The 108,115-nt window shown below is 37.4% G+C and overlaps 1 protein-coding gene across 34 annotated transcripts; it reads right to left on the bottom strand.

The window, feature by feature from the left end:
- Positions 1-2,531: 2,531 nt before the first annotated feature.
- Positions 2,532-107,876, bottom strand: MGA (MAX dimerization protein MGA). Of its 34 annotated transcripts, XM_081153306.1 has the most exons (25): positions 86,003-86,100; positions 79,421-79,487; positions 77,958-79,085; positions 61,958-62,903; positions 60,256-60,334; positions 60,043-60,150; positions 53,654-53,785; positions 53,329-53,433; positions 51,355-52,010; positions 49,554-49,902; positions 35,875-36,101; positions 34,457-34,633; positions 33,450-33,522; positions 28,823-29,340; positions 26,329-26,626; positions 24,193-24,819; positions 20,425-20,715; positions 18,741-20,248; positions 15,472-15,602; positions 12,446-12,497; positions 10,035-10,241; positions 9,105-9,216; positions 8,587-8,820; positions 7,303-7,479; positions 2,532-6,436 (listed from the first exon to the last, which is right to left on the bottom strand). In XM_081153306.1, the coding sequence occupies exons 3-25, from the start codon at positions 79,016-79,018 to the stop codon at positions 5,160-5,162; spliced, it is 9,345 nt and encodes a 3,114-aa protein (XP_081009432.1). In that variant the 5' UTR covers positions 79,019-79,085; positions 79,421-79,487; positions 86,003-86,100; the 3' UTR covers positions 2,532-5,159. The 34 variants fall into 34 exon arrangements, with proteins under 34 accessions (XP_081009432.1, XP_081009422.1, XP_081009449.1 ...); XM_081153296.1 differs by lacking the exons at positions 79,421-79,487; positions 86,003-86,100 and adding an exon at positions 107,783-107,876 and having other exon boundaries at positions 60,043-60,138; XM_081153323.1 differs by lacking the exons at positions 79,421-79,487; positions 86,003-86,100 and adding an exon at positions 107,783-107,861.
- Positions 107,877-108,115: the final 239 nt, after the last annotated feature.

Here is a 108,115-nt window from a genome sequence, read left to right as displayed (position 1 = left end):
GGCTTACAGAATTTCATTGGTCATTCCATGTCCAGCACTACATTGGTTTATCCCCTTACAGAAAAAAAAATACTCTCATCTGAAGCTGAAGTTGCAGAGGTAAATTCAAGCTCTGCTTTTCAGTCTAAGATGATCTAGGTGAAAAGCAACTGAGAACAGTTTAAGTTTGATACTTCCAGTCTAGGGCCCAAAACCACATTTACTTTTATTTTTTCACAATTTAGTCCAACCTTTATTGTCTAGGTAGGTACCAAGCAGCCTTTGAAGTGCCAATATGGGAACAGGTTAGGCTTCGTGAATTAATTCCTCAGAAAATAAGAGCCCCAGGTACAGTGTGAATAAATTATTCCCTTTTTCTCCAAACTAAATACTTGCCATCCATACCCTCCACAATGCAGTTGACCATCCACACTTATTTCACTTTTTATTCTGTTTGTGTATGTCCTAAACATGTATACATGGTTGTCACTCTGAAATAGGTGCCTAGGAAAAGGTGCATACATTTGTCTGTTTTGCACTATGCCCATTAGACCACTTTTTAAGAATTCCCCCTAGATTTAACATGCCAATAGATGCAATTATAAGATCCTTGAAAACTAACAGGCTACAGTAAACATTTGCTCACCAATTCAAATATTTAATTAGCACCTTTATATGCAAGGCACTGTAGGCCAGCTGAAACCACTGCTTGCAGTTGGAAACAGGATGGATCTCCACGGATCTCCAAACAATGCTTCTAAGACTGCATTCCTACTTAACCAACTCTCTTCCAACAGCAGAGTTCACAATAGAGAATCTAGTAGAGCTTAGATTTGTCTCAAAATTCCCAAGTCATCCCAGTTTTTAGCCATCTCACATTCCACACACACCTCCATCACTGTTACTCAACACTTACATATCTTTGTAGAGTTCAAATTTAATATACATTTATACCTCAATTCAAAAGTTATATATATCAAATTTCTAATTTAAAAAATGCATTTTTGACCGATCTTTTTGTCTCCAAATGGCAGTGAGTCCACGTACCTCGAATTTTCTGTATCCAGCCATTCATGTTCATGTAAAATTTCATTAGATATAATACATGAAGTATTGATGCTCTTACAAGTACTTTTTTCAAGTACTGATGCTCTTACAAGTACTTTTTTCAAAATCAACAATTTTGTGCAAGAAATGTATTCAGATTCTTGGTTATCAATCATTCTTTATAAAAAGTACCTGAAAATCTGCCTACTCTGTGCATTGTTTTTTACTCTTCTGGAAGGAACAAGGGTTATCATTTTTTAGACCTGTCTTCAAAGTGCATTTACTTCTCAATTCACCTGATACCATTCCATTAGACTATCTCAACCAATATAATTAGGGAAAAACAGCAAAAAAACATACTAAACTCAGCCCGAATAATATATGGATTGTCTGCCTTTCTTCTGTATTCAAAACATTTTCAATCTTGTTATTCAGAGGCTTGTCAGGTATTTCATCCGTAATTCTGGGGGAAAAGACCTGCATTTACTATAAAATGACAAAATGTAATCTGTATGAAGTTTATATAACTGGATTTGATCTGTGACCTAGAGTAGTTCAATATAAAGGATTCCTTTAATAAATTTTTTTTATAAATCATACTATTAACATACATATTTTTAAAATATATTTTTATTGATTTCAGAGAGAGGGAGAGGGAGAGAAAGAAACATCAATGAGTGTGTCATTGATTGGCTGCCTCCTTACATGTCCCCTACTGGGGATCAAGCCCACAACCTGGGCATGTGCCCTGACCTGGAAGTGAACAAACCCTGACCACCACCTGGTTCATAGGTTGATGCTCAACCACTGAGCCATACCAGTCCAGCAGTTAACATATATCTTGATTTAAGATCATCTATTGTGCCTTGGCCAGTGTGGTTGGTTACAGCATCATCCTACTGTACACCAAAAGGTCGTAGGTTCGATTCCCAGTGAGGACCCATGCCCAGGTTTGTGGGTTCGATCCCCCATCAGGGAATGTGCAAGAGGCAATCAATCAATGCCGCCCCCACTCTCTAAAGCAGACTCAATCCCCAGTCGGGGCATGCAGGAGGTAGCCGATCAATAACAACTCTCTGATCATTGATGTTTAAACTCCCCCTCTCCCTTCCTCTCTCTGAAATCAATAAAAGATATATTTTAAAAAATCAACTATTGTCCTTACCTGCTAATAAGACTGTGTTTATGTTGTTATTCCCAAGGATAACAGATATATTACCCCTGCAATACACTGGTAGGTACTATGAGGCTAGCCTTTCTTCATTGTAGAATGATTTCTTGAGACACATACTTGCCGTCAAGTTGTACAAAATTTTGAAGTCTTCATGTAAAACATGCTTCAAGGATTAGAACACCAAAAACTTCCCCCAATGGCATGTTAGAATTTTTGAAAACAGTAAGAAATTCCTGTGATAAAACTATTTCAATGACACCTCTCTCAAATATGACTCAAGGCATTAGGATTCTCTACTACAACTTAACACAAACCTCCCAACACCAAGTCCTGCTTTATTATAACTGATTTATTTCAAGTTCGCACATTCTGCCTTCCACTCGCCAAACTTCTGGTCTTGGATTTCTAAAAAAATAGTCATTTTTCAAAAGCAGAAAAGGAAAGATATATATTTAATATATAAAAGAAAAGGCTAAATCTGACATAATTATATTCTTAAAAACATTCCATTTATTTACAGATGTATAAAAAGGCGAATTATTGGTCTACTGAGATCATGCTTCTTATAAAGTTAGGGTGAGAGCTCACTATTCTCCAGATTCCTCAATTTCTCTGACTCAACTACATCTTTCATAATCACACATATAATTTTCATAGATCAGTTTCTCTTGGGGTAAGGTTAAAGGGTAGGAGTTTTTGGAGATTTTAGGTATCTGTCAAACGGCAGGATTGTTCTGAAGACTGAGCCCTCCTCAAAATAGCCCTGATAGCTTCCTAATTCTAAGAGGTCTTGAAAACACCATGATCTTGGGGGTTTGTAATGATATCTGCAGCCTTCCTTGAACACCAGGAATCATGTCTCATTTCCATCTTTGTACATCTCTCATAAACAGTCAAATAACTTTCCATCAAGAAATGACTACTACCTGTTTGTCTATAAAAAAGGGAACAGTGTTCAGAAGCAGAATGGTCCTTCTTTTCCTGAGGATTATTCACTCACTTGCCTGTTCCTTGGCTGACTCTCAAAAAGCCATAACAAGAGTCTTGTGAAGTCAGAAGGAAACATGAGGACAAGATGAGTAAGGAAATAATGGGAAACTGCTATACCTGGATTAAAGTACTAGCATCTCCAAGGACAATTATTAGCAGGGAAGACAGGTGCTGGACTCCTTGGCTAAGGCATGAATGAAATCTGCTGGGTAAAGGGGAGTGGGAAGGATAATGAGAAGCTCAGAGGCATTAATTACCTACTTCAAGCTTCTTCAGTAACCTTAGAGGAGAAAAGGTTGAACGCTGGATGAGCAAGGTCTAGAAAGGCAAGTCGCACAAAACAAAGAATTTGTTCCCACTGCAATTTGCAGAGGAAATTTTTCCACCCTTTTCAATCTGTTGATGACGAGTTACTAGAAAGAGAACCAACCATGAAAGTAATAATTCACTGGGTAGAACCATTCCAAAGTTGGTCTCACAACCTAGGTCTGAAGATACACTGAGTGGGATTTGGGATAAAGAAGGCAGGGGATGTAGAAGAAATACCACCACCTAGGCACAGCCCAGGCACTGGAAGTTCCTGTGTTAGTGTTTAAAAACACAAGCAAATCCTGTCAATGAAGACAGAACATGGGTTACATTCCAAAATATAATTATTTAAGAAAGGCAAAATGCAGCAGCTAAATCCCAGTCTATACATTTTCAGAATAGTGATTCTTGCCCCCAGGAGTTTCCAAGAGACCCCTCAAGTGCACCATGATTATTTACAAACTAGATAGGAAACATCATTTCTATATTCAATACAAATCTCATCTTCTAGGTTGAAAACTTCAGCCTTTGAGAAATCTATCAAAACAACTATACAAAAATATAAATATCTTCATCTTTACAGGCTGTCAGTCCTTCATATCCTGACAGCAAATGAGTGAAAAAGCTCTACAGATCATTGAATCCATGGTAGCAGATAATAAAAAATATATCTTGTGATTCAAATACTGCCTTATTTCCCTGGTAAAGAGTGCCTACTGTGACTTTTCTTTACTTAACATCCTGTGCAGGTAATAGTGAATGAAACCTTCAAGCACCAGGAGGCTGGTTTGATTTGGGAAATATCCAGCCCCACAATTTTTTTATTTTGGCCACTGTCTCTGGTCTCGGGAGGGAATGCTTTTCATTTTAGCTGTCTCCTGAGTGACATGATTTGTGAAAGGGGAAGGGCTCCCTCTATGCCTACCTCCAAAATATATATTCCAGGTGAAAATCCCTGGTACTGTGAAATGGTCTTTTCAACGCCCAAAGACAATGAGGGAGAACTAGTATTTTTTTTTAATATCTCACAATAATTATCTTAGTAATAAGTTAAAAGCACTCCTAATTTACGAGAAGGCTTGGACTGATAATTCTTATTGAAAAAATGAGGGAATGGAAGCTAGTTGGGATATGAAAGAGAATTTTGCTGAATGACACAAAGTACTTCACTTTGGTATTCCATGGTATCCCATTCCTCTCTTCACCTACACTTGAAACACCAACTGCAAACTGTCTCTTCTGGATCCCTCTGCACAAGTGCATCACCTTCCTTGGATTTCACACTTAAACAATAGCTATCAACTACAGTCCATAGCAAGTCTCAAGCAGCTTTTTCTCTGGGAGGGAAGAACTAGGAAACCACTATGAATTTAGAATCTTGTTATGAATTCCTTGGGTTAGAGGGGCACCTCATGTTCAGTAATGGATCACATCTTAGGAGGAGACCCAGCACCACAAGTGAGGTAACACATTTTAAAATGATCAGAATTTCATAGTAGTAATTTTTTACACCGAGGTCAGCACCCTACCCACCCTTTTCTCTACCATTATCCCCTGCATCAAAGTCAAGGATCACAGTTCCATGATACAAATAAACAGATGCCAGCAGAGAAAGGTGGTTTCCCCTCACAGCTTGGCTTCTGCCTGAGGACAAATAAGTTCATTTCCCTGCAGAACTTGGTGAAGCCCCAGAGTTGCTCAATTTGGCCACAACAGGTGCCAATGTAGGCATCACCTTGCTCTCCCGGCATTCCTGGTCATTCCCTATTAAGTTTATTTTGTGTCCAATTGACCCAACTTTGGCAGCTACAGGTGCCAAACAAGGCATCACCTTAAGACTCTGACCATCTGTATCACTGGAAGGATTAGCTACTTTTAGCCCTAGAGGTGCCAACTTTGGCATAGGCCTCCACAAAGTATCTGTACTGCTATTCTCCAGGCCAGCCTTCATGTGTAGAATGGGGGGTGAGGAAACATTTTCAGACTCTGCAGGGACACCAGAAGTACTCTTCCCTCCATCACTGACTTTCCTGTGGGAAAGAAGGGAATCCTTTATCTCAGAGTCAATAACAATTTTAAGGACATCTGGCTCAGAGGCTGGTTCTACAATTTGTTTTTCATTCTCAGAAAAGTCATCATCTTCCAAGTGCAAGAGGAGGGGGCTGGCAGAGTCACTCTCTCCTTGTATATCAGGCAACTCTTTCAAACCAGTTCCCAAGTGGCCAACCTGGAAACTTGCTCTGTTCCCAGGAGGAAGCTTACTGATGAAAGCCTGTGGAGCATCCCCTGGAAACTCTGTATCCATAGAGCTGGGTAGTTCCGCCAGGCTAACAGAGTCATCATTTAGTTGCTGATTAAGAAAGGCAATCTCATTGAGCAGAGAAGTCAGTGTCTCATCAGTATCATCTTCATCTTCCATGTTAGTTAGCAGTTCACTGGGATCCAGTGCTGCTTCCTCTATAGCTGATGCTGCCTTTCTTAGTTCCATCTCTATGCTCGAGTCTTTGAGATCTTTCATTTTTAATTTATGAAATGGAGACTCCTTTGGTTTCAGTCTCTCCCGTCTTGATTCACTCTCTTTCCATTTATACTGAATCCCTCTCATATTACCAGAAATCCTTTTGGGTAAGAACTCTTCTGCTTCTTGCACACTGGAAACATCAACTATTTGTGGAAAAGCAGAATCTTTATTTGCCAGAAAAACCTGTGTTGGACCCAATGCCATTCTGCCATCTCTATGGTTGCCTCTGGAAGAAATTCTACCTGAATCTTCAAAGGAGTTATCTTCATTCCTGAGAGTGTTTTTCAGGTGGTCAGGTGGCTTGTCATCAGGAACTTCATGAGAATATTTGCTGCCAGTCATATCCACCAAACCTCCCTCTGTGGCCAGTGATGTCACATTAACAATTCTTGGCATCATAAATAAGTCATCATTTTCTAGGGGGGAAAAAATTTCATTTAGATCTACAGTAGTATCTCATTCATACCCAATGACCATTTGGGGAATTGTAGTTAAAATTCCAGTTTACTTTTATCAAAAAGATAAAAAGAAATATTAGTCCTTCAAATTATGGACCTAGCCTAACAAGATAATAGGTAAAATCCAATAAAAAGCTATTTGATATTCCATCATTAATAAAAGTTCAATTTAATTATTTTATACAAATGATCCCCAAGTTAACTCTTTATCTCGATGCAGGCATGCATCTTCATTTTGTTCACCCAATTAACTATTCTGAGGGGGAAATGAAGCCCCTATAGGCAGAACTGTAAGAGAAAGAATGATACCTCCAGACTGGGTTTAGCAGTAGTAGTATTAGTAAGGATATCCTTGTACCTTAATAGAAATTTAGATGCCTAAAACCTAAATCATCAAAGTGAGACTTCCTTTTCAACTCTACTCCTTATCCCCAAAAGCAAGTGGTGCTCAAACTGAATCAGGCTGGTAATGTAGGAGTGCACCATCTCTGACTATAATAAAAAACTGACAAATACTTATCAGTACCAAAAGCTAAAACAATGACTCTTCATCTTCCTTCTACTCTCACATCTTTTCAATTCTTTTCCTAATTAGAAATAACTAGAGATCACAAAGTAGTTCTCAATCCAAGGTAAAAAAGACCAGTCAATACTACAGATGGAGCCAAATGTGTTCTAAAAAGAGAGCCATATCTCACAAAGGCACATGCAAATACAATAATTCTTCATCATTTCAGAACACATTCAAAGGCTTTCTCTGTCACTATGAGATACCAGGGATAATTCTTTTTCACCATCCAGAGAGAACAACACCTATGACATACCTGATTGAGCGACAGCACTGCTCGCAACTTGAGGCTTCAGATCTGCTTCTAATAGAGCAGGAGAAACAGTTACCACTGGTCCTGAAAATAGGGGACCTTTTAAGGTGAGCAACTGCCCTTGCGGAGTCATCACAATGTTGGCAGAGGTGTGTGGAGTGTTGGAGGGTGAGGTATTTTCTGTAAGGAAGATCAGATATCAGTTAAGGGTAAAAAATCTTTAACTAATGCAAGTGTAGCCTATGACTCTAGGAGATATCCCTAAAACCACACACTGACTGAAAAGGCAAGAAGTAAATTTCAAATTTAGATAGGAAACCTCAACTTGGAATTTACTTTCTGAACCACTTTTCACTGACTAATGGTTACCTGTTTACTAGCTCCTCTAATGATCAGAATTTGTTGTTATTGAGGAATAGAGCAATGGAACCACTTTTTCAATGGAATGCTTCTGATAGTCTTCATGGTGAATCTGGATGAAGACACACAATTCCACCCCTAGGCTTGCTTTCCTATATACCTCTAGTATATACCTTCAAGTTTCTAGACCTTAGTTTTTCTGTTGTGAAATGAGATGACTAAATGATCATTAAAATCCTTTCTTAGCAATAATATCATTTGATTCTGCAATGTTAAAACTAACTCATACTGCAGTATCCATCATTACTATCTTACTTGATTTTAAAAACCAAATTTCCTGGTTCATACACTAGGCTACTCAAAGAGTAAAAACGGATATACCATTCTCTAAGGACACACACAAATAATGTAAAATTAGTATAGCCTCACTTCCAAAATTCAAGATAGGAGAGAACAAGAAGTTTCACTGATAGGCAATGTGAAGGAAAATAAAGCCTCACTCAACAAAATTAAATTTAAAAATGTTCCCAATTTATTTGTCTCAGCTAGACCCAAACTTCCTCAAGACTGATGAGCAGAACTGCAAGGAAATCAAGAGTTCATGTATAAAGTCTGAAAAGATGGTAACCTAAAAAATACTCGCTGAAACACTAGGGAGAAAATATATGACTGTAGACTATATCAGCAGTAGATCTTAAATGTTACCATGGCTGGTAACTTCTTAGGATCTGCTTGAATGTGAAAGCTAGAAACTGAACTCTAACATAGTTAATGTTCTACTTTTTATACAACCATATTTATTTCATTCAATTACAACTAAATTATGGCCACAAGATGTTAAGTCAAACTAAACTAAACTAAACTAAACTAAACTAAACTAAACTGATGTTCATCTTCATTAAGAAAAGCAAAGAATGTCCCTCCTACCTGTGGCCTGGTCTCTTTTTCTGGAAAGAATCAAAGGTTTCCCCTTCCTGTTATTTATAAACATCTGTCCGAGATCTACAGATGATGCAGAAGATCCTTCCTGCTGTTTGCTAGTTCTGGGAGACACATCAAACTCATCTGATCCCATCTTCTTTTTTCTTTTTTGTGCCTCTAGTGCTTGCTGTTTTGCATAAATATACTCTAGCTTCTTCAGGACCACTTCTTCTGTCTTACCTATAGGTTGACAAGGAATAAATTGTCACTCTCTATATGACCCCACATAATAATGAGAAATAGAGTCAACTGAAATCCAGTTGATTTAACTATATTCCCCAAAACTATGGAAGGCAAGAGTGATTATAATCCAAGAGAAACCTCCCACTTAGTCAAAAGAGAACTCTGCCATTAACTATGGGAACCAAACCTTAAACTAAGTAGTATCTGAAAGACCTACTGAGAATGTCTCCTTACTAAAGCTGGTATCATACTCTTTACCAGAGATCATTCACATATCTTACCTGAAAGAGATGATACTTTCCGTATCAAAATATTTCGTTTTCGAGTCAAGAGATTTTTCTGTCCTATCAACTTGTCAGCCTGATCTGTTAGTCCTTGAATTTCGCTGAATGCCTAGAATAGAATAATATGTCAATCAATTTGCTCTTCCTACACAATAAAAAAAAAAATTTAATATTTTAGAGAATTTTATAATGCCATTTAAAATAATTCATGATGTTATAGAAATTATTTTTTGTTAAACTGCAAGCTTTCTGGATTATAATTCTAGGGAGCATGATTACTTCCAAAAAGCATCACTGAGTGGTTAACAGGTGTTTCCACAACTACAAGGAGATACAAAACATTTTACTCTGTTTAGATTTTAATAATCAACTTTAAAGACATCTCCTAGTCTAAGTAAAATCTGATTGAAATAACACTGTTTACAGGGCTATGAATGCTTGCCATGTACTCACCTCCAACTTCTACTTTATAAGCAATTTAAATGAAATTGCCTTAGATATTCTACATGCAAACTTAAAACTTCTGCTAGCTTGAGTATTTCAGGTTCTCTTTTAAAAGGACTGTCAACTGCTAAGAAGTATGTTAAAATATCACTTATGTTGTGCTTTTCACTGTGATAAACTGCTCTAAGTGTTACAGAAAAGACCAATGTGAAGAGATTATGCTAAACAGAGCTTACCAGGGTTTCTGACTTTATATGAAGGATGGCTCTGCCAATTAAGAATCTGACTTTTATTGAAAAGCTACTCTAATGCAACATAAGAACTTTCCCCCCTAAAGGATTTATTGGGCCTTCACTAGTCCATATTCAAATGTTAAATACAACTCTATTTCAATCTCCCTTGTGTGGTAATATTTTCTCTTCTATTACGTCTAGAAGATTCTCTTAGTCAAGCTCTTATTTGTCATTTACACTGAACACTTACCCTAGTGAGAATGAGACTTTTGGAAACCTTGGATGAATGAAGTAATCCCAATGTGATCTTCAATTTCTCAAAGAGATCCCTCATTTCACCACGTCGGCGCCGTTCATTGGCAGTATGTGTCCGGCGATAATAAGCAAAAGCTTCTGCTTCTTTCTGTGATTTCTCACTCCAGTAATCAGGCTTCAGTTTTAGAGGCATTGGTGAAGTCTGTCCAAACAAAAGATTACCATCTAAATATCTTTCACATGTACCTTCCCACTTCCTCTACCCCAAGTGGCATTACTCTGTATCAGATACCCACCATCTTCTGTCTGGACTATCATAAAAGCCTCTAAGTTCATCATCATACTACCAGTCTATCCTTCCTCCAAACCTAACTTCAACAGTGTAAATTCTTAACATTTAAAACTCAAACTTTGCATTTTTCAGAAAATTCTTTCTTGACCCTCAACAATGCCTTAGGCTTCCTTTCTCTCTTATTTATTCCATTTCAGTTTTTTAAATTATGTACCATTAAGAAGTAATAAATGCACATAGGGCTTTAATTATAAATATTTAAAAGGCTTATTTATAATGAAAAGCAACTGTGCACTGCACCTGTACATGAACCCACAGAAACAACCACTTGATACTTTTAGCTGCTTTTTCTGGTTCTTAAATCTATACCTAAATAACAAATAATAATGTAAGCTTATGCTTTTCAATTTTCAATGCTATCTATTCACTTCCTGCTATGCAGAAGAGAATTTAGCCCACACCACTCTTACCTCATTTCACCATCCCATCTTCCTAATACAGATATATCATTAATTTTAGTTCTTCTATTAATCCCTTTGCAACTTGAGTATAATACTCTCAATCTCTCACTTCATCAACAATAGTCAGTACCTCTTCGAAAAGTGAGGCTATTAGCATTTGTTATCCTTCCCCTTATTTTTTCTTCCCTCTTTCATCTCCATTTTTAGAGACTGAAATTAAGTCTCCCATACTTTATTCATAGATTATACAAGTTTTTAAAAATCACTAACAGTGGCTACCCTATTATGACAAGGTAAATACTATTCATACAAAGTAGTAGTTACATTTCCTGTCTTCTACAGTTTCTTGATTTTGTTTTTCCCTCTGATGTTTCTAATTGTCTTCCTCTTTATTGACATTGGCTTTATCATAACCCTGCTAGTACCCCAAAACTCTTATATAAAATCAGTCTTTATTTTTTTATTGATTTTTAGAGAGGGAGGAGAGGGGAGGGAGGGAGGGAGGGAGGAGGGGGGACAGGGGGGAGGAGAGAGGGAGGAGAGGGGGGAGAGGGGGGAAAGGGGGGAGGGAGAGATCCAACCAACCCACAACCTTGACATATAGGGACAAAGCTCTAATCAATTGAGCTACTCAGCCAGAGCTAAAATCACTGTCTTTCTAAAGTTAAACTCATTGAGCATTAGTAAAGTATGGGAGAATAAAAGATACAAGAAGATAGAAAAGAAACTAATACCAAGTTTAAATATAGTAAAACACTACAAATAATCTGCATGTAATAATTAGAATATAAAAACAATGGATTTATAAATAAGCTATTATGATAATTCTTTTATCTGAAAAATGTTTTAGGATGATAGAGTAATTTAAAATAATTAAAATGGGTATGGAGATTATGAAAATTGATGTGCTTAATCAAGTTTCATAAATTCCATGTCCATTTTATTCCTATAGTGTAATATATACAAAATGATTACAAGCATATAAATAGGTATCATATGATACACAAAAAACAGATCAAACTCAAACCAATCATACCATGTGGTTTTTGAAAGGATCTGAATATCACCCTCCCAACTCAACCCAATCTCTATCATTGTCTTTATCTCTTAAATTTAGAAGACAGAATAGCAAGTGGAAAATGATTTAAACGACTAAACTCTCTTCCACTCTTAGTGTCAGTAAGGATAAAGAGAAAGCCTTGCTTAATTATGATACCATTATATATAGTAATAAAATCAAACAAGGTTTATAATTTCATGGCTCCTTGAATTGCTAGCCATCATTATGGAGAATAATTTATTTTTTAGGACACTGACAATCACTGAAGAATGCCAGCTTGTTTTTATATCACATCATTATACTATATGAATAAAATGGACATGGGATTTATGAAACCTGACAAGCAAGTTTTCATAAACTCCATACCCATTTTAATTATTCTAAATTATTCTATCATCTGAGTATAACAGAATAAGAGGAATAAAAGCATTAACAATATAACTTCATTAAGGGTAAATAAAAAAGCTGATTATATTAACTCACTGGTAAGACTAACCCTGAATATATTATATAGCTAATGTTGTTTTAACTCTAAGGAGAAATGTTATCAATTTTATTAAATGAGCAATTATCATTAAATGTATTATAAGTACCTTTCGACTCCTTTCAGCAGCTTTTTCATCTGCAGAGATATGGGTACGGCACCTAAATAAAGACAGTATTTTTCAATGTCTTACTGAAATTCAATAATAAAATATCTATTTCACAGCTATATTAAACCAAATTACCTAAATTGTAACCAGCTTCTTTACTCCAAGGTCCGATATGTGACAATATAATTTATTCCTTTCTCTAAGAAACAGTGTCCACATAGTCCCTAAAGCTAACTACTTTTTTCAATCATGACGTATTTCAGACATACAAACCTGCATAAACAAACATACATGAAAATCCAGGTATTTACCACCCAGCTTGAGAAATAAAACGTCTAAGAACTAAGAGATACTATGTGCAGCCTACTCAATCACATTTCCTTCTTTCCTTCTCACAGGCAAACACTCCCAAACTGAGTTTACCATGCACATATTTAGTTTTACTAGGTATGTAGGATGTATCCCTAAACAGAAAATATTATGTAGTACTTTAAACATTATATATTAAGAATAGTGTATCTTTCTTTCTTCAACTGATCTTTTTCACTCAATACTGCATCTGAGACATGTTGATACATACAGTTCTAGTTCAATCATTTTAACTGTGAATTTTCCAAAATTTATTTTTTTAGAATGTTAGCTGTTTAGGTTGTTTCCAAATTTTCACAACGTTGCAATGGATCGTCCCATACATGGCCTGGTACATATGTATGAGCTCTTTTAGGGCATATGCCTAAGAGTGGAATAAATGAGTGGAAGAAAGACATACACATCTTCAACTTGAGTAATGTCACACTTCTCTCCAAAATGGTTTTACAATTTATACTCTCCACCTGCAATATGTTCCCACTGCTCCACAACTAGGTAACAATACTATCAGAAATTTCAATTTTGCCAGTCTTATGGGTGTGAATTGATAGTCATTGTGCTTTAATTTGCATTTCCCTAATTACTAGTGAGGTTTAACAAATTTTCATTGTTTACTGGCTAACCAGGTTTCCGCCTGTGAACTGCCTGAGATAACATAACCATTACTTCCTTTTCTAACTGAATCATTTTTTATCTTACTGATTTGTAACAGTTATTTTGTATCCTTCACAGTAATCCTTTGTCAAACACTATTGCAAATATTTCCTTTACAGTCTAAGTCTGCCTTCTGTTTTCATGCTGTTCTGATAGACAAAAACTTTTAAATTCTTAACAATCTGTTTCTTTACAACAGTTTGTGCTCTGTATGTGTTGGTTATTCTTGGTCCTTTATCAACTGATTTGAGAGAGAGAAAGAAAACATCAATTTGTTGTTCCACTTATTTATGCATTCATTAGTTGATTCTTGCATGTGCCCTGACGGGTCTTGGCCCTTTATTATTTCAGTCCATCAACATGGTATACCTCCATTTAGTTAACTCTTCTTCTTAACATTTAAATGTTTCAATAACATTTTATAGAACTCTTGCACAACTTCTGTTGATAGTCCCAGGTTTTTTCTGTTACTATTGTAAATAGCTTTTAGATTACATTTTTCATTTGTTGCTGTTTAGGAACTCAATTTTAGCATGCTGAACTTATATATCCAGCCAGTATTGCTGAAATTAAGTCTAAGTTTTTAAGAGATTTAAACTCTTTCATCAGCCTTAACCAGTAGGCAACTGAAGTAGTCTCCACATAGTTCTGGAGTAAAGAAAACTACTAGGACTACTTCCCCCTCCTTCGACTTTCTCAACATCATTACGGAAGAATTACTTTCTCTTTGTGACAGCATGGATGGACCTGGAGAGCAATATGTCAAGTGAAATAAGCCAGTCAGAGAAAGACAAGCACCGTATGATTTCACTCATATGTGAAATCTAATGAACAAAATGAACTAACAGGCCCTACCCAGTTTTGCTCAGTGGTTAGAGCCATCGGCCCACAGACTAAGGATCTCAGGTTTGATTCCGGCCAAGGGCATATACCTCGGTTGCAGGCTTGATCCCTGGCCCCATGAAGGAGGCAACTAATTGCGGAGGATTTTAAAAAAAGAACTAACAAGCAAAATAAAGACAGATTCATAGAGAGCAGGCTGACAGCTCGGGGCGGGGGGGATTGGGGGTATGGAGGGATTAAGCAAAGAGAAAACATTCACGGATATGTGCAACAGTGTGGTGATTGTTGGGAGGCAGGGGGAGTAGAAGAGAGTATGGGGGGATAAATGGTGATGGAAGGAGGCTTGACTTGGGGTAGTAAACACACAATACAATGTACAGATGATATGTTGTGGAACTGTGCACCTGAAACCTGTATAATTTTGTTAACCAGTGTCACCCCAATAAATTTTAAAAAAAGAATTACTTTCTCAACTCATTGCAATTTTATATGGTTGTTAATGAGATAAAAGGAAAAGCACAATGTCTGGCAGAAATTAAGAACTCACATCATCTTCCCCTTCTTTCTCCCATACCCCAATCCCTAATCAACACAAGGCTCACTAAAACAGAAAATGGCATAAATTTTCCTGAGCAAGTTGTCGTGTCCTCTATATTTTCATCTCATCAGCTAAACAGGTAGGAAAATTTTCCTAACTGTATCTCACCTGTTCAACTAGTAAAGTGAACAAATTTAGAATTTAATGTCTTAGTTTTAAAAGATAATGGAACTAACAATTATTGAGTAGTCCACTGCGTCAGGCATGCTAGTTGCATATATTATCTCATTTAACACTTCAAATGGGGGCACTTTCCTCATTTCAAAGGTAAAGAATGTAAATTTCAGAGGGATTAAAGATTTTGCCCAAGCTTAAATAGCTACAAAACTAGTATTTTAATACCAATGTAGGTTCCAAAAGCATATGTTATTCACATTTACAAACCATCTCCTAGCAATAACCAAGGCAAGTTAATTACCTCTGAATTCCAGCTCCTCTCCTCATCTACTAATCACAAAAAAGCTAGAGGAATAAAAAAACCATGTCAGTTACCCAGAGCTCCTAAACAGAATAGTTTTGTTTATGGTCAAAAAATAATAATCCAAAAAGAAATAAAACTTACATCTGTTTAAAAGTGTGTGTGTGGGCAGCTGTGGTCTTCATGTGGCCAACATTAATTTCCTCAGAGAATTCTTCCACAGTTTCAATGTCCACCTGCTCTTCATCATCCTCAATGAATTCTACACAGTTATTCTGAAATACAGCATTCCAACAGTAAATAAAGTATTGGGAAGCAAGTACACCTAAACTATTCAACTGAATGTTCCCCTTATAAAAATCAACTGGTGCCAAGCACTGATTTTATACCCTGAGTCCTGATAATCCTAAATTTGTTAATTAATCCTAAGAAGGAATTAACTCATAAAGCAACATATGGATGAAGCTAAAAACCAAGAACTACATTATAAATCACAGATCTATATTAAACAGGCATCATTAGACTGAAGAGAGTCCCAAAAAGGTTGTACTGATGTCACAGTGTTCTTTCTATTGGACAAAATTCAGGAACGAATATATTAAAGCTGCATAATCCTTAAGATTATATAGCAGTAAAATAAATTTGGCAAAGGGGAAAGTAGAAAGAAGAAAAATTGAGGTTCAAGTTTAAGGGTGCTTCATGACAGACTCATGGATACAGAAAACAGACTGATGGTTGCCAAAAGAGGGGGAGGGAGAGACTGGGTGAAAAAGGTGAAGGAATTAAGAAGTATAACTTGATACCTACAAAATAGTCACAGGGATGTAAAGTACAGTATAGGAAACATAGTCAATAATATCCTAATGACTATGTATGGTGCCAGGTGGGTACTGGAAATGTTGGGGGGAACACTTTGTAAAGTACATGATTGTCTAACGTCTATACTGTACAACTAAAACTAATACAAAATAATACTGAATGTAAACTGTAATTGAAAAAAATTTTTTAAAGAGTGCTTCATAGCTAATCCTACACAAGACACCCATAAAAACATACTCAAGGCAGATAAGAAAATAAAAATACAGCCCAGTCTTTTAAGTCTCTCAGCCTCACAGAATGAGAGCTGTTGACAAATTTTGAATCAAAAGCAGCCCAGGCTTGCTCTACGTGCTAATTATACCAAAAAATGAGTCTATCACTAAGCATTTACTGAGCACCTGCCACAGAAACTCACTGTGCATTTTATATAACAGAAAACACAGATTATGAGATACGCAGATATTTTAAGTCCACCTTTAAAAGTAGTGTTTACCGTGCCAGAAACTGAAGAGGGAAAATGTTATCTAAATCATACTGGTCCAGAGAGGCCCAACTCAAAATAAAGCATCCCAATCACCTTAATTCTATATTTAAACTTGTAAAAATTACTTACCCCAAAATTATAGGCTTCATAAGGCTGATAAACACTAAATGCAAGCCATCATTTATGTCCCCAACTTAAGCACAATTTAAACAATGTATCTTAAATTTAAACAATATTAAAATTACATATATTAAAACTAACTCCAAAAAAATTAAGTCTAGGAAGCTAAATCAAGAGTTCCAACAGAATCTAAAGAATCTGGATAATAATGTAGACAGATGCTTTATAATATTTAAACTGAAGAATGTCTGCCTACTGCATGGTTTTAACTTCAGGCTTTTTAAGTAATATTTAATAAACTTCACAATGGAAGTTTTAAATTAAGGGGGCTACTCCTCACAACTTTCCTTACACTATTGCAATATAATGCTAATCACAAGCATAAAGATATTATAGGTGTACACATGTACATAAATACAATGTAGAATTTAGATTTTAGAGATCTTTAATATAATGTTTCTACTTTTAAAAAGTTCAGTGTACCTTGTATGTCAGATTCCCTATTAGGAAATTCAAGCAAAGCCACCCTGTATAATTAACATACTCTAAAGGTTCTATTAAGTCAGTTTTACGATAACAATAGTTTTCACTGGTTTTAAAGTTGGACTGTTTTTGGTCTGATGCTTACCCAGGCTGAGTTACAATGGGAGACTCTGTAAAAAGTGCAAAACAGTCTTCAATCTAACTCCCAAACTCAGTGAATTCAGATTCTTCAGCTACCTAACAAATGCCTGTCCTCAAAAAGGACTAGGTAAGCTAGAGTTAGAATATAAGGCATATGCTATACAAACATCCAATTGTAGAGCTAGATCCTTGTTTTATAAATGAGACAACTGAGGTTACAGAACCAACACAAAACATTAAAATATTTAAACATTTTAGAGATTTCAAATACTAATCTTTTTGTTATGTTTTATCTGCATAAGGTGGTTAGTATTAACATAGAAGGACCTGGTAACACAAAGGCTGAATGAACATCAAGGAAGTGAGATTCTAAAACAACCCACTGCATTGCAATCAGTGCAGAGGCCCATATCATCTGCTCCTGAAGAGAGGGACACACTCCATTTAGATTTCAGGGCACCCCACAGGCAACTAGGTATAATAATCTCCTTATGATTTACAGCAGATCCAATGTCAGGGGTCAGCAAACCACAGCCCGCCACCTGTGTTTTGGTAAATAAAGGTTTACTGGAACACAGCTACTACACCTATTCACTTACTACTGTTTTGGGCTGCTTTTATGCTACAACAGCAATTGAATAGTTGCAATAGCAAGCCATCTAGCCTGTAATCTGGCCCTTTACAGAAAAAGTTTGCCCAACTCCTGCCCTGTATCACACTTGACTCAGTTACTTAGTTCAGTAAATACAACCCTAAATAGGAAGCTACAAAAACGGCTTCAGAAAAATAAGTTATAAAGGTCATATTACAAAGGAAGACCACCAAAGTTCAGAATATAAATTCTAAAAACTATTTAATTTTAAGAGATAAAGAGAAACTTAAGGCACAGTCGTATTAAAATATATGGTATTTTCCATTGTTCTCCAAAAAGAACATCTCTTTAAGTGCAGGTAGATAAGTTCTTCCCCAGTTCTAAGGTTACCCATTCCCTCTTTATGTATCTATCCACCAGATAAGCTACAATCACTTTATATAGAAAATGTCAAAAAAACTAACTGGGATCAAACGGGAGTAGTGGTTTTATGATTTCTTTTTTTAAACCTAACTTGACAGGGAGTCTCAAGCATCTATCCCCCAAAGGCTTAAACCAGCCTTTCCATAATATCAGACAATTCTCAAAGAACAATATAAGCTCAATAAATGTTACCTGACTGACACAGCCTAAAACTACAAAGTCACTTAATCATGATCTAAATCTAGGCATCCAATTGAATGTATCAAGGCCTTAGTGATCTTCTGAAAAGCTACTGTCTCTAATAAATCATTTAAATCCTTGAGGTTTCAGTCACAACAAAAATGGGCTCACCACCTTTTCTACATCATCAACCTCCTCACTCTGGTAGTCAGAAACAACATCCACAATCTCATCAATAGAATCATCGGTTTTCTCATTCTCATCTTCCTCGTCTTCTTCTTCCAAATCCCAAACACTGAAGTCAGCACTGTTTCTCCCACCCTTCTTCTCTTGCTTTGGTTGTATCTGTTCTCTTGATAGTACGTGACCTTGAAAATGTCCTTCCCCTCTGTTCCCTTTTGTAGCTCTCCTAGGAACAATAGAGTAGGCTGCAGGACTAGAAGTCCTACTCCAAGAATCACATTCAGTTTTTAAAACTCTGGTATTCTCAGTAGTTCCACTCCTTCCAAGTAAATCAGAGAAGTGTTGTTCTTGTTGAAACACATCTGAAGTTTCCTGACAAGTCTTTGTTTCTTTAATTAACTGCCCATCTGCCTCTTTCTTGCATTCTTGTGGCGTTCCAACACACTTCTGGGTCAATGGGCCCTTAAGGTGTTTTCTCCATCTCTCCCTAAGACTGTCCATTAGAAAGCCTCCACGTCCCTTCTCCTTGGCGTCTGGCTGTGGATTACACTGATGCTCCTCCACAACTATGCTTCCTGATAATTCAAGTTTACAGTCTTCCTTAGAGACTGGAAATTTATTTGATTTTTCCTCTGAACTGTCTAATCCTTTCTGCTGTTCCACTTTCACATTACCAAGTTTTTTAAGCTGCACATTACTTATACTTTGGACTGTCATATTACTGGCTTTTTCAGAAATGGTCTTAACTTCTAGAAGAGTCAGTTTTTCTTTGGAACTGTTATGGTTCTTAATCCCACCTTCACCAACATCTTTATAGTCTTCATTTGTGTGTGACCCAGTGATATAGGAGTGCTCAGAAGGTTTAACAGTTGCAGGACCTTCTTCTGTAAGGGATTCTTCATCTAAATGATCACCCCCATCTTCTAAGGAATCATTCAGAGTTTCTTCTGAGGCAGTAACTCCTGAGTTTTGCTTTATTACATTAGCTTCAGAGTCTACAGCTTCCCCTTCTGACTGTAGGGCCTTCTTAGTTTCCTGCTCTCTTTTTAAAAAGCTTGTTCCATCTTTCTGATCTGCATTCTGGGATTCTCTCTTCATCTGAAGAGAAGCAACATGTTGAAGAATGGAGCTGGGAACAGGCTTTTGTCCTGGGAGCTGCAACAAGGCAAAACTACCAGACTGGAGAGGAATGAGGCTGGCTGTACCAACAGGCTGCCCTCCTGAGCTATAGGTTATTTTCGTTTCAGAGCCTGTTTTACTTGCAAAGCTTTGTGGTTCAGGAGGGGAAATCCTCAGGGTCAATGTACCAGACTGAGACACGAAACTAGGTCCAGAAGAAAGCAATGATGGTGCCTGAGTGATGACATTCACTGCTGGAGAAGACCCAACAGCTTGAATTACAGGACTCATAACAGAAAAAGTAGAGGATGAAGCAGTAGATGGTGGAGTCTCTGAAGGCTTGGAAGGAGTGGGTAACCGGATACCCATTACAGACCCTAGTAAGAAAAAGAAAACATTAAATCACCACTGCCCATAACGACTTCTAAGGTACACTTTTCTTTTTGGACAGATGATTCTAAGAGACTAAGAAGACCAATCCTGGTGTAGTAACAAACTATATGACCAAATAATTCAGCAAAAGAAAAACTCATCAAAAGATCTCAGTTTATACCTGGGTTACGAAACATGACAGGCTGTAAATTGGGCTGGGTATTAGAGCTTCGAAGCTGATGCAAAGGGAGGAGCTGAACAATCTGCCCATTAGGGTGCCTGAAGAGGTTCATTCCACTTGGGCTCCTAATAGGCTGCAAGACCATCCGGTGTCCTGGAAGTTGTGTGTTTGAGACAGGTCTAAGAGCAGGAGAACCCTGCTGCACTGGAATCAACAACAATCGAGGTCCAGCACGTTTCACTGGGTTAGGAGAAACCTGTGGAGTAGCCACTGAAATCTGAGGAGCACTTTCTGAAAAACAGAAAACGGAAACATAGTATCAGAATTTCCCTTTAACACATGTAGGAAAAAATTATTATGACATAGGATCTGACCATGCTACAAATAACTTCTAATCCGAATTATGAAGTTGGTGAAATTCTGTACCTCTATGATACACTACTAAGTGGTCCTATGGCTAGTAACAATCTTGAACCTAAGTATTAACCAGACATTGCAGAGCCTTACATTTAGACTGGTTAAAAAAAGAAAGCATCAATTGTCAAGAGGTGCATTTAAAGAGACAATGCTGCCTAATGAAAAATGTGGGCAGGCCTCTAAATCTGGATTGTCACTAAAGCTAAAGAGATCATTCATGATAAAATTCTCTTCAACTTTAAAACTCAGGCTGCTAACACTTACTAGTCTTGTGACTTAGTTTCACAGGCATTGTCAAATAAGATAAAGTCAAGAACTAAAAGTCGCGAAGTATAAAAACTTCAAACTTCTTGGCTTTTAAAATCCATTGGAAATAAGCAAAGTATAAAGATTTATGGAAATTATTTTTCATAAAGAAAAAAATACATACCCCCAAAAAATGGAATGAAATTAAAGAGACATCAAAGAAGCAGGGAAATACAGCCTGGTCAGGAAGAGGCAAAAGACAGTTTTAAACAGAAAAAGCAAAAGTTTAATGTAGAAGATGTGAAGTAAGAGATCTAAAACCATTTATAGTACCTAAAGATTCACTTTAATGTTTGGAAGAGATATTTAGAAATATTAAGGACATGGAAAACATAATATGAGTAATCTACAGAAAGATTTCTGGTCAAGGAGATAAGGGGGTAAGAATAATGATAATAATAAACATAAATGAAACTGGTCTAACATTACCATTCAAATTAGTGAAATTATCTATCATTATTAATAAATCTTTACATTACTGTGTCACTAAATAGAAAAAAATCAACAAACCAACAACACGCAGATTTAGTTTAACATATAATATCCCACCAGACAGGCACTCTGCCCGTGAGACATATCAAATTTCTAAAAGAAAGTCATGCTCCTAACATTTACATGACAAATTATATATAGAAGATCCAAAACGTCTCTTGAAAATGAAATAAAACACAAAGACCAAACTATTTACGAAAAAAAAGTGCGCAATTTAAACAAAAGCATTCATGTATACTATGTGAATTAAGAAACATATTAGAACATTAATTTCCTGAATATTTCTATTTAAATTAAGTTTTAGAGAGTGATTCAAAATTAAATTACTCCAGTTCAGAGAATGAAAGCAGCCTTTAATAGACACACTAGCTTTGGCACTGTTTCTTAAAATGAGAGAGGGACAAGAAGGGGCATGAGAAAAAGAAGGGAAGTTAAATAAAAAAGCACAGATACCTAAGCACCTGAGTTGGGACCCTTTAATGAACCTAGAACAAATTGCACACACTTCCTTAGCTGTAGCAATTATCTGAGTCAGCGCTATTTGTAAAAGAGCAGAGAAGAAAATCTGTTAATATTAGTATTTCCTCAAAAGGTATTAGAAAAGGTAATAGATTTTTGGTGGTATATGAATATAGAATAATCCTATCTCATAGAAAGTAATTCCCTTCTCAATTTTAATCTTGATTTTATACGGAAGAAAGTACTGTCTTTGATATTATGTCTTTAATATGATGACAGCATTTTCTAGCTTTCTTCATTAACAGAGAGCAAGCCACATGCTAAAAATATATTACAGTAGGTAGCTAAAATTTATTATTTTTTATTGTTTTCAATACATTTATTTATGGGTTTAACCTCTATTTTGGCAAGTAATGTTGGTTCCCAATTACAGTAAGACTGCTCCTTGTAAAAATAAACTTAAGCCCTTACTGGTATGCTCAATGGTTAAAAGTGTCGGCCTGTGCACCGAAGGGTCACAGGTTCAATCCCTGGCCTCTGTCAGGGCGTGTGCAGGAGGCAACCAATTGATGTCTCTCTCTCACATTGCTGTTTCTCTCTTTCTTTCCCCCTCCCTCCCTTCCACTCTAAAAATCAATGAAAAAAGGTATCCTTATGGAAAAATTAATAAAAATAAACAAACTTAAGTAAACAAATGAGTTGATTTAAATGAAAATATTAAGTCAAAATAGTATGAATGGGAATGAGAACAAAATACATGAACGTATAATCTGAGTCACTAAAATCTGAGAAACAATGAATTACAAAAAACTAAACAACTTTATAGTTTCATGACAGAATCAAAAATATAAAGAAAGGTTGGAATCAGTTAAAACATGACAGGATATAAACCTTGAAATTCAATAGGAAATCAAAGCAGCTTCATCACCAATGATCTCACTTCCAAAATGAAATATTAAGTTAACCAGTTTTATATGCTTATTAAGGGGAGAAGCAGAAGACGAATACATTTAATACTGTGATTCATTTTTCCTTTCAACAGAACTTCAACTTATAAACTAAATCCCAAGTCATTTCTTTACCAAATCCCAAATACAACAAGGACTTGGGCCATGTCACTAAAGGCAAAATTATTTAGTAAGTAAAAATATCAATAACCAAGAGAGAATTGCTGTTGGATATTTATTTCCCCTTAAAGCCTGCAAAGTCTCTCACTCTTTCCCACAGTAATTCCTCTCTGAGTACACTAAGAAAACTACTTACTTTAGTTGGTTGAATTAAGATAGAAAAATTACCAAAATGTCAGAGATTCCTATTCCAAATTCACTTAACCTAAGCCAACGAGAAAAATTTTAATTTTAACTAAAAAGTTGATAAACGTAAAATATCAGAAACCTAAGAAAAAAAATACGGCTCCTTATTTCCACTTCAATCAGTTCATGTATAAGAGAATAATAACATCAGTAGTATACTGGAGTTGGACTGATTCATAAATTATTTTTACCAGGCAAGGGGCCCAGAATTTTAACCTTCAGCAAGGACAAAGAAAAAGCCCTCAGTTTGGTTGCAGCATAGGCAGAAGCCTATCATCTTCCACCCCTAAAAAGGGAGACCCTACATTTGGATAGAGATGTGCACCCCTACCTCTCAGTACACAAGAGATTGCACTTTCTCCAGTGTCCACCTTAATTGGCTGCTCTTCCACTCTCATATGTATTATTTCAGTATCCTTCAAGCCACCATTTCCATTCTAATGTTTTTGAGTATTTTTAATATCTTGAGGAAATCTCCAGCACCATTAAACAATCTGTCAAAGCTGTTAAATTTATCTCCAAGGTACCATTTACCATTTTTATTAGTCCTCTGGTAACAAGGTTGCAGAAATTTTCAGTGATTTGCCCTAACCCTAAACATGAGCTCTATTATTTTTAGTATTCAGTTTCGCAGAATGAAAAGGTTTTCAGAAATCATGTATCATGTTACAGCGGAACAACCTACACTGTTACCCTAATATATCTATAAACCTATCACAACCACAAAGTTATATAAACAACTGTATAGTAAACCAGCTAGTAACATCTAGCTAGACCTTACCTGGTCTCTGGCTCACTGGTGGACTCCCATCAATTCCTGAGAGTATAATGGGAACAGAGCCAAGAGATGAAGTTGGTGTGGTCACCATGGAGGAAGATGCAGCAGTGGTCACCATGACTATGGAGGTGGAGGCAGTGGAAGCAACAGGAAGAGTTATGGTTGGAGGAGATGCTACCAAAGACTTAGGAAAAGCAACTGAAGCCACAGGGGTAGTTATCCCAGTCGTTTTGATAAGGTTCACAGTGGCTGTAGACTGGGTAGATGTTACAGGGGTGCTGGCATTAGTTTCAGAGACCTCAACAACCCCTGCAGTGGTGGCACCAGAAGGATAAGCAGTTTCTTTAGTTCCCACGTCAGAAATAGCAGTCATAGGTGTCACAGCAGTAACATTCTCTAAAAACACTTGAGGGGTGGTAGTAGTGACAGCAGCAGTCACAGGGCTGCACACCTGAACTGCCTCAGAAGAAACCACAGGTGTGACGACCATTACTGGAGAAGGTCTGATACTGAACTTCTGTGGCCCTGTTAGGGGTTGGGGTGTGCTAACTCCAGGTATCTTCTGCTGCAGAGCTCCAACTTTACTCATCACAAACTGTGTGAACACACCACCAGGAGAGGGTCGTGCCGCTGCAAATAAAAATTTGCAGGTCAAAAATCTTCAGTTCTCATATCTCATCCTCTTAGTGATTGTGTTTATCAACATTTATTGTGTGCACCACTGGGTCCATTTCTTACAGGTACTACCTATCTGCAATATACGTGTCAATTTCCATACACAGAAATCAAACACTTCACTCAGCCCATACCAAATCTTTATGTGCTAACAAGAAAGGGATTAAAATTCGGTGTTCCTACTAAAAATCACTGTCTACACAATACAGCCAAATTGCCAGGACACTAAAAAGACAGTACAGCAGGCCTGGCCAGGCGGCTCAGTTGGTTAGAGCACTGAACTGTACACTAAAGGACTGCAGGTTTGATTCCTGGTCAGGGCACATGCCTAGGTTGGGAGTTTGATCCCCAGTTGGAGCATGTATAAGAGGAAACCGATTGATGTTTCTCTCTCACATTGATGTCTGTCTCTCTCTCTCTCTCTAAAAATCAGTAAAACGTATCCTCGGGTAAGAATTAAAAAGAATTTTTAAAAATACAATAAAAAGACAATACAGTACCACACAACTTCAAACAGATAAAGAAAGTAAGAAGTATTTTTCCCCTAACTCTAATTTTAAAACTTGTTTCCACCACTTCTTCCTGTCCCAGCACCTCCACCTCTTTATTGCAATCCTCTTATGAGACAGTTAAGTCTTACACATTTCTAAACTGTATGAAGACATTTTTCATGAGAGGATAGAATAGCACTGTTTATTTTTAAAATCACCACTACTTTATAAAAAAGAGGTAAAATGGGTTCTTTTTAAGGCACACAATGCCTATCCCTCCACCTTCACACAACTCCAGCGTTCAGCCAGAGACTTCAATTTCCTATTAGAGGAAAAATACAGTAATTGACAATTTTACTTAACATTCCTAAATAGATTTGAAACAAAAAGAGAAATTCAATAAACCAACTGTATATGCTCTCAATGCTAAAACACAAATGCTTTCAAGAAAGTAATTTATTACAGACTCTAGTATTAAGATGTTAAGCAAAGGTTTTCATTCACAGGACAGGGATAAATAGAACAATGTTTCCAAAATTATGTTTTACAAGAGCCTTCTATACTTTAAGCCTATATTAACTCAACTCACTTTGATTTTGCTAGCTCTACTGTTTCATAAGTTCAAGGAACACACACATGATTGGTACCAGTAACACCTGTCCTCACAGGAGAAACATTAAATTAGGGAAAGGATTTCAGAATATGTCTTTTTTTATAAAACGTAAAATTAAAAACAAAATTTAAAACCCATGTTTTTTCTGTCTGGGAAATAACTCTAAAACTAACTAAAGTTCAATTCATCTAGTATTATAGGTCATCAGAAAAGTTCCCAAAATATTCAAGCAAGACAGACAATGAGAATAAGGATAATGCCAAATTCTTTATTTCTCTAATTTTTACAACCCCCATACTATATCCACAGGCCAGAACCAAGTCAGAGGACTTTCCAAAATATACATACAGTCCAACTTACCAATTGGTCTTTTTGCCGGGACAAATGCCTTCAGATTCTTCCCAGGGCGATTTGTTGTAGTGCCGGAGGAGGATGCCATTTTGGAATTGGATGCTGAAGGCAACAGGGTATGTGGTTTCCTGGATGCAGCCACCTTGGCATTGGATGCTACCTTGGAGATGACAGTACTGAGGGTTGAGAGGTCCAGGACTGAGGGTCGCAACCTGCCTGTGATATAAGCAGCTAGCCTATTGGCTGGATGCAATGCCCCCATCTGTCCCAATAGCAACTTAGCCTGCGGGTAACTCTTACCATTAACCTGAAACAAGTGGCAAAGAGAAATTCTGTAAAGATAAAATTCTCTTGCTAACTCATCTCCCTTGACAGGGGTTTCATTTTTACAAGGTTTTAGTCTATTTTTCAGATTTAAAGGGGAAAAGAAATGGACTTTTCCCATTTGGTATAATCTGAGTAATTAGGAGGTGGGGGGAAAAATGCTATCATCTGATATTCTGAACTAATCTCATCCTTCATTTTGATAATTTGGAAACAGAGAATCTTATAAACTCATTATATCTGCATCCTAGAAATGTGAAAGATACAATCATATCTAAGGAATCATCCAATTGTTTTACAATAAGCAATTCTGGTTTAAGTTATTAACAATCAGCAAAAATGACTAACTGTGTTCTCCAGATTCTCTGACAAAACCAGGAAGGCATAATGAAGCCCTCTTACAAGGGCCCTTTCAAGCTATCTCTTCACATTTGGGAAATATTCGGTGAGTCTACTTTAACCTAAGTGACAAAGTAACCTCCATTTTCAGTTTTCTAAACACTCAACTTTGAAGATATTGTCTTAATCTCTTGGGTAAAACTTGGGCTCAATATAAATGCTAGTAGAAACTCATTGTAATTTTTGAAATAGTCACTCAATTGTCAGAAGAAAGTAAATCAATGAATGAAGATTTTTCTACTGCCTGAGTTGATACACTGCCTATTTTGGGCAACAGGGTAGTTTTTTCTTAAAAGACAGAAAACACCCCCCCCCCCCATTTCTTACCCATATACTCTAAGTCATATTGCTGGATGACTAATGAAGACATCCTTTTTTGTTCCTCCTTTACATCATTTAAGAGGAGGAGGGGGTAGAGGGAAATGGGTAAACTCAAATTCTCCAAATTAATAGGGAATTGGTGAGAAGAATCGCTACAAGTAGCCATTCTCTCTTCAAAGACACGAAACGTATTACTCTTTGCTACTTACTTAAGTAAAACTGTGATTATTCCAGATAGATCAGAAATATCTTTGCCAATTTGGTATAAACAATGTGATCTTTCCATCCTGAAGTAAACTTTATTATACAGTTTTTCAGGCTCTGTGGAGTCCAGATAAGATAGCCCTAATCTGCTTTCAGACTTGTTTTAAAGACTATTCAGCAGCTTCCCCAAAAGCCTACAGTAGCCTGACTGCTTATGCAAATTCACATTTTATGATGGCTTTCTGAGTCCTAGCCAGAAGGGAACACAAAATTTCTATTCCTATATTTCAAGGAAACTGGTCTCTCCAGACATGATCTCAGATAAGTCTTTGCTCTCAAAGTATTGATCAATAAATGAAATAAAGAGGAAACACTGTTCTCCTTAACATTAAAGAGTTTAAGACATACCAACAGAAGCAGTTATATCGGCCCACCAAGAATAAACTGCAATAAAAAGTTTTTAACTAAGTAGATCGTCCATATTATTATTGGAATAGTCCTTAGCCCAGAGAAGCGGTCAAGCTAGTAGCAAGTAACCTTAGCAATAATGTCAGACACTTCCACACATTTGCTATGCTGATATAAAAGTGCATTTAATGTATCTGAGAGGAGAAAACCTTTCTGACTATTGATTACATTCTAATTCAGAACTTCTCTTTCCAAAGGATTTTCTACACGCCAGGGTAATTTTACTAATATAACCTGCCTGAATTACTGAACAGTAATGATAGAAATATTCGTCCTACAACAATTATACTCACAAAAATCCTATAAATTATATAAAGAAAAAAATACCTAAGTAAATTATGGCTTTTTTTAAAAAAAAATTTTTATGTATTTGAATAACACCTTACTAAATTAAAATTTCCTACAAGTTTCCAAACACATACTGCCTATTTTAAATTTAATTTCACCTTGTTTTATTCTGAAAACTTTGTAATAACAATCCCAAAAACTAAACTGAATTCCTTCTACCCTTGCTTGGTTGCCAAAGTATCACTACAGCCAGACAATGAAGTTTAAGAGGAGCAACTTTCTGAGCAGCCTAGGCTCTACATTTGTTTATAAATGTGCCAAAAATTCACTCTAGGTATGCATCTAACCTAGGCCTATTACAAAAAGAGATAATGATTTTGTCACCCAGTTCCCAGGAAATGTGAAAATAAATAATATAAGGCCCACAAAGGGCTCTGAAAAATAAAGATGTTACCTAAATACAAAAAGGTGCTACACCCAGATTAAAGATAATTCTCACCTGGATAAGCCCAGATGTGCTTGAACTGGGTTTACGTTTATAGGCCACAAGCTTCCCTGCAGGAGAAAGCCCTGCATAAAAGGGCAGACCTTTGCCTCCATGTAATCTCTCCCTCACTGAATCCAGGGCATCTGTCTGCACAGGAGAGATATCATCCATTTTCCCAGGGGATAATGGACCATCAGGAGTCTCTGATCCAGATTTCTCAGCCATATCATCTTGGTCTTGACATGATGGCATAGAGATTTTCACACGAGAAGAATAAACAGGGGGGCTCTTCTCACCCCGGCTCTTTCGCTGAGAAGCCAACTCAATGATGAAGCTGCCCACCTTAAGTGATTGTGGCATGTTGCTATTGATGTGCTGGGATAAGATGCTCAAAATCTTATTCCGATCCTCCTCCCAGTTGCAGTCTGAGATGATTTCTATCAGTTTGGTGGGACCACCAGGTGACCTCTGATGCACATAGGAGGTAGAAGAGGATTCCCCTTCATTACAGGAAGACTTCCAGCTCTTTTCTGATAAAAAATTGAAAGATAATTCTGCATCACAGCAATTTACATTCAACTGTGAAAGATTTTTACTTTCCCTAAGTTCTCAGAAAAGTGCCAGGGGTATAGCTGCCCAGTGTCCCATTCCTATGTATTTTCAGTGGTAATTTAACACTCATAATTTGGGAGTTTTCCAGGAAAAAGAAAGACTCCAGAGAATCAGACTTTAACAGTCTCACTATCCTGCCAACTAGGCTCTCTAATAAAAAGAAGTCCCACTTAACACTACTCTAAAAAGCCTTAACTATTACATGATAAAGTGTTATCTTGCTAACAAAGCATGACCTATAAGCAAGGTTAGTTTATTCAGTAGAGTTTAGTCTTCTGCTATCCATATAGGCAAAGCAAAGATACTTGCCAGATGCTTTGCAACATGTGACAGGCAGAGTCAATCCTAAAAAAAACAGCAAGACAGTGTTCTGGTTTAAAAAAAAAAAAAAGTACACTCTACCTCCAGTTTCTACTGCAAATACTTCTGAATCATTTTGTTTTTCACTTCTGAATTACTTTTTTATATTCATGATAACACGTTAACTAGATGTCTATTTCACTAGACACCAAGATTTCTATAGCAGAGCCTCTAACCAAAGTTCTATAGTACAGGTATGTCAGGATATAGATTCCAAAGCCTTCAGAGTAGGCATGCTCTCAAACAGAATCTCCCCACCACGGTAGGCTTACCTTATTGTGCTACAAAAACATTTTCACTTTCTGTGTGTATCATGATATTTAAAAAAAAAAAAAGTTGGAAACCACTGCTGCTTAAGTGTCTGAAGTCTTAGAAAGCATAACCAAAAACAAATAGTTAACTCCCTAGACATTACCTCTCATCAAATTTGGCAGTGGCCTCTGCAAGATAAATCAGTGGTATCCCTTCCTTTCTCCCGCTGCACTTCTCCAACAGCAACAGCTACTGAGAATCTGAGTAAAAATTTCAATAGCTAAACCAATCTGACTGAGGTTTAAAAAGAAGTTTAAAAAAAGAAAATCACTAACAAGATAGGAATGGTCTACTTTCACTGCTCTTATTCAGCATGGTACTGGAAGTCCTAGCCATAGCAATCACACAAGAAATAAAAGGCATCCAAATTTGAAAGGCAGAAGTAAAACTGTTATTATTTGCAGGTGACACGATACTGTATATAGAGAACCCTAAAGATTCCACCAACAAACTACAAGAACTGATAAATTTAGTAAAATAGAAGGATACCAAAAAACGTTTTTTAAAATCAGCAATCAGATGCATTTTTATACACCATTAATGAACTATCAGAAAGGGAAACTAAGAAAACAATCCCATATATAATTGCCTCCAAAAAAGAAAAAAATACCTAGAAATAAATTTAACCAAGGAGGTAAAAGACCTGTACTCAAAAAATTATAAGACATTGAAAATATAAATTGAAGGTACTAACAAATGGAAGCTTATATCATGCTCATGGATAGAAAAAAAATTATCATTATTAAAATGTCCATCCTACCCAAAGCAATCTATCTATAGAGTCAATGCAATTCCTATCACAATACCAATGACGTTTTCCACAGAACTAGAACAAATTACCCAAAAATTTATATGGAACCACAAAAGACGACGAATAGCCACAGTAAACTTGAGAAAGAAGAACAAAGTTGGAGGTATCACACTACCTGATATCAAACTATACTACACGACTATAGTAATCAAAACAGCATGGTACTGGCATAAACAGATACATGGATCAATGAAACAGAATAGAAAGCCCAGAAATAAATAGTAATTAATATTTGACAAAGGAAGCAAAACCATGCAATGGGGTAAGGACAGTCCATTCAATAAACGGTGTTAGGAAAACTGAACAGCTACAGGCAAGAAAAAAGAAACTAGACCACCTTTTTTTTTTTGGTTAATATTTACCAAAGGATATTTTTTCCATTGCTTTTCAGACAGAGTGGAAGGGAGGGAGAAGGGAGGAATGAGGGAGGGCAGAGGGAGAGGGGGGAGGTGAGGGAAACATGGACTGGTTGCTTCATGCACTGGCATGACTGGGGCTGGGGATCAAACCTGCAACCTAGGTACATGCCCCTGACCAGGAATTGAACCCGAGACCCTTTGATGCTCAGGCCAGCGCTATAACCACTGAACCACACGGGCCAGGGCCAGACCACCTTCTTACACCATATGCAAAAATAAACTCAAAATGGATTAAAGACTTAAATGTAAGACTCAAAACAATAAAACTCCTAGAATAAAACATACACAGTAAAATCTCTGACATTTCTCTTAGCAATATTTTTTCTGATACATCTCCTTGGGCAAGGGAAACAAAAGAAAAAACAAACAAACAAGACTGCACCAAACTAAAGTTTTTGCACAGCAAAAAAATCATCAACAAAATGAAAAGACAACCTACCAAATAGAAGAAGATATTCACCAATGATACATCCCATAAGGGGTTAATATCCAAAATACATGTAGAGCAAAAGTAGGTTTATAGTTGTTCATATGGAAAATACAATAATTAATAAATAATAATACGAAAATAAATTCTGTGTTTCACGTACTCAAAACTGTAAACCCACTTTTGCCCCACCCTCCATACAAGGAATTCATACAAGTCGACGCCAAAAAAAAAAAAGAAAAAGAAAAAATCCAATTAAAATATGAGCAGAGGACATTAAATAGAAGTATCTAAATAGACACTTCTCCAAAGAGGATGTACAGACATATGAAAAGATGCTCAACATCACTAGCTGTCATAGAAATACAAAGTAAAATCACAATGAGATATCACCTCACACCTGTTAGAATGTCTATCATCAATAAATCAACAAACAAGTGTTGGCAAGGATGTGGAGAAAAGGGAACCCTTGTGTACTGTAGGTGGGAATACAGATTGGTGTAGCCACTATGGAAAACGGTATAGAGGTTCCTCAAAAAAATTAAAAATGGAACTGCCTTATGACCCAGCAATTCCACTTTTGGGCATGCATATATACAAAGAAACCCCAAACACTAAGTAGAAAGGATATGTGCACCCCTATATTCACTGCAACGTTATTTACAACAGCCAAGATTTAGAAGCAGCTCAAGTGTCCATCAGTAGATGAGTGGGTAAAAAAGCTATGGTACAGCCTGGTTGGTGTAGCTCAGCACTTAAGCGTGGACCCACGTACCAAGAGGTCCCTGGTTGGATTTCCAGATAGGGCACATGCCCTGGTTGCGGGATCAATCACCAGCAGGAAGCATACAGGAGGCAGCCGATTAATGATGCATCAGTGTTTCTATCTCTCTCCCTCTCCCTTCCACTCTCTCAAAAATAAAAAATAATTTTTTTTTTTAAAAAGGCTATGGTACATACATATCTACAGTGGAGTATTACTCAGCCTTAAAAAAGAATGAAATCTTACCATTTGCAACAGCATGGATGGACCTAGAAGGTATTATGCTAAGTGAAATAAGTCAGAGAAAGACAAATACCATATGATTTCACCTATATGTGGAATCTAAAGAACAAAATGAATGAGCAAACAAAGCTGAAACAGACTCATAGATACAGAGAACAGCCTGATGGCAGAGGGGAGGGGGCTTGGGAAATTGGTTGAAAATGGTGAAGGGATTAAGAAGTACAAATTGGTAGTTACAAAACAATCACAGGGATGTCAAGTACAGCATAGAAAACATAGTCAATAATACTGTAATAACTATGTATGGTGCCAGGTGGACACTAGAAATATCAAGGGAAACACTTTATTTATAAAGTTTATGATATAACCACTATCCTGTACACTTAAAACATACAAAATAATATTAAAATATTAAATGTAAACTGTAATTGGAAAATAAAATTTAAAAAAATCACTGACCTCATTTTAAATGTCTCTTGCAACGACATACCACAGCAATGAACAAATTTTATTTCTTAGAACAGGAGTGATAGAGACCAGGGAAAAAACTTATCACCTCTAATTTTAGCAGAAGCTAGAAAAAGAGTAGGTCAACATATTCTGGATGGGTAGTTTTGGTCTCCCCTCATTTTTATTATAATCCACACCTATATAATAACTATCAAATAATAAGATCTAGTTTTCATGCTGACCTTGTGACTTATCAGAATCATCCTCCAGGTCACAGGTAATTGGTTTCAAGGACTGCTGGTCAGCATCGGGCTCCTATAGAAGAGAAAAACACCGAAATACTTAAATTAGAACATATTTAATATCAATACAGACCAAGACATAACCATTAAATCTCCCCAAAAAAGCCTGAAACAGTAGAAGATTAAAATGGCAGCAGTTTCACATCTATATTATACACAGCTGCATTACTATCATATTACATAGCCCTTGGCAAAAACACAGACTTGTTCTGTAATATCCTTGACAGTGACTTGAGTCACCAAGAAAAGAATTTACACTGTATTTTAGTGTCTTCTGCTAAAGAAGGGAAAATATTTGCTGTTTAATGGGCCAAGTTTCAGTTATTTAGAAATTTCAACAATTTGAAAAGATGCAAATACTAATAATTACAGATAATTTAATTTAAACTAGAAATGTTTAAACTTTTAAAAATTACTCCAGTATTAAAAAGAGTAATACTTTTAGCCCTAGCCAGTTTGTCTCAGTGGTTAGAGCATCGGTCCTTGGAATAAAGAGTCCCGGGTTCGATTCCGGCCAAGGGCACGTACTTTGGTTGCAGGTCAATCCCCAGCCCAGTCAGTGCACAAGTGGGAGGCAACCAATTGATGTGTCTCTCTCACAATAATCAATCTACCTATCTATCTATCTATCTTTCTCTCTCTCTCTCTCTCTCTCTCTTCCCTCCGCCCCCCTTTCCACTCTCTCTGAAAAGCAATGGAAAAAATATCCTCGGGTGAGGATTAAAAAATAATATATATATTTTTTAAAGTGTAATACTTTTAACAACCCTAAGGAACTGTTCTCTAGAATAGGTAAGCAGAGAAATAAATACATTAATATACACATCAAGTAAGCCTTCTCTGTCTCACAAGACTTACTGCAAATTATTCTGATAGTAATGCAAATTTTAGTATCAGCTACAAAGAATTAGACCTTAAAAAGAGAAATTATGCAGTAACTAACTCACCCTTGTACTACAGTTCTCAGGACTAGAATGACACGAGCTGGGCTGCTGAAATGATGGGGATGGGGATGGGGATGGCTGTCTCTGTTCCTCTTTTTTTCGTTCATATACTCGAACTCGGGCACAAGTCATCATACTTTCAAAGTACAAGTAGACTGGATCCTTGTCCTCTTCCCGAATCTGTAAGTTCCATACAATAAAACATTCCAAATATTAGGGAAAAAAGTCTCCTAGACTTCAAAAGGCAAAGGATGTTTAATTTTTCTTTTTATTGGAACACTTGAAATTTTTTAAATGCGAACTTTAAAGTTAAATAGTACAAATACAGTTCATATGTGCTGAATCTTGAGGCAATCGGAAAGGATCGGATTCTCTATCAAGAAACTTTATACCACACCAGAGCAGTGCTTCTCAAATGATCTGTGTGAAGAATACGTTTCTTAATTGCCAGTCTAATATAGACTAATACTTTTGTAAAATACAAAAGTAATTACTAGAAAAATACAAAATAGGTTACTAGAAAAACAAAAGATGTAAAGTATAAACCCAAGTTTTTTAGTATTGGATTTAATAGATATAAAATGATTATCAACTTGCTATAAAAGTTTCTAAATATTTACTCTTATTTTCTATACATAATTATCTCATCTCAGACTGGTAACAGTTTTGGATAAGCACTGGTACAGAGACCCACTGAACAGCATTGAACTAAAGGATCTTTCTTCAATTTAATGGACTGGGAAGCGTGAAATGAATTTAGTAATCAGAAATGCTTATCAGCTCTTTTACCTGTCAGTCTTCACACAGTCATATTATATCAACTGTTATTTTAAATCTTAAATTTTACTGTTATTATTGTATATAAAGAACTTTGCCTTAAGAAGATGTTACTTTTTAAAGCTTTTTCTTAATGATTTTCTACTAATAACATGTATTACATCTCAATTACTCAACATACTACACTACAGGAATAAGAGTATTTTAAACAGACTTTAGTAAGGTTTTTTAAAAAGGCCATCTTTAAACAATCCTCCTGAAGAGAGATTTGGCTATATTTAAGAATTACTACTAGTAACCTCCACTTTTATGACATTTTTAAAGTACCAGCAACTAAACCAATGAAATCAGAAAGGAGATGGCTTACAGTCATATAACCTGAAAGCAAAATGATTCACAGAACATTAACAACAAATTTGGTTGAGGGATTAAGGAAAGAAAAAAAAAGAGAGAGAGAAAAACTCATGGACAGGGACAACAGTGTGGTGATTGCAGAGTGGGGGGAGAAGTAGCGGAGGGTATGGGGGGGAGGAGGATCGATGGTAATAGGGGGGGAGAAAAATAAATTTTTTAATTTGGTGTAACCTATCATCTTTATAAATGATTTTTGCAACCTGCAATAAAAGATGAAACTCCAGGCTTACCACAGGATTGGGTTTGGGAGTATATGCCCGTGCAGGTTTAATTCCAGTGAGTAGTTTGCCCTTTACAGTAGTAGATGAAACTTCTGGCTGAGGCAACAACAATGGTTTCGTAGGCTCAATGACAGAAGGCGTTGGGATATAAACTGGCTCTGGATCTACTTCACCTTCTACTTTCACCCATAATGGATAATGACGGACAGGCTGTTCAGGCTCTGTTTCACATATAGCTTAACAAAAAGAAGCGTAAGATTTTAGGTGCCTTTAGCAACAAAAGTTCAATGAGGCATTGCCAATATAAAATATGCTCCCTCATAAAAAGCAGATAACTCATTAAAACAATCAAACAGATAGATACCCCCTAAAAACCTTTAGTTACTACCCTCATGCACCTTAATTTAGTCATCTACTAACCAAATATTTGTTGAATATTATAAATCAGATACTGTTTTATGCACCAGAGTGAACACAGCTATGAATAAAACAAAGTTCTTGCCCTCACAATTATAATTCAGTAGGTGAAAAGAAACTAATAAACATATAATAACAAATAGTAAGTGCCACATAGAAAAATGGAGCAAGATAAGGAATGAGGAGTTAACAGGAGATGCTATTATATTTAGCACTATCAGAAAAAGCCTTCATTATAACCCAAAAAAGATAACCATTATACGCTACACTTTTTTTGCCCTAGCCGGTTTGGCTCAGTGGTTCGAGCATTGGCCTGTGGACTGAAGGTTCCCAGGTTAATCCCCTGCCCCGTTAAGGGCAAGTGAGGGAGGCAATCAACTGATGTCTCTCTCACACATCGATGTTTCTCTTTCTCTCTCTCCCCCTTCCAACCTCTCTGAAAAAACCAAGGGAAAAAATATCGTGTGAAGATTAAATATATACATACACACACACACACACACACACACACACACACACACACTACACTTTTTAATTTTACAAGTAACCACCACCAATACTTATTGAACCCTACTATGTACCTACCATCCTAATATGGTGGTAATAAGTACCTACCACCCTAATAAGGACTTAATATGTTTCAACTCATTAGACTGTCACAGCAGTTCTTGAGATATTATCATTCCCATTTTGCAGAAGGTGAGATTCAAGAGAGTCTACAGTTAAGAGGCAGATCAAGGATCAAACCCAGTCAATCTGGCTCAAAGACTGAGCTGGTTCTACTGCCTTTTGATGATAAACTATATTCAAGATAGCCTGAACTCAGCATAAGAGCAAAAATATATTAGAAAAGCAATGAAACCCAACTGAGATGAAATCATAATATCAAGAATTTCTACAAAGCCCAGCAGGCATGGCTCAGCAGTTGAGCATCGACCTATAATCCAGAGGATCACAGTTCGATTCACGGTCACCCAGGTGCAGGATCAATGCCCAGTAGGAAGCGTGCAGAAGGCAGCCGATCAATGACTCTCTCTCTCATCATTGATAGTTCTATTTCTCTCCCCCCTTCTCCCTTCCTCTCTCTGAAATCAATAAAGACAAATTTTAAAAAAAATAAAAATAATTTCTACACAAAGGAAAACAAATGGGAGGATCTAGGTTAAGAGGCTTTATTCTTTAAGCAAACTGCCCATCCCAGGAAGAAGACTGTTATAGAGAAGCAAACATTGTATTCTGCATTTTAATAGTCACTCCTCAGAGAGGATGTAGCTGGTTCTAAGCCAAAGATCTAAAAATCTTTGCCTAAAGTCACATAAAATGTGAATGAGCAGCATTCGCACTTAATTCAAATAATCTTTCATAAACAAAGGAGAATCCAAACTGCTACCTGATTTTATAAGAAGTATATTTGCTCTGAACATTAAGATCCCATTAGTAAAGAACAACTTTGTCAAAAGGGCTCCTACAGCTAACATTCAGAACATAACCACAAAATGTCAAACAAAGGCTTGAAGATTAAAATAGGGAGAAAAATACCTTCTAAAAGTTGTATTGTTGCCCGGCTGGCATGGCTCAGTAGTTGAGCACTGACCTATGATCCAGGACACCGCAATTTGATTCCCGGTCAGGGCACAAGCCCATGTTGCAGGCTTGATCCCCAGCAGGAGGAGTGCAGGAGGCAGGTGATCAATGACTCTCTCATTACTGATATTTCTCTCTCTCTCTCCCTCTCTCCCTTCCTCTCTCTCAAATAAAAATATTTTTTTTAAAAAAGCTGTATTGTTTCTTTTCATAATTAGATCTATAACCTACCTACAAATTATTTCCATGTATAGTATAAGGAATAAAATTTTGCTTTTTCCCATATATTCAATGATCCCACCACCATTTATTGAAAAGATCCTTAAAAAAAAAAAAAATGATCCTTTCCTTATTCCTCTGCTATTTTTGTCAAATCAAGCAAGTCAGTATTTTCAAATCTATTGTAGCCCTTCTATTCTGTTCTACTGATCTGTTCACTTTAAACTCAAGCAAGTATCACCCTGTCTTAAATGTGATAGTTTTATAAGTTTTGACATCCAACAGAACAAGTCCTCCCACTTTCTCACCATTCAAAATAGAGCACAAATCCTCCCACCCTGTCACTGTTCAAGACTGCCCTGGCTATTTCTAGGTCTTGTGCATTTCCATATAAATTTTAGAATCAGCTTTTCAAGTTAAACATAAAAAACTCAGTATTTTGATTAGGGTTGCAATGAAACTACAGATGAAAATAAAGAGTTACATCACTACAATATTCAGTTTTGATGGTAACTTTTTTTAAAATCAAGAATGGCCCAGCCAGGCGTGGCTCAGCGGTTGAGCGTCTACCTAGGATCCAGGCGATCAGGGTTCGATTCCCGGTCAGGGCACATGCCCCGGTTGTGGGCTCGATCAATGACTTTCTCATCATTGATGTTTCTCTCTCACCCTCTCCTTTCCTCTCTCTGAAATCAATAAAGATATATTAAAAAAAAAAAAAAGAATGGATGCTGAGCCCACCCAGTGTAGCTCAGTGGTTGAGCATTGGCCCATGAACCAGGAGGTCATGGTTCAATTCCCAGTCAGGGCATATGCCCAGGTTGTGGGCTCAATCCTCACTAGGGGGCATGCAGGAGGCAGCTGATCAATGTTTCTCTCTCATCAATGTTTCTATCTCTCCTCCTTTCCTCTCTCTAAAAATCAATAAAAATATATTTTTATTAAAAAATGGTTGAGAAGATCCTGGGAAGATAATGGAGTAGGTAGCACCAGGAAATGTCTCCCCAACAACTTCTGCACTGGCAGAATTTGTCTAATGTCACTATTTTGGAACTCTGGAGTCTGTTGAAGGCTTTGTAACTTCCAGGAGAGGACATGGACAGAAAACTGTCACTAATTGTGATCAATTTCAGCTCTTAGCACAGTAGCAACTTCCCTTTCCCTATCCCCCAGCCACATGGCAGAGAGTTTGCACATGTATTCTGGTGTTTATGGGAGACAGGGTGGGCAAAGGGACCCTGTCCTCCAAATATGAGGGATCCCTGCTCTGAATGCTGCTTCTCTGATCACAGAGGTGCAAAGAGGCAGGCAGCCATTATTGTTGTATCTCCTCCCCCACACACATTGTTGCAAGCCCTTCCCCTCTGTCTTGTGACTTCCAGGGTACTTAGAGGGCCAACACCTTCCCTCCCCCTTCATTTTCCACTTTTTCCTCTTTCAGGAGCCAAACATTATAGATTAGAAAATTCAAAAACAACTGCACATACAAGGAAAATTAGAAAGTGAATGTGTATGCCCAAGAAAAGGCTCAGAAAAGACCTGAGGACCTCAAGCTTACACCTCTGATCCTCAGCACAAAGACAGCCTATACTACAATTTGAAAAAACAAGCAAGCAAAAAAAAAAAAAAAACTCTGCAGTAACAAAAAACAAACAAAAAAAATCCCCAAGGAAGGAGGAGAATCCAATTTCCAGAGTTACCATATTATTAAATACAAATGTCCAGTGTTCCACCAAACATCATAAGGCATGCAAAGAAAAAGGAAAGTATGGTCCTTTAAAAAAAAAAATCAATAGAAACTGTCCCTGTGAAGAAACTAACAACAGATATACCAAACTTTAAAATAACTGTCTTACAGATGCTCAAAGAAAAAAAAGAAAATGTAGACAAAGTCAAGAAAACCTTATTTGGACAAAAAGGAGTATCAACAGAGATATAAAATATGAAAAGAAATCAGAAGAAAAACCTGGAGCTGAAAAGGCACAAACACTGCAATGAAAATTTCACCAGAGAAATTCAAAGACAGATTTAAACAGGCAGAAGAAAGAATCAGTGAACTTGGAAGACAGGACAATGGAAACTATGGAGTCTAAGGAAAAGACTGAAGAAAAGCAAACAGATCTTAAGCAACACCATCAAGCAAATCAACATATGCATTATGGGAGTTCCAAAAAGAGAAAGAGACATAACATTTGAAGAAATAATGGCTGAAAACTTCTCGAATTTGAAGAAAGGCATGAGTAGTAACACCCAAGAAGATTGACAAACTCCAAGTAAGATGAACCCCAAGAGACCCACACTGAGACATTATCCTCAAACTTTCAAAAGAGAAAGACAGAGAATCTTGTAAGCACTAAGATAGAAACAAATCATCACATACAAGGGATCCTCAATAAAAATATGAGAAGATCACTCATCAAAAACTTTGGAGGCCGGCACATAATAGGCTGATATATTCAATTCAACAAGCTAAAAGAAATAAAAACTATCAACCAAGAATCGTGTATCAGGCAAAATTGTCCTTTACGAACAAGAGATAAATTAAGAAATTTACAGATAAACAAAATGTGAGGGAGTCTGTGACCACTAAACCTGCCTCCAAAAAACGCTCAAGGGATTTCTGCAGGGTGAAATGAAGAGACACTAGACAATAACTGACAGTTATATGGAAAATAAAGATCTCACTAAAGGTAAACACATAAGCAATTATAAAAGCTAGTATTCTTCTAACAATGGCTTTGTCACTTAACTTTTTGTTTTCTGCAGGATTTAAAAAACTAATACACTTAATAAAAAAATTAGTGTGAAAGCTAGTATTACTGTAACTCTGCTTTGTAATTTCAAATTTTGTTTTCTACATAACTTAAGAAACTAATGCAATTTTTAAAATTTTTAGTTTACGTCTAGAGGTACAAAATGTATAAAGATATAATACCGTGACATCAACAACTGAACAGAGTTAGGATAAAAGTGTAAAGGAGCAGAGTTTTTATATGTTACTGAAGTTAAGCTGTTATAAATTCGTATTAGTATTATAACTTTAGGATGTTAAATGTAATCTTTATGGCAACCACCAAAAAAAAGCTATAGAATATACATTTTTTAAAACGAGGAAAGAATTTAAACATTTCACTATAAAAAATCAGCCAAACACAAACAAAAAAGGCAGTAATGCAGGAAATAAGAAAAAAGCAGTAAGGCATATAGAAAACAAATAGCTATGACAGAAGTATCTCCTTCAGAGTAATATTCTTTTAAATGTAAATAGATTGAATTCTCTTATCCAAGAAGGATCTCTTACTCTTTGAGACAGCATGGAGGGAACTGGAGAGTATTATGCTAAGCGAAATAAGCCAGTCAAAGAAAGACAAGTATCACATGATCTCACTTACGTGTGGAATCTAATGAATAAAATAAACCGACAAATTAAGTACAGAGGCATGGAACCATGGCACAGACTGACAGATCTCAGAGGAAAGGGGGAGGGAGGGCAGGCAGAGATTAACCAAAGAACTTATACGCATATATGCATAATCCATGGACACAGACAATAGTGTGGTGAAGGCCTGGGGTAGGGCAGGAACTGGGTGGAGGCGGGTAATGGGAAAATGGGGGACATTTATAATACTTCCAACAATGAAGATAAATTTTTAAAAATTCTCTCATCAAAAGATAGACTGCCAGAATTTATATAAACATATGATCAAACTATGTCCTGTCATCAAGAGACTCACTTGAGATTCAAAGACACAAACAGGTTGAAAGTGAAAGAATGGAAAAAGATATTCCATGCAAATAATAACCAAAATGAGCAGGGGTGGCTTTACTAATATCAGACAAAATAAACATTAAATCAAAAAGGTTGCAAGAGACAAAGAAGGGCATTTTATATTAAAAGATTCAATATATCCAGAAGAAAAACAATGATAAACATTTACACACCTAATGACATGACCATCAAAACATACATGAAGAAAAACTGACAGAACGGAAGGAAGAAATACACAGTTTTTCATGGTAGCAGCAGACTTCAACACCCCACTCACAATAATGAACAGAACCACCACCAAGTCAGAAGTAAGAAAATAGAGGATTTAAGCAACCTAATAAATTAACTAGATCTAATAGGCCTATACAGAACACTCTCCTCAACAACAAAAGAACACACATTCTTTTCAATGTAATTGGGGTATTTTTCACAACAGACCATATGGCATGCCACAAATTAAGTCTCAACAGATTTTAAAACATAGATATCATACAAATTATCTTCCTTGCCTTAAAATCAACAACAAAAGGAAAAGTGGAAAATTCACAAAACTGTGGAAATTAAGCAATACACTTTTGAAATATCAATGGATCAAAGAAGAAATCACAATGGAATTTATAAGAGACTTAGAGAAATGAAAATGGAAACACAACATACCAAAACTTATGGACACAAGAAAAGCACTACTACAGGGAAAATTTATAGCTATAAATCCTTACATTAAAAAACATGAAAGTGCCTGGCCGGCATGGCTCAGTGGTTGAGCATCAACCTATGATCCAGGAGATCCTGGTTCGATTCCTGGTCAGGACACATGCCCGGGTTGCGGGCTCAAACCCCAGCAGGGGGTGTGCATGAAGCAGCCAATGAGTGACACTCTCTCATCATTGATGTTTCTATCTCCCACTCCTTCCTCTCTCTGAAATCAATTAAAATATATATATATTTAAAAACATGAAAGCTCTCAAATAACCACCTAACTGGACAACTTAAGGAACTAGAAAAAAACTAAACAAACTAAACCCAAAGCTAGATAGAAAGGAAACAATAAAGTTGAGAGCAAAGAACAACAAAATAGGAAATAGAAAAATAGAGACAAGCAATAAAACTGCAAGTTGCTTCTTCAAAAAGACCAACAAAGCTGACATACCTTTACCTAGGTGGATTTAGGAAAAAAGACTCAAATTATTAAAATCAGAAATGAAAGTGAGGACACTACCACCAATTCTACAAAAATAAAAATGATTATAGAATAGTACTACAAACATGTAGGTCAACAAATTAGATAACACAGATGAAACAAATTCCTAGAACCACAATACCTACACCAAGACTAAATCACAAAGAAATAACCAATCTCAATAGACCTAAAACTTGTAAAGAGATTGAATCAGTAATCAGAAATTCCCAACAAAGCCCTGAACCTGATGCCTTCCCTGGTGAGTTCTACCAAACACTAAAATAAGGATTATTATCAATCCTTCTCAAACTTTTCAAAAAAAACTGAAGGGTACCCGGTCAGCATGGCTCAGTGGTTGAGAACTGACCTATGAACCAGGAGGTCACTGTACGATTCTAGTCAGGGCACATGCCAGGGTTTCCCGCTCGATCCCCAGGAGGGGGTGTGCAGGAGGCAGCCAATCAATGAATCTTTCTCATCACTGATGTTTCTATCTCTCTCTCCTTACCCTCCCTGAAATTAAATAAATAAATAAATAAATAAATAAATAAATAAATAAATAAAACTGAAGGGTACACTTCCCAACTTATTCTACGAGGTCAGCATTACTGATACCAAAGCCAGACTAAGGCACTACAAAAAAGAACACTGAATGAAAAATCCTCAATGAACTAATAACAAACAGAATTCAGAAGCACATTAAAAGGATTATATAACATAACCAAGTAAGATTTATTCCTTGAATGCAAGGATGGTTCAACATACAAAAAAATCAATCAATGTAATACTCCACTTGAACAGAATGAAGGTAAAAACCACATGATCACCTTAATTGATGCAGAAAAAGCTTTTGACAAAGTTCAACACCCTTTCATGACAAAAACACTGAATAAACTAAGAACAAAAGGAAAGTAACTCAACATAAGTGAAGCTACATATAAAAAACCCAAAGCAAACATCACACTCAATGGTGAAATGCTGAAAGCTTTTCCCTTAAGATCAGGAGTAAGGCAAAGATGGTCCTTTTCAGCATTTCTTTTTTTTTTTCCTTCTGGCAGTTTTTGTTTTAATTTTTTAATAGTTTATTGATTTTTAGAGAGGGGGGCAAGGGAGAGTATGAGAGAGAAAGAAAAACATCGATGTGAAAGGGTAACATTGATTGGCTGCCTCCTACTGGGGATCACGCCTAAAACCCAGGCTTGTGCCCTGACCAGAATCAAACCGGCAACCTTTGGTGCACATGATGACATCCACCAACTGAGCCACACCTGCCAGGGCTCAGCATTTCTATTCAATATTTTACTGGATATTTTGGCCAGAAAGTTTAGCAACAAAAAGAAATAAAATGCATCCAAATTAAAAAGGAAGAAGTAAAATTATCTTTTTGATGATATAATCTTATATGCAGAAAACCCTAAAGATTCCACAAATAAATAAATATATAAAACTGTGAGAATACATTAATTCAACAAAGTAGCATGATACAAAGTCAGCACATAAAACTCAGTTACATTTCTATACACCAACCATAAACAATCTGAAAAGGAAATTACAAGATAATTTCATTCACAATAACATCAAGAAAACCTTAGGAATTAACCAAAAAAGTGTAAGACTTTTACAATTAAAACTACAAAAAGCTGCCTGGCTGGCATGGCTCAGCAATTGAGCATTGACCTAGGATCCAGGAGATCACCGTTCAATTCCTTGTCAGGGCACATGCCCAGGTTGCAGGCGCAATTCCCAGCAGGGGGCTTGCAGAAGAAAGCCGATCAATGAATCTCATCATTGATGTTTCTATCTCTCTCCTCTCTCTGAAATCAATAACAATATTTTTTTTAAAACTACAAAACGTTGATGTAAGAAATTAAAGACAACATACTTAAATGGAAATACACCCCAAGCACATGGATTAGAAGTCTCAATATTAAAATGTCAATACTACTCAAAGCAATCTACAGATTCAATGTAATGCCTATCGAAATCCCAATAATGTTTTTTGCAGAAATAGAAAAACCCATTCTAAAATTCATATAGTATCTCAAGGAACTCCAAATAGCCAAAACAATCTTGAAAAATATCAAATCTAGAAGACCCACACTTGCTAATTTCAAAACTTACTACAAAAGCTACAGTAATCAAAACAGTGTGGTAGTGGCATAAAGGGGCAGACATATAAGCCAATGGAATATAACAGACAGCCCCAAAATAAATTCTTGAATATATGGTCAAATAAATTTTGACAGGGATGCAAAGATCATTCAAATGGGAAAGGACAATCTTTTCAACAAATGGTGGTGGGAAAGCTGGACATCCACATGCAAAAGAATAAAGTTGGACCCTTACCTAACACCACATATACAAAAGTTAACTCAAAATGTATCAAGGATCTAAAATAGGGTCGAAAAGAATAAAACTCTGAGAACAAAACATAAGACAAAAGCTTCACAAAACTGGATTTGGTAGTGATTTCTTGGATAAGACACCAAAGGCATGGGTAACAAAATAAAAGACAAGTTGAATGCATGAAGATTTTAAAATTTTGTGAATTAAAAGACAGAACAGCGCCAGGCGTGGCTCTGCGGTTGAGCGTCGACCTAGGATCCAGGCAATCAGGGTTCAATTCCCAGTCAGGGCACATGCCCGGGTTGCGGGCTCGATCAATGACTCTCTCATCATTGATGTTTCTATCTCTCTCTACCCCTTCTCCTTTCCTCTCTCTGAAACCAATAAAGATATATTAAAAAAAAAGACAGAACAGACTAAAAAGGCAACCCACAGAACAGGAAAAAACATTTACAAAACATATCTGATAAAGGATTAACATCCAAAATATGGAGAGAACTCCTAAAACTCAAGAAAAGAAAAACCACGGATTTCAAACGACTTTGTTGATGTGAGAAATGTTCAAACATGTAGAGAATTTTTAGAAGTTTATTTGAGCCAAACTGATAACATATGCTGAGAGCAAGATCTCAAATGCACTAGAGAATGACAGTTTGCAGCTTTTACACATTAGAATCAAGGAAGAAGATGTAAGGAAGGTGTATGAAATCCACTGCTAATAGATTAAGTAGGTGGGAGAAAGCATAGCAGCGAAATCTCCAGGAATGGATAAGAAGCAAAATGGAGAAACACATACTTCTTTTACATTGGTGGGTACAGGATTGTTAGTAACATTTACAGCACATAGTGATGGTAGGCAGGGAACAAGGTAACAATGAGGGGTTCTGTAGTCCCACAATCTGGTGGTTTGTACTCTGGTGCTCGTGGCTGTACTTTCAAGGGGTATGGAAAGAAAATTACTCTTGACATTTCAAAGATGTTATCATAGGTACATAAAAACGATTAATAAAGCTCACTTAAAAATTGACCTTTGCTAAGGAAGCTATAGGCCTGGGACGTGACTACCCACTATGACATGCCCAGTTAAGATTTTGTGATCAGCCCGGCTGGCATCACAGTTCAATTCCCGGTCAGGGCACTGCCCAGGTTGCAGGCTTGATCCCCAGTGCGGGATGTGCAGTAGGCAGCCAATGAATGACTCTCTCTCACTGATGTTCTGTCTCTCTCCCTTCCTCTCTCTGAAATTAATAAAAAATATATTTAAAAAAAAAAATTTTGTGATCAGACCGTATTGTGTGGTTACTTTTGGTCACTTAACTGTTATAGACCAATACAAACTATCAGAAAAAGAAATTAAGAAAACAATCCTAGCCCTAGCAGGTTTGCCTCAGTGGTTAGAGAATCGACCAGCAAACTAAAGGGTCCCAAGTTTGATTCCAGCCAAGGGCACATACCTCGGTAACAAGCTTGATCCTCAGCCTCAGCGGGGGCATGTGCAGGAGGCAACCATTCATTGTCTCTCACACCAATGTTTCTCTCTCTCTCCTTCCCTCCCTTCTATTCTCTCTGAAAAGCAATGGAAAAAACATCTTTGGGGGAGGATTTTTAAATTTAAAAAAAAAAAAAAGGGACATATGACGGGAATACACATTTCTCCAAAGAGGACATACAAATGGCAACCAGACATATGAAATGCTCAACATCACTAATCATCAGGGATATACAAATTAAAACCACAATAAGCTAGCACCTCACAGCTGTCAGAACGGCTATCATCAATAAATCAACAAATTAGCATTGGCAAGGATGTGCAGAAAAGGGAACCCTTATACACTGCTGGTGGGATTGCGAATTGGTGTAACCACTATGGCAAACAGTATGGAGGTTCCTCAAAAAATTAAAAATTAAAATAGAACTATCATATGCCCCAGCAATCCAATTCTGGATTATCTGAAGAAATCCAAAATACCAATTTAAAAAGATGTATGTATCCCTATTATTCACTGAAGCATTATTTACAATAGCCAAGATATAGAAGCAACCTAAGTGTCCAGACTGATGACTGGATAAAGAAGCAGTATATATAACTGGTATATTACTCAGCCATGAAACAGAATAAAATCTCCCATTTGTGACAACATGGAGAGACCTAGAGGGTATTTTGCTAACTGAAATAAATCAGACAGAGAAAGACAAATACCTTATGATGTCACTTATAAGTGGAATCTAAATAGCAAACGAACAAACAAAACAGGAACAAACCTCACACATACAGAGAACAAACTGATGGTTGTCAGATAGGAGGGAGTTGGAGGGGATGAATGAAAAGGGGGAAGGAATTAAGAAACACAAATTGGCAGTTATAATATAATCATGGGGATGTAAAGTACAGCACAGGGAATGTAGTCAATAAGATTGTAATAACTGTATATGGCGTCAGGTGGGTACTAGACTTACCAGGGTGATCAATTTGTAAGTTATCTAAATGTCTAATCACTATATTGTACACCTGAAACTAAGACAATACTTTATGTCAACTGTAATTGAAAAAAAAATTTTTTAATTATTTTAAAAGGCAATTTACAGAAGAAACATAAAATTGAAATAAGATATCAAATTCTGCCTATCAATTTGAATATCCAGTGTTAAGAGTACAGAAGAACTGGCACCATCTAACTATTAGTAAATATGTGATTGGTACAACTCTAGCAACATCTATAACTGTTTAAAGTGCATTCACTGTCACAGGAATTCCACTTTTAATAGCCTATCCTGAACATGGATGTTCTTCATTGTACTGTTTATAATAAAGAAAATCCAAGAGGGCTAAATGTCCAACCAAAAGGACTGTAATAACATGAAGTCATTAAAACTAAAATTATAATATAGATCTACACTTGCTGATATGGAAAATATTTTACAATATTAAATTTATAAAGGTTATGACACCACATATACAGCAGTACCATTTCTACAAAAAAAATATGTACGCATGCACACAAGTGAATTAATAGAAAATCTGCAAAGAACATACATCATAATATTAATCACCCACTCTGACTGAAAGAAATACATGGCAAGTAGTAGCAAATGTAAATATAAACTGCCAATAAAGGAACATTAATCCCCTAATAAACGAAGAAGCAAGAAACTTTTTAAAATTACATAAAATTTTTTTTTATATTTAAACAAAATAAAATGATATAGTACAAAGGAAAAAATAAAGAATGAAATATGAAACTTCGTCTACAAAATATTTTATCAAAAAGAAAAAATAAGCTTTTCAAAAAAGTATAATGATGCTCAACTTAGTTATACCCATATTCTGTCCCTAAATCCCTGATTTCCTGGTTAATGCCTCAAACCATGACCAGCATGTCTTGCTGCAAATTTCTTCTTTTAGAAAATAAAATGTATTAGTTAACTTGATTATGGTTATTTCACAAAATATACATATGCCAAATCATCATGTTGTACACTTTAATTATGTACAATTTTATTTGTCAATTATACCTCAATACAGCTGAGGGGAGGATATAATGAATTACACTGATCATCTGTATACTGAAAGAACATTGGGGTTAGGGGGAGAAAGACACAGAAAAATAGATCAAGTTTCAAAGGCATTCTGGAACTCCGCATAAAAGAATGATTTAGCCCCGGCCGGTTTGGGTCAGTGGTTAGAGCACTGGCCTGCAGGCTGAAGGGTCGAGGGTTCGATTCCCAGTCAAGGGCATGTACCTTGGTTTCAGGTTCAATCCTTGGCTCTGGTTGGGGTGCGTGTGGGAGATAACTAATCGATGTCTCTCTCTCTCACTTCGATGTTTTTCTCCCCCCGCCCCTTCCACTCTCTCTCTAAAAATCAGTGGAAAAAAATATCCTCGGGTGAGAATTCAAAAAAAAAGAATGATTAAAGTTTCAACTTTAGCACCAAAAAAAGCCAACTTCGAAAGAAAATTTCCATTGAAAAAAGGTGCGCAAGCGCATCTATGTGTGTGTGTGACACATGCCATACAGAAAGAGCATTTAAGGATGTTAAGAATTTCTCCAAATTCTTATTAGATCATAGATTGGGATTAAAGTAAGAAAGAGTAATACTATTTGAAATAGGTTTTCAAATAACCATAATTTTCTAAAAAATAAAACTAGAAAGTTTTAAGTCTCAACACTCACTGTATTCCAGCTTCTTCCTCTTTTTTCTCTCTTTTAATTGTTCTTCCTCCTCCTTGACTCCACCTTCTCCTTCTTCTCTTTGCTCGTCTCCCAAAGTATCATAGCAAACTGCATCACGATGAGCAGCCTTCCTCTGGAAATGTTTAGTTTTGGATCCCCCTTTAACAAGTACAACTTTTCTTTTCAAACAAGTGCAGCCAAACATGCAGTCTGGTCGGCGGCAGTGAGCAGGCTGGCGCTTCTCCAAAGCTAGACTGGAACATATACAACCCAATCGACAGAAGTCATTGTTGCACGGAGGTGCCCGTTTCCTTATGATTGTGTGGATGGGTTTAGTTTTGAGAGATGCCTACAATGAAAGCAGAAAATTGTAAATCTACTAAATCATCTACTAAATCATCCCCCAACACCACCAACAAACTACAGTCATATATTGGTCTGCCTTCTTCTCTTGACACTGAGCACTCAGTACTAAGAGTACAAGATTAGAGCAGATTCAAATGACAGAGCATGAACATAAACAGAACTCTGAGCAATCTCCCATTCTAATGAATAGTACAGGCAAGCAAGAGAGTAAATATTTTAATTATGAGCCAAAATATCAACTTAAGGCCCAAGGACCAAATCCAGCCTGTTTCACACATAAAGCTTCAAGGAACACAACCAGGCTCATTCATTTAAATGTTCATGGCAACACAACAGCAGGGTTGAGAAACTGCAACAGAGTGCATGGCCCACAAAACCTAAAATATTGCCCGGCCGGCATGGCTCAGCAGCTGAACATTGACCTATGAACCAGGAGATCGCAGTTTGATTCCCGGGCAGAGCACATGCCCAGGTTGAGGGCTCAATCCCCAGTGGGAGGCATGTAGGAGGCAGCCTATCGATGACTCTCTCATCAGTGATGTTTCTCTCCCCCTCTCCCTTCCTCTCTCTGAATCAATATACATTAAAAAAAAAAAATATTTACTGTCTTACAGAAACAGTTTATAGACTCCCTGCTCTATGGTAATTAATAAAAAGAGAACAACAACATGCATGCATAAAAGTCTTTAGAAACAGTTAATAATTGATATTTTCTCTAGTTAGTCCCAACATCTGATGATCTTCAGCTCTAGAATTAAGTCACAGAATTTAAAAATGGAAGGTACAGAAATTTCATGACAAGAAAATTATTCTCATTTTGCTGGGTCACTTCACATCACTAGAGGTTAAGTTAGGTGAAGCAATAATAAGTGAAAGTTCTTAATATAAAATTTTAGCCCTGGCCAGTGTGGCTGTTGGGGTGTGCCAAAGGGTCACAATTTCAATTCCTGGTCAGAGCTCATACCCAGGTTGCGGGTTCCATCCCTAGTCAGAAGGCAACTGATTAATGTTTCTCTCTGTCTCTCCCTTCCATTTCTAAAATCAATAAAAAACATCCTCAGTTGAGGATTTTAAAAAAAAAATTTTAAGACAAGCTTTTTCTCCATAGGCTTCCAATTTTTTAGATTTGGGGGGATTTAGTATACCTTTTAAGCATAATTTTCAAAGCTGTTTTAACAAGATCAGCAAATATACTTGCCCACATACTGAAGAATGAAATTAGAGACTTTCAGAATGGCCAGCTGCCTTTATACAAAAGAGGAATATTATTCAAAAACACAAATGTACTGTTTCCCTCTGCGGAAGGAGGGATCTACACTTGGGTATCTAACTAAATTCCCAATCCTCCTGCTAAAAAATCCCATTCCCCTTTCCCTCCGTTAACCTAATTCATTCTAGCCAAGAATATGCTTCTGGAAAACAACAGATAACTTACTTGAGCTGTAAGCAGAGTTGTTAAAGATACATCTGCTCGCTCTTCAGTGATATAGGTCCTTGGTTTTCCTTCCCAAAGTGCACAGTCTTCCAGGTCCATTAGCTTCACTTGAGATTTAGACAAGCCTGGAGGGCGGGTTCCCTGTTGCTGCTGTTGGTGGTGTGCCTGCCGCAAATTAATTTGCTTTGGGAATGTATTTTCATCTAAAGTTGGCACAACAAAGTTATTCACCTGATTTTCTGAGATGGTGCCTGAAGAATTCTTGGTAACCTTATCTCCTAGAACATTATGAGTCTGTTTCTGCTTTGGTGAAATGGGGTACGGCAAAATGGATTTATAAGATGATTTAGTTCGGCCACTGAAAGTTGCCTGTTTGTTTTGAGACTTTGCCTTTCGAGACACAGGGGGTACGGAATGAGGCTTCAAAGAATAAGAGGTAGAAGGGGAAATGGTAGATTGCTTCTTTAGTACACTATCAAGTGTTCGTACATAGCTAGTACTCTTAGTGGGAAGCTGGTATATCACAGGAGATGTGGGAGCATTAGAAGAGAAACCCATGCTTGTTTCCATCAGTTTGCCTTCATTTTCCAAGTACTCATCTAGCTTATCACTGCAGAAAGCAGAACGGTTTTTCAGTGGACCTTCTGAATTTCCACCTAGAAATAAATAAGGAGACACAAATACTTAAAGAAACCTAGAACACATCTTTAGGTCTCTAGAAAAAATATACCAAGAAAGGCCAAGATTCCCTACTCAGAAGAAAAATATAAAATAAAAAACCAAGAGATTAAATGTCATACATTAATGTTAAAATCCAATCTCTAAAATTATTTCATTTCATATATTTAATATTAATTAAAATATATATATGGGACACTTCATGAATTTGCATGTCATCCTTGCGTAGGGGCAATACTAATTTTCTCTGTATAGTTCCAATTTTAGTATATGTGCTGCCGAAGTGAGCACTATTTAGCATTAATTTTTGAGAAGTGCTAACAATAGAAATAATTAACACTAAGAGTCTACAAACTTTGACAATCTATGACCTTAGTATAGAGACCAAACTTAAGAGCAAAAAAATATATACTTAAATCACACCTCAACAGAATGCAAAGAGATTTATTTAAGAGATTGTAATACCTGGACTATGACATAAAGTGCAAGGGAAGAGGTAAGGCTCAAAAAACAAAGGAGTGTGCTTAGTGGTTAGAGCATCAGCCTGTGCACTGAAGGGTCTCAGGTTCGATTCCTGGTCAAGGGTACATACCTGGGTTGCAGGTTCGATCCCCAGCCCATCGGGGTGTGTGCAGGAGGCAACCAATCCATGTGTCTCTCTTGCATCAATGTTTCTCTCTCTCTGTCTCTGTTTCCCTCTCCCCCCCCCCCCCAGCCCTCTCTCCCCTTTCCTCCCTCCCTTCCTTCTGCTCTAAGGATCAGTGGAAAAAATATCCTCGTGTGAGGATTAAAAAAAAAAAAGACTCTTACCTCAAAACTCACATTCTTAATAACTAAAATGTTTAAAATAAAAAATAAAAAAGGCAGTTTAAAAAGGCTGCAAGAATTATTTAAGCCTGATGTGGTTAGGGACTGATCCCCAGGATCACAGCTATGGGAACAAGGGGAATAAACGAGTATCAGCAAGACAATTATTTTCAGTTTAAAGCATGAAAAGAGATGAAGAGAAACCAAGACTTGCTTTTCTTTTTTTTCTTTTTTTTTAAATATATCTTTATTGATTTCAGGGAGAGGAAGGGAGAGGGAGAGAGAGAGATAGAAACATCAATGATGAGAGAGTCGGCTGCAGCCCGCAACCCGGGCATGTGCCCTGACCGGGAATTGAACCCTGATCACCTGGATCCTAGGTCGATGCTTAACCACTGAGCCACGCCCGGCCGGGCCAAGACTTGCTTTTAACAAAGGCTGTGGTCACATGTTTCAGAACCTATTTATAATTTTTAAAAAGCTAATTACCTTCATTTCTAGATGCAGAAGCACCATGAAACTTTCCCCTCCATCCCTTGATTTTGGTGAAGTCATTGGTTTTTCCTGTTCTAGAAACAAAGGGAAATCCAGCATCTATAAAAGAAAAAGTAAGAGATGACCAAAATCCTAGTAAGCCAATATTTAATATCTAATTAATTACTAAGACTTTATCTAAAATGTATAAATCATTAAGACTGGCTACTAGATAAAAGGTCTACCCCTAGACTATCCTAAACATACTTTGTCTCTAACAAAAAGTTGCTTTTTATTCATATCACAAATCTGCTTGACTTCATAAATGCTATGTACTCACCAGGAGAGGCAGGGTTGGTTCCTGTAAAGTTCCAGAAAGGAAGGCTTGTGGCTGGGGCCAAAGGTAGCTGTACTCCCAAGTATTTAAGATCAATGCTCATTGTTGGATCCACTGAATTCAATTTTAAGCCCACTACAAGAAAAAAGGACCACAAATCATATTGGAGGTTTTTAACCTTCAGTTAGGAGGGGGGAGATAACAGAGATAAAGGAGATAGTGGAGAGCAAAATGATGAACTAAAAATTTTAAACGGCAGAGACTTTAAGGTGACTCCATGATCCTCACCTCCTGGTACTGCGTATTTGTGTGATCTTCCTCCCTCCTGGAGTGTGGGCAGAGACTGTGATTTGTTTCCAAGCAATGGAATGTGGCAAAAGGGATGGGATATGCATGATTATATGTATGTAATAATATAAGAATACATGTATCACCCATCTTGCTAGAGCTGCAAGGATATAAATTCTGCCAACAACCCAACAATAGATAACTAATACATAAACATAGCAGAATTCGAATATTTTGTGCTTTTAACCTTTTGAAACATAGCAGAATTCGAATATTTTGTGCTTTTAACCTTTTGTGTTCCAGAGACTTTTAGGACCTCTAATACAAGCTTGCCATAGACTGAGCTTATGCCCTGCTTATGGCTACTAATTCTCTAATTATTATTAATTATATTTAATTCATTGAGCCTATAAATATTATGAATTATTTGTAGGTTAAGAGGCAATCTTTTAGGAAAGTATTTACTTTACATATACTTTTACTTCTTTTGCTTAACAATTTACATCTGAGATTTGTCTATTTTGACAGACTTATCTCTCAAGCACTTATTTTCACTGCTATACACAATCCAAATTGTAAATATACTCCAATTCATTCACCATTCTTCTATTGATGAGATAGTTTCCTATTTTTAACTATTACAAACAATGCTACAGTATAGTTGTACATCTTCTACAATGATGTACATAACACGTGACCATGTATGAGAGCTTTCTCTAGTGTATTTAGCTTTCCCTTATGCCATTTACCCAGAAGAGGAACTGCTATATAACAGTGTAAGTTCACCTTTCAATTGCATTGAATGTTGTGTTTGGCATATTTGTGGATGCTCAAAATATTTTGAACACCCTTCCTATATAGCTGTTCCTTTTCGCCCCTATAACGTCTACCTCTTTTTCTAACTCACTTTCCAACTTCTCTTGCAGTTTATTTGCAGACATGAGACATGGGTTTTGCTAATCAGATGCAACCATGAAAGACTTCAATTTATTTATTTATTTATTTATTTTTAAATATGTCTTTATTGACTTGAGAGAGGAAAGGAGATGGAGAGAGAGATAGAAACATCAATGATGAGAGTCATTGATCGGCTGCAGCCCGAAACCCGGGCAAGTGCCCTGACCGGGAATCAAACCCTGATCGCCTGGATCCTAGGTCGACGCTCAACCGCTGAGCCACGCCCAGCCAGGCAAAAAGACTTCAATTTAGAAGAGAGCACCACGAGGAAAGAAATATTGTGTAGAATTATGTACATGAGGGTGACAGTTTTTGGGCAAAGTAAGAACTTTTAGAGGTAAAAGTAACCAAGATCCTAATTGTAGTATACTGTGTTCAGTGACCATATTAACAATGGTGATGACTGTCCAATGTTGTGAGACCGCTTGTATGAGCAGTCTGGGAATGTAATTTGGGTATTTTTCCTGACTACATACTCCTAGAATCTGTTTCTCTGGCCTTTCAGGAGATTCTGTAAGTCATCTGATATTCTTTAATAAATTCATATTCTTGTAGAGTGGATTCAGATGTTTGCAACTAAGAAGTATAACTTTAAGTTATTAAAGGGTGTATAAGAAAATGATAATTATGTAACACACTGGAATAAACATGAGTCAACTAGTGGCTGGAGGCAACCAGCTCTATAGTTACTAATTTCCCTTGGCCTTGCCTGGCACTCTGAGATCAGTATCTGAAAAGCATACCTGTCACATAATTATAGATCCCCATGTGCAAAAATGCACTAGTTGGGAATCTGCGCTCTAGATACTGCCAAATTACTCTCAATTTATACTCCCTCCAGTAGTGTGTATCACTGGACTTTAAAAATTGTTCCAGTATTACTAGTATAAAATTATATCCTATTGTTCTTAAATTTGCATTTTTCTATTACTACTAACAATCTTCTATTCTAGATTTACTCATTTGTGAATTACTGGCTTCATATTATTGAGCAGGAAAGAATGTAACTTAAAATTTTAACATTGAGCCCAGCCAGCGTGGCTCAGTGGTTGAGCACTGACCTATGATCCAGGAGATAGGTGGTTCAATTTCCAGTCTGGACACACACCCAGGTTTCGGGCTCAATCCCCAGCAGGGGGTGTGCAGGAGGCAGCCAATCAATGACTCTCTCATCATTGATGTTTCTATCTCTCTCTCCCTCTCCTTTCCTCTCTCTGAAATCAATAAAGATATATTTTTAAAAATAAGTAACTAAGTAAATAAAATTTTAACATAAATGAAGCCAAAAGGAATTCGAAGTATTAAGTATCATAGTAATAGCCATTAAAAGTCATAGGTACAGGCTTCCAATAAAAACTTTACATTGTGCTAGTTGCCCAAAAGGTAAAGATATTAGGTTAATTATGAGCTACAAATTCTTATGGCTAATTTGTGTATCCTCCACTTACAACTTACCTAAACAATTTTAGTTCTTTAAAAAAATTTTTTAATCACATGACGTGATTAAAACTAGTATCAATAAAGCATTTTTTCCTCAAGCTTCCAATCAACAGGGGAGAAAAGAAGATTATGAATCAAAACAACTGGTTTCTAATCTTTTTGGTCTAAACTTCTCTTAGCTTTAGCTTCCACATCAGTAAAATAAGTATCAACCAACCACACTGGGTTTTATGTTTCAAAAATTTTACTACACCTTCTCATGAAACTCTGTAATACAGATGGTGATAGAAATAAACGTTTTTTTTGTTATGTTTTCCAAACTGACTCATTAGTAGTTACAACAGGGTAAGTAAGTCCTATGAGGTGTAAACAAAAAGAAATGACACTTGAAAAGCCCAAGGGAACCTGGTAAAAACTTTTCAGAGGGTGTAACTCTTAAGTTAGAATAAGTAGTAATTAACTAGAAAAGGTGGGGAGGGAAAGCAGAGTAGAACCAGAAAGCAAGATACTGCAGAAATTCAAGTGAGAACTGAATCCCAAACAAAGAATAAAATAAAATACTGTCATGCTTTCAGAAGAAAAAAATACTCTATTATTAATGTTGACAAAAACTACCAGAACCGCTGACTACAGAGAAGATAGAAAAAAAAGAATTAAGTTGTTAAAAATGTACCCATACAACCAAGTTGATAGACATGCAAAATCTAAACCCATACAATAAATTTAGAGACTGTTTTTCCTAAGTATTTTCTTTTCCGCATTTACTTTTATTTTGAACTGCCACCTTCTCCCTAAAGTAATACCAAGGCCTAAAAACAACAAGACCACCAAATTTATTTTAAATACACATAATTTTTTAAAAGCCCTAAAATTAGAGGTCAATGGCACAAACACTATTCAAACTAATTCCCAATTTAGCTTATCGAGGCTATCCTGAAATGTTTGCCCTGGAAAAAATTCCTTTCCCAAGTAACAGATACATGAGACCTAGACTTAGTTGGTTTCATATGAATTACTTTATACAAAGCACATCCCCCCAAATTAAAATCCTTTTCACATATGACAGTTTAAACAAAAAGATACTCCTAAATGCTTCTGCCTTTTTGCCGTATTAGGAGATACTTTTTTAAATGTTTTTAATTTATTTCAGAGAGATGTAACTATTAAGAAATAAAACTATAAAACAATGCAGTTGAGCCCTGGCTGGGTAGCTCCGTTGACTAGTGTCATCCCAATACACCAAGGTTGAGGGTTCAATCCACTGTCAGGATACATGCAGGAGTAAACCAATGAAAACAAGGATGAGGTAAACAACAAATCAATGTTCCTCCCTCTCTCTCTCTCTGTCTCAAATCATTAACAACAAAAAAAGAAGACAATGGTAGGGAGAGGAACTGGGGAGGGGGATGGGACGGGGTGGAACAGGTCACTAGGGAGAAAAAGGGACATCTGTAATATTTTAAACAAAAATAAAAAATTTAAATAAATTTAAATAAATTTTTTAAAAAAAGAAAAGAGCCTGGCTGGGCGTGGCTCAGCGGTTGAGTGTCGACCTAGGACCCAGGCAACCGGGGTTCGATTCCTGGTCAGGGTACATGCCCGGGTTGCGGGCTCGATACCCAGTCAGGGGTGTGCATGAGGCAGCCGATCAATGACAACTCTCTCATCACTGATGTTTCTATCTCTCTCCCTTCTCCCTTCCTCTCTCTGAAATCAATAAAGATATATTAAAAAACAAACAAACACGCAGTTGGATTAATTTCTACAAAGTGAAGATTAAGCAAAAACTTGAAACATGACACCAAATGCAGAATCTGTATAGCAGGTAAAAATTGATGGCTCACACGCATTTTGTTTGGCTTAGTGTTTTTAAAGCCTTGCCCAAAAAACTAGTATCAGCTTCTGTCACTTAAAAGTTGAGAAACATTACATAAAAATACTGGGTCAACATTCCCATATGACAACAATCCAGGGATGGACATAGCTGCCCCTTTAAAAAAACCACCTGTGCTCCAGCCCACCAAAGTCCAACCCCACCCACAAATTCAGGCTAATCTCACTTTATTTATGTTTCCTGCTTAGTTTCCAGAAGGATTTGACTTTGAAGCTCCTTTGTACAAAGGAAAAAATTACAGATTTGACTCAAACGTCTATAAGAAAAGAAAACCCAAATCTTAGTAAACAAGGAAATAATAAACAAACCAGAGCAAAACACTGGCAGGGATCACTGATATATTTAACTCTAGAACACTAAAGCATAAGTTGAAATTAGGTTGAAAGAACACAATGTAAATGTTATAATATTTACACATTATCAGAGTACCTAACTAGAAAAAATGGAAGTAGGAGGGGAAATAAAGATAAAGGGTAAGTTAACTGATGGAGGAAGGGAGTATTATTTAAATAAAATAGCAGAGCCCGACCGGGCGTGGCTCAGCAGTTGAGCGTAGACCTGGGATCCAGGAGATCAGGGTTCAATTCCCGGTCAGGGCACATGCCCGGGTTGCGGGTTCGATCAATGCCTCTCTCATCATTGATGTTTCTATCTCTCTCTCTCCCTCTCCTTTCCTCTCTCTGAAATCAATAAAGATATATTTTTTTTAAAATAATAATAATTAATAAATAAATAAATAAATAAAATAGCAGAAGTGAAAGCTGACAATAAAAATTAGCAAATTTTATTACAAGCCAGGACTAATAGGATATGGTTATGATTGTCCATTAAAATCCACAGTACCCAGTCCACTTGGATTGAGATTTGCACACTTTAAGATCACACTATCCAACACAAGTGGTTTCACATTAAAGCAAAAGTTCTTCAAATATTTCCATTTGATTTAGAAATTAAATGACCATTTTATAAACCAACCTCCTGTTAGCACAGAATGCTTACACTCTCATATAAATGATCTACTATGTAATATAAATCAGCTAGGCAGTCCTTTGAAAAGAAAATCGACTAACAATCAAAAACTCAATAAACTTTGAAGGTGTCCAAGAAGCGCACCTTAAATCAAAGATGTAAGAAACTAAAAATTGGGACACGGCTTACAATCTTTTATTTACAGTACAAATGGAAAAATCAGTACTTACTACAACAGCAGTAAGTATAATAGATTTCACTATTTTAAAAAAAGGATTAAGCAACATAATCAAGGCCAAGATAAACTATTACAACAAAACAGAGATAACAAAAAATTTAAATTACAGCTATGAAATGAGAGAAAAATATTCTTCTATTTACACACCTAAATATATTACTAAGTATAAAAGAATAAGTAGGATCCCCCTCCCCAAAAAAAGCCACAGAGATAAAAGAAACCAAAATTTAAAAGATGAAAAATAGGGAGGAAAATACTGTTATAAGAAAGAAAACAGAAAACACCACTTTCTTATCATGATACATTTCTTAATGCATAGATACGTTTCACAAATATAAGAAAGACAGTATCTTCAGAATAGGGTTTCTCTTAGGGTAAAAAAGACCTAGAAATGTTTTAAGTTAAGGGAGAAAATCATGGCAGGAGAAGAGAGAAAAATGCAAGCTGAGAGAGGCACTGAAAAGAAATGAAATCATGGATTCAGGAAGAGGAGGTAAAAAACAAAAAGGAAGAAAGGGAAATAGAAAAGGAGAAAGAGAGCGGAAGGAAAGGAGAAACAGAACAAAATTAAAAACTAGCTTATATATATTTTTTAGAGAATATTACCTTCTTGAAGACCAGGATGTATTACTTGCTTGTGCCGCAAGGCCTTCAAATCTTCTATCAATTCCTTTTCCAACTGGGAAATTCTTGCTCTGCAACCTATTGAGAAAACTAATGTAGTAGACTAGTATGTACTACTAAAAAATGAACATTGCATCTTTCACTTCTAGAGCCAAACCCCAAATACATCTCTCCTTTTATATCATTATATAATACCTGGGTCATTTGTGGTTGATGCCTGAAGACTAGAGGGTTCTTCTGTTGTCCCATCAACTGCATGAATGTCTAGAGCTTCCTATATTTAAAACAAAAATGTAGCTCATATCACTTCTAAAAGTTTAAAAGTAAACCAGAAGCATTTTTTTCTTTTTGATACTTTTCGATATTTTCTAAATGTTCTATATTAATATCACTTTAATAATCAGAAGGGAAAAAAAGAGAGCAAATTATCTGAATATATTCAGCTAACTGATCTAAAACTATATGCCAATTTGCACAGATTTCTTTTTTTTAATCCTCACCTGAGGATATTTTTTCCATTGCTATTCAGAGAGAGTGAAAAGGAGAGAGGGAGAGAGGGAGAAAGGGAGGGGGGGGAGAGAGAGAGAAAGAGAGAGAGGAAAACATCGATGTGTCTAGAGAGACATATTGATTGGTTGCCTCCCGCACATGCCCCAACCAGAGCCAGGAATCGAGCCTGCAACCGAGGTACATGCCCTTGGCCAGAATCAAACCCAGTCTTCGGGCCAACGCTCTAACCACTGAGAGAACTGGCTAGGGCCCATAAAGATTTCTCAAAGCCAACATAAAGATAGGCTATATAAAGATAACTTACTCAGCAATTAACAAGGAGGGTGGCAAAGACACAGTAGAAAGAATTCAACCTCTGTGTAGCCAATTTAGAACTACAGACTAGGCTTCAATAAAAATCTAAACAAAAAATAATCTAGTTCAAAAGTTGGAATAAAAGCAACTACTGATGTGTAAGACAGCAAAATTAATAGGATTATTAATATTTGGTCCTCCAATGGCACTCTGTTGTTCCTGATAAAAATCAGGGGATAGTGCTTGCCTGTGTGGCTCAGTGGGTAGAGTGTCAGCCCATGCACCACAGGGTCTTGGGTTCGGTTCCCAGTCAAGGGCACATACCTGGGTTGCAGGTTTATCCCCGGCCCTGGCAGGAGTGCGTTCCAGAGGCAACTGATCGATCAATGTGTCTCATATCAATGTTTCTGTTTCTTTCTCTCTCTCCTCCCCAACCCCTTTCCTCCCCCTTCCATGCTCTCTTGAAAAAAAAAAAAAAATCCTCGAGTCAGGATAAACAACAATAAACAACAATGACAACAAAAAATCAGGGGATAGGGTGTCCCAAAAATGTTAGTAAACTTTTCATGTACTTATACCTTTTTAAAGTCCACAATAATGAAAATTCCAGAAACACCTGAAGATTTAAAAAATTCAAGCTACACTGCACAAAAAATCATGAATTAGTATCAAAGCAGACATATATTTTTAAGTTCATTCAAACAAAATATCTTAAGTGATACCTATTAACTAAACCAAATATTCTGGAGACACTCAGTTCCCCCACGCACACATCCTCACATAATGGATGCATTCACAAAAAGTAGACTGTAGGTTGGTCATCAGCCAGGTATACAATTCAGTAATAATTATTTGGCCGGACCAGCATAGCTTAGCAGTTGAGCGTTGGCCTATGATCCAGGGGATCACGGTTGGATTCCCAATCAGGGTACATGCCCGGTTGCTGGCTCAATCCCCAGTAGGAGATGTGCCGGGGACAGCGGACCAATGACTCATTATTGATGTTTCTCTCTCTCTCTGAATCAATAAAGACATATTTAAAAATAATTATTATTATTTTTCCTTAGAAAGAATGCTGAAATAACAATCTTACCTTTGATTCAAAGGAAACAAAGAGAACACCATCCACATCTTCCAGATCAGGTTTCACATCTGGAAAGGTACTCCCAGGGCCCATAGGAATGCTCTTTGTAGAAATTATAGATTTTCCTGTGTTTTTAGGTGGTCGCCCTGCCTTAGAGAGTTTCAATTTTCGTGGCCTTCCTCTTTTTCCACTGACATTTGGAGGTGCATTCTGATTAGTATTCACAGTCTTGGAAGCTGCTGAAATCTTAAGCATAGTTGTTTTCTTTCTGCCCAAGTCCTCTTTTCCTAAAAATGAGTCCCCAGCTGAACTCTTTGAACTGTCAAGTATTCTTTCTGTATTCATGCAGTCAGAAATATCAGGATATTTCCATTGAGGCTCCTTAAGTGAAGGGTATTTTTGAACCACTCTGAGATCTGGTGAATATTTTCTAAGACCATTTTCTGATTCCTTGCCTATGCAGAAGCTGGTCTCATTGGAATTTTCAATGTATGTAGGCAAATAGTCTAATTCTGTCAGCACAGATTTATCCTTCCGAGATGTGGAAAGCATGTTATCAGGGAGCTCAGAAATCTTCACTGTGCTTTTGGTGACAGCACAAGGCTCCAGATAGACTACTGGCATCTTTCCAGCATCTAATTTGAACATTTTAGCTTTAGCAACACCTGATGGGCTATTTGGTAGCCATTTAGAAGATGGATGGTCAGCTTCTAGATTATCAATTTTATTGTGCCTCTTTAGCTGTTTCTCTAGTATAGGATCATCATCACTGTTTGAGTATACATCTGTTTCCTCATCCGTCTCTTCCTGTTTCACAGTGACCCCTTCTGGAAACTCACCAAGTTCATAGTTGTAATCATCTGGAGGCTCCTCTTTAATGACAACATTGAAATTTCCATTCGGGTCTACTGGTGATGCTACATGGGAACCGTCTTCAAAATTGTTGGCAACATGTCTGTAGAGACAAGGAAGGGAGGATTAAAAAGGACAGATCTTTCCATAAGTAACTCAGGAGAGGAAAAAATGGTTTTTGGAAACCAAGTAACATCCAATTTAATGAAAGAACTATTCTGTATAATATAACAAAGCTCTCAAAAGCAGCTTATCAATATCACACTTTTATATTTTGTCAATTTCTCACAAAAAAATATAAATAAAGAGTAAAGTTTTAACAAGTGGCCCTCTTATCACTAAATCAAAAAGATATAACACTTCTTTTCCTAATAGTATTTTTCAAATAAATTCAATTTTGAAAGTCAACTGGCACTGAACCAAAATCAAACTCGAGAAATCTACAGTGATTAACAATTGCCAATAAAAGCAAACAAATGTCAACTGCAATTAAGAATTGCAATAAATATCAGGAAGGGCCTTTTCAAACTGCCTGCTTGATTCTTCCTTTTTTTAAATTAAGACAAAATTTATATAACATAAAATACATTTTCACCATACGTTCCAGTAGTTTTTTAGTACATTCATAATGTTGTTGCTAGGTGATTTTTCAACTTTAAAACTGAAAAACTCATGTTCAGTATAAGAAATCTAACATTCATTCTTCCAAAATAAAAAGGTAGGGTAGTTGAAGGCAACTACGGATGACGCAGGCAGATTTGGTGTTTATAATTCTTCAAAAAGCGCAATTATTTTTTGTTTCCCCCACCTCCCAATTAACCTTAATTAAAAGCATATAAACTGTACCAATGTATCCTAAAGATGTGTTAGAACTATTCACTAACCCAAATGAAGTCACTGTCTTTGTAAAAGTTTCATTTACCTCAAATATGCACAAGCAACCATTTACATCACTGTGTAGTTACTTGTTCCTTGTACAACTTACTTAAAATCTTGGCCTTACTTGAAAATCCTCCAATGGAGGACTTTCACTTCCAGTTTAACAATGAGAAAACACTAGATAAATTTAAAAACTCAATTTTTCTTTAAAGCCAATGAAGACCTCTGGACACAAGTAAGTCTAAATGAACTGAATTTCAGAGAAGAACCACCCTTCCCTAGGTGGCAGATTGCTAATGCTTTCAACCCTGAGTAGCACTTACATTGCCTAAAGCACAGGTTAACAGAGAAAAAAGCACGTATAGGCAAAGGATCTTTGCTGGGACACAGAGAAACCAGTCAAACTTTTAATGCCCAAGTATGAGCAGACTAGAATCTGGAGCACCCCAAATAGAAAACTAGAACTCACTTCCACCAATTATCCTCCAGGGGACTTCTGAAAAATAAGCAGGAGTGATACAGAGAATTTGTAGTCTCCCAGTGCTTAGATCCCAAGTCTAATCCCACCTTTAACATCTCAAATGTGAAGTGAGCTGAAATTTACCAAAGTAAATCACCTAAACTGAAAAATAGAGGGGGGGGGGAGAAAGTGTGTCAGAGACCTGTGGGACAACAACAAATGATCTAACATGATAACTACACTTCCAAAAAAGCAGGAGAAAGGAGAGAAACATTTAAAAAGAAAATGAATCAAAATATTCCAAAACTGAAAGACATTAACCCACAGATCCAAGAAGTTTAGCAAATACCAAAAAGAACAAATACAAAGAAAGTCATATCTACACACCATAGAGGTAAGGCTGCTGAAAACTAAAGAACAAGAGAAAAACATAAAAACAGCAGAGGTAAAAAAGACACATTACACTGGAGGAACAATGCGAACAACAGACTGACTAGACTACTCATTAGAAATAATGAAGCCAGGAGACGGCAGAATGACACCCATCATAAAGTATTGGAAGAGTCAACTTAATGTTCTAGATCTAACAAAAGCCGCCTTTAAAATTGAAGACACTGCCCAGCCAGGATGGCTCAGCAGTTGAGCATTGACCTATGATTCAGGAGATCACGGTTTGATTCCCAATCAGGGCACATGCCCAGGTTGCAGGCTCAATCCCCAGTGGGGGGGAGCAGGAGGCAGCTGATCAATGACTCTCTCATCTATCTATCTCTCTACTATCCCTTCCTCTCTCTGTAATCAATAAAGACATATTTTTTAAAAAAAAACAAAAAATTGATGACATTTTCAGACAACTGAGAGAACTCAGACTGTTCAAGAAATACTACCTCCTAAGATCAGAAACAAGACAAGGATATTAGCTCTCACCACTTGTGCTCAATTGTACAAGAGGGTCTACAAAGGTAATCAGGCAAGAAAAATAAATAAAAGGCCTCCAGAGTGAAAAGGAAGAAGTAATATTCTCCATTCACAGATCGTGTGACTTTGTATATAGAAAATTCTTAAAATCCACTAAAAAACTATTGGTATACATGAGTTTGGCAAGATTGCAGAAATAAAATTGCACACACAAATAAAATTGTATTTCTACACACCAGGAATAAATGTCAAAAATGAAATCAAGAAAACAATTATATTTACAATAGCATCAACAAGAATAAAATACTCAGGAATAAACTGAACCCAAGAAGTGTAAGACTTGTACACAAAATACAAAACACTGTTGAAAGATATTAAAGACGACTTTAAAAAAGGATAAATATCCCATGTTTACATACTGGAAGCCTTAATATTGGTAAGACAGAAATAGTCCCTGAAAGTGACCCGCAGATTCAACACAATCTCTGTCAAAACCCACTTGGGATTTTTGTGGAAATGTCAACTTGATCCTACAATTAATAAGGAAATGCAAGAGACTCCAAAAGAGCTCCCCAAAAATCTTTAAAAAATTAAAAGTTGAGGACTCATACTTCCCAATTTCAAAACTTACTACAAAACTACAGTAATGAAAACAGCGCTATACTGGCATAAGGCTAAACAGACAGATCAATTAAACAGAATTCACAGTCTAGTAATATACACATTTATATCAACTGAATTTCAAATGCCAAGAGTGCCGAGACAATTCAATGAGGTAAGAATGGGCTCATCACCACCCAAAACTGTTTCACATGAAAACTTGTACACAAATGCTCATAACAACATTATTCGTATTAGCCAAAAAGTGGAAACAACTTTAATGTCTATCAACTGATGAATGGATAAATAAAATGTATAACCCACACAATAGAATACTGTTCAGCAATAAAAGGAATGCAATACTGATACATGCTACAACATGGCTGAACCTTGAAAACATCACGCTAAGAAACCAAGCACAAAAAAATATATATAAGTCCATTTGTAGAAAATGTCCAGAATAGGCAAATCTACAGAAACAAAAAGGAGTCTGGTGTGGTTGCATATGGCTGAGGTGGGGTTGAGGAGTGGCTGAGAAAAAATAGGCAGTGACTAGTAGAGGGCACAGGATTTGGGAAGGGGGTGAGGGGGTAATGGAAATGTCCTAAAAATGACTATGTTCATAGCTGTACTATTCTGTAAATATATTAAAAACCACTGAAATATATACTTTAAAGGATGAATTTTATGGAAGTGAATTACATCTCAATTTTTTTTAAAGTTAAAAAAAATACTAACGGAACTTTTTCAGACTGGTAGGAAAAGAACTATTATCCAGGAACAAATTAAAAGATTCAGGAAAAAATAAATACATGAGTAAATATAAAAGACTGTTTTCTTATACTTCTTTAAGTTACTGACTGTTGAAAACAAAATAATGTTTGGGAGGTTTATAACATATATAAAAGGACATGAACTATAAGACCATTAGCTGTTCATGAACTGTTATAGTATTAATTCAATTCTACTTGAGAAATTAAGGAAGCATAATCTCTGAAACTACTGCTATGGATTGAATTGCGTTCCTCCCAAATTCATCCACTGAAGCCCTACCCATCAAGGAAGTGACTATACATGAAGATAGGGTCTTGATGAGGTAATTAAGGTTAAATGAGGTCATAAAGGTGGGGAAAACTCTCCCCCTCTAAGTGGTAGCTGTCTGCAAGCCAGGAAGAGAGCTCTCAACATAAAACACTGCCAAAGTCATCGTGGACTTTCCAGCCTCCAGAGCTGTCAGAAAAGTTTTCATTGTTTAAGCCACTTAGCCAATAGTATTTTGTAATGTCAACCTGAGCAGACTAATACTACAACCACAAAAGAAAAGTAAAATACAGAGATACAGCCCGGCCGGGCGTGGCTCAGCAGTTGAGCATCGACCTGGGATCCAGGCGATCAGGATTCGATTCCCGGTCAGGGCACATGCCCGGGTTGTGGGCTCAATCAATGACTCTCTCATCATTGATGTTTCTATCTGTCTCTCCCTCTCCTTTCCTCTCTCTGAAATCAATAAAGATGTATTCAAAAAAAAAAAAAAACAGAGATATAGCTAAAACGCCACTAGGCAATGAAAATAGAATTTTTAAATCTCAATCCAAATGAAAACTGAGAAGGATAATCAAAGGATAAGAGAAACAGAAAATATCAAGATAAAATGCTTAAAATTTGGCCATATAATATTAAATGAACAAAACAGCCCAATTAAAAGTCAAGAGATTTCAACAGTGGACAAAACAAAGTCCCAACTATAAGATTTTTTTTTTTTTTAAATTTAATTCTAGGACACAGACAGATTGAAAGCAAAAGGAAGAAAAAATATAAAGCCATGCAAAGAGAAAATCAGAAGAAAGTTAATGTGGCTCAATAATATCAAAGTAGACCTTAAAACAAGAGTACCATAGAGCAAAGGGCATAAAATAATAAAATGGCAATAGATAAGTACCTACCAATAATGTTAACTATAAATGGGTTAAATACTCCAATCAAAAGACACAGGTTATCTGAATGGATAAGAAAACAAGACCCAAATAAATATATGCTGTCTATAAAAGACCTACCTCAGATCAAAAGACTCACACAGGCTGGGGGGGGGGGAATTCTGAAAGACTTTAAAGGAGAGATCAACAGCAATACAGTCATAGTAGTGAACTTTAGCATCCCACTGACCTTAGGGATAGATCTTCCAGACAAAAAATCAACAAGGAAACAGTGACTCTAAATGACACACTAGATCAGATGGATTTAACTGACATTCACAGAACACTTCATCCCAAAGCTGCAAAATATGCATTCTCCTCAAGTGCACATGGGACATTCTACAAGTTCAAAAAGACTGAAATTGTATCAAGCATCTTCTCGGACATTAACACCATGGAATACTATGCAGCTGTAAAAAAGAAAAGAAAAAGGAGCCCTTACCCTATGAGACAGCATGGTGGGACCTAGAGAGTATTATGCTAAGTGAAATAAGCCAGTCAGAGAAAGACAAGTATCACATGATCTTACTCATATGTGGAACCTAATGAACAAAATAAACCAATGAACAAAATAGATCCAGACATTAAAGGCATTCATTGATCAGACTGCTGAATCTCAGAGGGAAGGCAGGGGGTGGGTGAGTGGGTGGAGAGAGATTAACCTAAGAACTTATATGCATATATACATAACCCATGGACACAGACAATAGTGAAGGCCTGGGGGAAGGGGTGCAGGGGGGAGGGGGTTAATGAAGGAAGGGGGTTAATGGGGGGAAAGAGGGACATTTGGGGGGAAAATCTCAGCAATCTAAAAATAGAAACTACCTCAACATAATGAAGACCACATATACATATACATATACACATATATATGTATATATATGAAACCAAGAGTACCATTAGAAATAAAGGGCATATAAAAATTTTATGGGCTCAATCAATACATCAAGAAGATATAACAATCCTAAATACATGTGTACCTTTATCATATAGCTTCAAAATACTCGAAGCAAAAATCTGTAATACTAAAAAGAGAAACAGACAAATCCACAACTACAGTGGGAGATTTTAACACACTTTTCTCAGTAACTGACAGGACATACAGACAAAAAGAAAAAAATCAGTAAGGAGATAGAAGAACTGAACAACAACATTACCAATCAAACAAACCAAAGACTTTATAGAACACTACATCCAACTGTACAACACATACATCATTTTCAAATGTATATGAAGAATTCATCAAAGCAGATCATACGCTAGGCAATAAAAGTCAAGTCATAATAAATTTCTATTTCAAAGGTTTTAAGTCACATGTTCTTTGACAACAATAGAATCAAACTATAAATCAACAACAAATATTGGGGAGGCAGATGCAGGGTGGAGGGGGTCAATGGGGGAAAAAAGGAACATCTGTAATACTTTCAACAATTAAGATAAATTTAAGAAATAAAAAATGGTAAGTATCAACACATTAAAATTTATAGATGCACCTAAAGCAGTGTTCAGAGTGAATTTCAAAGCTTTAAATAAAAGATCTAAAATCAGTAACTTAGCTAGGGGTTTATACATTTTTTTGTAAAGAGCTAGATAGTAAAAATTTTAGTCTTTGAGATTCAGTCTCTACTGCAACTACTCAACTCAGTCACTGTAGCATTAAAAAAAAGTGCCTGGCCAGCATGGCTCAGCGGTTGAGCATAGACCTATGATCTAGGAGACTGCAGTTCAATTCCTGGTCAGGGCACATGCCTGGGTTGTGGGCTTGATCCCCAGTAGGGGGTGTGCAGGAGGCAGCCAATCAATGAGTCTCTCATCATTGATGTTTCTCTCTCTCTCCCCCCCCCTTTCCCTTCCTCTCTGAAATCAACAGACATATTTTAAAAATAAATAAATAAATAAATACCATTCTTAGTGTGCAGGCCATACAAAAACAGTGGGATAGTTATGGTCCACAGGTCTTAGTCTACCAACCCCTGATCTAAAATAGGCAAATTAAATCAAAACCACATAGAAATACAGACTGGGGGGGGGGGTCAATGAAACAGAAAACAACAGAGTAGTTCAATTTGTGACTGGGACCTTGTCAATAATGAAACTCCATGGGTTCCCTGAAAAAGTCTATCAAACACATAATGAAAAAATACCAATCTTGCACAAACTCAGAAAATACAAGAGACGGCAACACTTTACAACCTGTTTTATGAAGAAAGCATAACCCTGAAACCAACATACCAGAAATAAAATTACCAACAAATATCCTTCATAAATTTAGGTGCAAAAACCCTCAATAAAATATTAACAAATGGGCCCTGGCCAGTTTTGCTCAGTGGTTAGAGCGTCGACCTTCGGACCAAAGAGTTGCTGGTTCAACTCTTGGTCAAGGGCTTGTACCTTGGTTGCAGGTTCAATCCCTGGCCCTAGTCCAGGCTGGTGGAGGAGGCAACCGATCGATGTGTCTTCTCTGGCACTGATGTTTCTCTCTGCCCCCCCCCCACTTCCTCCCTTCCATTCTCTCTAAAAATCAATGGAAAAAATATCCTCCGTGAGGATTTAAATAAACAAATAAATAAAGCTGTATATATTTTTTTTAATTTTAAAATATATATACCGGCTATTAAGAAGAATGTTATCGTGACTAGATTGTACTTATCTCAGGAATGCAAGGCTGGTATAGCATTTCTAGCCTTCACCCCCGCACCCTAGAAAAATCAATATAACTATTAAAAAAAAAGAAGCAAAACATATGACACCTCAATGTATACAGGAAAACTATTTGATAAAATTCAACACTCATTCCTAACAACACTCAGAAAATTAGGACAAGAAGTAAAGTTTCTCAATGTGATATGAGCAATTACAAAAACTTACACATCCAACATCATAATATCCAAGTAGAAATAGTGAATGATTTTCTATACAGATCACGAAACATGAATGATCACTCTCAAAATTTAGTTTTAATTTATTACTAGAAGTTTAACCAGTGCAATAAAGCAAGAAAGAGAAACAGGCATAAGGACTGGAAAGGAAGAAAACTAACTTTTGTTCACAGACAATACAATTGTATATGTAGAAAATCCAAAGGAATTAAAAGTAATAAGTGAATTTAAGCAAGGTCATAAGACACAAGATCAATATACAAAAATCAATTCTATTTCTATATACTATCAGAAGTTGGAGGTTTACACTACCAGATTGCAAGATTTACACCTACTGACAACACCATATGGCACTGGCAAAATACACAAAAGGAAGAAAATTAAATCCAAAAAATAAACCCACCCATATATATAGTCACCTGATTTTCCAAGGCACCAGGGCATTTTAACAGGGAAAGTAAAGTCTTTCCAATAAATGATGCTAGAGCGTGTAGATATCTGCATGGGAAAATGGGAACCTTCACCTCCTCCCCTGACACCATACTCAAAAACTAAGCCAAGATGGATTACAGGCTTAAATGTGAAAGCTAAAACTTTCCCCTTTCAAAAATCTCAGTTAATCTGTGCAAATGGCTATTTCTTTATCAGTTTTTTTTTAATAGCTTCATAATATAAGTTATATAACATAAAACCACCCATTTAGAGTAACAATGATTTTTAATAAATTTATGGTTTTACAATCATTGTAATCGAGTTTTCATTTCTCTGTTTTAAAAGGTTAAGCAAAACAGCCCTTTCTTTTCCCTTTCCCTATTATCTCAGTTTTTATGTATATTCATACATAAATGTTATTCTACATCAAGTAATTTAGAATTCACACTTAATGATACTTCTCATTATCTTCATATTTCAATATATTAACTTCTAAAATGTCGGGAAAGACCTGTATCTTCTTTTCATTTAGCCACACAACCTGAATTTTGTTTGTAGTAACTGAGAACCTCATGAAGCTAGATCTTGGTTCCTACTGCAGTAACTGCTTTCACATCTTCCTGAGGAATTAAACTGGCTAAGTTAGAAACATTCACAGAAAGGCTCTCTCCTTATCTTCCAATAAAAACCGTATGCATAATGCATGAAATTTATCTTGGCAGAAGGATTTTGCAAACAATCCTAAAGTTTCATACTTCTAAAAAGTCTCTATCCAAATAAACTAGATGAAAGATTATCTAAGCAAGAATATGGGCAAAACCAATGATCTGTACACATCAATTAATTTAAAGGCAAAGGATTGCTTTTTTGATGGCTGTTCTTAATCAATGCAACAAATAAATATGACATATACCAGCCACTCTGAAACACAATTTAAAAGCTTACAGTGCTATGGATAAACATATTCAGTCAATATTTACAGTCAGCCCTCTGTATCTGAGGGTTCTGCATCCAAGGATTCAACCAACCACCAACGGAAAATATTCAGGAAAAATCATTACGCAGTTGTTGCTGATGTGTACTATATAGTTTAGGCCTAACTGATGTTGGTTGTCTGTACTACATGTACAGATTTTTTCGTGTCAATCCCTAAACAATACTGTATATATCAACTACTTACATAACATTTACATTGTATTAAGTACTAAAAGTAATCTCTAGAGGTGATTTAAAGTATACAGGAGCCCAGAAATCAACTCACAGCTTTATCGCCAATTGATATTTGACAAAAGAGGCAAAAGCATGCAATGAAGTAAAGACAGTCTCTTCAATAAATGGTGTGGGGAAAATTGGACATGTACATGGAAGGAAATGAAACTAAACCATCTTACACCATGCACAAGAGTGAAGTCAAAATGGACAAAAAACTTAAATGTATGTCGTGCAACCATAAAAATCCTAGAAGAAAATAGAAGCAATAAAATCTCAGGTATCTCTGGTAGCAATATTTTTGCTGATATATCTCCTAGGGCAAGGGAAACAAAGGAAAAATTAACAATGAGACTACATCACACTAAAAACTTCTGCACAACAAAGGAAACCATCAACAAAACGAAAATGGAACCCACTGTATGGGAGAACATGTTTGCCAAGGATACATCCGATAAGGAGTTCATTTACAAAATATATAAAGAACTTATAACACTAAATACCAGAAAGACAAATAATCCAATTTTTAAAAGGGCAAAGGACCCGAACAGACACTTATCCAAAAGGACACATAAATAGCCAACAGACATATGAAAAAATGCTCAATGTCACTAATCATCAGAGAGATGCAAATTAAAACCACAATGGGGTATCACCTCACACCTACCAGAATGGCTACCCTCAATAAATCAACAAGTGCTGGCGAGGATGTGGAGAAAATGGAACTCTAGTGCACTGCTGGTGGAAATGCAGACTGGTGCACTGTGGAAAACATTATGGAGTTTTCTCAAAAAATTAAAAATAGAACTGCATTTTGACTCAGTAATCCCACTTCTGGGAATAGAGCCTAATAAATCCAAAACACTCATCAGAAAGAATATGTGCACCCCTATGTTCATAGCTGCATTATTTAAATAGCCAAGATCTGGAAACAGCCCAAGTGCCCATCAGAAGACGAGTGGATTTAAAAAGGCCGTGGTACATTTACACAATAGAACACTATGCAGCTGTAAAGGAGGAGTAACTCTTACCTTTTGCAACAGCATGGATGAACCTGGAGATTATTATGCCAAGCAAAATAAACCAGTCAGAGAAAAAAATACCATATAATCTTACTTTTATGTGGAATGTAATGAAGAAAATAAACTGACGAACAAAACAGAACCAGAGGCATGGATACATGGAACACACTGACCAATGTTAGAGATGAGTGGGGTGGAAGGGACTGGATGAAGAAGAGTGAAGTGATTAGCCAAAGATCATATAGCCCATGGTCACAGACAACAGTGTAGTGGTGACCAGAGGGAGGAGGCATGGGGGCTGGGTGGAGGTAGAAAAGGAAGGGGAAATGGGGAACATTTGTAATAGTGTCAACAATAAATTAGAGTAAAAATGAGGAAAAAAAAGTATACAGGAGAATTTGCAAATACTATGCCATTTTATATAAGGGACTTGAGCATCTGCTGATTTTGGTCCTAAGTTGGGAGGGGGGTCTTGAAGACAATCTCCCTCAGATACTGAGGGATAACTATACTGAGTGTCTACAATGTACCAGACAAATTTTGCTAGGCCCAAGGATTACCCCCCAAAAAAAAAAAAGAGTCCCTACGCTCAAGGAATTCACATTCCAGTGCAGGAAACAACTAGACGATAGGATGTTATTTTATACCACAATAAAGATATGTACACATACTAAGGGTGTACATTAAAATAACCTACAACATAATACCTTCCATGAAACTAGTGTTTAGTAAATTAACAAAAGAAATCCACTCGGAAAAGGGAATGTGGAGTGCAAAAGAAAATAGAAGCTTGTGAAAATTTAAATCTGATAGCTGCAATAAAAATTGCAGTTAAGTTAGAAGCTAAATCAATGAAATTTCAACATAAAGTAGAGGAAAAAGATAACAGACAATAGAAGATTGATTTATAAGATAATCAATCCAGGAGATGGAACATCCAACTCCCGCCCGGCCGGGCGTGGCTCAGCGGCTGAGCCTCGACCTAGGATCCAGGCGATCAGGGTTCGATTCCCGGTCAGGGCACATGCCCAGGTTTCGGGCTCGATCAATGACTCTCTCATCATTGATGTTTCTATATCTCTCTCTCCCTCTCCTTTCCTCTCTCTGAAATCAATAAAGATATATTTTTTTTTAAAAAAAAAGTTTTCCCAAAAAAAAGAAAAAAATGAAAGTGAAAAACTTAGACAAATACTAAAAATGTTCCTAGAACCAAAGAACGTGAATTTCTTGATTGAAAAAACATAGCACAATGATGATAAGAATCACACCAAGGCCTGTCATTGTAAAATTTCATAACATGAGGGATGAACAAAAGATCTTAAGAGCCTTCAAATGACCAGGAGTCAAAATGGCATCAAATTCTCAACAGGAAACTGGAACTCACAATGCATTTTCAACACAGAAATAATCAAATAATTTCTAAACTATGAGGACAAAGCTATTTTTCCACATGTAAGAAGAAAATTAGGGGTTGAGAGAGAAGAGGCAAGGGACTATTATTTTCATCAGAAATTATTTAAACATGCTAAAATTCTAGATTTCATATATTCTTTCTGTCAAAATTACTGAAAGATGTACTTGACCAAAAGGCAACAGACAGCCCAGAAGGGCATGGCTCAGCAGTTGAGCATGGACCTAGGATCCAGGAGATCCTGGTTCAATTACCATCAGGGCACATGCCCAGGTTGCAGGCTCGATCCCCAGTGGGGGGCATGCAGGAGAGAGCTGATTAATGATAGAAACACCACTGATGTTTCTATCTCTCTCTCCCTCTCCCTTCCTCTCTCTGAAATCAATAAAGACATATTTAAAAAAAAAAAAAAAAAAAAACTTTAAAAAAAAAAACAGACAAAACACAAAGAAAAACAGCTTAAGATACAGGAAATAGGAGGACCTACATAAGAGAAAGGTAAATGCAGTTAGGATGAAAGCTGCATTTTATACATTGAGCAATGTGCAATATAAAACAGAAATTCCCTTTTCAAAAAAGAAATTAGGAAAACCATTCAGTTTACAATAGCATCAAAAAGAATAAAATACACAGAAATCAATTTTGCCAAGGAGGCAAAAGACTTTTACATTAAAAACTATACAGTATTACTGAAAGAAATTAAAGGCCTAAATAAATGGAAAGATAGCCCATGTTAATGAATTGGAAAAATAATATTGTTAAGATAGCAACACTACCCAAAGCAATATACAGAAATTCAGTGTAATCCTTACCAAAATCCCAATGGTACTTTTTGCAGAAGTAGAAATATTGATACTAAGATTCATATGGAATTTCAAGGGATCCCAGATAACCAAAACAACCTTGAAAACTCCGAACAAAATTGGCAGACTCACACTTCTCAATTTCAAAACTTACTATAAAGCTACAGTAACCAAAAACACTGTGGTACCAGCTTAAGAAGAGACATACAGACAGAAGAATGGGAATGGGAATGGGAATGGGAATGGGAATGGGAATGGGAATGGGAATGGGAATAGGAATAGGAATAGGAATAGGAATAGGAATAGGAATAGGAATAGGAATAGGAATAGGAATAGGAATAGGATGGAATGCCCAGAAATAAACTCTCAAAATATGGTCAACTCATTTTTGACAGGAGTGCCAAGGCCATTTAATAGGAAAAGGATAGTGGGGGTTTTTCCCGACAAAAAGTGCTGGGAAAACTTGATATACACATGCAAAACAACAAAACAGGACCCTCACAACATACTTAAAATACTCAAAATGGGTCAAAGGCCTAAATTTACACAGGGGGAAATCTTTATAACCTTGGGTTTGGTAATGGTTCCTTAAGTAGGAAACCAAAAGCACAAGCAACACAAGAAAAAAAGTTTTTTAATTATACTTGATCAAAATTAAAAACTTTTGTTTCTGTGCAACAAAGGATACTATCATCACAGTCAACTCATAGAATAGGAGAAAATATTTTCAAATCATTTAATTACGGATTAAAAGAAAAAGAAAGCAGAATAAGATGAGCAAATAAAACCCAAAACGCAAGCAGAAAAAGGGAAATTATAAAGGTCAGAAAGGAAATCAGCAAAAAAGAAAGTTTTTTAAATTAACCCTTATGTATTTGCTTAATACAATGACAAGATTTAGTACTAGGAAGATTATCCAAAATAATAAAAATAAATAAATTATGGATTAATATCCAGAACATATGAAGAACTCATGGCCATAACTCAGCAACAAAAAATTTTTAATGGGCAAAAGATTTGAGAACTTTTTCCCAAAGAAAATATACAAATGACCAATAAACACATGAAAAGATGCTCAATGTCACTAATTAGGGAAATACAAATGAACCACACTAATACCATTTCATACACACTAGATAGCTATTATCAACCCAAATGAACTGAAAACTTGGACAAAGTAGTTTACGAAAGCTTTATTCATATTTGTCAAAACCTGAAAGCAACTAAGATGTCCTTCATTCAGTAGATGAATAGATAAACAATCTGGTCCATCCAGACAGTGGACTATTATTAGCACTAAAAAGAAATGTACTATCAAGCCATGAAAAGACATAACAGACCCTTAAATAATGTTACTAAGTGAAAGAAGCCAATCTGAAAACCTACATACTGTATGATGCCAAGTATATGACATTCTGAACAAGGCAAAGCTATGGAAACAATAAAAAGATCAGAGGTTGGCCCTGGCCAGTGTGGCTCAGTTGGTAGAGTGTGGTCCTGAGCACCAAAGGGTCACAGGTTCAATTCTCATACCTAGGTTGTGGGTCTGATCCCCAGTTGTGGTGTGTACAAAAAGCAACCAGTTGATGTCTCTCTCTCTCTCTAGAGTCAACAAAAAACGTATCCTTGGGTGAGGGTTAAAAAAAAAAAGGATAGATCAGAGGTTGCCAGAGGTTGGGGGAAAGAGGAGAATTAACAGGCAGAGCACAGAGGATTTTTAGGGCAATGAAAATACTCTGTATGGTATGTATGTATGGTGGATACATGTCATTATACATTTGTCCAAACCCATAGAAAGTACAACAGAGAGTAAACTCTAATGTAATCTATGGACTTTGGGTGATTATGATGTGTAAACGCAGGTTCATCAATTGTAACAAATGTACCACTGTGACTGGGGATCTTGATAATGGAAGAGGCTATGCATGAGTTGGGGAAGGAGGTCTATAGGAAAATTCTGTATCTTCCTCTCAATTTTGCAAATTTTGTTGTGAACCTAAAACTGCTCTAAAAAAAAAATAGTCCTTGATTAAAAAAATAATAAATAAGTAATGCAACTTCAAATAAAACAACAACAGTATATCATGCTATTTTAACATATAATAATAACCTGAAGTTTGTTTTTTAGTCAGGAAATTTATAGATTAGGATGTCCATAAAGCAGTAAATTCTTAAGTATTAAATATAAAATGTACTTTGAATCCCTTCTGTGCCTCATCTGGATAAGTTTTGTGTCAGTTATGACATTTCTTGGGGGTTATTTCTTTTCCCTTCCTCAATTAATAGTGTCTACATATAAAGTAGTATGCGTGACTAACAAAATTCTAAATCTAAATAAGTGGAAGATCCCCATTCTAATAAATCATCTAATTTGCTTACAATTTTGAATCCTAAACACAACTGATATTCATTACAGAAAAATGAACTGTAACTTCACAGAATGTAAAAGCAGTTGTGGTATATTTTTTAATAGCTTACATTTATCAATGCCTATAAAAATCAGCAGTCCACATAACCAATATGTTAAATCCAAAATCTTTTCTCTCTCAAAACAGAAAAACTGTTACCTACCTTTCAGAAACCTCTTGTTTAAACTGGGTAACTTCACCAAGTGATGAGTCAATATCCTTAAAACCAAGAAAGTCTCTTATATTAAGGAAAGGCTGCTCCAAACCCTTGCCTGATGTTTCATGACCCCTAAATAAAGGATCTGACTCAGTTAGCTGTATCTCTGATCCTTCACCTTCTGTGAGACGAGCCCGTTGACCAGGAGAACTTGGAACACTATTCCCTTCTTGTTCAGAGCTGCTCTTTTGCTTTCCATCTCTCTGGGGCTTACTATTCAGCCCATCATCCCGGAAGCCTTTAGCAAATGGATTGTAATCTATTTTCAGTTGAGTAATCTGTATGTTCTGATAAGCTGTTACTGCAAAGAATTCAGTCTGTGGGAAGGTAAATGTGTGGACACCAGGGCCATTTAATTGTATTACTTCAGTAGCCTTTTCTGCAGGTACCAAATGAAGCCTTGGCAGGTAGCGATGCATAGAGTGCAAGATGATATGCCCTTCTTGGTCCAGTGTATTGTTGGTAAGTTTGAGTTTATAGAAAGATACTGGTTGATGCATCCAATAATGACCTGTAGAAGGAGATTCTGGATGAATAAAAACTCTCCCCAAAACATGGGGCTCTGCCTTCCCACTAGGTTCCCACCAGCGACCATTCCACTTATAACGATGGTTATCCACAGGAGATATATCCATGACAAGGATATACTTCTTATTTGAATCTAAACCTGTTATCCAATAACGACAGTAAGGAAACATGCGTCTTCCCTGTTTGGTCAGAATCATCTCTGTGCTTCGATGATAGAACTCATTCCACATACTATTGTTATCCAAGGTGACAGTGATTCCTCCCACAGTACAATCAGCTGGAAGGCAAATCTTGCCTTTAGATATTCCTGGTGATGACACACTGGTCGCCAAAGCACAGGCATCCCGATTAGTAACCAAAATTCCTTGATCTGTTTTGCCATTTCCTGCCTGTTTTAGGATGACAAAGAAGGTAGGTGCTGCCCCTGCCACTGTCCCACCATCTTGATTAGCCAATATAATCTGCTGTTTCTCCTCCATGATTCCAGTGGGAAACTCAGTAGTAAGATAACTGTAGTCACCACATAGTCACAATGGCCTTCCCAGCCTAAAAAATAAGCAGAAAAATAAAAACCCTTTAATTAAGTGAATATTTTGTTAACAAAAGCACAAGAATTATTATATTATCCCAGAAATATATTCCTAAATTTTACTAAGATGTTGCTTCTGCCTTTCTCTCAATCACTGTGAGGATGTTCATTCTGGAATATTTAATCGTCTTTTAAAGTTCATTTTAATTTAATTAAATTACTATATCCCAGCCCTCCAATAACTCACTATAGATAGTATAATCTCACATAAAAATCAATAAAAGTATATACCCATTTTATAAAAACTATGTAAATGTATACAAGCTTGAGACTGAAGTGGAAGATTATTTACTTTTTAAAAGGATCTCAACACTTTATGGATTAATCTGCCACAGGATTCTGTTACACAGCAAGTTCTCCTACAATGAGTAAAAATAAATTAATTTCCATGTTACCACTACACAAAATTAACTCTTTATTTTGGTACTGGCATGGGTTCATAAAAAAGTAAAATGCTACCTTAACTCGAAAGTACACATATTTAAAGAAACCATGACATCTCTGGCCTGTGTGGCTCAGCTGGTTGAGCGCTGTCCAGTGCACCAAGAAGTCACCAGTTCAATTCAGTCAGGGCACATGCCCACGTTTCAGGTTTGGTTCCCTGATCCCCAGTCCGGGTGAAGATGGAAGCAACTGATTGATGTGTCTCTCTCCCTCTCCTTTCCTCTCTCTCTAAAATCAATAAAAACATATTTTAAGGGAGGGAGGGAGGGAGGGAGGGAGGGAGGGAGGGAGGGAGGGAGGGAGGGAGGGAGGGAGGGAGGGAGGGAGGAAGGAAGGAAGGAAGGAAGGAAACCATAACACATCACTGGAACTTACTTGGGAAAGAAGCATTTGCCTCCATACTTCAGACTTTACATTGAACAAAATCCCAAAAGGATCAAACATTTAAATCACACACACCCCCATTCTTCAGTATAATTTTTTTAAATTCTTAAATCCTCAGAAACGCTTTTTGATAATAAGTAGAATGCAAAAAAAAATGAAAAATAAGTAGGAGGCAAAACCTTTGATAAATTCAACACCATGTAAATTTTTTAAATCTGGCAAATATCATCCAAGCAAAACAAAAACAAATGACTAACTGGGAAAGGGTGTCTACAAATTATATCATAAATAACCCATTTATCTAATATAAAAAAGGTTCCAAAAAATCAAGAAGACCAAAAATCTAACAGAAAAACGGGCAAAGGCTAAGAAGAGCAAATGGCTTTGCAAATATACATAGTCCCAGCATAGGAGAAATGCTAATGGAAACCATCCTGAGATACTGTTTTTGACCTTATCAGACTGGCAAAAATCAAAGTTTGGTAGAGGTATTGGAAAGGATGTTAGAAAGGGAAACATAAAAATGTCAAAAATACAAATGCAGGGTTGAATGGGGGGGGGGGGGGAAGAGGAACAATTGTAATGTTTTCAACAATAAAGAAAAAAAAACAAATGCATATATCCTATGGAAGAGTTCTTCTAGGACTTTATCTTAAATACACACACACACACCTGTAATAAATATGTACAGATTATTCCCTGCATTTCCATTTATAACAACAAAAAACTGGAGAAAAAGTCCATCAATGGAGACCAGTTAAATAAATGGTGGTATATCCACAGGTGAAATATTCTGCAGCTACAAGAGAAAATGTATAACCTTCATGGACTCATATAAAATTACCCACAAGATATATTAAGGGCAAAATGTTTAAAAGAGTTGTTATAGATTATGTTACTTTCCTCTATAAAGTAAACAAATTTAAAAAAAAAAAAAAAGTCAGCCCTGGCTGGGTGGCTCCGTTGGTTGGAGCATCCTCCTGATACACTAAAAGGTTGCAGGTTTGATTTCCGGTGAGGACACATATGTAGGTTGCAGGTTCAATTAGATGTTTCTCTCTCTCATTGATCTTTCTTTCTTTCTTTCCCCCTTTCTCCCCCTCTTCCTCTCTAAAATCATTTTTTTAAAAAAACCACATATCCTCCCATTAAAAAAAAAAAAAGCCTAAGAAATAAAAGAGTATATATGTATTTGCTTGACATAGATAGACTACAAAGACAGAAAAGGAACTGGTAGTACTGGCTATATCAAGGGGAAACTGGGTGGTCGGGAAAATACATACTGACATTTTCTAAATTTTACACTGTTTGAACATACAACCATTCAAAACGTAGGCTTAAAAAGTAAATTAGTTAATTCTTAAAGTTATAACAAAAGACACAACATTGTATGATTCCATTTATACCAAATGTCCACAATAGACAAATCTAGAGAAAGAAAGTAAATTCATGGTTGCCAGGACAGACAGAGGGAGGGATAATTCGAACAATTGCTGATGGGTATGGAGCATCTTTGGGGAGGAGTAATGAAAATGTTCAGGAACTAAAAACAACTCAAATATATCTGTTAAAATACCAAATCTTATGCTATGTGAATTATATCTCAATAAAAAGCTGCAAAAAAATCTCAGATTGTTAAATTCAACTGAACTGGGGTGGCTAAATTACCGAAATTACCTACAAGATAAATAAAGCTATCACCTCCAATTAGCCTTTACACAAAAAAGGAAGATTTTACACCACTACACCTATATAACTGGGCCAGTAATTTTGATTAATCAAATTCAGTCACTTACTGGTGCTCCTCATTTTAATTAAAATGTCTAATTTTATCTTTCATCAGACCTACTGACAAGCAGTAAAAGCGTCTGATTTTTACCTCCTTACAGGACTGCCCCCCCCCCAAAAAAAACCTCCAAAACTTAAAATATTCTCTAGCCTGAGGATAATAGATACAAGTATTTTAAAAATCAAGACTTCAGAAAGATTAGCTATTGTTTCCTATTATGGCTAAATACAGAAGTAGAAACCCATTTCCTAACACTAAAGCACGAATATCCAGGCAAGGTGAAAAAAAGAATCATTCCTCTGATTTGAAGTTTATTTTTAAGAGATAAAATTTAGGGTGACTCCTTTCAAAAGCTGCCTCAGGCTTAAGGCAATTAGGTTCAGTGGTTTACTAAAACTAACAAGTTTAGGCAATATCTATCATATACTCATAAAACAAAATTCAAACAGACAAATAAGGTGACTTTGTAAAAAGAGTAAAGCTTAGAGAACTCAGAAAAACTAATACCTCTACAATGGTATATAACTCAAACAATGCAAACTCCTAATGCTGTATGTAGTCCATACAGTTCAAAGTTTTGTTAGAAATCACCAATTTTTGTGAGCAATTATGCTAAATATTCTTAAGTGCACTTAAATATGACTACTGACAAAGAACTACCTGAAAAAATGTTTTAGCTATCCCAAACCTATGACTACAAACCTATGAGTATATTAAAGGGTTCAGAATTTCTTAAAAATTGTCTTCTACAATATAAAAGCTTGGTTTTCAGACCATTACAGGTAAAACCAGGGCAAAGAAATTTTAATCAATACTTTTAAAAAATCACTATCTTTTAAAAATTAACCTTTGAAATGTCAAAAATTCAACTGACAGAAATCCAGTTTAGTGTTACAGACTACAGTGAAGTAAATTTTATGCTAACTTTATACATACACATTTCAAAATTCTCCTTTCACCTAAACAAAAAAAATTAAGTGCAAAAAAGTCAACCAGTCTAATTTAAAAATGTAAAAATGTATACAAAGACAGGAAGAAGTTAGAACTTTCAGACTTATGTGTACAGGTCGTGTTTTTTTTTAAAAAAAAGAATCCTCCAATCAAGTTGCTCCATGAGTAGATCAAAATACATAAAACCAAAGACCTAATTTATGACCAAACAATATCCTGAGATATACCTCCCCACTAGTTTAGGAACAAGGAATCAAATTCTCCACTTCACTATAAGAATATGGCTATGCTTTTGGGATACCACACTGGATTTTCTAATCAAAGTACAGTCAATTAGGCAAATTCAGCTATTTCAGACACAGACTACTACTCTAAAGGTTAAAACCACTTTAATTGCAAAAACCAATTGTACTTTTAGGAAGAGCTAGGCCAGTCATGAAGAAATACTCCTTCCAGCAAGATTCTAAAATACTCTGTATTTGTCTCTGTAAGAGCTGTAAGGAAGGCCACAGTTTTGTTACATATATATAACTTACCATTCAAAAATAATCTCAGTTCAGACTTTTATCTGCATAAAATAACTATAATAATGATCTGAGGAATGTTTAGTTGCAGATGAAAAATACGTAAGTAACACTGAAAATGTCACAGGAGAGAGGGAGAGACAAACAATTGCTTTCACAAAGAATGTTTTGAGGTAAGTAATGTGGAATGTTCCATAAATAAAATTTCAAAGTCTCTATTCGAATTGTCTTTTCACCAATGACCTCTTTGGTAAGTGTTTAACTACTAAAGTGGTGACCCTCATATACTTACAAAATACACTAGTTAGTTTACTAGGTAGTTACCTAATTTAATGATTCATGTATTGAATCAAAAAAATCAAATCAAAATTCCAAACCAATACCATTACTTTAAAAACACAAAATATTCAAATACTGGTGAACCCATTTTGAATGTTTCCAAACTTGCTAAAAATAACCATAACCTTTCATACAACAAATGCATTACTGTATTGTAGGCACCAAGATGTTAGTTTGTTCCTTAATATGATCATTCACTACAAGAGTATGGTTAAGTTAAATTACATTTCTGAAACTCAAATTTGTAAGAGAATACATTCACTCGAATTCAGTATTTACCTAAATATACAATAGGCCCAGAAATTTGAAAAATCGTAAGAAAAATAGACTTGGGGTATAAATATAATCAAAAATATGATATCAAATGGTGGCAAAGACAGTAAAATATTCAAATACCAGTTCTTGTCATTGGGTTAATTTTAATAATTAATTAAATGGTGCTTGTCTATTAGTAAGCACTTACTTCGGACCAGGCAATATCCTGGGCATTTTATCATCATCACAATCCTAATAAGGTAAATTTCAAAATACTCTCTCTAGTGCTTTAGGCACAGAATTACATCTGCCTAAAATAGTACGCTCCCTTCTCTTCTCTCCCCAGATACCATTCGTTAATGCTGGCTTCAGGAACATTTTTTATTCCTAGGAAAGGTCCCTTAACTACAACTTGGGGTTAGCAAGTTCTCAGGTCTCTAGCAGTTGCATTAAGAATCTGAAGAACTTTTATGGCAGTAACCAAACAGCCACCTGCCTTGGACTAAGTATGGCAAGATACCCAGGGCACTCAATTTCCTCAACTCGTAAGCATGTGTTTTCTGTTAAGCGAACCCAACCCACTCAACCGTTGGAAAACAAGGCTATGGCAGCAAGAAGCACTAACGATAATCCCCATACCCTTAAAAACGAAAATGCCTCCAGCCAGTCCCGGGGAGGAGCAGTCGCCGTCGACTGTTAAGTGTTCACAATCACCGCTTTTCAACTGCAGAGGCCCTCTGGCCAAAAACCACGTGAAAAAATGCCGCAGGGAAAGCTCTTCCGGGGAAAAGCAGTCCCAACAGATCACGTGCCGCCGGCCGGAACCCGCGGATCACTCCGACGGATCCAGTCTCATTCTGTTACCGTGGAGACTCCAGAACCTGCTACCCTTCTCTCCCAGGCCAGGCCCCTTCCCAGCAGCCGTCACGCCGCCTCCAGGCACTATCCCTGCAGCCTAACCGCGGCGTCGTGCCGAAAATGTAAAGGCAGAGCAGCAAGCGTTTGCTAGGAACCCGCCGCAGAAGCCTGTGGAACTGTACAACACGCACCGGCGGCGCGCAGGTGGGCTCGAGAGTTCTCTTGATCCACGTGTCAACTCCGGCGACTTTAACCCTGGGGGAGTGGTCTTCCTTTAGAACGACGTTACTTTGGTTACTCACTGTGTTCTGCCATCAATAATCCCTCCTTTCAGACCTCCTTTAGCGTTCCCTGCTTCCACCCTAGCCAGGAGGAGGCATCCCCAGGGTTCCAAAGGGAAAGCAAAAATCTTCACAGCAAGACACCATCACTTTCTACTCTCAACTCGATTGGAAAGATCCGTAATTTCTTCATAATCTTTGCACACAGATGCCTCAACTTTGGTTACTGGTGCTCAGACCTGTTTATGTCCCAGACCCACCTACCACTGGGGGCAGAGACCTACTTGACAATTTACCAGAAGCGGGAAGTCTCATAAACAGAACTAGCCAAGGCTGTCCCACAGACAGAAAAAGAAAATAACACCTGTTCTTCCCACCTGTTTCCCCCGCTCTCATTTCTGCACTAGCGAGCCACCGGTCCTTTGTTTACCAAGTTCCCACTCCTGTACAGCTCACTTCCTCGCCCCCCTTTTTTATTAAACTCGTGGTCCTGCCTCAAACAATTTACTCGAAAATTACATGCTAGAAAAAACATTTGTACGGGTGTCAAAACGCTGCACACAACTTAAGAAGAGCAAAGTCAGCACCGTTTACCTCGGAGTTTTGAAAACCTGAGACCTGGGCTCTAAAGTGCAAACCGCACACACAGGGCTCTCGAACTAAAGCCCCACGCCCGGATGGAAATCGTCACGCGGATCGTACCACGCGGTGCGGCACCCCACGCACGCGAACGTAGGACCGCGCCAAGGGCGCTTCTCACCCCGCCCGCCTCGTGGCCGCTCTCTCTGGCGTCGATGTTCCCAGTTAGCTGCGCGACGCGGAAGTAAGGCCGGGGACGCGCGCGAAGTGACATGCGCAGCCTCGCTCGGGGGGACCAAAGGCGCGCGCCAAAGACGGCCCAGCGCAAGGCTGGGCCTGGCCCCAGCGTGCGAAGATCGCTCGGAAGAACGCTTCTCACGCCGTTCAAATACACAAGAGCTTCAAACTCTCGAAAAACTCCAACTGGGGCAGAACTAAACCGACACCCCCAGCCCAAGCCCGAGAGTTACCGTGCGGGGCGGGGCCGGCCTCACCCGGAGTCCTTCACATCCCGCTGGGGGCGGGTTATCCCGTTCGGTTGGCGCACCGTGTGTCCGCTCCAGCTGAAGAGCCTGCGCGCGCACAGAACGTCCACGTCACCGCGCACGCGCTCCGACCCGCTCAGAGTCCGCCGCGCATGCGCAAAAGGGAACGCAAGCAGCACCTCCCTCGCCCCTCCCCCAGCACCAGCAGGCCAAACGGCCCCGTCGCAGCGACAAGACCCTTGGGACCCGCCCCTGGAGCTGAAGCCGCTGTCTTTCCGGGCCCCAGCAACTGAGATAAGCCTCCTGAAACTTCCAGAATCAAGAAAGGCGAGGCAGGAGAAAGGCACCCCAATTCTCTCAGCCTCGCACACGAAGTCTTCGTGAAAACGTGAAACCTTTGCTCGCGGGCTTTCTCAACTGCACCTTCCACCCGTCCCCTAGGGCTCCTCGCGGGCCCCGCCCCTACCGCGCCCAGCCCCACCCACATGGGGATCTGCAGTCCCCAGGACTTCAGGAGTCCGAGATCTTCCTCCCCAATATTCTGTGAGTTTGGATGGTGCCAGAACGTCAGGAAACCTTGAAGAAAAGACCTTGAGAAACGAGTGGTCGAGTTTACAGCATCCATGACCGAAGAACATTAGGAAAGTAGGGAGGAGAACGAAAACCTCACTGCCAAATGGAAAGGGAAGAAGAACTGCCACTAACTTGCCTGGTTAAAGAGAAAGATGTCCTGACAAAACAGTAAAACTTGGAAAGGAGAATTTTGCACGATAGAATATTATCTGAACTTGAATGCGTTGATCCTGTGTTTTCAATTGTTGTTTGTTCAAGCTACTTAAGCTATGAGGTGCAAAGAAAAAATTACCGAATATCTGTGTCAGGCAGTTGCTGAACTAAGTTAATGGACAGTATTTCTCCCAAACAAACATCAAAAATTATATTTCTTCTTCCCTATTCCTAACCAGCCGCTCTTTCCTCTCTGCTGCTAACATTCCAGTAAAAAGCGAGAGTTGTTTAAAGTGAGAGAGAAAAGAGACAAAAGAGTAACAAGAGAGCAGATATTGTGGTCCACGTTTCCAAACTTTTCTTTCACTCTCAGCAGATACTGTGGTCCATGTTTCCAAACTTTTCTTTCACTCTCACAGACAAATTAGCAAGTACTGAGAACCTAAGTGCTAGATGACTAAATACAAAGCTCTGTGAAGAAGGAGAATGAGGAGGTTGAAAGAAAGGAGCAAAGAGGAGGAAGCTTGTCCAACAGGGTTGATCTGAGCTAGACTCCAGGCATATTAAGGGTGTTTTTCTTTCTTCTTTCCACAGAGGATATGCCATGGGAAGAAATTGATGGAATTAGTATACTAGAAAATGTATAAGCTAAAGTTTACAGACTTATGCAGTTGCTCTGAAAACCCCCATTCAGGCACTGTCAACAAGAGCACTACAAGTACAACAAATGATTAATACCCAAAATTCTAGGCAAAATTGAAAAGTAAGTTTTTTAACACCCTCCTCTTCCCTGACCCAGAGAACCCCTTATCCTGCGAGCTGCCTTGTCAGACTTTCCACCTCACTTCATCCAAGAATGCCTTACTTTCAAGTGTCAAAGGTTTCCTCATACAAAATTTCCATTTTCTGAGGCAGATAAAAAATCTATGTTGACTTAGCACCAAAGCATCTGATCCTAAGGTGTAAATGACTGATGACTACTTAACAACCATACCTAATGGTAGTTGGATCCCAAAAAACAAGTTAACACAAATGTTATCTCTGACTGGAAAATCTGGGATGACACCTTAGTGGGGAGGGAGAGTGGAAATTTTCTTTTGTTACTCTTTTCCTATACCAAGCAAACAGTTTGAAATGCCAGATATTTTTAAAAACACCACCAAATTTTCAATGTTCACCACTGGATCTCCCGGTAGGAGAGGTAAGCTCTGTTTCAAAGTGAGACTGGCCTAACCTGTAAAGGTCTAGAGATGTACTATCAAGAATCTGAGAAACCTGGCTGGGTGGCACAGTTGGAGTGTAGTCCCATACACCAAAAAAGGTTGTGGGTTCCATCAGAATACATATGGGAGGCAACCGATTAATGTTTCTCTCTTACATCAATGTTTCCCTTTCTCTCTCCCTCTCCCCTCCTCTTTCTCTAAAAAAATCAATAAAAACATATTTTTTAAAAAGCCAGGCCAGTGAGGCTCAGTGATTGAGCATTAACCCATAAACTTGGAGGTCACGGTTCAATTCCCGGTCACAGCACATGTCCGGGTTGCAGGCTCAATCCCTAGTAGGGGGCATGCACGAGGCAGCCAATTGATTATCTCTCATCATTGATGTTACTTTCTCTCCCTCTCCCTTCCTCTTTCTGAAATCAATAAAAACATATTTATATAAAAAAGTTTTACTATAGTCATATTTTCTGAATTAACCTATCTGATGAGGACTTTTAAAAAAATTAAGTGAGCTCTTGCCAGTATAGCTCAGTGGTTAGAGCCTCAATGGCATTTTTATACACCAATAATGAACCCTCAGAAACAGAAACTAGAAAAAAAAATCCCGTTTACCATTGCAACAAAAAAATTAAGATAGGACTAAACCAAGGATATAAAAGTCCTGTACTCAGAAAACTACAGGACGTTTTCTGAGGAAAACATAAACAAGTGGAAGAACATACCATGTTCATGGACCGGAAGAATTAACATCATTAAAATGTCCATGCTACCCAAAAGAATCTAAATTCAATGCATCCCTATTAAAATACCAACAGTATATTTCACAGATCTAGAACAAACACTTCAAAAATTTATATGGAACCAAAAAAGACCCCCAAATAGCCACGGCAATCTTGAGAAAGAAGAACAAAGTTGGAGGAATCACAATACCAGACAGCAAGTTATACTACAAAGCCACTGTAACCAAAACAGACTGGTACTGGCACAAGAACAGACATATAGATCAATGGAACAAAACAGAGAACCCAGAAATTGGCTGACGCCATTATGGTCAATTAATATTTAACAAAGGAGGCAAGAACATACAATGGAGTAAAGACAGTCTCTTCAATAAATGGTGTTGGGAAAAATTGGACAGGTACATGCAAAAAAATGAAACTAAACCACCATACACAAAAATAAGCTCAAAATGGATAAAAGACTTAAATGTAAGATGTGAAACCATAAAAAGCCTAAAAGAAAACATAGGCAGCAAAATATCAGACATCTCTCACAGCAATATATTTATCAATACATCTCCTAGGGTGAGAGAAACAAAGGAGAAAATAAACAAATGGGACCTACATCAAAATAAAAAGCTTCTGAACAGCAAAAGGAACCATCAGCCCTAGCCAGTTTGGCTCAGTGGTTAGAGAGTTGGCCCCGGGACTGAGGGGTCCCGGATTCAATTCCAGCCAAGGGCACATACCTCAGTTGCAGGCTCGATCCCCAACCCCAGTCCGGGCCCATGTAGGAGGCAACCAGTCAATATGTCTCTCTCACATTGATGTTTCTCTCCCACTCTCTCTGAAAAACCAAGGGAAAAAATATCCTTAGGTGAGGATTAAAAAAAGAAAGATACCATAAACAAAACAAAAAGGGAGCCCACTATATGGGAGAACATATTTGCCAATGAAACATCTGATAAAGGGTTAATATCCAGAATACATAAGGAACTCATACAACTCAACAAAAAGAAAACAATCCAATTTAAAAATGGGAAAAGGCCCAGCCGGGCATGGCTCAGCAGTTGATGGTCAACCCAGGATCCAGGAGATCAGGGTTCGATTCCCGGTCAGGGCACATGCCCGGGTTGCAGGCTGCAGCCGATCAATGACTCTCTCATCATTGATGTTTCTATCTCTCTCTCCCTCTTTCTGAAATCAATAAAGATATATTTAAAAAAAAAAAAATGGGCAAAGGACCCGAATGGACACTTATCCAAAAAGGACATACAAATTGGCCAAGAGACATAGGAAAAAATGCTCAAAGTAACATCATCAGAGAGATGCAGATTAAAACAATGAGATATCACCTCACACTTGCCAGAATGGCAAGTGCTGGAAAAGATGTGGAGAAAAGGGAAACCTAGTACACTGCTGGTGGGAAAGCAGACTGATGTAGCCACCACAGAAAACAGTATGGAGTTTCCTCAAAAAATTAAATATGGAACTTCCATTTGACCCAGTGATCCCACTTCTAGGAATATATCCTAAGAGACTCGAAACACCAATCAGAAAGAACTTATGCACCCCTATGTTCATAGCAGCACAATTTACAATAGTTAAGATCTGGAAACAGCCCAAGTGCCCATCAGTAGAGAAGTATGTAAATAAGCTGTGGTACATTTACACCATGGAATACTATGCAGCTGTAAAAAAGGACCTCACCCTAGCAAGTTTGGCTCTGTGGTTAGAACATCAGCCTGTGGACTGAAGGGTCTGGGGCTTGATTCTGGCCAAGAGCACATATATCGTTTGCAGGCTCAATCCCCTGCCCTGGTTGGGAAGTGTGCGGGAGGCAACCAATTGATGTATCCTTCTCACATCGATGTCTCTCTCTCTCTCCCTTCCACTCTCTTTGAACAGCAATGGAAAAAATATCCTGAAGTGAGGATTTAAAAAAGAAAAGAAGCAGCATCTCTTACCCTTTGGAACAGCATGGATGGAACTAGAGAGTATTACGCTAAGCAAAATAAGCCAGTCAGAGAAAGGCAAGTATCACATGATCTCACTCATATGTGGAATATAATGAACAAAATAAACTGATGAACAAAATAGATCTAGAGCCATAAAAGCATGAAAAAAACTCAGGAATCTCAGGGGGTGGGGGTGGGGAAGTGGGTGGGAAGAGATTAATCAAAGAACTTATATGCATAAATGCATAACCCATAGACACAGACAATAGTATGGGGAATACCTGGGGCGGAGGGGTGGGGAATACAGATGAGGGGTGGAGGGGATCAATGGGGGTGGAAAAAGGGACATATGTAATGTCCCATATGCATAACCCATAGACACAGACAATAGTATGGGGAATACCTGGGGTGGAGGGGTGGGGAATACAGATGAGGGGTGGAGGGGATCAATGGGGGTGGGAAAAGGGACATATGTAATACTTTCAACAATAAAGATAAATTTTAAAAATGAAAATAATAAAATGGACAAAAATATGTAAATAAATAAATAAATAAATAATAAAAAATAAGTAAGCCCTTGCCAGTGTATCTCAGTGGTTAGAGCCTCGGCCCTCAAATTGAAGGGTCTCAGGTTCGATTCCCAGTTAAGGGTATGTGCAGGCACCTGGGTTGCAGGTTTTATCCTCAGCCCCAGTCGGCATGTGCAGAAGACAACCAATCCATGTGTCTCTCTCACATCAATGTTTCTCTTCTCTTCTCTCTTTCCCCCCGCCTTCCACTCTCTCTAAAAATCAATGGAAAAAATAGTCCCATGCGAGGATTAAATAAATAATAGAGCATTTGCTTCTCCCTGGTTATGACATTTATTTATGGCTACCTCGCAGGAGTAGGTCTCTCCATGACCCATTGAAAAGTATTATAGAAAACAGAATTTCACTTGTGTGAACACACAATACAATGTACAGATGATGTGTTGTGGAATTGTGCACCTGAAACCTATATAATTGTGTTAACCAGTGTTGCCCCAATAAATTCAATTAAAAAGGGGGGAAAGGATGAATAAGAAAAAAAAGAAAATATCAGCTTCAGGTACATGCATAGCTATTTAATCTTCAATTGAACTGGCCAACTTTCCAACCCACTTGCATGGGCTCATACTATGCTTTCAAGTCATGCAGGAAGACAAAGTGAATGCCATATGTGTCTTCATTATATTTGCCTACCTGATACTAAATTTAACAGCTGCCCAAAGAAAATCACCTACCATCTAAGATTCATATATACACACATATATATGAGTAAGACTGAAATACTTTAAAAATCTATCATGAAAAACTGGAAAATTCTCTTTACATTTAATACCACTTGATAACTACTTATGAAAATATGATAAATGTGGGAATATTATAATATTAATTCACTCCTGTCACTCCTTAACAGTAATGTAATCCAAAGGTTTAGTTCTGTCACCAAAAGCAAGACCTAACAGCTCTCTGCTATTTTATAGGGTGTTCAGCAGTAATTAAAATGTTACTTAAGCCCAGCCGGCTTGACTCAGCAGTTAAGTGTCAACCCAGAAAGTAAGAAGTCAGCGGTTCAATTCTCAGTCAGGGCTGTGGGCTCAATCCCTAGCAGGGGACGTGCAGGAGGCAGACAATTGATGATGTTTCTCTCTCATCAATGTTTCTCTCTCTCTATCCCTCTCCCTTCCTCTCTAAAAATCAATTTTTAAAAAAATTTTTTTTAATTTTTTTAAACTTTACTTAAGGAGGATCTAAGGTTTTCAAATATTTTTAGTTAGGATTTAGTCTTTAAAATAGGGTATCACACAAATAGTAATTAAGACCAGGTAAAATAAAAATAAAAGTTTAAGTTTTAAAATTTCTGTCAAAACATTTACATTCTTTTAAAATGTTTGCTATGTGGTAAGCATAAATTTGCATTTACTATGTTATTTTTGTTTATTATTATCTTATGAAGAACTCTTCATAACATATGATATAAATCTAACATTGTTCAAAATAATTCACCATGATGCACTTACTTAGCACTTACTTAATCACCATTGTCACAGCACCTAAGAGAATTCAGAAAGAAGTATAACACTAGGTTCCCAACCTCAAGGAACTTACTTTCTAATAAGAGATATGAACTGAACACATGAAAAAATTAAAGAACCATAGATAATATAAATGAAGTGTCAAATTAAGTATAATAAACTGATGCTATAGGAGTTCAGAGACAAGGAAAACAAAAGCTGGGTGGAATCACCAGAAAGTCCTGCAGAGTATAATCCTAGACAAAATGCTTTCCTCATCCAGGGTTGACTATTAATGAAAATAACACTCCTCTAAGCAATCATCAACAAAAATCACCTTATTAGACCACTTTGATAAGTTAAGCAGATATGGCCCTTACCTCAAAGTGTTGATAATCAAAGGGGATACTGAACAAATACCAATTATCTCATCACCAGGGGGCCTCATGAGGCTGGTAATAATTCTTTCTTGATCCAGGTGCTAAATCCAGGGTATACTCAGTTTGTAAAAATGCATCAAGCTGTAATTTAAAATATGTCCAGTTTTTTATGTATGTTACATTATAGTAAAATATAAAAATAAAAAAAAGATTATAGCTTCAGTCTTAACCAATCTCACAAGTTGCAGTTAAACATCTCTCACTGCCTACTGGTCCTGCCACCACCTCAGACTCCACCATCCCTTCAAAAACCAAAATCCCTCCAGACTTTTCTATTTCAATCAACGGTACAGATATCCAACCTGAAAACTTTGGACTTAGCAAACTCCTCCAACTCAGGTGATTTATCAAATCCTATTTCAAATCCAGTAAATGCCAGTTACATTTCTAGGTACAAGAATATAGCAGTGAAAATGACAAAGTCCCTTCTCTCATGGAATTGACATTCTAAGGCAAATACAGGTTTTAAAACCAGGTAATGATATCTTGGCCGGTGTGGCTCAATGGTTAGAGTGTCAGCCCATGCACCAAAGGGTTGAGGGTTCAATTCCCGGTCAAGAGCACGTGCCTGGGTTGCTGGCTTGATTCCCCGTCAGGACTCATGAGGGAGTCAACCAAACAATGTGTCTCTCTCACACCGATGTTTCTCCCCCTACCCCAGCTCTCTCTAAAAATCAATGGAAAAAATATCCTTGGGTAAGGACAAACAAAACAAAAAAATAAATAAAACCAGGTAATGATTATGCACTATGATAGTGAAAACGAATGAAGCAATAAGGGAGGTTGCTTAAAACTGGTGATCAGGAAAGATCTGAGAGGTGATTTAAACTGAGAACTGAATGGAACCAGACTTGAAGAAGAACATTCCAGCCAAAGAGAAGAAACAGCCAGTGTGGCTAGGGCATACAAAATAAGAGGAAAGGTAGCAGGAGATAAGATTACAGTGGTAGGCAAAGGTCAGATCATGTAGACCACAGTAAGGAGTTTGGGTTTTATGTCATATTTTAAGTATCTCATATCTGCGCTTTAATTTCCATTCTCACTTCTCAACTTCAGTCCTTAACACCTCACTTCAGGACTATATCATTATAACAATCTCCTAAGTGTTCCAGATTTGAGCCTCTTACCACTCCAAGCCATTCTTTTGGGGGGGGGGGTTCTGGGGTTTTTTTAATCCTGACCTGAGGATCCTCGGAGCCAGGGATTGAGCCTGCAACTGAGGTACGTGTCCTTGGCGAGAATCAAGCCCAGGACCCTTCAGTCCACAGGCCGACGCTCTAACCACTGCACCAATACAGCTAGGGCTAGAAGACATTCTTATCACCACAGTAAAATCAAGTATTTTTTAAAGCCATATTATACATTATCACTTTTCTGCTCAAAAACCTTCAAGAGGTGCCCTAGCCAGTTTGCTCAATGGTTAGAGCGTCAGCCCGAAGACTGAATGGCTGAAGGTTTGATTCCCAGTCAGGGGCACATACCTGGCTTGCAAGCTAGATCCTCGGCCTGGTGGTGGTGTGTGGGGGGACAACCAATCGATGTTTCTGTCTCTCCCCCACCCTTCCACTCTCTCTAAAAAAAAAAAATCAATGGAAAAAAATACCCTTGGGTGAGGATTAACAAAAAAACAAAAACAAAAACCCTTCAAGGGGCAACAAGATAAAAACCCCAATTCCTGCCCTGGCCGGCTTGGCTCAGTGGTTAGAGGTCAGCCCAAGGACTGAAGGGTCCCAGGTTCGATTCTGACCAAGGGCGCATGCCTCACTTGCAAGCTCTGTTCGCCCCCCCCCCCCCCCCCCCCCCCCGCCCAGGAGGCAGCCAATCAAAGTTTCTCTTTCCCCTCCTCCCCCTCCCTCTCTCTCTTTTTTTCCCTCCCTCCCTACCTCCCTGTCTCCTCCCCCCTTTCACTCTCTCTGAAAAAGCAATGGAAAGAATATCCTTGGGTGAGGATAAAAAACAAAAAACAAAAAAACCCCACCAATTCCTTAGTCTGAAGCCCAAAGCTCCCAGTAGTAGGGCCATAATCCTCTCCCTCTCTAACTTTACCATCTATCATACCAATAAACAAAACCCCACTCTAGCCAAACTGCTTCCAGAACATACATGCATTTCCTACCATGTGACCTTGTCATCCAATACTCATCCCTCCACCTCCCCAACAACCTTCACACCCTTGACTTTTCTCTAAATCACCATTTGTTATGCAAATAAAGTTCTACCTCAATGGGAGGCCGGAAAGGAAAAGAATACTCCCAGTGAGGAAACAACATAAGTGAAGACACAAAAACTTGAATATGTATATGATATTCACACACACAAAAATAATGTCCTATGACTGAGCACAGAAGCCATGATGAGATATAATACAAAATAAAGCCATTTAGCAGGATGGTTAAGAGCTGTGTGATCTTATACAAATTATTTAACCTCTCTGAGCTTTAGTTTCTTCATCTGTAGAATAAAGGTAATAACAATGCCCATGTCATAATATCTTAGCAATTTAATCATTCACTCAGCAAACATTCCCTAAGCACTCACTCTGTGCATCAGCATTGTTCTAAGTGACATGTAAGCAGCAGTGAACAAGACAGACAAAATTCTCTGCCCTATGGTACTTAAATTTTAGTAACAGAAACATCAAACAAGCAAAATAAATAAATATATGACGCTACCTAGTGGTAGGTGCTAAAGAAAAAAAAAAAAAGCAGAGAAGAGGGATAGGGGAAAAAAGCAAAATCTGAATCAAGACATGAAAGAATTGAGGAAATAAGCCAGGCAGTGTTCCAAACAGATGAAATCAGTAATGAAAGGGCATGATCAAGGAAAAACAAGGAGTCTAAGGAGCTGGAGCTAGGAGTAGGCAGTAAGTAGTAAAAGATGAGGTAAAAGAAGCACCACCAGATCATATAGAACCTGAGAGGCCAGTGTAAAGATTTTAGCTTTAGGAAGCCATTGGAAGATTTTAACCATGACATGACCTGACTTTAACAACATTTTAACAGCATCTCTTATTTAACAGCATTTGTCTAGTTGCTATATTAAGAATATACTATTAGAGAACAGGTAGGAGATTAAATTAGATAATGGTACTTAACACAAAGCATGGCATATAAGCAAGCATCCCTCAAAAGGTAGCTATTTTCCTGGGAGTGAGTATGAATTTCCCATCCTGTTGGACCAAACACTAGTAGTAAAATAACCCGCTGAAGTTTTGGGGCAAGGCAAGTATATTTCATATAATCTTAGGCTTAGCAAAAATAACATTTAAATAAATAATTGATGACTTTTATAATGATTCCCTATTTCCCATAAAGACAATGCAGGTCTGTTCTTATCCACGTCTTTCCTAGCATGCCACTCAGAAGGCAAGTGTCCCCAAAAAAAAAATTTTTTTAAGGAAAATTTGAGGAAATAAAGTATGCAAGAAAACATGTCAATCTGGAAAAAACGAGCTCTTTTCAAATCTATTTCAAATGGCACCAATATTGGTTACTTCTATTGATCTAATTATCTTACATGCTTAGTAACAATATAAAATACTGGCTACAAAAACTAATACTATTTAAAATAAAAGGCAGTTACAGCACTTTAAAAGAACTAAAAATAATCTGCAGTGCTGAAAAGCTTTCATTTCAAAACTATAAATACAGTTAACAGCTTGGAAAATGCTATGACTTACACTAACATGCATAATACTGGTAAGGGGTCACCTGGGAGGAGAAAGGTACACATGTCCTCTGACCTCTCCTTCCAAACTCAGTGCATGCAACTTGGCACCAAATTCTTTTGTGACTCTAACTTCTATGTTAACTCAGGGCTACAGGATTATCTCATTCCCACTCCTTAACCCTAAAGCCCTGTAGTATCACTTCAACATATCCCAGATTTTGTCTATGAAACCAAGACTCCACACCATAGGAACTCCACAGTTCCAAGAGGTAGTTATGGACTCTCAAAACCACAGAGAAAGGCATTTCAGTTTATAAATGATGATACTGATGATAAGAGCAACTGTTCTTTTATTGATCTCAGAGAGGAAAGAAAAGGGAGAGAGAGATGAAACATCAATGATGAGAGAGTCGTCATTGATCGGCTGCCTCCTGCACACCCCCAACTGGGGATGGAGCCCACAACCCAGGCATGTGCCCTACCGGGGAATTGAACCTCAATCTCCTGGATCCTAGGTCGATGCTCAACTGCTGAGCCACACCTGGCCAGGCAGCACTTTACATTCTTATCTCATCAATCCTCACAACAAGGCTAAAATAGATATTATATCCATTGTACTGATGAGGAAAAGTGATGAAAATTTAGGTAACTTGTAAGGGGCACACAGAAAGTAGTAGGAACCAAGAGAAGCCTTGGGGGGTGGGGGGAAGAGGGGAGAGATGAGTTTAAACAAAGGATCAAGAAATCAGAATAGTGCCCTGGCCAGTGTTACTCAGTGGACAGAGCATCAGCCCTCCAACCAAAGGGTCTTGGGTTTGATTCCCAGTCAAGGGCACATATCTGGTTTTAAAGTTCGATCCCCGGCCCATGCTGGAGGCAACCAATCAATGTGTCACTCTCACATTGATCTTTCTCTTTCTTTCTCTCTCTGCTCCCCCTCCTTCCCTCCCTTCCACTGTCTCTGAAAATCAATGGAAAAAATATCCTCAGGTGAGGATTAACCAAAAAATAATAAAATCAGAACAGCAAGGGAGACTTCTCAAAGAGAACAATGGAAGCTAGAAGGAAGGCCTTCAAAAACTATGAAGAAAAATTATTTTCATAGATGGTAAAGATGGTAGATATATGATAGGTGTTATCAAGGCCTGGTGTCTGTTTTTATAAACAGTTTTATTGGAACACAGCCATGTCCATTCATTTATGTAATGTCTATGGCTGCTTTTGTGATACAACAACACAACTGAGTTATTGAGGGAGACTCTCTGGCCCACAAAGCCTAAAATATGTACTTTCTGGCCCTTTACAAACAAACAAACATTTGCCAATCCCTGGTCTATGAATGTAAGAGCCAATAACAGCCATGAAAAACGGACCGCTGATGACTGATAAGAGTTTGGATATAGTGTTGGAAAATAAGGATTAAGACTACAATTTCCCTGGGGGGGCAGAAGAGGGACAGGACAAAACAGGTTTTCAATACTATATGAAGACAGAGACAAGAGATCAGTTTCTGATTATTATTCAAGTATTTACCTTCTACCATTTCAGGAATTCTAAAGAAAGCACCTAGAAAATGTATAGTTATCATTAAATTATTTGGAGAATAATTATAAAATGTATAGACTTGCCAGAGGTTTTGCTTCTTGTATTCTCTGACTGGCCACCTTCTGATGTTCTACTACTTACTACCTCTTCCAATGACGGTGGACAACAAAAACCAAAAATATATCAAAGATAAGCTGGTCAGTTCTATTATATCAGCAGGTAAACATTTACTGGAGAAAGAGTTGAAAATTGTTATGTTAGCAAAGCTGAAATTTTAAATACCAACAAAGTAAGTCCAGTGTAAGCCAACAGTGGGACACATCTGCAAAAAACTCTAAAATGGAGGTGTGGTATCCAGATCCTGAGAGGAAATAATTCCACTATATGCTGGACTGGCTTGCCTAAATCTGGACTTTATTATATCTTGTTTTGGGCACCATCTTTTAAGAGTACTAAAGGAGGCTAATAAGGGTGGTAAAGAGTATATAGAAACTACTATGTATTTTTTAAAAGGTTGAAATAATTGGAAATTTTTTTTTCTTTCTAAAGGTATCTGACCTATTCATTTTATTTACTAAAAAACAAAATTTGCCACTTAAAAAAAGACTAGAAGTATATCAGTAAGGTTAACAGCAGTAGTTAGCATAATAGAACATTTTTATTTCCTTTTTTGTGCTTATCTATGTTTCTCATATCTTCTCAAATGAGAAGAAAACTGCTTTTATAATCCAAATAAAAAAGTACAGTTGACCTTTGAACAATATGGGTTTTTTGTTGTTGTTTTTTTAATCCTCTTCCCAGGATATATTTTTCCATTGATTTTTTTTTTTTTTAGAGAGAGGGGAGAGAAGGGAGGAGGGGGAGAGAGAGAAACATTGATGTGAGAGAGACACATAAATTGGTTGCCTCCCACATGTGCCCCAAATGGGGCCGGGGATTGAGCCTGCAACGGAGGTACGTGCCCTTGACCAGGAATTGAACTCAAGACCCTTTGGTCCGCAGGTCGATGCTCTAACCACTAAGCCAAACCAGCCAGGTCAACAACACGGGTTTGAACTGTGCCGGTCCACTTATTCATGGATTTTTTTCAATATACGTACAGTACTGTAAATGTATTTTCTCTTCCTTATCATTTTCCTACTAATATTTTTCTCTAGCTACTTTATTTTAAGAATACAGTACATAATACATATACATAGTACGTGTTAACTATTTATGTTATGGGTAAGGCTTATGGTCAACAATAGGCTATTAGTTAAATTTTGGGGGAGTCAAAAATTATATGTGGATTTTTAATGTGGGGTCAGTGCAAGAGTCAACTGTTACAGTCCTGGCCGGATAGCTCAGTTTGTTAGAGCGTCATCCAAGGTTGTTCCATCCCAGGTTAGGGCACATACAAGAATCAACCAATGAATACATAAATAAGTAGAACAACAAATTGATCTCCCTCCCTCCCTCTTTCTCTAAAATCAATCAATAAATTTTAAAAAGAGTCAACTGTACTTTTAAACTCATATTCATACACACACATAATTTGTTCTCTAGGTTCTATATTCTGCTCCCCGTAGCCTTAAGTAGGAGAAAATGTGTCTAGGAAAACCTACACATAATAAAATATGAAAGTATGCCTCTGCACACTTATAAGGGATAAGTGACATTCTTTATGTATTGCTTTATTGATGTGAAAGAATAAAATGTTTGAATGCAATGTACTGACAGGGAACTCTCCATATAGGACTTTCATCACATCAAACAAAAAACAATATCTTACTGAAACTAGATATGTTAAAGGATAGGAGAAATCACAGAGCTTGCAGGTCAAGTCAAAACATTGAAAACTGATACGAAATAAGACTGGATATAACTGAGAATATAATTATGGGCTTAAGAAATGCAAAGTTCTTGATTTATACCACAGTACTTTCTACTTACTAATACACTGCTTGCTAAGATTAAATTCCTTTCTAATGTTATGTTTCAGTTCTTTGACTAAACTATAAGGGATTCATGTGCAGGGAACCATGTCTTTTCTTTTGTATGTCTCCCACAGCACCTCATACAATGCTCATATATGGTAGGTGCTCAATACATGCTTATGATTGAATGACAAAATAACTAGCCCTACTTTGAGCTCACAGACTGAAACTCTCATACCTATAATTCACACGATTAAGCTTCCCTATATGTAACAGTTTAATGGACATTCCTGGGGAGAGTACTGCTGATTCTACTGAACTTATTACACTAGGTTCCTTCTCCAGCAAAGAGCTCAAAGTATACATATAATATTAAAATAGAATTCCTGACTACTGAGAAGGTGGGTGGGAAAGTGGGCAAGTGAAGAAAGATTATAATAGCTTGCCTCCAAAGAATAAGCATTATTCAGTCCTAGAGATTAAAACATTCCTAAAATGTCTCTGAACTAAGACTCCCAATTGACATCACTTCATTAAACTTTGTACTGGCTAAATTCCATCACAATGAATATCATTAAAACCAAAAACTCACCATAAAAAAAAAAAAAAAAACCTAAAAATTTCAGCTAATGGTCCATATGATTGTATACTGTAAGATATGGTTTAATTATTTACTCCCTTTTGCCAAAACAAAACTTGTAAACTTTTTCAAAGCATTATGATTAAGCATCTACCACATGCCAAGCACTGGGGAAACAAATGAATAAAAAAGCCAGTGAAAGTATCAACTGATTTTGTACTGCTATAAAATAAAGTACAAAACCACAGAGCTGAGGAAGTACCGTGCAGTGAGGAGCCAACTTCTACCTGTGGCAATTTGGGGAAATTACATAACAAATTTAAACTGGGCATTGAAGGCTTAGTAGGGGTTTGAGGCAAAGAGCAGGAAGAGGGAGAGAAAGAGTATTCCAGGCAGAGGGCTATTTGGTCAGAGCACACTGGACATGACCTGAGTGTTAAAGAGGAGAGGGGATAAGAGGAGAAAGGCAGAGTCAGACCATGATGGGTCTGGTATGCTAAGCTATGAAATTTAGAGGTTATGCCCCTAGGTAATGCAGAGAAGGTGGAAATCTTCAAGGAATACAGTGACAAAAAACCTGAATCAGTTCACATAACAGGAAGAGCCTAGGTTACATTACAATCATCTCAAAGGCATTATTTAATATTACACCATATTAGCGTTGCTCAGTAAGTAGTGTGCTGATGCAGACACAAAAGAAATCTAAGTGTACCCTATTCCTCTGTCCTTACTTTCAACTGAGTCTCCAGGCTCAGTCATTAGCCCTCTTCAGATCCATGTATTTAAACACCATCTATGTTCTGATGAGATCCCAAATGAATGGGATCTCACTTTGACTCTAGGGCTCCAGACTGGAACAGTCAATTCCCTACACAATGGCGATTCCTAAATATCTAGTCATCATCTCAAACTCAACATATCCAACTAAACTATTCATTTTAAACCCCAGACTAGCTCCTTCCAGTTTTCCATCTCTGTCTACACAGCACCAGTTGCCCTAGTTAAAAACCTTGGAATCATCTTTGATTCCTCTCTTTCTCTTACCTTCCCACAACTAATCTATTGGCAAATTCTACCTTCAAAATATACCCTGAATCTGACTCCTTCTCACTGCCTCCATCTTTGCTCTCCTGATCTAAGCCACCATATTTCATCATATCATTCCAAGGACTTCCAAAATGGTCTCCTGCCGCCCCTCTTGCCTCTACAGCAGTCAGTGATCCTTTGAAACATAAATTAGATTGTATCTTTTTTGCTGTTGTTAATCCTCACCTGAGGATATTTTCCCCATTGGTTTTTGGAGAGAGTGGAAGGGAGGGAGGGAGAGATGAAGAGAGAGGAAGAAAGGGAGGAGAGAGGGAGAGAGAGAGAAACATCAATGGAAGAGAGACACGTTGATTGGCTGCCTCCTGCACGCACCCCAACGGGCTGGGGATGGAACCTGCAGCCCAAGTACATGCCCTTGACTGGGAATGGAACCCAAGACCCTTCTGTGCACAGGCTGATACTCTAACCACTGAGCCACACCGGCCAGGGCTATATCATTTTTCTTCATAAAACTGTCCAAGGGATCCCATCACACTTAGAATAAAACTCATAGCCTTGCCCGGTCGGGTGTGGCTCAGTGGTTGAGCGTCAACCTAGGATCCAGGCAATCAGGGTTCGATTCCCAGGCAGGGCACATGCCCGGTGTGCGGGCTCGATCTCCAGTCGGGGGTGTGCAGGAGGCAGCTAATCAATGACTCTCTCATCATTGATGTTTCTATCTCTGTCTCTCCCTCTCCTTTCCTCTCTCTGAAATCAATAAAGATATATTTTTTAAAAAAACAAACTCATAGCCTTTCTAGTCTACAAGGCTCTATACCATCTGAGACCTACCAACTTCCCAATATCATGTCCCCCATCACCACCAATTAATTAATACCCCAGTAATTTCCAAACTCTAGCGCACTAGCCTTCTTGCACTTCCTTGAAAATCCCAAACTAATTTTCACCCCAGAGTCTTTGCATTAGTATTCCACTGCCTAAAGTGGTCCACATGTTAAGGTAGCTCACTAACCTCAGAGAAGCCTTACCTGGCAACCTATCTAAAAGAACCACCAGACTTACCATCATCACACGTTAGACTTTATCCTCTTGTACTATTTCTTCACAGCACTTTGACAATATCTAAGATTATATTTTTATTAGCTTACTGTCTATCTATTAGAATATAAATTCCATGAAAGTACAGACTTTGTGTTATTCACTGCTTAACCCCTAGATCTGGTATAATACCTGGCATACAGTAGGGCTCATTAATTATTGGATGTTGAATAAACAAATTAACCTAATTAGCCTATCCTATCTTATTTATATTCTCATCCTGTTATGCATAATTGAATAATTTCTTCCCCACCTTTGAATTTAGATCTAATTCATGATTACCAGGCTGTTCTTCCTAGAACAGAGTTCTAAAACACTTTAAAGACTATTAAAACAAGCTATACTCTACTAATGTCTTTCCTTTCTATAATTAGCTCCTCCAGCAACTTAGACAGTTATATCTCTTTGACTATAACTTCCATTATTCTCTTTCTATATTATCAAGCTTGTCAATGTACTGCTTATTGTAAAAGCTACTGATAAAAGATGGATAGACATACCCAGAATACTTTTTATACTGTAACACAAATTATAAAAAAATAGAAACTATAGAAAAGCAAACATTTAAAAATCAAACTCACAGGCAGGTGATCAAGATCAACATCAAGAGTGACAAGTCATGTTGATGATAGTATGTACTCTAACGTGTCTAATCATGAGAAAAACATCAAATCCCAACTGAGAGACAGTCTACAAAATACCTGACCAATATACCTCAAAACTATCAAAGTCATCAAAAACAAGGTAAGTCTAAGAAATTAACAGCCAAAAGGATCCCAAGGGGACACGATTACTAAAAGTTAAGACATATACATGCTAACATAACATGTTATTAATAGGGAAAACTAGGTGTTGGGTATATGGAAACTCTATAACATTTTTGCAATATTTCTATAAATCTATTCTAAAATTTCTTTTCTTTCATTAAATTCATCCGAAAAATTAAAAAATTAATTCATCTGAAAACCCTACTACCCTAAAATACTGGTAGTTCACATTTGATGTATACCATTCTAGACTTCACTGAAAGTTTACTTTTGATGTATACGTTTTAGATTTCTATGTAGGTATACTCCGACAAAAATGTGATCACATTACACAATTTTATAAACTACTTAAAAATATATATAATATGCTTTCCAAGTCATTAGTAGAAATCTATATCATGTCTACTGGCTACAAGGTATTACCCTCTATGAAGGCACTATATTTATTTAACCAATCCCCTATTATATAACACCTAAGTTTTTCCCATTTTTGCTATTATAAAAAATACTACAAAGACAACTCTTAAATGAAAATCTTTGGAAGCCTACCAATTAGTGCCTTAACACAGACAAGGAGCTGCTGAGTCAAAGGACATACAAATTTTTAATGCTTTCAATAAATAGTCAAAATGCCCTCCATTAAGGATGTTCATATGTAAATATCCACCAACAGCAGTGTATAAATGTACCAGTTTCCCCAATCCTATGCCAGTACCAGATATGAACATATTACATAAATGCCAATCTGCTAGACTGTGAGGGGAAAGTTATTCTGTTTATAATTTTAAAAATAATGTATTTTTGGTTATGTTTTTGTCTGTGTGTGACCTACCTATTCATGTCTTTTGCCCATCCATTAAATATTATGGTCATTAACCTAGGTCCAACACATGGTGCAAGATGTTTCTCCAATTTGCCTGGCTTTGCTCATCATTGGATCCTCTGAAAAACTGCCTGGCACATAGTAAGCACTAAATAAATATGCTAAGTGAATAATAAATGAATAAATTTGTCTTTTAACTTTATGGTATTTTTGCCAACTAGAGGTTATTTTATGCATTAAGTCTATCAATTTTTGCCTTTACGGATTCTGCCTTTACAGTCAAGATTGGAAAACTGTTTACCCATTTTTTTAAAGTAGTAATTTTCTGACTTCATATTTTATTTACATTTTTAGGTACAATTCCTCTTTTTTCAAATGGTTAGCCAACTGTTGCATAAAAATTAAAAATAAATAAATTGAGCCCTAGCCAGTTGCTCAGTGGTTAGAGCACCAGGTGGAGGACTGAAGGGTGGCGGGTTCAATTCCAGTCAAGGGCATGTACCTTGGTGGCAGACTCAATCCCCAGCCCCAGGTCCGGGCTTGTGCAGGAGGCAACCAATCAATGTCTCTCTCTCACATGGATGTTCCTGTCTCTCCCTTCCCTTCAACTCTCTCTGAAAAAATCAATGGAAAAAATATCCTCCGGTAAGGATTAACAATAAATAAATAAATAAATAAATAAATAAATAAATAAATAAATAAATAAATAAATAAAAAATAGAATAAGTGTGTGGGGGGGAATGTTAAATTTCCCTTATAAGTAGAAATAAAGATATCTTTACATTAAAAAAAGTTCCAATATAATTTTTTTAACATGTTTTTATTAATTTCAGGGAGAGGGAGAGAGAGAGAATCATCAATGATGAGTCATTGATCGGCTGCCTCCTGCATGCCCCCAACTGCGGATCGAGCCTGCAAACCCAGCATGTGCCCTGACCAGGAGTTGAACCGCAATCTCCTGGATCCTAAGTCAATGCTCAACCACTGAGCCACACCAGCCGGGCCCAATATAATTTTGAAATTCTTTCTCAACTACTATGAAACACCACCTTTATAGTACTAAATAGCCTTATATAGCCCAGGCCAGTGTGGCTCAGTTGGTTTAGCATCCTCCTGAGTACTGAAAGGTCATGGGTTTGATTCCAGGCTTGCTCTCTCTCCCTCTTCCTTCCTCTCTCTCTAAAATCAATGAATATATATATTTTAAAAGTAAGTAGCCTTATATATTTCTAAATTTATTATTCTGTTCCACTGCTCTGTCTATTCCAGAGTTCCTACTTGTTATAACAGTTCTATCTGTATATTCACCAGTGTAATTCCCCCCTCACTTTTCTCTTTCAAAAATGTTCCCACTTTACAGTTTTATTCCTCCAAATAAACTTCAGAATCATTTTGTCAAGTTTTCAAAAGGAATTCTGGTTGAAATTCAGTAAAATTTTCAAACAGATGACCTTATGCAAATTACTTAATCTCTGTGTTGCTATTTCCCTCATTGGTAAATGGAGATAACAGTACTTACTTCATAGGTTTGTTGTGAGAATAAAAAGAATTAAGACATATAAAGTACTACGAAAGATGTTAACTATTATAATTGCTCAGAAGTAAAAAATGTTATTATGATTGCTCAATAAATGTTTTCCAGATTGTGCTCTCAAAAAATTCAAAAGTTCATAAACCTAAGGAGTGATATGAAAAATGCATAATGTATGCCTGCTTCATTTCACTAAAGGCCCTGACCTTTGGTAAAGTGAAGAGCTGAAGCTGGGAGCAGTGCAGGAAGCCTCAAATATTTTATAAGTATTGGCCCACCAACTGAAAAAGCCTTATAGGGCATTAGCAAGTCCCTTCTAAGTCCTATGTTTCCCCATCTCCACAATTATGACAATATTAACCTTGATTTCTTTCCAGGAAACACAGGGACTAGACGTCTAAAAGAATTGTTTTCAAATAAAGTGGGCAGGTACAGAGTACAAATGCTATTGATAAATATGTACAGACATGCTAGAATTTTCTAACAAACTACTTCCACCAAGTTTCCCACATCACTGTAATGTTGGGGGAGGGAACTGTTGTGGGTTTCTTCTTGTGGGGAGATGGAATTGTCTCATAATTGTGAATAATTTGCTCTGTTAATTCCTTCGTTATCTGCATAACATTGGGATTAGGCAGAGGTCATATACCATACGAAAGACCTTATATAAAAAAATCTTTACAGAGCTAAAACATAAATGAGAAAACGAGACCAATAGTGGCAACATGACTTGCTAATTACAAAAGCAGCCGAGGCTTATACCTCAGGTCTCTAATTCCCAGACCTCGGCTCTTTCCACCACACCACACTAGTTCTCGGAGAGGCTTGACACGCTTCGAGGTGGGAGGAGTAAAAGCAGACAATCTCGCTGTAGCAAAGGCGCTGAAAAACCACTGGACGGCGCAGTCGACGGCACGTGACTGGCTATGCCTCTCCCCTCTCCAACCCTCCCCCTTCCCCGCGCCAGCAGCACGCGCTGCCAACCTCGTCATGTGACCTTCACGCGGCCCCTGCGCTCCCCCTGCTCGGGGACTCTTCCCAGCAGCCATTTTGCCGAGAACTTGTCGTCCGTGCCCACAGCGGTGTTGGACGCCGCGAAAACCTGCGGCCAGATTTTACAAGCCGCACACGCGCTTCGAAAGGGAGCTCCGGCCGTCAGGGCAAAGCCGAACCTCACTGAACACGTCGCACCCCGGGGCGCTGGGGAAAGCTGTGGGTGCGCCTCGGCCTGCGATTGGCTGTGGCGTCCACGTGACGCCATTGCCCCCCAACCCTCTCCTTACCCCTACCCACAAAAACACCCGAACAGACTCTTAAGACCTCGCGCCAAGTACACGCCATTGGGCGCGTGGAGAAGGACGGAGCGCGTGGCAACCAGGGCGCCTGCGCGTACCTGCCAGGGCCGACCGGAGCGGGCCCACGCGCCGCTCCGCTCACGGGTCCGGGAATCCTCGCGCTGCTAGACCACCCGGCTAGTCATTGGCTGCCAGCTTTGGTCACGTGCTCAGCTCAGGCCTGCCCCTAACCTCTAATCACCTGGCACGGTGCTCGAAGAGGCGCCGAAAGTCGTTCGCACGCGGAAAGGAAGGCCAGTTGGTGGACCTCCTTTTCTGCCGTAAGGGGGTTGTATTTATAAAGGGAAACTGAGACAGCGGGGTCTCAAAACTAAGGAAGCTCACACCTACCGGTTTAACTTCGCGTGCCCCTCCAGGAGCCGGGAACCATCGCCCTTGGGCGCTCCCCGATGCACGCCGGGATACGTCTGGCGCCCCTCGGTGTGCTGCGGAGCATGCCGGGAACGGCACCTCTACCGATTTCCTGGCTCTCACCTCTCGGGCGTTCTCTTCGAGTCCCCACGAAAGCCGGTCCTTGGGCTGGAAATGAGGCGGTTTGAGTAATCGTGGGAGTGTAACTGGATGTAACTGGCCCTTTCAATCCCCCTTCCCCCACTTCGGTGTGGTCTTAGGAAACGCTTAACGGCTTTTTCAAGGAGTATGCATTTAGTTAGTGCCTGCTGG

The sequence above is a fragment of the Miniopterus schreibersii genome (assembly GCF_964146895.1).
Source record: "Miniopterus schreibersii genome assembly, chromosome: 1".
NCBI lineage: Eukaryota > Metazoa > Chordata > Mammalia > Chiroptera > Miniopteridae > Miniopterus > Miniopterus schreibersii.
The sequence above is the reverse complement of the archived record's forward strand: the minus strand, read 5'-3'. Positions and strand labels throughout refer to the sequence as shown.

What these genes read in the sequence shown, in the direction of transcription:
- MGA (XM_081153323.1), bottom strand. Translation starts at nt 79,018, where the DNA reads ATGGAGGAGAAACAGCAGATTATATTGGCTAATCAAGATGGTGGGACA. An exon ending in AACCAACCCTGCCTCTCCTG is followed by an intron (nt 53,434 to 53,653) that starts GTGAGTACATAG and finishes TTTCTTTTATAG; the next exon opens with ATGCTGGATTTCCCTTTGTT. An exon ending in CTGAGAACTGTAGTACAAGG is followed by an intron (nt 33,523 to 34,456) that starts GTGAGTTAGTTA and finishes TCTCTTCTATAG; the next exon opens with GAGCCCGATGCTGACCAGCA.